This window comes from Erigeron canadensis, chromosome 4 (genome assembly GCF_010389155.1).
Source record: "Erigeron canadensis isolate Cc75 chromosome 4, C_canadensis_v1, whole genome shotgun sequence".
Taxonomy (NCBI): domain Eukaryota; kingdom Viridiplantae; phylum Streptophyta; class Magnoliopsida; order Asterales; family Asteraceae; genus Erigeron; species Erigeron canadensis.
The window spans coordinates 566,704-710,882 of record NC_057764.1 but is presented as its reverse complement, the minus strand read 5'-3'; the positions used below and the strand labels follow the sequence as shown (position 1 = coordinate 710,882).

Genomic DNA, 144,179 nt, shown 5'->3' with positions numbered 1-144,179 from the left:
TGAACTTGTTATCAATTGTTTGAAGCTCGATTTTTACTAGAAAAGATCGGAAGTTGTCTAAGTGTCAAAATGTACAAAATTGAATCTGACGGCCGATGTTGTTTTGATGGTTGATGTTTACGACCGATGCTGGAACATCGATCTCCAAACCTTCTGATCTTTTTCCAATGTTCTTTGTCGGGACTTCGTTTGACTTTTTGTAAGTGCACGTCTATGTCAATAGCAGTCTAGATTGTTTGGCTCTATATTGTGATATGTCTTTGTAATGTGATTGTGATTAATGGACTTTGTATTATGCATAGAATACTAGATTAAGTTGAAATATTAAATGTATAATAATCTGCTAAGGATGAAATGCGACCTCGCAATTCATCATAGGAATACGACCCTGTATTTGCAGGGTCAAATACGAGGCCAATCACTAATACGACCTCGTAAAAGTGACGGGTTGGGCTGGATTTGCGAGCCCGACTCGCTGAAATCCATTTGGGTGTTTTCCTATAAATACCGAACCCTAACAGAGATTAGGGTTGAACATTTGTCGAAATATCAAGCTAGTAAAGCAGGTTATAGTCGTCAAAGGTTGTTCTGCTAGCCCGAAGAAGATCTGCGAGGCAGCAGGTGATCTAGGGGCTTCGTTGTGAATCACCAAGTTATAGAAAGGTATTCCGCACCTTTGGATAACTGGAGCAAACTATTAACGATCTGTTTCAAGGGGTCTTACAAGTGGTATCAGAGCCTCTTGGTTTCATACCGGAAGGTTATAGTTTGTTGGTGATAGAAAACATTGATTTAGGGTCGTTTAGACGTTATTATTAGGAATGGCAATGGGTCGGGTTCGGGGCTGGTATCATCATACCCGAATCCAAACCCGATAAGAAAATTAATCCCCGACCCCGACCCGATACCCATCGGGGACCCCATCGGGGATAAAATATTCCCCAAAACCGACCCGATACCCGATCCCCATTTTAAAACCCGAAACCTGGCCCGATAGTAACCTATTTGTCTTTTTCAAAATTAAAATTAGTAACAAAAACAAACCTACTATTATTCAATGTTCCAGTAAAATTCATATAAAAATAATCCATCAATATTTGTATTTTGGAAAAACAATTATATTATATATTATTTAAAGTATAAACCATGATACATCACATATTAATAAAAACAGAGTCAAATTTTGTACTCGTACTTATCAGCGAAGCAAAAAAGGAACTAAAAAAACTGAACGTAGGCAACAAAAATATAGAAACAAATAAACCATATAAGTTTTGAAGATTATCTTTCTACAAAAAAGGATCAGAAGGAAACTTTTATTAGAAAAATGTGTTTCATATATTGATATTAATTATTTTTCCATGAAGTAGATATAACAATAATAACAATTTTACTATATACGTATGCTATCGGGTTCGGATCGGGTCGGGGTAAGCATTCCCCAGTCCCTGCCCCGAAACCCGAAAAAAACCCCGATAATTGCCCCGAAACCCGAGCCGTGACTCGATAAGCTTGCCCCGCCCCGCTCCAAAACTTTCGGGTATCGGGTTCAGATTTTTTTGCCATCCCTAGTTATTATTTCACGAGTTTACGACTGGAAATCTTGTTCGTGATATATTTTGGTATTTGCAGCCGTCGAAAGTGTGTTATTGGCTTTTAGGTTTCGAATTCAATAGAATTAAGAATTTCAGCATCGTTTGCGACCTCGTGAGCTCAATTACGACCGCACATTTCAATTACGACCTCGAGTTCAATTGCGACCTCGTATTTCTTTGACCTCGTGAACTTTACGATCTTGTTTATTTTAGACAGTTTGTCAACTTTGCTAGCTCGGAGAAATTGACGTCTTAGTTACCTGCAAACTATCAAGCTTTGCTGAATCAATTGATTCTAATAGATCATGAGACCGGAAAGGCCAATTCACCACCAAAGTTGATAAGCCTAGACAAATACTTCAATTGGAAGGGCAGATTCGAGTCATACTACAGACTGATGGATGTGAGGATGTGGATTTGTATTACAAACGGTTATACTCCTCCTACAGTGCCGGGTGATACTCCAAGTTCGAGCAGTGCTAGGCTAGCTTCGTATGAGCAAATGGACGTTGATAAAAAGAAAGACTACGAGGCTGAAAGCAAAGCTTTAGGATCACTTCGAATGGCTTTCCAAGGGGAAGTTCTGCATCTGTAATCTGTTTGAAAAGTATGATACATTGAAAGGCTTGTGGGATGCACTCAAAGAGCATTGTGAAGGTGACGATGATCCCAAGAAGAGTAGGAAAGATTTGTTGAAGAAGCAGTATTATGTTTTTACTAGCTTCAAGGATGAATCTCTTGATGAGACGCTGGTTCAATACAGTCATTTGCTGGTTGAGCTTGCCTACTTTGGGTATAATCCTGATCCAGAAGATGTCATCGAGAAGTTGTTGGAGGCACTTCCGATTAAGTGGGAAGGTTTTATCACCTCTATCCAACAAAATACCAAATTTAGTAAATGGACTCTGGAGCAGGTTATTCGAAAGCTGAGAGGTCTCGATATGAAAAGAAAATCGAAGGAAGCAGGCAACAGTGATTTTGTTCAGCGTCCTGAACTCTATCATAGCAAATCAAGCGATCCTTCTGTAAGATCTTCAAGTGGAGGGATTACTACCTTCTATAGTGGAGATGATGAGAAAATGAAGATGATGATGGATTCTGACGACAACTTGATGTATGTAACTTCTCCGGAATCAGCGATAGTTGTTCACAATGGGAATCAGAATAGTAGTTCTCCAAGCTCGGGTTTATCAGGTATGCCGATGAGCATAAAATCTGCTGAGGGACATTTGGGTATGCTAGCTTCATTTGTGTCTGCTCATGAAAATCTAATTGGAGGAAAACTGACTGATCCTGAACTGGTTAGGGAGGATTACAAGCAAGTTGATCCCGACAATCTAGAGGAAATGGACCTAAACTGGCAATTGGTTATGTTAACATTGAGAGTTCAGTGATTCACAGATAGAAGGCCATAGACAGGAAAGTGGGGTTTGACAAGACTAAGGTGAAGTGTTTTAACTGTGATGGCTTTGGACATTTTGCTCGAGAGTGTTAGAGGCCAAGACGGGACAACGGTTCAGCTACAGTTTGTCAGAACTTCAATCAAAGTAGTTATATTCCTGGTCAGAGTTCAGGGCGTCAATATGCTAGTACCGGGAACCGAAGCTCAGGAGAAATGGACAACTCAAGAGCATTGGTGGTTCAAAATGATGGTACATATAATTGGGGTTCAACTAGTACCGATGATCAGAATCATCCATTTATGGCGGAAATTCAAGACCTTGATGAAGAAATGAACGATCTTGCTGATAATTCATTTGATCATATGGTATGTGCCAATGTTCATGGTAGTGTTCATCAGATGGTAGAAGAGGAACCTGAATCATCAGAACTAGTAAAAGCTAAAGATAGTGAAGTCGAAACAGGATTCATGGCTCATATGGAAGTTATTGAACAAAATGCACCACTAAGGAAAACTACCGGGATTTGGTTTGTCGATAGTGGATGTTCAAGACATATGATAGGCGACAAGAGATTGTTAACAGAATTTACTCCGGTTAAAGGGTCTTATGTCAGTTTTGCTAGTCCCAAGGGTGGTAATATTTCTGGAATTGGTGATGATATACCCATATGGAGCTTTAGCTCCGTACCCGAAGCAGTTTCAGAACACAAAGTTACCTCCGTATAGGTAATAAGTACATATGCCCATAAACGGAGCTTAGCCTCCAATTAACATGATTATCCCGGAGCTTCGAAGGTAACAAATACCCAGCTCTGAGGAAGTACACAAGAAAGATCAGGCGAAGATTCCTTCCACAACTATCTTACTGAGCTCCGATATACTCGGACATAATTAGGTAACAAGATTACCACAAATCTCCTCACGAAGGAAACAAGATATTCACAAAGGAGAAAGAGATTTACCCTAATTCTCTTACCCCCTCTCCAAGTTATCTACCCTCTATATAAATAGAGGAGGAAGCCTCACGACACATTATCATATACGTTCAATACGAATAACCGCAAAACCCTCATGGTTTATTCGACCTCCGGATAAACCATATACAAATCCTTTAAACCCTAAGCCGAACAAATTGACTTAGATATAAAACCATTCGGCGTAAAGCGGCCTCTCGGACCCTCTGACCGTAAGGGAATCACCGATAAACACCAATAAACCCCACTCACACCTTCGGTTGAGTCATAGTGCGATTATTTGATCAAACAATTGGGAAAGTCATCAATGGGAAGATCAGAATGGACAACGTAAATTTTGTTGAACAGTTGGAGCATAATTTGATGAGTGTATCACAAATATGCGACAAAGGGAATCCAATTCATTTTACAGAAAGGGAGGCTCTTATCTTGAAACCATGTTATGTCACCGGATGAATGGATTTTGTTGAAGGATCCAAGAAAGAGGGACATCTATGGTTTAGAAATAGGTGTTGTTGATTCAGTGGAGCCGGTGTGTTTATTGACAAAAGCAATTAAAGATGAATCTCCGTTATGGCAAATAAGGATGGGTCATATCCATTTCAGAAAAATGAGTTATATTACGAGCAATGGATTAGTCCTCGGTGTTCCCAGCAAAAGATTTATGGTGGAGGATAAGTGTATGCCATGTTTAAAGGGAAAACAGACTAAGAAGTCACACAAACCAAAGACTCAGAATTCTATTGCCACTCCATTTCAGCTACTACATATGGATTTATTTGGGCCAGTAAATGTTCGAAGCATAGGGTACATGTACTACTGTCTAGTAGTTACTGACGATTTCTCTAGATTCTCGTGGGTATTTTTCATTGTAGAAGCAATTTCTGAGAGGCTTTTATTGTCCGTCGCAATACAATTCTAGAGGCTAGTCGTGATGAAGAGAAGGCTTCATCAAGGTCGTGATAACGTCAGCACGAAGTCGCTAGTTCGTGTGAAGGAGCTTAAAGCCCACGAACGAGATTGAAGTCCAGCCCGTTTAGCAGCCTATATATAGAACACCTAGGTCTAGGGTTTTGATTAACAATTTGAGTTGCAACAGATTTCGTTCATAGTGCACGGGGTAGAGATCTATACCCCGTGCCAGTCAGATGTATACTGATTTGGTGTAATATCCATATGATTAATGATATTCATGAGTTTTACATCTGTTCTTATCTCTTATTCTTCATGTAATTTCGTGTTTATATGTCCATTAATTATACAGAAACCTTAAAGTCGATTATGAATGGATTCCGCACTTCCATAGTCGAATTGGTCACGATTTGAACGGTCCGACGTGTTTCAACATGGTATCAGAGCAGGGGAGATGTTTTTAGTCTTCAATCGTGATATGTATTCAGGATTTTCTCTTGAATTCGTGTGCAAATTCGTGAAGATGAAGAAATTCGTGTAACTTCGTGCTTACGTCAGCACGAAGAGGATTTAGCCTCGTGCTTACGTCAGCACGAATAGGCTAGTATTCGCATGATATTTCCTTTGACTTCGTGCTTACGTCAGCATGAAGTGGATCAAGTTCACAGTGACATCAACACGAGTTCATGGACAAGATTATCACGAATTAATGATTAAGTTCGTGCATACATCACCACGAAGTGGTTCTCCTTCGTGCTGACGTCACACGAAGATAATCACATAATTCATATCAAGTTCGTGCTTACGTCATGCCTTAGTATTCCTTACTTCGCACTGACATCATGTTGAAGATGATATATCGATCTGAAACAAGTTCGCAGTTATGCCATCACGTAGAGGGTTGTCCCACGTGCTTGCATTAACACGAAGATGTCTACTTCCTTGTTTGAAGATAACAAGAAACAGATCGAGTAAAGAGGTTCTAAGTTGTGTGCAGACATATCCTATGAAGCACACAAGACAGGTTAGTTTAAGTTATTTTAATAGATTTTCAAAAGTTTATCGTAATAAATATTTGAAAATGAGTTAGTTTGTTTTAATCGTAAATTACCGAGATATTTTATGATTGTTTAACTTAATTACAGAGATAATTAAAGTTAATGATGTTAACTAAATTACAAGGATAATTTATGTTAATAGTGTTTATTATAAGTTACAGGGATAATTTATATGTTTTGACTAGATTACAGAGATAATCTTAGTTGTGTATGTTATGCATATGAATTTTGATGTCTATTTAGGTAATTAATTGTTTGTTATTAATTATAGAAATGGCAAGAAACTTCATTGCAGCTCATAACTACGTGATGAATTTTGATGATAATCAGGAAGGAACCGAGTATTATCACGAGATATTCACTTTCTTCAGAAGATCACGATTTCATCATGCGCTTACTCATTCGCCAGTTATCTATATAGATTATCTAAGAGATTTCTGGTCAAGTGCTAACATTGTTCGTGCTGAAAACGAACATATTTTTCATACCACTGTTGTTGGGCAGCTGATACAGTTCACAACTGCAGATCTCATTGGTATACTTCGTTTGGCCACAGTTGAACAAGAAGGTTGTGCGACTGGTCTCACCAAGTTCTGTCATGAAGTTATTCAAGGTGCTTTCCAGAGGATGGGGTTTGCAGGAGACCTGTCAAGTAAAACTCTGTTAAAGAAGGGTTTTTATGGCAGGTGGAGGTATCTTGCTCACGTAATTAATGTTGGGTTGAGCAACAAGAAATCTGGTTTTGATACGTTAAACCAGGAAGCCCAAGCACAAATGGTGGGCTTAGTTTTTAGTAAGCCGTATAGTTTCTCTGAGTTCTTCTTCGATGAGATGAGGAAACAAATCATAGCCGCGGGAAAGAAGAGATTTTTGATGTTTCCTAGGTTTGTGATGATGATAATTAATGCTCGATGTTTGATCAAAGAACCGTATGGTCCTCCGATCGAAACAAGGAAAGGGTTTTGACCGATTTGTTGGCGATTCCCTATCGGTGTAAAGCTTTGTGAAGTTTAACGCCACAAGATCGGGTGTGTTTATGTTGGCAATGGAGACGGCTTCGTAGAGAAGACGACCACCTTAGGTGTTCGGGTGAATGAGGCTTAGTATCTCGTAGAAAGACCTTGATACCTTTATTCGTGAGGGGAGACCTCCTTTTATAAGAGAAACTTATCTTGGGGGATAATTTAGGGTTTTAGGGGGATACCCTAATTATTTGGGTGCAAGATATCGTAGACATGTTTATGGGATTGACATGCCTTATAATTGATTATATTATAATATTAAAAGTGTAGAAGCAATTTCTGAGAGGCTTTTGTTGTCCGTTGCAATGCAATTCCAAGGGCTGATTATGATGAAGAGAAGGCATCATCAAGGTCGTGATGACGTCATCATCACCTCGTGATGACGTCATCACGAGGCATCTAGTTCGTGTGAAGGAAGTCGAAGCCCATGAACAAGATAGAAGCCCAGCCCGTTTCTACAGCCTATATATACTAGAATTAGGTTACAATTGTAATTTAACGATCTTAGTTGCAACAGATTTCGTTCATAGCGCACGGGGTAGAGATCTATACCCCGTGCCAGTCAGATGTATACTGATTTGGTAAAATATCCATATGATTAATGATATTCACGAGTTTTACATCTGTTCTTATCTCTTATTCTTCATGTAATTCGTGTTTATATGTCCATTAATTATACAGAAACCTCAAAGTCGATTATGAATGGATTCCGCACTTTCATAGTCGAATTGGTCATGATTTGAACGGTTCAACGTGTTTCAACAAAAAGATAAAGAAACTTACCTTTACTTTAGGAGGAAGAAAGTAAGAGATTTCCTCCATATTTGGCGGAGCTCCGTTCTGACGGATGAGCTCCATTTTCCTGAGGTGACCTCCGTTCTGACGGAGGTGAGCTTCGTTCTGACCGAGGTGAGCTCCGTAATCCTGGCAGATTTACCTCCGGAGATAGAGCTCCGGAGCGGTATATCATCAAGCCCCCAATCTGATGGGAGATTCTATCTGCAGAAGATCGCATTAGACTACTAAAAATAAACAAATGAAAGCATACCTTCCAAGATCATAAAGTGTCCTCGAATTTGCGGAAGCTGTGGTTGTTTTTCCTTTTCAAGACTATCCTATAAGGCTAAATATGCACAAGATTCGCCTTGTCGTCGAGACTCTGTCTGTGAAAATTAGCACAAGACGTGTTCTTATTGATCCTTCTGTCGCCAAGGTTTTTTTGTTCATGATAATTATTACAGCACATGCCTTGTTGATCTTTTGGTTGCAAAGAATCGTCTGTGATAATCTACACAAGATTTCGCCCTGGACGAGGCTTCACCAGTGACATATATACTAGGGTTTATCATAATCGACACCGTTGGATTTTATGGGCGTTAATTGTCGTAGATCTAACCCGACGGTAGAGGTAGGACATGTAGAATATGGTCCCATGGATGGCGCCAATTTGTTTGATCAAAGAACTGCATGGTCCTCCAATCGAAACAAGGAAGGGGTTTTGACCGATTCGTTGGCGATTCCCTGTTTTAGTCAAAAATCACCTAAGATAATCTACGTCGAAGACTTAGATCAATTAAGTAACCAAACTTTCGTTCGTGAGGTTGTGTGCTTGTAAAATATGTTGAGTTACAAAGATGCGTTGATAAAAAGGCTTTTGAAAACAGATTATGTCGACTAAACAATAAAGAAGGTCAATTTAATCGCAAACTAATGTAAATAATGGAAGATATGTTAAAATAAACAAGATATTGAGCAAGAATCAAATAAATAATGCGTAAAGTAAAGAGTAAAGAGCAAGAACACCAATATTTGATGACGAGGAAAAGCCCTTAATCCTTAAATGATCGCCGACATAAAAACCCCGAGAGGAAACAATCGTTCCTGCCTTGTTCTTTTATTAATTATCGTTGAAATGAATACAATTGGTGGAAGCAGGTTGATCGCTGCCTTGTTCTTTTATTAATTATCGTTGAAATGAATACAATTGGTGGAAGCAGGTTGATCGATCTTTCTAAGTGTGTGAGTAGCGAAAAGAGTAAAGTGAAATGTGTGTGAATACAAGTGAGTGATAGCAGGTGAAAAGTCAGTGCCTAGGATCGATCAAGCCTCTTCTATTTATAACGTTTGAGATAAACTAACTATCTGATATGGTAGGGATCTTCCACGTCTTCAGTTTTTGAACGTTGGTAAGGATCTTGACTGGTCAAGTGACCGTTAGTGTATATTGCCTCATGCTGAATTCAACTTGAAGTCCGATTATGTTGGGGACTAAGTCTTCTTTGCATGTTGAAGAGATTCTTCACGTGTATTCTTGATTTCATACCGTTAAAGGTATTTCTCCATGTGAGATATTGAATAATATCAACCCTGTATGTATAACTCAAGAGAAAATAATAATAACATATGTAACAATACGTTAGTAATCTTCCGGATGTTCCGCTGTGTCAAGATCCTGAGATGTCAAGATCTTGGGCTTTCAAGATATTGGTACTTGAAATTTTCCAGGCATAACATTCCCTATCGGTGTAAAGTTCTGTGAAGCTTAACGCCACAAGATCGGGTGTGTTTGTGTTGGTGGTGGAGACAGCTTCGTAGAGAAGACGACCACCTTAGGTGTTTGGGTGAATGAGGCTTAGTATCTCGTAGAAAGAACTTGATCCCTTTATTCGTGAGGGGAGACCTCCTTTTATAGGAGAAGGGATAAGTTAGGCTTTTAGGGGGATACCCTAATTATTTGGGTGTAAGATATCGTAGACATGTTTATGGGATTTACATGCCTTATATTTAATTATATTATAATATTAAAAGATAAGGAAACTTACTTTTACTTTAGGAGGAAGAAAGTAAGAGATTTCCTCCTTATTTGGCGAGCTCCATTCTGACGGATGAGCTCCGTTTTCCTGAGGTGACCTCCGTTCTGACGGAGGTGAGCTCCGTTCTAACTGAGGTGAGCTCCCTAATCCTGGCAGATTTACCTACGGAAATAGAGCTCCGGAGGGGTATATCATCACTCGACTTCCAAATATGCAAGCTGTAGGGGAAGTGAAGCAAGTAAGCTCGATCATCAGCCGTGGTTATGGTGAGTTTGTTTCTCGATACCAGAATGATCCTAATGCACAAGATGTTGCATTATTCAATGTGATCGTCAATGCCAACTTCGTGGCACCTGCTGATGAGGTCATATTAGCTTATGAAGGGCCTCAACCAGTGGACGGTGAAGCTCTGGGGATGTTGAGCTTCCAGAGCAGTTGCATGATGTTTTAGTTGAAGGTGATGTGCCGAATGAGCTTGAAGTTGTTGTACAGGTTGCGGATGATGTGATTAACCAACCTGGTGCCAATCCTGAGATCGTTGATGATATTCTAGGAGATGGCTGATCTAGATGGTGACATTGCACAAGTGCAGAGGTACAATCCCAATGATGATGATCTAGTGGATGTGGACCTTGATGATATACCCTATACAGAGCCCTAGCTCCGTACCCGAAGTAGAAGCAGAACTACCTTCGTACAGGTAAGATTATTTAGCTTGACCTCCATCCGGTCCAGATCAATTCGGAACTCAAGGTAGCAAAAACCCAGCTCCGAGGAAACATATGAGATTAGATATAGATCTTTCCAATGATTATCCGAATAAAACATATATCGAAGCTCCGGTAAAATCGGACACGGCTTGGTAACAAGATTACCATAAATCTCTTCATGAAGGAAACAAGGTATTCTCAAAGGAGGAAAAGATTAACCCTAACTCCTTTTCTAATCTCCAAGTTTCCTAACCCCTATAAATAGGGATGAGCTTACGTCCAAGAGATCATTCACCTCTTGAGAAAAAAAAACCCTAAAAACAAATTAGGCGTAAAGCGGCCTCTTGGACCCTTTGACAGCAAGCGAATCGCCTCTTAAAACTACAAACATCCTCAAAACCCAGGTCGGAGCCATAGTGCGATTATTTGATCAAACAAATTGGCGCCATCCGTGGGACCCACACACAAAACCGAACCCATCGTCGATCGAAAAAAGGACAAGATGGCCGACCTCAGTTCGGGAGAAGTTCAAAGTGACTGCTGCAAGTCTTCTCAAACTCTCCTCAAGATAGGTACTAAAAGGAAGAACGTCGGAGACAACGTTGTAGACATAATCTTTGGCTCCAAAGAAATTGACAAATTTTGAGGAGACCCGTTAGTGATACAGATCATGGTCTGCGATATCCTGGTCCATAGGGTGTACGTGGATGGAGGTAGCGAATGTGATGTCATCTACGAACATTGCTTTCTGCAGCTTCTGGATCAAATACGAAGTTTGATGATCTCTGCAAAAGCACCTTTGATCGGATTTGCAGGGGACGAACCTAGCCGGTGGGAGAAGTCCGCTTACCTGTTCAGATTGGCCGGTCCCCCACAGTCAGGGCAGAAGACTTAGACTTTGTTATAGTAAGGTCGCCCTCGCTCTATAACATGTTGCTAGGCAGACCGGCTATGAGGAAGCTGGGAATTGTCGCGTCAACGATCCATTCCATGGTTAAGTTCCTGACTCCGGAAGGGGTGGGGACGATTTAGTCCCTAGGCAGTACGGGGAGACACGTTCATGATGTGAAACGGGCCAGAGAAGAAACGAAGATCACGATCCCCACGATTGAGGGGCAGGACAAAGAAGAAGGAGTCGCGATAAACCTAGCCTTTCCAGAACTGTTAGTCCAGATAGGGAAACAACTGCCGGCGGAGTTCAAAGCAAGACTCCGGAAATTATTAGAAGACAACATGGACGTTTTTGCATGGGAATACTCCGATATGACAGAGGTCCCCAGGAAAATATCAGTCCGAGGTGAAGAATTTGTAACGGAGCACAAATTGTACGAACATAAGCACCTAACCCCAGTCCACCAGAAAAAAAGATCTCTGGCGGCAGAAAGAGACCAAGCCGCACTGAAAGAAGTAGACGAACTCCTGAAAGCAGGAATAATAAAGGAATCAATGTACCCTACATGGGTAGCTAACCCCGTCATGGTAAAGAAAAGTGATGGAGGGTGGCGGATGTGCGTAGACCTTACAAATATAAATAAGGCAACGCCAAAAGATTGCTACCCTTTACCCGAGATCGATTGGAAGGTTGAATCCGTAGCAGAATACAGATTAAAATGTTTTTTGGACGCATACAAAGGATACCACCCGATACAGATGGCAAAAGACGATGAAGGAAAAACATCGTTTTATACCAGTAAGGGAATATACTGTTATACGAAGATGCCATTTGGCTTAAAAAACGCCGGGGCTACCTACCAGCGACTCGTTGATAAAGTCTTTTAGCATCAGTTAGGCAGGAATCTGGAAGCCTACGTAGACGACATGGTCATCAAGAGTAAGGGTGAAGAAGATTTGTTGACAAATATACAAGAAACTTTCAATACATTCAAAAGCATCAACATGAGGCTTAACCCAAAAAAGTGCTCATTCAGAGTAAAAGTGGGAAAGTTTATGGGATACTACATAACGAAGAAAGGAATCCAGGCCAACCTGTCAAAATTCAACAAAATTTCGCAATTACTCCCACTAACCTCCATAAAGGAAGTGCAAAGTCTGAATGGAAAACTGGCCGCGCTGAGCAGATTCTTGTCCAGAGGAGCTGAAAAACAACTCCCTTTCTTTAAAATGCTCAAAGGATGTATAGACAAGAAAACTTTCAAATGGACCGTTGAGACTAACGAAGCCTTCGAACAGATGAAGAAATATATCGTGGAGCTACCGACTTTGAATCTCCATTAGCAGGAGAAATCCTAAATATATATATATATATATATAGCGGCATCCGAAGTATGTGTAAGCTTCGTGTTATTAGCAGAAAGGGATAGGAAACAAATCCCAATCTACTTCATCAGTAGAATATTGCAAGGAGCAGAGGCGCGATACCCGGAGCTCGAGAAACTGGTCTTAGCACTAGTCCACACAGTCAGAAGGCTCCGACGGTATTTTCAAGCCCATAATATCGTAGTCTTAACAGACAAACCAATTAAACAAGTGCTACTCAAACTTGAAAAATCTGGAAGGATGGCCAAATGGGCCATCGAGCTCGGAGAGCACGGTATTGAATTCTGACCTCGTAGCTCAACAAAAGGCCAAGTATTGGCAGATTTCATCGCAGAAACTTAGCACAACAAAGAAACTGGAGCCTGATGCCACTCGAGCACACTAACTATCACCGAAGAACCTGATAGCAGTAAGTGGCAGCTATATACAGACGGAGCCTCAAGCAAAAGTGGCTCCAAAGCAGGACTAATGCTGATAGGACCCGATAAAAAGGAGTACACTTACGCATTGCAATTCAAATTCGAGACAACAAACAATGAGGCGGAATACGAAGCATTATTGGCAGAGCTCCATATAGCGAAAGAGATGAAGGTTTGACATATCCATGCATATGTGGACTCACAGTTAGTGGCCAAACAAGTACAAGGGGAATTCGAAGCGAAGCAACCAACAATCAAAAAATATCCAGAGAAAGTCCATGAGTTGATAAATTACTTCAAATCATTCGAGATAGAGGACATAAGAAGAAATTAGAATCAAAAGGCAGATGCACTAAGCAAGTTGGCGTCCCTCACATTCTCTCACCTAGCTAAAGACGTACTGATAGAAGTACTCAAAAGACGATCGATAGAAGAAAAGGAAGTACTAACTACAATCACGGAAGACCCAAACAACTGGATGAAACCTATAAAGGAGTATCTAGTGAGTGGGCTCCTCCCAGAAGACAAGAATGAAGCTAGAAAGATAAGAATCAAAGCGCCTCAGTTCAAAATCATGGACGGAATTTTATACAAAAAAGCCTTTTTAACTCTATGGCTGAGGTGCGTGGGGCCAAACGAAGCAAGCTTAATAATATCGGATACGCATGTAGGGATCTGTGGACACCACACTGGCTCAAGGTCGATAGTAGCAAAAATATTATGACTCGGCTACTACTGGCCAACCATGCACCAGGACGCATTAGCAACAATACAAGTTTGTGGAAACTGGCAGCTACACACAAACGTTAGTAGAACGCCGAAACAAGATATGACCTCCATCATCTCAGCCTGTCCATTCGCGCAATGGGGAATTGATATAGTTAGACCACTACCACCAGCACCATCGGGGCATAGGTTTTTGGTCGTCGCAATCGACTACTTCACCAAATGGGTAGAGGCAAAACCGCTGACAGAAATCACAGGGAAAAACATTGAAAAATTTGTTTCTGAACATATAATCTACCGATTTGGGGTGCCACACATCATTATTTCCGTTAACGGGAAACACTTTTCGGAAGGCACTATCCCAGATTTCTGCAGCTGGTTGAAAATACAGCAAAACTTTACCTCCGTATATCATCCCCAAGGCAACGGAATGGTTAAAGTAACAAACCAGGATCTAGTTAAAAGCATTGAGAAAAGGCTGGGACCCACTAAAAAAGGATGGGTCAATGAGATACCCTTAGTATTATGGGGATTAAGGACTACACCGAAAAGGGGAACAAAAGAAACCCCGTTCAGCCTAGTATACGGATCCGAGGTAGTCCTGCCAACGAAACTTCAGATCTTTACCTGTAGAGTATCTAACATGGAAACGGAGAACAACGATGAAAACCTCCGAATAAATCTTGATATCCTGGGCGAAAGAAGGGAAATAGCGGCAATCCGTACAACATCCTACCGGCAAAAGGTGGAAAATTACTACAACAAAAGGGTACGGAAGTTAACCTTCAAGCCAGGAGATTATGTGATCAGATTAAATAGTCAGAGCGGAGAAGAGAAAAAAGGCAAACTTTGCCAAACATGGGAAGGGCCATACAAAGTGACCCAGGCCTATGGTAATGGAGCATATGACTTGGTCGATATGGAAGACAAGTCAGTTGGAAGGCCCTGGAATGCAATCAACCTTCGTTGTTTCTACCATTGAAGACAAAGCTCCAAGAAAATGTACCAACAGTTTTGGAGCAAGTCTTTTAAATAAAAAATTAAAGTTAAGCGAACAGGGTCGCAACCTTTCGCAATATAATTATAAGTACGTACAAGCAATTAAATTTCATAAACGTCGGAGTAAGAGGACTCTCATTAAATTCGACATAACCATAGCACAAATCTCTATATATATATATATATATAAGCTTGGTTAAAACTCAAGCACGCCGATATAAGTCTTGTACAAAGATAGAAATCAAAATGTGCAAAGAGCATAAAAAACAAAGATATTAATGTTTACAAACATTGATTAAGATGAGGAGCGGGGTTTCTTCTAGAGCAAATCTTCAACTGAGGCAGAATCATCAGCAGCAATATCTATCACAAAGGGGAGATCTGCGTGAGCAAGGGCATCTTCGGCTGTTGATACTCTTTCTGCAGTCTGGTCAGAAAAATCCGGCGCCAGGGAAATCAATTTATCCTCCGCCAGCCGAGTGAGAACTGACGCCCTCTCCTGAGTACGGTTGGCATTCATCACCTCCGCCAACAACATGCCAGCCTCCTCACTTCTGATCAACTCAGTGCAAACGTAGGGGATAACCTCAGATATCATCCTTCTTGACTTCACCTCTGCAACAACAGCCCTTTGATTAGCCTCTACCAGTTGACCCTCAAACTCAGCGATACGGGCATCCTTTTCATCTAAGGTTTTCTTACTGGATTCACAATAAGACCCCATATGATTCATCTTTGCTTGAGCCCCTTGAAGTTGTTTCACAAGAACGGTACATTGCTCCCGTTGTTCAGCCAACTACCTCTTCAGAAAAAGCTGATCATTCTGCAAACGACTTACAAATAACTGCTCCCCATTACAAGATTCACAAACAGAAGAACTCTCAACACGACGACGCCCCCTCAAGTTCGCCAACTTCCCCTCCAAATCCTCTTGCTGTTGAGCCAATAAATGAAGGCGAGCACCTACAACCGTCCCAACCAAGGTACACATATAAACAAGTTGGTTATGAGAAGCCTGCAAATTCCCTGCATCTAAGGCCATAAGCTCTCGGATCTAATCCTCCGGGGCAAAACGAAGCAAAGGATTCTCCACTACATCAGGCTTAGGAACATCTGCCATACATAAAAATGCAACCATAAGTAAACATCGAAGGAACAAAAACAACAATAAAGGGATACTTACTAAGCTCCATTTCTTCAGGCTGAAGTTCACCTAATAGCATTGTGTCGAAAATGGACTGTGGTTTTCCCTTCCCATTTGAGGCCTTGGAAGATGACCTCGATGAGACCTTCCTCTTCTTGGAAGGAGTAGCAGCGGGTGGAACATCCTTCTCGACATCCACAATCTCATGATCAATAGACGAAGATTTGAAGCAATCACAGATACATTAGGCTGACACTCCAACAACGGTTCTTTCACAAATTCCGCCAACATAACCTCTAAAGAAAAGGAAAAAGCTATATCAGAAGATATCCACCTTAAATAAAACAAGCAAAGGGGAAGATATAAAAGCACTTACCAGTTCCTCCAACACAAATTCTGGCATCAACCCCTTCGGGCCACTGCTTCAATATATCCGCCTGATGCAAAACAACGTCAGGATGGCAGTCAAATTTGACTGGATTCTGAACAAGTCGCTGGTATAAGGGCAATTCAAGAGCGTGCGGAGGAGCTGCCTCCTTAAACTTAGTCGGCTCCTCACCAGCTAACAAAGATATATAAGCTTTAGGGGTCATGGAGCACTCGATAAATACAAACTCATTCTTCCACCCCCGCATATCGGTACTACCAGGAAGAAATACATCGACCTTGGGCTTCTTCTGAACTGTTACCCAATCACCAGCATCGCATAAGTCGAAACAGGCATAAAATAGATCTACGGTTGCTTCACCATCGTAGGCACGACAGAGGATCTCAAAACGAATAATACGGGCAACGCCGTTGGGATGCATATAGGAGAATAGACAGTAATAGTGGCTAAGAACATCCAGAAAAAAGGGGGAAAGGGGAAATCTCATATTCCCTCGGGTTACGTGGGCGACATACAAACTGACATAACCCTGAGGCGGGTCTGCAACAGTTTGACCAAATGACGGTTACTGAACCGCCTTATCAAAATCTGACAAATAGGTGGTACAGAACCACCGTAACCCCTCATGGGTAATAACGGAAGATAAATCACTACGCCCTACCTTTGCCATTTCTACGATGGATTAAAAGGAAAATTACAGGAGAAGATACGAGTTACCTGGAAATGGCGAAAAATTAGGGCAGAGCGAATGGAGCAATTGGGGAAGTGATCGGATTAGATTCGCAGGTAAATACAAGGTACTTCCCCTTATCATTTCTAATTTTTCATTTTTAACCCTCGAAGATCTTTTGAGTCTAACAATATAGCCAGCCGCTGTCTATTTTATTAGACTAGGGGGCTTGATAATATACCCTATACGGAGCCCTAACTCCTTACCCAAAGCAGAAGCAGAACTACCTTCGTACATGTAAGATTACTTAGCTCGACCTCTGTCCGGTCCAGATCAATTCGGAACTTAAGGTAGCAAAAACCTAGGTCCGAGGAAACATACGAGATCGGATATAGATCTTTACCATGATTATCCGAATAAAACATATATCGAAGCTCCGGTAAAATCGGACACGGCTTAGTAACAAGATTACCACAAATCTCCTCATGAAGGAAACAAGGTATTCCCAAAGGAGGAAAAGATTAACCCTAACTCCTTTTCCTCCTCTCCAAGTTTCCTAACCCCTATAAATAGGGATGAACTTACGTCCAAGAGATCATTCACCTCTTGAGAAAAGAAAACCCTAAAAACACATTAGGCGTAAAGCGGCCTCTCGGACCCTTTGACTGCAAGGAAATCGCCTCCTAAAACCACAAACATGCTCAAAACCCAGGTCGGAGCCATAGTGCGATTATTTGATCAAACAGACTTGAACCAAGACATAGATGATTATGTAGCTGGAGCTACAGTTGGTTATGAAGCAGCTAGAACTAGTGGGTCAGGTGCTGATGAAGCTAGTGGATCAGGTGTTGGTCAGGTTAGTGGATCAGATATTGACATGCATTCGTCAGAGTTGGATCCAGAATGGTTCCTAGATCTCCTGCTATTACTCAAGGAAGAAAAAGAGGGAGGGAAACTGATGAAGATTGGGTACCAGAGCAGCCGTTGCCTAAAAGAAGTAGACTTGTCAGGGCACAAGAAACTTCTGCTGCTGCTGCTGGTGGCTCACAATATGTGCCAAGGGATAATGTTCCTGAGACTACACAACCGAGGCCATAAGCAAGTGAACAAACTACTTCTGGTGATCTGCAGAGACAACTGAATGAGATGAGAAGTTTGATCACTCGTTTGGCTGGTGATTTGAAGGTTGTTAGTGACAAGAACGCATTTCTTGAAGACAAGTGGGGCAAGGCCGAGGTGGTGGTTTCCAACATGTACAAAAAGTATTTGTTAATGAGAAGGTTGTCAGGATGGCAGATGCATTAAAGAAGGGAGTCAAGATCTTCGAAGATAAACTGCATGAGCTCATCGACAACTATCTCAAGGTTAGAGGGGAGAGAGATAACTTAGGTTGCAGAGGTGATGACCTGGCTAAGGCAGGGCATGATGATGATCATAATTAAGATCCAGAGCTAGGAGGTAGTTCTACTTTTAGAACAGAGACTCAAGGAGAGTCTAGCCAGGCTGGTGTTGCTGGCAAGGCAACCTCAGAAGCTCCACAAGCTCAAGAACTGGTGTCTAGAGAGATAAACATGGTAGCTGAGCTTGAGGCACCTCAAACCAAACCCTTTACACAAGATGTTGATGTGGATCGATTGCAAAAGTGTAAGGGTTTGGTAGGGCAATTTGAAGCTGTTGCTCTTAATAATGAAGATGCTAGTGCTTTGGATAGTGAGTCAACCAAGACCGATTCTACTACCAATACTTCTACAGAGTCGGATTTGCATTCAGTAATTATGCATAGACTAGAGAAGAGATTGGGTTATGATCCACAGGCTCATTTGAGAGCTAGAGCAAAGATTGCGGATTATTACTATGATCCAGGATCTATGAGGGATCAAGAGAAGGAAAGGTTATGGTTAACTCATACTCCTTCAGAGTCAGAGTTAGAGTCAGATTCTGATTTTGAGACTGAGACTAAGGCTAAGAAGGAGTAGAGCAAGAGCAACAAAAAGCAGAAGAAGTAGATTGATGACAAAGACAAAACGAAGATATTTATTTTAATGTCTAGAAGCTATTGCCAAGGGGGAGACTGTAAGTGCACATCTATATCAATAGCAGTCTAGATTGTTTGGGCTTATAATGTAATATGTTTTTGTCATGTGAGTGTCATTAATGGACTTTGTATTATGCATAGAATACTAGATTAAGTTGAAGTATTAAATGTATAATAATCTGCTAAGGATGAAATGCGACCTCGCATTTCATCATAGGAATACGACCTCGTATTTGCAAGCTCAAATACGAGGGCAATCACTAATATGACCTCGTAAAAGTGACGGGTTGGGCTGGATTTGCGAGCCCGACTCGCTGAAATCCATTCGGGTGTTTTCCTATAAATACCGAACCCTCACAGAGATTAGGGTTGAATATTTGTCAAAATATCAAGCTAGTAAAGTAGGTTATAGTCGTCAAAGGTTGTTCCGCTAGCCCGAAGAAGATCTGCGAGGCAGCAGGTGATCTAGGGGCTTCGTTGTAAATCACCAAGTTATAGAGAGGGATTCCGCACCTCTGGATAATGGAGCAAACTATTAACGATCCGTTTCAAGGGGACTTACACTTATCCGAGACCCGAAACTTGTATGGTAGTCTTATATTAACATATAAAGAAGATTCCATTTGTTGTTTTTCAAATTTGACGACTTTGATTTATGGCAAAAAATTAGGCGTATTTTTCTAAGTATAACTTAACTTGATTATTTTCTTTTCTTTTCATTTTCATTCTTTTGGGTCTAAAATGAGTCTAGTCATTTCATTTATTGGGCAGTCTTTGTGCTTTTCTAACTTGAAAAGATCGGGGAAGGTGATCTAGAAAGGCTTATCTCCATGCCATAAATCCATCCATAATCAGATTGAGCTTCCATTTTAATTGTCCATGTGATCAAACTTTCCAAGTAGATACCAAGCGGGTCAAGGTGGGAGTTGAGGTTTGCAATAGTCTTCCAAACTCCTACCAGGTCAGATTTGAAGGGGATTAGTGAGCAATTCCGGTTTGAAGTGTGTAGGGCGCCATCTCCACCACCACTTCGCCAGTAATGACAGGCTTTTAAATCGTAAACTTCCCAACCCAAGCCTGCCCGAATTCACTGGGGAGATCACATGTTCCCTAGAGACCCAAGGAATCTTTTTTACCGAAATTTACCCATCCCAGAAAAAATTCTTGCGAATAGACTCAAGTTTAGAAATAACACATACCCGTGTCTTATAAAGTGAGAGGGTTGATACTTTCCATTAGGAGAGGTGGGTTTCCAAGGTTTGAATTACCAGGGACCATGTTTTATTAGGTTCATGTTCACACCTACAATGAGGCCTGGGTAGTTGAGGAGATTGGTGGAAGATGTGATCAATTCAGGTGGAAGGTTAATGCCAAAGAAACAAGATTTGTGTAGGTTCACTTTTAAGCCTGATGCAAGGTGGAAACCCCTAAGAATACGTGATATGTTGCCAATGTAAGTATTAGACCATGGCCTGGTCAGGATGGCATCATCCGCGTATAACATATAGGTTTATCAGGCTTTAAACTTGGTAACCTTATGTCGGATATGATGTCTAAGTTCGAGGACCGATACAAAACATTTGAGAAGAGCTCCATGGAAATGATAAAAAGGAAGGGTGAGTGTGGGTCACCTTGTGGTACTCCTCGCTCACAATTAAACTCAGGGGTAGGGCAACCATTTACTAGAATAGATGATCTAGTAGAGATGAGAATACCTTTTATCCAAAGAATCCAAGAATCGGGGAAATCCATTTGCTCCATGATAGACAAAAGAAAGTTCCAATTCACAGTGTCAAATGTTTTTTCGAAATCAATTTTGAAGCAAAAAGCTTCTCTTTTGTTTTTTTTTTTTCAGCCAATTGATGATTTCATTGAGAACCAAGGGTTCGTCAAGAATGTTTCTTTCAGTGAGAAAAGCGGTTTGGGTTGGCGAGATCACTTTAGTTATCACTTTCTTGAGGCGATTGGCAAGGGTTTTTGAGATTAACTTCTTGATACAACCAATAAGGGTGATGGGTCTAAAGTCGGAGAGCGATTGTACCGATATTTTCTTTGCGATGAGAGTGATATAGGAGGAGCTACATCCTCAATTGATGGTGATGATATACCCTCCCAACGGCACGCAGAACCTATCGCACAATGAAGCAGTAGTACGTTGTGATACAAAGGTCTGTCCGTAACGAAGGCTTCCGTTGTAAAATGAAAGGGATAAGAATTACTCCCCTAAAAGTTCAAGATTTGTTCTTATCATCTCTAACTGATAACTAGGGAAATAATATCCCTGGCCTAAGACTTAGGAAAGCGTAAAAGAAGCCTACTTGTTCTCCAAGATTATTCATCCCTATAAAAGGAGGATGAAAAGACCTTCTAAAGGCATTCAATTGAATACTTGATCTAAAGGCATTCAATTGAATACTTGATCACACATAGATCGCTATCTGGCTCGATTGGCCTAAACAAGGCTCAAACTCTACCTTCGGGGAACCACCAACGAACATTCCAAAAACACTCGTCATCCCACATTTGACCTAACCCCAATTCAGTGCACAAACATTTGGCGCCATCCGTGGGACATCACACTCAGATCTCATAACCACTATCAATTCTGTTTTTTGTATCAAATCGAAACTAGGAAAAATGGCCAATGTCCCACAAGTATTTGAGTGAAATCCCCAGCAGACGACTGAAAACGAGCCCGCTGGAAACTCTCCGCCCAGATCTGGGCCAACAACTGAAACGCTGACCAGTGGTGATCAGCAGGCGAATCGCCAAACTAACGATGACGCGGAGCGCTCGACCCTGATACCAGGATGAGAAGGCAGGTTCACTCGAGGGTCTCCATCCAGGACCCCACAGTTATTCGATCCAGACTATATCCTCCAAATCTATAGTCATATCCAGCAAACTATGAGGCATCTACGAAGGATTGGAGCACTAGGCAGCACCAACAATTTATTAAATTTCGATGATGAAACACACGATGACTACGACGCGGAAACTCCTCCAAGGGGGGTTCCGACGATACCCGCGGGACACGAGGTCCCGGATCAAAGTTGATTATGGCTTTAGGTTGAATAGTGAGGGCCTCCGTCACCGAACACCTCCACATCGGACACTACCGGAAGAAACCGAAGCCTCAAGGCTAGAAAACATAGCCTCGGGAGATGATACTCAAGCTAATGTCCCCCAAGATCCGCAGGACGTGGGGGTCAGCAGTGCAACATACCCCAAGCAGGATCTATCCCCGAACAAAGTACCCGGTTTGCCCAGCGAGTACCTGAGGGAATAACGCCGACATAGCGAACAACACTCCCGCCGGTTACAATATCCCATCAGGAGCCGATCAAGGACCTTCAGGCCAAAGCTATCAAGGACCTTCGGGCCAAGCCTATCAAGGACCTTTGGGCCAAGCCTATCAAGGACCTTCGGGCCAAACCTATCAAGGACCTTCGGGCCAAACCTATCAATGACCTCCTGGACAGAGCTATGGAAGCACGTATGGGCCAAGGGCGCAACAATACTCCTCGCAGCAATACGGTGCCCAACCTTCGAATTACTCGCAGGGAGGACCGAATGGCTATCAACCAGCGGGACAAGTGCACCCCATCAGTACCATGCATCACAATACACCACGCCGATACAAGGGCCCCCGCAGGCTATCAAAAGACCGCAGTACATCACACAAACCCCCGGGTCTGCACCAATCTACGGATCATATGCCCCTCACAAAGGGGGCTCCAGTATACCAAAACATGTTGAAATTACAAGTGGTCGGAGGAAGCATCGAGAATTCACCATTCGTTGCCTGGATACAAAACTATCCTCTCCCGAAGGATCTAAAATACCCCTCGCACCTGGGAATGTACAAGGGTAAGAGCGACCCGGACGATTTTTTAGAAGCATTCGAAGGAGCAGCAAAGATAAAGGTATGGAGCGTACCAGTAGTGTGTCGAATGTTCAGATATGCACTCGAGAGAGACGCTAGAGAATGGCTGAAGAACGTAGCGAAAGGATCCATCACCAGTGTCGATGACCTCAAAGAGAAATTCAAGGCCCGTTTCAGCCAGCAAAAGAAACACAAGAAAATCCACGTGGCAGCCCACGGAGTAAAATAGAGAAACACAGAGGGTTGCAGGGCATTTATTGACCGATTCACCACTGATACAGAGGATATCGTGGATCTCCCTGAGTCACAAAGGATATCGGGGTTGTTGCATGGCCTCTAGAGCAAAGGATTAATCGAGTTCCTATACAGGGACCTTCCGAAGACATATGAAGCAGTTCAGAAAAGAGCCCATGTTTACTTGGATGCTAAGGTTACCGCCTCAAAGGGAGATACCAATCCCTCACAGGAAAAAGAAGTCTCGACAAGCAGAAAAGGAAAATTTTGAAATGAAAAGGAAAAAACAAGATATAGGTCGTACCACAAAGACGATAAAGGGTACCTCAAGATTAACCTCCCGGAATCGCAAAAAAACCCAAAAGAAATACTGCTCACTGAAGGTGTCGCAAAGACTTTCCCAACACCGCCCAGATTGAGCGGTAAGAACAGGAAAGACCCAAAGAAGTACTGTGAGTTCCACAGAGACCATGGCCATGAGACGAACGCATGTTGGCAGCTCCGGAAGGCCATAGAAGAAGCAATTAACGAAGGGAAGTTTTCACACTTCTGAAAAGTGTCAGACAATAGTAGGGCTCTAAGAAAGAAGATGACGTAGATGAGAAGAAGAAAGGCCCCGAGAAAACTATTTATACCATCATAAAAAGCAAACCTGGAACAGGACGTTCGCTCCCGAAGACCTACATGGGAGACATGACAAGGATCACAGTTCCTTCAATCTATAACGGCAAGGCCTTCTAGGACCCCCTAGTAGTTTCGTCACTTTGGAAATATCAAAGGTCAAGCAAATTATTATAGATACAGGAAGCGAATGCAACATCTTGTATGAAAAAGCATTCTAAAAGTTACATCCTGTGTCATGGATGAACTTTAGAAAGACAGAAGCTTTGGTACAAGGATACTCCTGGGATACAGCTAAACTAATAGGGAAATTGACGGTAAAAATGACAATTGGAAAGGGGCGCTGGGAACGAACTGAGAAAATTACGTTCTTGGTGGTCAGTGGAACTTCGCCTTTCCAAGCAATCCTATGAAGGCCCAGAATTTAGAAATTAGAAATGATCCCGTTTGTGGTACATAGTATGATCAAGTACGAATCGGATGGAGGGATATGGACCTTGGTGACAAAGGCAAAAAAAACTATTCGAGGAAGGTCAGGATGGTCCCCATTGGCTCTCATGGAGCAAAGGACTCTATTATGGACGCTTAGATGGATAGTGATCTGCCCGAAAGCAAGCCTCATTCACAAGACCTATTAGTCTTTTATTATTATAAAACCCAGAGGATATGGTATGTAACCTCCCCTATATTATTAAATAATGGCTTCTTATTTTTTATCAGTAAGACGCACATATGGGCAAAAAGTAAACAAAATACAATATGCATATTAAACATATGCATCAAAATGGGGACACCCATATAATCAAACTCCGGAGATTATAAGGACCAATACATAGTCCAAACAGACACCTGCAAAATGGATATATTCATATAAAAATATAATGCAAATAAGTAGGTGCAAAGAAAGGCAGTCATAACTGCTTCAAAGATAGCTATTAAGCTGCTATATTTACAAAAGCAGTATTCAAACTGCCAAATATCCATAAGACAGCTATCAAGTTGCAACATTCATAAAACAACCCATAAGCTGTAGTTACCAAAAGAAAATCATAAGACTACAGTTACTAAGTTGTAAGCAAGCAAAAGAAAATATCCACAAGTAGCCTTAAGCTGCAGACATAAAGATAAATTGTTCAAGACAGCACTACAGGCTGCAAACAAAAGATTAATTATCCAAAGGGAGGCACACATGCCATGAACACATCACTGAGGATTAGCAGCACCTTTAGGTTGGATTAGATCAGGAACAATCTTGAGCAGGTCATCAACAGCAGCATTGGGATCAATCATCACCTTCTCCAGGTAAGGAAAGACAACATCCTTCCACTTCTGGTCGGCAACATCAAGGTAAGGAAAGACAACATCGGCATTGGGATCAATCTCCCCTGCATTCCAAATCACATTACCCTCAGCAGCATACTTTTCCAAAACATTAGACCTCTCATCAGCCCTTTCAGTCGAAGTCATCTCTCCCAAAAGCTGCCCCACTTCATCACTATATAACAGGGACCTGCTCACATAGGGGATAACCTCTGTAACCAACCTGACCCGGTCATGCTTCAACACATTAAATTGCTCACGTAAGAACCTACTGCTCTCACGTTCTGCATTGCACTCTTCTTGCAACTTTAAAACAACTTTCTCATAAACAACCGCATCAGCTTTCAACATGTTCATCTTTTGCTTTAAATCCTGGACAATATCAGACGATTCAATAGTGGTAACAAACCTGGCCTCCCTAGCCTTAAGATCTTCAACAGTAGCCAACAAAGACTGCATGTAAAGTCTCTTACTCGATGGTTTAACCTAGGGGTGATCAAAATATGGGCCAGCCCGTAAAACCTGAAAAACCGGCCCGAAAAAGCCCGGACCAGTAACAACCCGTAAGTACATTGGGCTGGGCCACGGTCCTTAAAATCCTAAAAATTCGGGTTCTCGGGTCGGGCCGGGTTGGCCCGGTGAAAACCCGTAAGCCCGTCAAGCCGGAACTGTTTCACAGCATATTATATATATATCTATATCTGATTTGTTTCCTAAGTTTATGCAATATGTAACCAACCACGATCCTATCTCTATGCATACCATCAAAACGGTTCCTATTTTTATGCAAACTCCCAATTTATAATCACTCAAACTCTCTCTTTTTTTTTTTATCATTCATACATCAAGCTATACGGATCACATTGTTCTTCTCATCAATTGGCAGAGGTATTTTCTCAATATTCAACCATATAAATATCAATTTTATGTCTTGTTCATGATGGTTTTTAAACTCAATTTATAACTAAAACACAAGTTTTGCTTGGTGTTGATTTCATATTTGAAACATGAATTCGTCAATGTTGATTTAATTGAATAACTGATGAGTACCTTGTTGACTCCATGTTTATATTTAGTCTGCTACATACATATTACGTATGATCTATATATACATATATATTGCTAGTATATAATATGCAATAGTTATACGTGTTGTTATATATATATATATAACATGTTGATCTGATGGTATTTTTGCTAGATATCCATTTAAGTTTTGACATAATATTTATCAGTGATTTCTGGCATATAAGGGTATAAAAAAAACATTATATTTGGGTTGCTTACACTAAAGAATGATAGAGTTGTTGTTTACTTAACCTACCAAGCTAATGTGTCTACTAATCGACTAGACGACCAATCTGTAAATACATTGAAAATAATGAAACCACTAAGCAGCTGAATTCTGTTGGCTAGACACTTTAAGTGGAGTATTTAACTTTAGATCGATGATTCAGGTGCAATTCTGATATATGAAAAGGTTTGAGTAGACTTAGAGTTAGTAAAATTCTGGTCGAGGCTAGATGACCAATCTGTAACGCAATGATTGATAAGTTATGAGCACTATCACGTGATGACCTCAAATGTATGAATTCAGAGTACTCCATTTACAGTGGAAACAAAAGAATGAAATAAACTAATACCAAAAAGATGTTGATTAGTGAATTCAGTTAATTTAATCCTTTTAGTATACAAAAACATGTGTCTACATTGAATACTAAATAGCTTGTAGCCATGTTTCATTGACAACTTTTAGTTTTGTTAACAAGTAATGTACTATTTTCTTAACATATACATTGGTTGATTTTTGTAGATGTCTGAAGAAAATGTTCACAACATACCTGATTCGGATGAAGAGCATAATGAAAACCTTGTGGTTGAACCTCCAAAAAAAACGGAAATCGAATAAAGGAAAAGGAAAGCAAAAGTCTGACGTTTGGAATCATTTTAACTATGACAAAATTGAGAAGAAAGCTACATGCCTGCACTGTAACAAAGTTTATGCTGCAGACACGTCTAATAATGGAACCTCGACATTGAGACACCATTTGAAAAGATGTGAAAAACACCCAAATAGAACAAAAAATCAAAGTAACTTATTTGTTAGAAAAGACAAAGAAGGAGGAGATGAGACCACCAGTGGAAAGGTTACATCTTGGAGGTTCATTCAAGCGGATGTTAGATAATCTTTAGTCGAAATGGTTGTAGAGGATGAGCTGCCATTCTCTTTTGTCGAAAAGGATGGTTAAAAAAAGCACATGGAAGTCGCATGTCCCATGTTTAACATTCCATCAAGACATACCGTAGCTAGGGATGTGGAAGACATGTTTAAGTGTGATAAACAGAAGCTTAGGGATTATTTTAAAACATTAAAACAAAGGATCAGTTTAACAACAGACACATGGACCTCCATATAAAATATTAACTACATGTGTCTTACTGCTCACTACATAGATGAAGATTGGCAGCTTCAAAAGAAGATCATAAGCTTTAAACAAATTACAAGCCACAAGGGGGATGATATAGGAGCTGCAATTTTGGAGGAATTGATAGAATAGGGCATAGATGGATCAATAATGACAATCTCGGTAGACAATGCATCTGCAAATGATACCGCAATCCAATTCGTGAAGGACATGTTGAGCAATCGGCTGATTTCAAAAGGCAAATATCTACACATGATATGCAGTGCTCATATTCTTAACTTGATTGTTAAAGATGGCATGAAAGAATATAATAATTCGGTTGAGCGTATTCGTGATGCTATCAAGTACATCAAAAAATCAGCGACTAGAACTCAATGGTTCAAAGATTCCGTTAAGAAGGTCGATATTCAGTCAGGACTTATGCTGCATCTAGATTGCCCTACAAGATGGAACTCCACTTATGAAATGTTGAATGTTGCTACAACGTTACGTAAAGCTTTTCAAGGATATGAGATTGTAGATCGTTCTTACAGGAAAGATTGGAGTGGACCATATGAAGTTGATTTCATCAATGTTGAAAGACTTACAGATTTGTTACAACAATTTAAGATAAAAACAGAAAAAATGTCGGGTACTTCTTATGTGACGGCAAATATATTTTTGACTGAGGTTGTTGATCTTCAAGCTAAGCTGCTTGAATTAAGTGTGCTGTGGAGTGTGGATCCAGTTCTAAAAACTAGAAATGTTATGATCGAGAATATGAGAGAAAAGTTGGACAAGTGTTGGGGTAGTATAAAAAAGATGAATATGATGATGTATTTTGCCACAATACTCGACCCTCGAATGAAGATGGACATTGTAAGCTATGGGTTTGAGGAAATCTTTTCTTGGGACAAACGTGATCCAAAAATGGATGATAATACTTTTAAAGGGCTCACTGAGAAGAAGGTTAGAGATCAGATTTTGTTGATCAAACAAGAGCTGGAGAATGTATTTCAGGAGTACACTAACATGTTTAAACCTAAAAGTTCACGTGATATGTCACGATCCGAGAGTAATAGTAGTAGTGCTGTTGTATTGAGTGACAATGCTTTTATGAACAGGTGTAACAAGAGAGGTCATGGTAGTCTTGTGATTGACACGAGGACATAATTGCAAACATATCTAGATGAGCCTCGTATACAAGATTTAGAAAGGTTTAACGTACTAGACTGGTGGAAGGTCAATGGTCCAAGGTTTCCAATTCTTTCAAAGATGGCCAAAGGTAATCGCTTACATATATACTACTTCGCTTATTAAATATTTCTGTTTGAGTCTTTTAAATATGAATGTAATGTAATTGTTTTAGATATTTTCGCTATTCAAATTTCAACCGTTGCTTCAGAGTCCACGTTTAGTACTAGTGGCCGAGTTTTAGATGCATTTAGAAGTTCTTTGGCGGCTACCAAGGTTGAAGAATTAATTTGTGTTCAAGATTGGATTAGAGGGTTCAAGAGACGTACCTACTTGGAGGATGAAATTGACCAATATGAGTACGAAGACACAACTAACGGTATGTACACCTGTAGTCTACTTCAAAATATATACGTAAAATGATAATATGAATCATGTTGTTAATAATAAATTGTAATTTAGCAGGTGAGTTTGGTACAGCGGGAGCAAGTACATCCGGGACTAGTTGAGAAGTTTATTCGTTTTGATTATTTGTTTTGATTATCACAAACCTTTCTGGTTGGATTTGTTTTTTAGCTTCTTCTTTTTGAGATATTTATGTTGGATCTGCATCCATGTTGGATTATCACAAACCTTTTTGGTTGGATTTGTTTTTTAGCTTCTTCCTTTTGGGATATTTATGTTGGATCTGCATCCATGTTATATTTGCATCAAGGTTATTATTCGAGTTTTCTTTTCTATTCAATTTGGTTTGTCGTGTGATGCATATAAAGTTCATGTGATTGTCGTGTCATGCATATATAGTGGTGCAGAATATGTTATTCCTAGTTTGCTACAGGTCTTTTAGTTGATATAAATCTAGTACTAACATAACCGAGATGGAAGGATGCATGCTCTCCTGTTCTTATGCTTTGTGAATTGCATTTCTTTTAGGATTAGTTTGGGAGTCATATGGGAGTCCTGTTCTTATGCTCTGTGCATTGTTTTATTGGGTAGGCTTGAAGGTTTTAAATCTATGTCACAAGTAGGAATGGCATTATGCCTTTAGGTGCTTTTAGTACAGAGCAAGAACTAGAAATAGAATTGTAGAGACGTGTTTGTATTCCTCAAATTTGAAATAAAATACAAATCTGGTCAAGTCATGTGGTTGGTTGCATGCTTATAAGTTTTATAATACACAACTTTTGTCTAAGTAGTGATTAAGTATAGCTTTTCTTCAGCTTTAGTAATATCCACAAGTTGTCCTATCTCTTTTGTTATGATACAAGAAGTGCCATCTTCAAATATTCTGCTGTTGTTTTCATGAGCTTATCAAGAGTGTCTGCAACCCATAATACAACTCCGTACTTGTTCTGATTCTTTGGCCCCTCCCTTGGCTGAAATGGGTATACAATACGTCTCTTTCTCATCACTTTTCATGTCATCATTTAGCACGCAAATTACACTTGTTTCTTGCATATGGTCTTTATCTCACAAGAACATGTATCATATATAGTTACACTTGTTTCTTGCAGGACAAATATTAGTTGTTCGGGGTACCGGCCAACCCGCTAAAAACCTGAACCATTATCTAAACCGGACCGGGACCGACCCGGTGAAACATGGTCCGGTCCTCGAGTCATATTTTTGGTAATTTGCGGGTTACGGGCCGGGCCGGGCCATCACCGGTTCGGGCCGGGTTGAGCCCATGATCACCCATAGTTTAACCTACAAGTGTAGAATAACAACTCAAGTATGCACTAGATTGGACTAGTATTGCTTAGAATATAAATAAAGCAATAAAGACTTAAGCAATAAATAAAGTAAACTAGTATGTAATTCGTGGAACACAAATGTAATTTTCAAATGTATTTCATTTATTGATGTTAAATAATATACAAGGTTGTTGCGCAACCTAGATATTACAAAAGTAAGTATCTAAACAACCTATGAATTACAATTGATCTATATTTGCTAAATAAACTCCTTGATCCATATACTTAGAGTTGTGAAGTATAACTGTTAGGATCGAGAGTATTTAGGCAAATGCACCAAATTGCAAAAGTGATTTGGACGAGGGAAATGACTTGGTATTTATAGACAAAAAGAATTAGTATTTAATTCTTTTTGCCGTACAAATAAGGTTTCATGCATTTAACAAATATAATATTTATTCCTTAAAAGCATTAGTTAAAGTATATGAAGAAAGTCAATATGTTGTGACTTGTAATACTTTAACTAACCACCTTTACACGCGTGTAAGAACTTTTAACAAAGGACAAATGGATTGTCCGGATAAAAGCGTGCAAAGGCAAATAAGTCAATTCCTCGTAATGAGTGTTCAAACTTGTAAGGTCTAGAACACTGACAAGAACTCTAGTCAGGAGATCTGGTAAGACTACTAGTGGGCCCCGTCATTTGTCAGTCTTCTTTCTTCAGACTTCAGTCTTTGACTTCAGTGAGAATCTCTTCAGTGGAATGATCTTGACTGGAGTGAAGTCCAGTGAACCAATATGGTGGAATCCAGATTCCTGTACAAGTAAATTGTTCATTGGTCTTCTCATAATTTCTGGACAAATATTCAGAGGGCTCCAGTCTTTACATCTGGAGCGAGTCCAGTAAATCTGGACCTAACACTGCATCTCCAAACTTTTGGACCTAAGATTTACAGACATCGTAGTGAAACGTCTAGCAATAACTGCATCAAGATAAGAATGAAACTGGCGATATTTTTTGAAGACACGCAAGAATGTCTCATTATCCATCTTATTTTTATTTACATCTTCAACTTTCATATCCTCACTAGCCAACCAAAAATTTCTTGCTCGTGAAGATCTGCAGTCAACAGTAGATATCAACAACTGCCTCTGCATAATAGCATGGAAATTTTAATATAAGAAAATGAGCAAAGACAAACGAAAATCAAATCTGTCTTTGCAGCAGAGGGCTTTTGGAACTCAATAGACTTAGCATCATCACCAACTTTCCTCTTCTTTAAGAGGCTAGTAATGGTAGGAGGAACACTAGAACTGGGAGCGACCTTCTTTCCTCTTGTCAGCAACAAATACCTCAACAATCTCAGCCTCAGACCTATCAACACTTAAAATGGTGGGATTTGCAAGACTTGACACCCCAGGGGGTTCGTTGCGCAGACCTGGAGAACCAACATTCGAGGTATCAGCAACACCACTCCGCTACCCCTCCAGACGAGGTACCACAATCACGTCTTTGACACCTTTCTTCACAAACTTCCTCAAAGCCATATCTGTAAAAGACAAATATCAACAATACAATAAAAACCAAATAGTAAAGAAACACAACAGACAGAAAATCCTTACTATCGATATCCACACCACTAGGCAAGGTACCAATCACCTTGGCTTTGTACAATACAACATCAGGGTACAAAATAAACTCTATGGGATTAGATCGAATCTCTCGACACAAATCATCGACAAGGTAGTCAGGAAAGGGATTCTCTGATTTTTCATGAATACGTAAGATATTTCTATCAGTCACCAAAAGGGCAAGTTTGAACAAAATGCCTAAAAAGATCAAGCGATAGCTCACCGCCATACGCCCTACACATCACTTCAAAGGCTATTATTCTTGATAAACCAAGAGGAGTGATAGTGGAGATATGCATATTAAAATAGTCAAGCACACCAAGCAGAAAAGGAGAAAAAGGGTATCTAACATTACCCTCGGTCATGGATTTGAGATAGAAACCTACATACCCTTCTGGGGAGTCAAGATAGTTTCTCCATCAAATGGAATTTAAACGAGGAAATTTTACCAGGAAAATATTTATTGACGAAATCGTTTAGTTTCAACGGAATGACGGTCGATTCAGTAGTTTCTATACCTATCTTTGACATCAGAACGGAAAAATAAAGAGGGAGAGTAAATAAAAACAAGAGGGGAACACGTACCTAACGCTGTGATTGGAGAAGAAAACAGGGGAAAAAGGAATTTATATATACGGCTGCATGAAGATCACATCCGTCGATTAGTTGCCTAGAGATACGCGTCCATCTACCACCCTTAATTATCTTTCAAATCAAAAGTTAATGAAGCGGTTCAGAGAAATTACAAGACGCGCCCCTGGAGAATACGAAGAAGCCAAAAATAGTCCAACGCAATGCTTATTTAGGAAAAAACATCACCTTGGACTAGGGGCTTGATGATATACCCTCCCAGCGGTTACGCAGAACCTGTCGCACAATGAAGCAGTAGCAAGTTGTGATACGAAGGCCTGTCTGTAACGAAGGCTTTCGCAGTAAAATGAAAGGGATAAGAATTACTCCCCTAAAAGTTTAGGAATTCTTATCATCTCTAACTAATAACTAGGGAAATAATATTCCTAGCCTAAGACTTAGGAAACCATAAAAGAGGCGTACTTGTTCTCCAAGATTAATCCTCCCTTTAAAATGAGGACGAAAGACCTTTTAAAGGCATTCAATTGAATACTCGATCACACATAGATCGCATTCTGGATCGATTGGTGATGGGGTAGATTCGTTAACTTAAATTCCTAGCAAGTTTTAAATTTATTTATTACAAGGTTAACTACTATACTACACTCACTCTCGGGCAGTGGACCCGCTCGTTTATAGTATAGCAAATAGGTAAGACCGGGATCGTTCTCATGGACTATGTCTAAGAATGCAGCTAGGTGTAATTCTAATATTGTTGGGTTTTTGTCACTACTTAATTAACTAAAACTAACAAAAGCTTCCAACCACTTGGTTTAGCGAGGAAGTACGAAATGATTTGATTTAAAACTGAAAGACTATAATAATTAAAATGATACATTTACTTGAAAACAGTTCACATGCCACATAGATCATCTACCATGTTACTTATAACTGTTGAACGACTAATCACGACCAAGCTTCCTATCAAGTCCCCCGGTCTAAATGGTCAAGATTCCTTTCAAGTCACCTAACCCTTTGATTAAGTTTCCTGTTAAGTCCCCTAATTAAGATTATGAACTAAGTCTATTTTTATGACCTAACCTTTATATTCTAAGATTCCTGTTAAGTCACCCAAACAGTTTGGCTTCCTGTCAAGTCCCCAACCTACTTTAACTAGGTCAAATATAAAGATGGTTCAACAATTACAAGCAAATAATATCACTACATAGACATGATCACATTATCCAAGCAGATGTACAACTATCTAGCTATTCATAGCAAAACGAATAACACTAACAATCATCAATAGAAAAGAATCCATAATAATAATCGTACGGTAAGATAGTCTAGCAGTGTTGTAACCTTAATAAAAATAATAATAAGATCAAACTAAAAGAGGTGAAGAACTGTTGATGCCGGATTACTGCTGGTCACTTTAGCCGTTGTGACTTACGCATGCGTCACCAACGAACACACTCCTCGTGATTGATGAACCTTTCGAATTATTGATTGTGGCTATGTTGAATTAATTGTTGCTGATAGTTGATGCTTGATCTTCCGGATGATATGGAGGTGTTAAGAGGGTTTAGATCTGGCGAAAATACCTTGGAAACAACCTACAAGTCGTCTAGAGGAAGTAAGCTACGGCCCTAGGGTTTTAGAGGGGTATTTATAGGTTTTCGGATAAACTCTAGCTGAACCGACCTTGGGAGCGGCATTGGTAGAAGTCCCAGCGGCGCTGGCTGGCTCCCAGCTCCGCTGGTGATGTCCCAGCTCCATAGGCTGGGCTTCAAGATAAATTCTAGCGGCACTAGAGCTTTATGTGAGCGGCGCTGGTCCTGGACATCAACAAGAAAGTTGTAGATCTTTCTCTCACCTTTGCGTGGATAGCTTACTCGTCAAAAAGGATGTCCGTATGAAAAAGTTATGCCCAAAATACTAACGCATAGTCGTATGCTTCATGTCGGCCTCAAATTCTTCATGATCCGCTTGCTAGTTTTCGTCCAAAAGTCTTGTGGCTTCGTGTTAAGTTGAGTAGAGACATTTTCCTTCACTTGCATGTCTTGTGAACCTAGCATAACATGAAATCCCATTAAGTACCAAAAGTTCACATTTCTTAACTCATTTAGAAATCAAAACACGACCTAATGATATAGGAAAAAATCACAAAATGGACGCTCATCAATTGGCGTAAAGAGGCTCAAACTCTACCTTCGGGGAACTGCCAACTAACAGCCCAAAAACACTCGTCATCCCACATTTGACCTAACCCCGATTCGGTGCACAAAAGATGGTTCCGGTGGAGTGAAAATTGAGCATTATGTTCAAGAAGTCCATCTTGAGGCAATCCCAATACTTTTTTATGAAACTGAAGTTGAAAGGAAAACTTAATTTGTGATTGTAATTAGTATAAAAATATTTGAACAATAATTGACTAGTTCATTAAAGTTGTTTAGTGTATAAGTGGAAGATTTTTTTTTCAAAGTATGTTAGTTTATATTGTAGAGATTTTTGGACACTTTAGGAAAATTATTAAGGTTAAAGGTTTAGTTTTACAGCTCTAGCTTCTAATCCAAACCTCAACCCTTAGTTCCAGCTCAACTCATACTATAATCAGTTTGAGTTTCCAAATTTATTAGAAACTACTGCATGGTACCCGCGCAAAGCGGCGGCAATGACGGCAGTGTGATGGCGGCAACAGATGGTGATGGTAGTGGCGGCGTTATATGGTGTAGGTAATTGATGTAAAGATGTTTGATTGAAAACGCCGGCGGATGCGCAAATCCAACTACTAGTATATGGGGGTCGGAGTGCTACCAACGGATGTGTCGGCCTGTGTAGATCGAGATCAATCATTATCCACTATTCTCTTTGCCTTAGCACAAGCCATTTGCCATTGAAAACAAAGAATTTGGAAGAAAATTTTAAAATATAAAAGATGATGAAAAAAAGAAGAAGTTGGAAATCCTAGAATGAAACGACAAAGCTTTAAACCCCCTGCCTACCACTTCGGTTACCATTACAAAGTTGAAGATTCTCGATATAAGTTTGGCAATCACATAGACATGATTCGTTATAAGCTTGGAATGAATGAATGCTAAGAACTAATTAATTAGGTTGTGATGATTCACGATAACGAAAAACCGGGGAATTGACACAACTAAATTATCCTTTCATTAACAAGATTACAAGTTCTTCGCTGCAAAAGATCCCGGAATTGGTTGATTTGGAATCGGCTGGATTGGAGGAATCCGGAGAGATTCTTTCAATAATCCATGATAAACAAGAACTTGAAATCAAAAGATAGATGGAATTCATTCAAAGTTATAAACAAGTAATCATTCATTCGATTCCAAACAACATTAGATGCAAAACACAATTAAGAATCAAACATCTAATCCAACTTGAATATAAGAAAGGTTGAATACAATTGTCTTACATAATTGTTCACATGAGAATGATCAAAAGAAAATTTGCCTAAAGTCTTCATCATTGAATCTTCAATTTGGATTGTCATCTCCATGAATTTGTGAATTGATGATAAAATTGGGGTTTTGTGTGGGTTAGGAAATGCTCCAGGTATCAGAAAATATGAGTGGTAACTTCCTAAGTCTTGAAATATAAGTGATATATACTGAAACTTGAATTAAAATCAACAAATTCAGACTTTTGTTCGGCACCTGGCGTAACCTACGCCCAGATTAGACGTAAGCTATGCCTCCTGTAACTTCAACTGGCGTAAGATACGGCCACAATAGGCGTAAACTACGCCCCTTATACTTCAGATTTCCAGAATTTTGCTTCTTGATTCTTGTAACTCGTTTCTTGATTCACATTAGCTCCATTCGTTATCCATGACCTGAAATCACTCAACAAACATAAAAATGCCCTACTCGTCTATTAACAAGCACAAAATGATCCAATTTTATCCATTAAAATCATGTACTTTAGGCGTTTATCAGTCAAGATATTTATATTTGGTCCTTCGAATATTTACCTTCAAAGACCACTTGAATAGGACTCTCGTGATAATTGGATAGAAGAAAAGTCTAATATTATAGTTTTCGCAGTCTATAATATTAGACTGGGGGGCTTGATGATATACCCCTTCGAGTGTCTATACAAAATGCACTCTTTACGAAGCATAGTTATGAAAGCCATAAGCTCGGAGGTATTTAATTGATTAGTTAGGATATATCCTTTCCAAAGATAAGAAGCTATCCATCATTATCTTAAGGAAGAAATTGGATAAGCATAACAACTAAATTTAAGGAGGAAAGATTAAAGCCTAATTTTCCCCTCCAATAAAACTCTCTCCTATATAAGTAAAGATGACCCTCATTCGATCGGCATGATTACATCATTAAGGCGATCACAAACAATCCCAATTGGCGTAAAAAGGCATTTCCCTAATTTCGGGGAATCGCGAATAAAATATAACCCAAATCCTTCTTGATCCTCAAACCCTATAAGGCTTACGCAGTTCGGTGCACAATCAACAATAACTTTGCATTTATTGTGGATTTATTTGGTTGACGGCAACAAAACTTTCATTTCCTCTTAGTATTCGATGAGACTTAAGTTTTAGCAAGTTAGGAGCTTTTGGCTTTTGGTGATTCAAGATCTAGCAATCTTCGGGTATTGTTTGATGGGTTGTGCGTGAGACTATAGAGAGTTTTTACTTTAAAACCTTATTCGTTAGTCTTGTTCTAACACACTTCTTTTGTAACACCCCAAATTTTAAAAAAAGATAAATAAATGAACTATTAATATTGTTTTGCCATTATAACAATTTCATAGTAATTATATTTTAAATATAGGATTGTTTTAGTTGGAAATTTAACGGAAAACGGGTATTTTACCCACCAAAATTAGAAAAGAGGCATGACACCTAGAGAAAGTGTCATCCATGTCCTAGCTTTTGACTCATCTTCATTCTCTAAATTCTTCTTTTCTTTCTCCATCCATTCTCAATTTCAATCCTTCAAGTATGTCTCTTTAATCATTCCAAATCCAAGAAAATTCTTAACTATTAATAATAACCTCAATAATCATAAAATTTAAGTTGGAAAATGTGGGTATTTGTGTGTGTGTCGACACACATAGTAAATAAGGAGGAGGAATTGTAACTTAAATCTTTGATTTTATTCTTCATTTCCTTAAGGTAAATATTTCCTAATCCAGTTTGATAAAATCTCTAAGAATTAAGGTTCTTGAATTTGGGAATTTGGGTTTTTTTTTGTGGAATTGAGTCCATGCATGATGTTTTTGCCCAATTTCTTTCATGGTATGGTTTTGTTACTGAGTTGCATAATAAAATGATTAAAATATGGATGATAATAGAAAAACTTATGTATGAGAAGTTGTGACTTTGCTAGTCAAAATGAAATGGACTTGATGAAGATGATGATGAACAGTTTTGCACCAAAGTGATATTTTTCTAAGTAAAGCAACTCAATGGCACAATGGGTTTGTTGTGGGTTAGAAATGTTACTGAAATTGTTTGTATGTCTAGGTTGAGCTAGCCAAGAGTATAAATATTTTCTTATGTACGAATCATGATATACATTATGATAGGTTGAAGTTTGTTTTGTACATTGCGGTTATTTAAGTCATTGATTGTATCGCGTCGTAGGTGAGTATTCTTGCATACCTTTATATAAGCGTCGGGTCGATTATCAATTTATCATATGATGGTGGATTCCGTGTGTGGTAATCGATTTGGCGTTAAGCCTAAGTAGGGGCTATATGATATATGAGGCCTAAGAACCTCTTGAGATATGATATATGAGGCCTAAGAACCTCTTGAGTATGGGACCTAAGAATCCCGAGATATTGATATGATATGTATAAGATATTGATTGGGTTGATATTGTTTATGTGGATCCATGTAATGCGTTAAAGTACAAAGGTGAACATATAGATATGGTACGACGGTGTCATAGGCTAATTGTAATAGTCCTTTGTGCATTGTTCTCCTTCATGTGTATAAATATATGCATTATTATTCACTAAGTTTTGCTTACTTTTTAGTTGTTTACCCTTTTTATAGGTTGTCCCGGATGTGGAAACAAAGTAAGTGTTATAGAGATTGAACTTGAACTGTAAAGCTTGAAGTATTTCATATTTGCGGTAAAATGGTATTGAGGATAGAACCCCTAGTGACCCCTTTGGACTAATAGCTCTTGGTATATTTGAAGTGTTTTTGGTAAAACTTTGTTATGTATATTTCTGCAAATAGTAGCTTGGAGTCATGGTCTTTTGCAACTTAAAGGATTTGATGATTTTGGACAGTTGGCAAAATGGGTAAATTAATGACCTGTTTAGTCTTGTAAACTTGATTTGTAGCAACAGATTGTATGAAGACTTTTGTAAATGTTGTGTTAGGTGTTTTATGTCAAAATGAAATTGTTTATTTGTTGTTAGAAGCTCGATATTTAGTAGAAAAGGTCGAAAGTTGTTTAAAGTGTCACAAGTACGAAACTGATGAGGACGGCCTTTGTCACGAGGACGGCCTTTGCGGAGGACATTTGCAGAAACAAGAGCCATCCGATTATGTAATTTTGACAATTTTTTACTGAGGATTCGTTTGATCTTTCTGTGATTTGAAACTCATACAATAGACAATATTAACATATTAAAAAGGTTCCAATTGTCATTTTTCAAATTTGAAAATTTTGATTTTTGACTAAAAATTACCGTATTTTTCTAAGTAAAAAAAAATGGTAATTGGATGGGAACCCCCTGCTCCTATGTACCATTTAGTACCCACTAATCCCCCAGCTAGGCTAGTGTCCAGGTGAATCTCAACCACTTAATAATCATCTTAATAATCTTCTGATTATCTCAAGTTTGCCTTTGGCAAGACTTGAACCCAAGACCTCTCCTGAAAAATGACGACTGATGACCACTAGGCTATTACCTAGTGGTTGTATTTTTCTAAGTATAATTTAATTAAGTTGTGTTTCTTTTTTTTTCATATTCATACTTTTGGGTCTAAATTGAGTTGAGTCGTTTCATTTTTATCGATTCACAATGGTGAAAAGTAATCAATTCAACCTATTTATGATTTATGTTAATTAATTGTATGCTATAGGTGATCTATTTTTCTGTTGTATTTATGCATGATTATTACATATTTAATATGCTTGTATTCAAACCGTTAAAAGTGTAAACATTGACTTGATCAATGATACTCATAATAATCTTGCTCACATAGATAGATTTGTAGTATGTCTCGCTTTCTATCTTATATTTTGATTTTGAAACCCGACATTACCAACCAAACTATACGAGTCCTCAAATGAACTCATGATTCACGCATTCAAAAACAAACATCCAATGATCCAAACATATATTCAATAATTAATTTAAGTCTAAAAGAATTTTTATCATGCATAGAGGTCGATCGATGGGGCGCCGTATAAATGAAGAAATTACGGTGGTCCCACGTATTGTTACAAGGTTAGGAAACAGATTAATATGTTCCCTATGTCGGGAGCACGGCATCTTTGATGTAAGGACACGTAGATGGGAATCGTGGTGAGTCAGCAAAGATATGGCATGCGGATGCCACGTCAGAAGTAGTAGTGTAGTAGAGGAAAAGCATTATGCATACCGTACGTATAATGTAAGTCAACTAGTCTGACGTAGGATTTGTTAGCTCCTTTTTGGGTATGACACGTGTTTCATTGAGACAATCCAATTTAAATTTTGTGGAATATATATTCATAAAAACATAAAATTTGCAAACTAGGCACGGTAAATAATTATTGTTAGAAGACTTGGATACATGTGCTAAGCCAAATTTCGATATGATATAAATTTTTTAAGCCAAATTTTGGATATGATATAATTTTTTTTCATTTTAAAAATATATTTGTAATTTTACTTCTATGAAAAAATAAATATAAGGAATAAACACAACTTGTAAGATTAAAATACTAGATTTGTCTCATCAAAATAATTTATTTGACTCCGTCTTTGGTTGATTCATAGCTAAGTAAATTTTGATCTCTAGCTAGTTTTATTTGACATGCCACAAGGCCCATAATAGTTCGTTTAGAAAAACCCATAATAATTAAGTTATGACGGTGCGTGGTGTAAGAGATTATAAAATGTGCGTGGTGTGCATTATGATAAAACAAAATTTTGAAAATTTACCATGATAAGCGAAAAAATTCAGACTATGGGTGTGTTTGGTAGGAAGCTTTTAGGAGCTTCAAGCTTTTAAGAAAAAGTTTCTACTCGACAAAAAGTTTTGTTTGATAGAAGGAGCTTCAAGCTTTTAAATTAGGATAAAAAGCTTCTATCTGAAAAGCTGATAGGACTATCGTTGAAGATCAGCTACAAGCTTTTAGTGATAGTATTACTTAAATAGGCTTATTATGAATTACATTACATTACGGTTTTGTCTTTTGTGTATTTTATATCTTTCTATATTTATGAATCAAGTGTACCAACGGTCACCAATGATAAAAACACAAACAACATTTTAAGTTTTTCGTTTAATATGAACTTACATAAGAACCAAAATGAGTTTTTTTAAATACTTTATACATAAATATGGGAAACATATTTAGTTCTTTTGATATATATTAATTAACTAAGAAACTTATATTAAAACTTATATATACATATAAAGTATAATGCTAAGTTTTTTTAACTTATGTCTATATTTGTCATTTTACACATTTTATTAAAAGCTACAGCTACTCTACCAAACATCGAATCATACCAAAAAGGCTTCAACTACCAGCTTTTAGCTACAGCTACCAGCTACTAGCTTACAGCTACTAGCTACCAGCTTATAGCCACCAGCTACCAGTCAGTTTTGCCAAACATACCCTATATAAAAAATAAAAATAAAAAACGAGGCTTTTAACTTAAATATCGGCAAAACTAGGTTATCTTGCAACTCTTTATGAGTTACAAATGCAATGGTGTCGTTTATGAGCCAAAAAAGTCACTCATCATAGTTACCTTATTTTGATTGGAAGCTTCATTATGTATTATAGTACTCTATATATGTATTAGTAGGCCACTTCTTTAAATAACGCAGACTATAGTCTATATACTCTTATATCTTTTTATTATCTAAACTACCTTATAAAATATTTATCCCCTTTATATTTGTCAAAAAATAACTTAATCTACCCAAACTATTTCTTTCCTAAATTCACTAATTTGAATAACTCCATCTAATATACTAATAATACCCTTAATAAAATTATTTACAATATATATCCCCTAACCTTTCAAAAACTACACTATCTCATTTTACATCATTTTTATATTAACAACCACACCCCGTTACCACCACCCCCACACGTCCACACCGCTTCATCGCGCGAGCAGATGACTATCATTTCTAAAACAAAGTGCAAAACTTCCAAGATGTATATATATCGTACATTACAAATAAAACTATAGTAGTAGGCCAGGTAAAAGCCTTTTATTCTTTTAACTGATTCGGAAGGAGAAAAAAACAATGAAATTGATCGACTTTAGTTTATTTAAAAACACTGCAATAATTATTTGAAATGGTAACCAATATATGTTAAATTAAGCAAGATAATGACAATAGTTAGCCGCCCTAACGACCAACATGTTGGTCTGCATTTTACCAATGGTCCAGTACCCAAAAGAGACCCCAAAATGAATGATTGATTTCATAATAAATTATCAATTAATCTTTGTTTTTATAATATGAGTATATGTTATTTATTATGAAAATTACTTTGCTTTTTAATTATCATTCTAAAATTTCCACGGCATTATCTTTTCTCTTGATTTCTACAAGCCACAATGTTTTGTTCGGCCGTTCTAAAAAAAAATAAACAATCTTTTGTTCGTGAGAGTTTTAAAGAGTAGTTGTTTAAGGGTAAAGTTACTCTTAAATTAAAGGGGCATTTAATCTAGTATAAAAAAATGATAATCATTTTTAGACTTGTTGACGGTTCTCCAATGGTGTGAAGAACCAGTTATCTTCACGCCACCAAGTGTGAGTTTTGGGGTGTTTTTGTGTGTAGAGTGCATTAGGGTTTAGATGGATCCTCTAGGGAGGTATTTATAGGCCTCCCACGAAAGATCCAGAAGTTGAGCCTAACGGCAACGTTAAGGGATAGCCGTTATCGTTTGACAGCTATTATAAACGGACTCTGATTCAAAGGTACAAGTACGGGCTGGTCGTTCTATATCGTACAAGTACGGCGTGGCCGTAGGTGTCGAAGCCTATCAACTAATATTGGGCTCCAGCCTTTATTCAGGTTTTGGCTTTAGATTAGTTTGTCTAATCCGTAGGATCCACAGGGTTAGCGATGGTACATCATTAGTAGTTAAATCATGAATAAGCTTGCGAAGTATATTATTAACCATATAGTTTATAGTTAGCTTAATTTATATAACATTATTTTATTCACAAGAATTTATATGTGTATATTTTAACAATCAATCATGACTTATTTAAAATATATATTTTCAACAAAATTCAAATTACTATTAGTTTCTTTTTAAAAGTATATATCATTCACATCAAAATTACTCTGCACTTACGGAGTAGCTAAAGTTACAAATGTGAAGATTAAATTATATTAAAACAATTCCAATCCGGTATCTAATCCGGTCTCCCAACTAATAACTCCTTTATTTACATTCTATATTAGAGAAAATATCCCCAATGTTGAAAGTTACATGGGGAGAAATGTCTAAAATGCCCTCCCATGTAATATTTTCACCTACAACCCTTTAAAATATTTTCACATACACTATTCTCTTAACATTAATAATTAAATTACACTATCAATCCTTTATTTTCTAAAATATCTCAATTAACCTTTTAAATTAATTACTTTTATATGAATTATCTACGACACTCGACGTCGCATTCATCACCAACAATCGCCTCCACCACCACACCGTCGTTGTCACGACCACCGCCGCATCGCGCGGGTACAATGCTAGTATATATAATCTACATACATATACCATAAGAAATCAATAGCCTTCCACATTTAAAAATACTTTGTCGATCACTACAAATCTTTGTATCTTGAAAAATCTTTTCATCTCTCGTTTTCAAAAAAACATCAAAATGTAACAAACATAATATCTTTGAAAATATTTATTGGGTTGCTTTCTTAAACTACTCTTTTCATTTGATACATCAAAAGTTTATAGTCTTTAAATTTATATAAAGAAAGAAGTGAATATTAAATTGTTGTTATAAAAAGCATATACAGTATAGAGAATCAACATTGTGATTGGAGGCCGGCATCTAACCTCAACAACACATTTACCAAATACCGAATTCCGATTAAAAATCTCTTAAAGATCAAAAGCTTTATTAACGAGTCATTAAACATTTAAACCCATTAATAATTAAGTCCTAATATTTCATTGTGATCATGTGTCGATTATTCCTTGTATTTAAAATTTTGGATGTTCGATGTTTAACTAAAAGTTGAAATCTACTTATTTATTTGTTATTTGTAGTTATGATATATAGATTATTAGTTTGAAGACCCGTGTGTGATACACGGTTTGTTATAGCATATTATTAAAATATTTAATCTTTTATACTGCTATCAATTAAGAAAGTTTGTTAGAGATAAAAAAAATATAAATATTGAAATAAATTTTTTTTTTACATTAACATATACAAATTTTTAGTAAATTTATATCTATCTCTTAAACAAGAGTGAATTCCTTACATGATAGTATTCCCTAATTTTGCCCTGACCGTTAGAAAACGAAAATTGAAAAATTGAAATGGTTATTATAATATGAAAACTTACGGAATGATAGTTAACTTGTTTAGATAAAAATATAGTAGTTAAAAAGAATAACATATTAAACTTTTTTTTATCCATCTTTGAATTTCTTCAGGAAAGTAGCATTCGTATATGAAGTAATATAATTTAAATTAAATTTCTATACTTTTTATTTAGTTAAATTCCTTACACCCCTACCTTCTTTCTAATCATTACACGCTCTCCTCGACCTTCTATCACCCTCCGTCGCCGCCCTCCTTCTCCACCACCGCCCTCGATCTCCACTACCGTCTTCCTTTTATATTTTTCTCGCCTTCTAGCCGTTGCAACGCGCGGACACTATGCTCGTAATTGGTATTTTATATTGATATGGTATCTTAAAAGTTCAAACATTCAATTCGTAGCAATATATTTTGTTTTAGATATCCATAAATTTATTTTAATAATTAATCTATACGTAATTGTGATTTCAAAAGGATATAATTGGTGGGACCAATATGCCATGTGGCAATAAAAATTGTCTTATGTGTCGTTTTAAAATTACCCTAATTATGGCACGTATCACGTTAGAACCTATTCAATCATGTTTTAGTATATTAGTATATAGTTAGTAAACGTACGATTCTATTTAATTCCATTGAACTACATTAATTATTTGTTATTTGTAGTTATGACATTAAATTTTCATAGAAGTTACAAGAAATTTGTGCGGAACCGAGCTCCCACACATACATTTATATTTTATTATTGTCATGCATCATCATTTAAATTTTAAACAAACATATATTTTTCATCACTACACAAATTAACCTATTCTTATAATTAACATGTAAATTAACTTGGACGGAACGGTCGTGCGCGCTACTTCACCATTGTGACCAAAATTTTGTAAATTTTAATTTTTAAACAACCTGCTAGAAATTTGTGACATCGTTCCGCAGTTTTTTTTTAGAACTGCAATTCATTAAAATAAACACGAAGAACGGTTGAAAAGTTATCACTCGTTAGCCAAGATAGTAGTGGTTAAATTTTCATTTTATACAATATTATTAGCCATAATTTACAAAAGACCAACGTTTATATTGCTTTAAAATAATTTCATTAATTCTTTCATACGGAAGTATATATGTAAGTAGGATAGGATTATGTTAGGATATTTTGATGTCACTCTTAAAGTGATAATAATATTCAAATTGGGATTAAAATGTACATAAAAATCAACCTAAAACATTTAGATAAATCAAGAAATAAAATTTTATAAAAAAAACCCGAATTTACGTGTGAAAGTTTTTAAGGCTTTTAGACACATAGATTATATTGATTTGTTATTATTTTTGTTAAAACTAAATGAAATGAAATGCAAAAGGAATAAGGTTAATGAAAATGTTGGGTAATGGGTATATCCGAAAAAGTAGACAAGATCTAGTCAAGCAATCGGTAGGTTGACCTCTTCTTCTTCTTTATATTGGTTTTGACTTTTTCTTTCAACATTAGAATCATTTCTCATGCCAAAGTATAATCAAATTCCTGGCCATCTATTTTTCCTTTAAATATTAGGTTTTTGATTTGACTATTTTCATCAAAGTAAATTACAGTTTTTGTCCCTGTTCTAGGTCAAAAATTAGTGTTTTCATTCTTATGTTTCATAATTTGCCAGCTTAATTCAAATAAGTTTATCCCATTAACGCTTTTGATCAAATCACTATTAACCGTTAAACATGAGGTCACGTCACTTACGTGTCATGCATATAATATATATTTTAATCTTTTTCTTACTAGATGGACCAAAAGTGTAATTAACTCTTATTTATATCTATCATATCTTCAATCTTCATCAAGTATATATTCATCCTATCTATATATCTATAACCCTTGATGTAAATAATGTTTATATGGATTTGTATTTATTATTATAAGTAGCCCTATAAAAAAAAGCTATTTTCAGAAACGCTAATTACATTTTTAGTCTTTGTGGCAAGTGAAAGATTAAAATACTAATCAAATGCTAGTCACGTAATGAGTAGTCATATGACTGATAATAATAATAAAAAAAAAAGTAAATTACAAATTTGGTCCTAGTCGTGGGTCAAAAATTACCGTTTTCATCTTTAGCTTGTATAAAATACTGTTTTAGTCCATATATATATATATATATGTGTGTGTGTGTGTGTGAAATGAAAATACGTGGTTGTATTTTGATGACTTTATGTTATGGAAGAACCCTGGAAAACGTAATCATTGGAGTTTTCGCTCAGCATAGGCTTTCTTAGCGAATAAAGTATAACGTACTTAAGTTAAGGTATAGAATCTCTTGCATCTTATTATTTTAATCCACAAAAACATGTGAGCTAAATCATTTATTCATTATACAATAAATATTAAAAAAAAGTTAATATGTGAGGGTTTTATACCTAAATTTAGGTACATAACAACTACATATTCACTTCAATATATATATATATATATGGTAATGTAATTCATCATAGCATGGGATCTTTTAAAGTTAAGTTTAACTTTAGTTGTAAAGTTGTGGAACTTTTTTTTGAAGGTATGGATTATTTGTCCGCAACAGGGGATCTAGCTTACGGTGTCTTAACTAGGTCTGCTAGAGAGTCCCTCACCCTCAATACCTAGTAGAAACCCCCAACTAAACCGCCCGAAGGCACGACAACTAATTGGGGTAAAACCATGTCCCCTCTACAAGACTCAAACTTGCTTCACTGGAGGACTTTACATGAAATTCCTTTTAAATGTATTTCTCATGTTTCAAACTCGGGACCTCCAGCATGTAAAGCTGGTGCTCAACCACTGGGTTATAATGAGAAGTACGTAAAGTTGTGGATCTTGTTCCTTGAATTAAAATCAAACGTCCAAAAGTTTAAGGATAATTTTAATAAATAGTTATAATACCTTCGACTTTATTAGTAAATTTAAAAACACTTTAATAATTCTCCGTATATACTAAATTAATGGTGTATAATTAGCTCTTTAAAGTTACAAATATATTTCCAATTCATGTTAATAACGAGACTAAAACTCATAAATTGTCGAATACCAGTATGATAAAGATTCTTTAATTAGTATCGAAACTACTTGTAAAGGTACGTAGAAGATAGCTTGATCTTTACTTGTGCACATTTCCAAGAACCCTCGAGAACATATTTATCTCACAATAATGAAATCCAGTATTTAATCTCTAAGCAATGTTTGTGAACGGCAGACGATTAAACGAATTGTTTTGAAATGCATTTACTTGCTAAGCTATATATATACCACACGATAACATGCACATCTTTTTTCTTAAACCACATTGATTTATTATTCTCATAATAAAGGTAGTGTACTAGTGTTACAATCTTAATTAATGTGACTGATCATTAGAAGAACATGTTATATTACATCATGATATGATTATTACGAATTTTTTTATATAATTATATGTGTGGGTGGGTGAATGGATATATGCAATTATCATGCTTGTTATTAACTTTTCAAAAATGAAAAATATTCTAATTATCGAAGTTGAAAAATTGTAAATCTATAATTTTATATTTTTATAAAACGGTACTCGCGCGATGCGGCGGTGTATTGGTGGTGGTGGCGTGCGGCGGTAGCGGTGGTGGTGGAGGTGGCGACGACGACAGATGGTGGTGGCGCGAGCCGGTAGCGGCGGTGATTGGTGGTGGTGGCGGCGGCGAGTAGTGTAAGTTATTAATGTAACTTGGTTTTATAAAATGTTAAAACTTAAAATTATAAACAAAAGACTATTTGCTTTACAATATAGTATAAATAATACTATATAAAAATGATAGTTCCATGTTGAAACTTAAGAAAAATGAGAAATGAAAATTGTCAAACTACCCTTAATGAATTAAAACACCACCAACTCTTAATACTAAATTATATCATCAATCCCTTATATTACTCTATAAAATATCTTTATTATCCTTTTTGAGTCAAACATCTTTATATCAATTACTTACACCATTTAACATCTCCACCACCATTACCATCCGTCTCCAATATCAAAATTACCGTATTGCACAAGTATCGTGCTATATCGGTAAATAAATAAATAAATAAAATGAATATTTGGCTGAAAATTACTAACATATTAATTTTTAAGTATTTATTGTATTATGGATAAATGATTGAGCGTGAGTATCTCTTATATATACTTGCCTTGGGTATCTCTAACAATTAAAGTTGATTGTGACTCCGGAGACAAACATCATACCAACAAAAGACGATGTAAAAGTATGTGTCCAAGCCAAGGTTTAATGTGCAATTAAGTTCCTTTGTTTTGAAGTTTATTTTTGCTAGTATTAGAATTCTTATGATTGCAACTAAAATATTGTTAGATGATGTTTTATAATAATAAATAATAATCATAAAGAAAATATATATTGATAGATATCTCATAAAGAAAAATAATTGCAAAGGGGAGGTAGTAGATTCACTAAGCACATGGGCTTGATCATGCTCATAAACATGATATCAAACCATAAAGATTGTTGCCATATCTCTAAGTCATGTTTTAACATGGCATTTTGGTTATTATTTTGGTAGGCCTCATCAGTTTACTTCAAATGAACACATTAAGTTTATTACTTTGGCCCCAAAAGGTCCAACATCAAGATTTGGATTTAATCAGTCTTTTGATTTCCCCATCAATGTTCGTTAGAATAATATATATAAATTAACAACCAACTTACAATACTTCATCATGTGATTTTTGTATTTTAGCTATCCTTTTGATACAAAATTTGACTTGTAGCTTATATTTCAATATGAATTTCAAAACCTTAATAAAGCTAGTGACTTTTGAAGCTTGAAAAATCTTGATAAGATTTTCAGATGATAAGTTAATTATTTTCATCTTAATCAGTAGCACCTTACCATCAGTCCTTTATTGCTTCTCAAATTTGATTGTTTTGGCAATGGCAATAGATTAAGCAATCAAATTCAACATAATTATTTAGTATTTACCATGTATCCAAACCTGGTTATTCGCTGCAACTATGAGCGTTCAACAAGTGCTTGATGAATAATGAACTTGAATGACACGCTAGAAAGATAAGACCGGTAAGTTAAGATACGCAGGTACCTCACAATACCAAATGTTAGCCGCAGGTGATGAAACTGTGTAAGAAAGGAAATGAAAGAATGCAGATACAATTTTAAGGTATTAAATATCAATATGATAATTTTGGATAAATGTTCAGTGTTTTGTCAGACACATTTATTTCCAATTTTCCAGTGTGATTGTTACCAATCTAAAAAGGTTATCCCACATACCAAAATGTATAACTACATACTACAACTTTGAAGATCACGTGACAAGATTGAAATTAACAAGATTGAAATTGAGCTTCTGCAATGTTTGGATGGCAACAATACCATCTTTAGACTTGAAAGAAAAAACCATGTACTTCCATTGATATACCCGATAATAAATGAAAATAAGAAACAAACTCAACAAACAAACATGGCTTCAACTACTTGTGGCTTTCCAGGAGGCATCTTCTCTTCACCTGCAACGCTACAAATTGCAACCCTTCATATTTCACGATGGTGCATTACGATTCTTAGTCTAGGAGTATATTGTTGTATGTCAGTAGATATTGCTGTGTTGGTCATCTTGGTCCTTATTATCCTTTATAATCATATTTCTTATATTTTTAAATATCCAAGTTCAGTATTTAAACTGGAAGATGGGGGGTTGAAAAAGAACGACTATAGCCACACTTCTTATTTTGTTTGGTTCTTCAAAACATGAACCTTGGAATTGAATTCTTTGTCAAGGTGTGATTCCAACGGAGTCATATAATCGCTAGACCTGTTACCACTCATACGGGCTTATATATGCTTGATGCTTCCATAAATTAAACTTGACCATTCCAATGTAAATAACGATCGAAGCTCCTCTCTGAAAACTTTGTAGACGTGCCTCGTATAGACTCCGCCTGTATAAAAAAGGTAAGAGCAGACCATTCTATCACAATTACGATTAAACCTTATCTGTTAGAGTCAGTTAAGGAGTATAAAGTACTTGATATGGCTCAGTCTAGTTGAGCTTCTAAGCTTAATGCTTAAGGCCTTCAAAGTTCCAGGTTTAGAGGGTCAAACTTGGATCAGGGTTGTGAATGTAGTCAGCTCAACTCATGTAGGCCTCCGAAGGTGTTGAACTTGTACACGGCCAGGCTTGTCAGATGTGAGATGTGTACATATACAAGTAGAAAACTGTGGAGTAAAACTTGCAGATTTTTTTTTTGGTTGTTGTAATGCACACATTTTGAAAAATTAAAATTGAAAAAAAAAAAACAAAAACAAAAACAAAAGAAAGAAAAGCAGCAGCTTGGCAATATACTCCAATTCCAATATTCTCACTGATTAGCTTCATGGAAATGGAATCTTCATAAAAATGGAAAGGGAAGACCTCGTTCAGAGGTGTTTTTCTAAACAGGAGTCTTGATGACTAAAAAGACGTATCGTTTCAGTATTTTTATAAGGATCTTAAATTTCCTAGATATATCAGATTTATTAAAGTTAAAATCTGTCAAATAAACTGCAAAACTAGAGATAAGTCCACAATAAAGACAGGATATATAGAAAGGAAAGAAAAAATACCTAAATTTTGGTTAGCTTAATCATATGTCAACGGAACACCTTGGCATCTTGGAGAATGTCCACATGCTTTAGCCCAAGAGATCAGAAGTATCATATATCAAACCACCTGAGACACTATACCATCTATAGACAAGACGCTCATAGCACAACAATTAAAGCAACGGAACTGACCATTAGAGTGGGAAAAACATATATAAAATGTCCACCACCCTTTTATGCACTTAGTATATCGATTTCATCAATGAAGAAAAAACATAAAAATACCAGAAAGACAGAAACAACAACAATGCACACTAATAAGGCAGTGGCCTGTGATCAAATGTTACATTTTTATATTACAGGTGAATTAACTCATTGCATATAATTGCCCTATTGCCCATGATGATCTCGCTCCATTATGAACATAGACTAAAACAAAAACTCACTTTTTTGTTAAGACAATAAAGTAATATTATATATCACAAATTCTCAAAGATGGCGGCTCCTACTCTAAGAGGGTCATAGAGTGAACATTGTAGCAAATGACGCTGTCCACCATACAATTAGGCATGTATGTGCATGTCCTAGTCGCAGCCATGTTCCTTTTTTTTTTCTTAGTCATGCCTCAACAATGATAGGCACCAAACTTTTAAGCATATGCTTGCACATGACTTGAGTTAATAGGCTATATTCATGGGTCACGCGGGTCATGGGTTAGCACTTAGCAGTTTGTCAATGGTCAGCTGGTTGCAGATCTGGATGAGGGCTAAATGGGTCATTTAGCCTATGTTGTGTACATGAGTTGTTGAAGAGTCGGTGTAAGTTGATCGAGTATTTTGGAGTGCACCTTAGACATAAGACTAAGTCATGTTTACCATTTCTTAGGAGAATTCAAGAATCTTTAGTTGTTTTATTTCTCATTTTTTTCAACTCTGTAGCCTATTAATAGGCATTTAGTGTATTCAATATAGCACCCTTACTTAACAGTGAAGTTCCACTGTTCCAGGAAGCTTTCATATAGCTTCTGCAAATTCATACATACATATATAGGTGAGTTTTAGTGTGTGTGTGTGAGTGTTTAATCTTGGGGCCTGAAACCAACGAGTCGACAAATCGATGATTAACTGAAACATGTGCTTAAAGGTGTCCATCAGGCTTAATAACCATAATCAATAACTTCACACAGGAATTACTTGAACATAGAAATTGAGTTATATATACTTCATTTGCACAAGGCAAATAAATTAGTCTACATCTTAGAATATAAATACATCTGCAACATAGACACCAATAGTTAAAATACTCAAAATATAGTCTTGACACCTTAAATGTCCAGCCAAAGCATGCCAAATTCACACAAGATATATACCTAATATGCACTTCTAAGGTGGTGTGAGGTGTCTAATTTCGACTTAGTTGAATTAATGAGAAAATGTCTTAAATGTAGCAAGTCAAAATAAGAGTGGTCTTTGTTGTATTTTAGCGAATAAGGATAATACTTCTTTTAACTCAAAACATGACACATGCACATTTTAAGAAAAGAAAAGTCTAAAATTGAAAAACAAAAAAACAACTTTTAAGCAGCAGCTTGGTAATGTACTCCAAAATACTCAATAATTAGCTTTATATATAAACTGGTAAATACTACTCCGTAGTATGGAGGCATGGGGGGGTTTTACCCACAGACCGGGGTTCAAATCCTGGCTAGTTCTTGTGGGGTTTTTTCCATGGAGATTAATGGTGTGTAAGTTCACTGCCTTTCCAAAAAAAAGTTTAGCTTCATGAAAACGGTCTATTTGTAAGATGGGTGATGAAAACCTAGTTCAAAGGTGAACCTTTTTCCAAACAGGAGTCTTGATAATTAAAAATACTTATCATTTCAGTATTTGCATTTCGGTCTTATATTTCCAAGAATTATCAGATTTTTTAAAGTTAAATCATGTCATATAAACTGAAAAATTAGTGATATGTCTACACTAAAGACAGGATGTATAGGAAGGAAAAGAAAAAAATATCTAACATTTGGTTACCTTAATCATACGTCAACAGATCACCTTGGCCTCTTGAAAAATGCCCACATGCTTTAGCCCAAAAGATCAGAAGTATCATATGTCAAACCATCTAATAAACAAGATTCTCATAGCATAACAATTAGAGCAAAGGAACTGAGCATTAGAGTGGGAAAACATAAGGAAAATGTCCAAAACCGCCCTTTTATGCACTTAGCATATCAATTTCATGAAGGCAGAAAAATCATAAAAGTAAGCATGCCAATGTGAGTCAGTTTTCACCAGAGACAACAACAGAAAACCATATGCGTGCATACTAAGGTCAGCGGCATGTTATCGAATGTTACATTTCCATAGTACAGATGAAGTATCTATAACTCATTTGCATATTGTTGCCCATCATGATCTTACTCCATTATGAACATAGACTAAAACAAAAACACATTGTTTTCAAAAAGATAAAATAATATATTACGAGTTCTCAATGATGGCGGCTTCTACTCCAAGAGGGTCACAGACTAAACATCGTAACAAATGATGCTATTCAACATACAATTAGGCATGTATGTTCAAGTCCTAGTCGTAGCCATGTTCATTTTTTTCTTAGTCAAGCCTCAACAACGGAAGGAACCAAACTTTCAGCATATGCTTACACATGACTTGGGTTAATCGGATATATTCATGGGTAGCGGGTCATGCGGTTGTCAAATGGTCAGCTGGTTGCAGATCTGAATCAGGGCTAAATGGGTCACTTAGCCTATGTTGTGTACGTGAGTTGTTGAAGACTTGGTATAAGTTGACCGAGTATTTTGGAGTGCACCTTAGACAAAAGAGTGAGCCATGTTTACGATTTCTTTAGGAGAATTCAAAAAATTTTAGTTTTTTTAATTTCTCATGTTTTCTTCTCTGTAGCCTATTTATAGAAATTTTGTTTATTGAACATACTACCCATTGACTATTATTAGTTTATTACAGTAAAGTTTTTTAAGAAGCTTTCATATACCTTCTGCAAATTCATACATACATATATAGGTGAGTGTGTGTGAGAGAGTGTTTAATCTTGGGGCCTGAAACCAACAACGATAACAACAAAGAGATGATTAACGCAAACATGTGCTTATCGGTGTCCACCAGGCTTAATAAGCATAATCAATAACTTCACACAGGAACTACATTACAAAAACTAAGAAATCGAGTTATAATTACTTCATTTGCACAAGGCAAGATAAACTAGTCTACATCTTAGAACATAAATACATAAGCAACATAAACACCAACAGTTAAAATACTCAAAATATGAACTTGACACCTTACATGTACAACCGACGCACGCCCAATTAACACAAATATGCACCTCTAAGGTGGTGTTTAATTTCGACTTAATGAGAAAATACCCCTTAATGAAGTAAGTCACAATAAGAGTTTGTTTGTTATGTTATAGACCTAACCCATTTTACCTCAAACAGTCATATAGGTGTGTTGTTTTACGCAAGTCATTCATTCCTTAATCTAAACAAAGTACATATATTTACCCATAATAATAAAAGATTAACTAAACAACCAATAATAAGTCAAGTAACAAGTATATGTACGTATGCATTTATTAAGTACATATATACATACCAAGTGTAACAAATGAATATAAAAACATCAATGGTTTCACCAATTATATAAGGGGATATTATTTATCAAAAAACAAAAGTATTAAAATTATACATCTTCTTTTGAACTAAAAAAATATACTCATCTCAACATATATATACTGTTATTACATATGTTATGATTACAATGATAATAATAATAAAATAAAAAGCCGTTAATATGGTTGGTTTGGAGGACGAACCGAGATCCGAGCCGGGAGTGGGGTACCGGTACCCGACCCACCACAGCTATTACAAACCATCCGACCGGAGCCAGCACAAGTCCGACAGCCACGATCACCATCCGACCACCTGTTACAAAGACAGCTAACCCGACCCGTTCCATTGCAACTTGAACACCTTGGACCGAAACCTGAACCCATCATCGGGTTTTGATCCATTACTGATTTTAACAAAGCCGCTCCGGCTAACACGCTCAAACCGGTGGCTATCTGGGTTATCATCTTTGTTTGTTTTACAAGATTTTTTTTGGAAATGATGATTTTTTAAATATAAATACAGGGGAATATTTTTCAAGATTCCCTTTTTCTTATCTGATATTTTAAGTGAGAGTTGAAAGATTGGATTTATTTTTTCTTCCTTTCTTTTTCTACTTATATATATAGCTTTTGGAATATGTAAGATTTTTTTTTTTTCTAAATATGAAGTGGTGGTGAAAAAGTAGTACACGTAGAAGAAGCGTGTAAATATGAAGGTGGGCTTTGTGTTGTATTTTAGTGAAGATGAAAATAGCTAAGATATATAAAATTATACATATACTCCTTTCATCATAAAATGAGTGTCGACTTCGAGAATCACCCTTCTAACTATTTTTCCGTTTCTTATAAACTCTTTTAAGAAAATATATATAAAACAGAAAACGTTACAGTTTATATTCCAAAAGTTATGCTAAAAGCAAGAATTATAATTATCTTTTGTTACACACGTATCAAACCAACAGAGAGGAATACTTACACGGGTACAAAGGACCAAATTAATCATACCAACTAGCGATAAGCCGACTACATGGCTAAGCGACTAAAAAAGCGAGCTTACGCTAATGGAGTTAAAGCAATAGATAAACCAATTTAATAATGTAACTATCAATTATTTATATCTTTTAAAAATTAAAATTATATATTTATTATAAGTTATTTTGAAACGATTGAAGTTTGTATATAGATGCAATAATGCAAATGTTTGCTTTGCTTATTCCTCTTTCTCATCCTATTGTTTTTATTTTAATTTGACGTATGATGGTTGAGTGGTTGACTAAGCTGCACGGCTGCACGCACAATGCCATAGATGTGAATTCTGATCTGCTATATTTTATGAACTACTATTGTGGTTTATGATGCTACATATTTAACGGGTTTGAAAATGATCATGGAACATTCTACTTAAACTTGATGACAATATGACGGATACTATCAATCCTCATCTATTGGTTATAATAGTGTTAAGTTGTAACTTGCAATTAAGATCACCATTGTTAATCAATTGAATTCTTTTTCTTTGTTTTTGTAAACATCAACTTAGCTAGGCTCTGTTATAATGTCGGCCGGTGTTTGATCCTCCTTTACATTTATCCACACAACCCAAATGGAATTGCGGCGTTCATAAACCAACGACACCACTATGTTTTGAGTTATATATAGAAAATTACTAGTTATTAGATCCGTGTTCAACACTGGACACGAGACTTACGACATTATTAATATTAGATATTAATACATGTAACTCAAAAAAGCTTATAAGTTCAAAGTTGAAGATATAAGTAGATACTTAGTGTTCAATTCAAATGGCAAGAATGTTAAACTAATAGAAAGAAAACTAATGTAATAAAAGAACATTGGAAAGATATACTCTCCTTCATCATTTGAAAGACTTATTTATGGACGAAATTCGTTGTAGTGTTTTTTGTCTTTTGATCTTTGTCACATATTAACACCTTAAATCCCTTCTCGACTTAACCCAAGGTACTGCAATGTACAATTGTTCGTGTGTGAAAACTGAACTTTGTAGATAGAAACCAATTTTAATAACATTGTAAAATTAATTGTTTTAGTTATTTGTTTTTTATTAATTAGATAAAATTATGTAAAAAACTAAATGATGACATCAGCGAGAGTCAATTTGATGAAATCGAGCGATATGATTGGTTAATAGGTCATCAGTTCAATTATTTTTTAGTATATATTAAAATTAAAATAGTACAATTACTATTAAAATCTTAATATATTTACATCAAATTTAATTTATTTTTAATTAATTAATTAATTATATATATGATGGAACATATTATTAGCTATTATTTTATCGGATATATATTAGTTATCATTATATTTATTTATTATATTCAAAGAAATATGGCTCGGCCCGGGAAAGCGCTGGCAGTGCTGAGTTGGAATCCCATGTTAATTCTAACGGGTAAAAAGTGTAAATTTGTGATTGAAAACAAAAAAGTGTAAATTAAAGTCAAAATTGAAAACAAAAGTCAACATTTAGAAATCGAGAGCTGTGATTGGTCGATAAATTATTAGAGTAACTGTGCTATTATTATATTTGTTTATTATATTCAAATTATCGGGTAAAAAAATGTAAATTTGTGATGAAAAACAAAAAAATGTAAATTAAAGTCAAAATTGAAAACAAAAGTCAACATTAAGAAATCAAGAGCTGTGATTGGTCGATAAATTATTAGAACAACTGCGTTTTAATATAATAAAAGAGGAACCATTTGATTTTTCGACAAGAATATTAGAGTTGGACTACAACTAGTCCACTTGGCTAGTCAGTCAAACCCACATGTCCTTTATTTGTAGTTAAAACAGTTAAAATTTGATACTAAAAGAACAAATCTTATTTGCTACCAAACAAATTTTTATAAATATAGATTTGCTATTAAAAATATAACACAGTTGGCACTACAAGAAAAGGAGCATATGGTTAAAACAATTAAACTTATTTACCACCATAATTGTGTCAAAACTATTGTTAAATGAAATAGCTTCCCCTTTAAATCGCCCTTCGGGGGAAGGCCGACTATTGTCTCCAAAACAAGGAAATGTGTGAAGATTTATAAATTATAATAAAAAAAACTTCTAACTATAAAAAGGGATATTAAGGCAAGGGTGAAGTCGGCAAAAAGCAGTGGCTCTTTTCTTTGGCTTCCTTGTAACATGTGTATCGGCAAACATCGACAAGTTTCATCGGCTATATAAATCGGCCACATTTGGCCGATCCTTGTAAACGTTGGGAGCGTGCTATGTGACCTTTTTTTTGTTATTGTGCCAAAACCAATCCCACCGAAAACCTAATTTTTTTTATTTAGGGGTTTTCGATTTTGAGGCAAATACTATAGTTTTCTTGACTTCCATTGCCGGAATCCATGCCGGAAACGACTTGCTGATGATCCTAACGTACAATACCCTTTTCCGGTGAGATCTGAAACCCCTTTTTGGGGTTTCCGGTGATCGCCGGCCAGAAACGTTCACTTTTTATGGCCAAATAGTTGTTTGGCAAGGGTACAATTGGCACATTTCATTGGCTCTTTGGCTACTTTCCGGTGACCCCTTTTTTTAGGGTTTCTGGTTGGCACACGTTTTTCCGATGACTACTTGTTGGGGTTTCTGGTGGTGTTGCTTTGGTTTTCCGGTGACTCTTTTTTGGGGTTTTTGATTTAACCAGTTTTCCGGCGAGTCTTTTTTTGGGTTTTCCGGTTAACTGCTGTTGTTATTGCTTGATTATATGTATATTTATCTTAGGGATAATGACATACAAATGTAACCACCTATGACAAAATGGTTATGTAATGTAGTGACCTAGTCAGGTGGTTATGTGATGTATGCACTTATGTTTTTTGGTACTTCAAGTTGTAACAGGTAATTTAGTAATAGTTTATGGTATAATGGCATACGAATGTAACAACCTATGACGAAATGGTTATGTAATGTATCCGGAAAATTTACATTTTGGTCTCTTCTTCGATGAGTTTTCCAGCAACAGCATTCTTGAATACGTGTTAAACCAATTCTAGATCTGAAATCAAAATCCAGATGCAATTCAAACAAACAAATCAACCCAAAATCCAACTAAAGCTTTCTATATAAACTCAATTCAATATATAAAAATTATATATATCAATAGAAATTATAGAAGATGAACATGAAAGGAAGAAACTGAACAACCAACACTCGCAACCACCATAATAACCATTTCCCGGTGAAAGAATCTCCGGCAACACCATTTCCGGCGAGTTGCCATATTTTTCGGCGGAGTGTTTGACGGTTAATTTTTGGCTATGGGTTGTGCGGAAATCATTACAGAGTCGATTGGCACCGCTTTCAAGTTCTAATTCGAAGTAATGTGTGAGAAATCGTGACTTTTAATTTTCTGACAAAGTTTTCTGGCCAGTGTGTACTGTTGAAACCGTCTTTTCTGCATATCTATAATATAACTAAAAGAGGAGGTTGGGGGGTACACTTGGCACCTCTAATTCCCCTCCTTTAGCCTAATAATCCATCATTATTAATCCTTTATTTTTTTTAATATTTATTTAATAAAAAATGCTTGACTTTTAATAAAAAAATCTTATAAGCCCAACACATGTTAACCATCATCTACGACTCCGTGTTGTGCATGTATGGACTGTTTCAGAGTGGAACAACCCGAAGAAAATCAAAACGTTCGAGATGGTCTTTGTTGATAAATTGGTATGTATTTTTCAAATTATAAACTCTACACTTTTTGTTTCTCTTTTTATTTAACTAAAGTTGGAGAGAAAAAAAGGGTAAACTGAAATCAATTTATATGGAGTTAATTTTCATATGTTTCTTCTTTAACTTTCGTATTGATTAAGTTGTGATATCGGTCATACACTTTTTGTTTCTCTTTTTATTGAATTAAAGTTGGAAAAAAAGGGATAAACTGGAATCAATATTTATATGTAGTTAATTTTCATATGTTTTTTCTTTAGTTTCCGTATTTATTAAGTTGTGATATTGGTCATACACTTTTTGTTTCATAACTATTATAAGATTTATATATCTTGAGACTACACGTCCAATGGACGGGTCTGAGCGTATATGTATATTTAAGTTTTTTAGGGTTTTTTATATAGATAATCAAACAGTCAGCCTCCACATGCACAGGTCAACTTAACGCGGGTCAACGAGTGTGGCGACCGACAACCTTTACATTGTACATTTATAGATTTATATGATTACATCTATGGGATAATGGCATACGAATGTAACCACTTATGACAAAATGGTTAATGTAGTGTGGTGACCGGTAACCTTTACAACAGGTAACACGATACATCACATAACCCGGAAAATGAAGAATCTTACATCACATACCCACCCGAGTAGGTCACTACATTACATAATCATTTTGTCATTGGTGGTTACATTCGTATGCCATTATCCCTTTATCTTATTTACATTGTCGTTAATTGCATGTTTGTGATTAGCTTGGTAGTGTTAACTTAGCGGCAGCGTTGCCAGATTTATTCCTTAGTAGTGTTGTCGTCTTTTGTTCCATTAAAGCAATAGGTAGCTGGAAAAGTAGTATTATGCCGATGATAATGTTGAACATTTAAGTTGTCGGTGTTATGTTTAAATGGGCGATGATTATACAAAATGTTCATAAAAATGGGACTCGGATGATCCTGGAAGTATTTTGGCGGGGTAAACCTTCAGGTTGACAGTCATGGCGTCTTCGACTTCCGAATTCCCGACCCTCAAATTCTGAGCCCAAGTAATATTTATTTATAAAAACCGATCACTATTTTCGTTTTTCCGGCAATATTTAATTTTTCTGGCATTGGTATTTTGGCAAGTTTTAGCTAGTTTTGTTGCACTACATCATCACTTTTGGCTCGGTTTTGACAAGTTTTGGCTACATATTGGCAAAAAAACGTGGCATGCTCTCATTGGTTGAAAACTTACCAAAACCATTCCAAAGATTCGAATATCGGCTCTACAACCTTGCCCCTTATTGGTTTTTAATCACGAAAATCTTGGGAAATTAAGCAGTCTCTCTAATCTACTAGCTAAATGTGATGCAACGAAAATAGATATATAGTATTCCATTCCATGCAACCCACCACTTCTTATATATTTCTCGACCACCTGAAAATGATGAACAATCGCTCATCGAATAACCCTGCAGACCCGAGACTCTTGATCTCAATCTCTGTCTTTGCTATCGTCGGAGGCACCCTTCTCCTTTCAAGCCTTGTGGGCTTCTCTGATCCCCCTTTGTTCTGCTCCGATTCCATATCAGATGAATTCGTTCCATCATCCACCACACCATTGCAGCTAGATGCCATCCTCCATTATGCCACGGCTCAAGTCGTCCCACAACAATCCAAACCCGAGATCATGGTCTCGTTTGACGTCCTCCAAACCATTTCCCCGTGTAACTTTCTTGTATTCGGGCTCAGTCATGACTCCCTCATGTGGGCTTCGTTTAACCCAAATGGCAAAACGTTATTCCTCGAAGAAGACCCCACATGGGTCAGAAGTGTCATGCAAATCACACCGGAACTCAACGTGGCTATCGTGAAATACCAGACGAAGCTTGCAGATGCGGACAAGCTCCTACGGTTGTATAAATCCGAACCGGAATGTGCTCCATCTAAAGGTTATATCAAGGGCAATACAAAGTGCAAGTTGGCAATCTCAGGTTTTCCAGAAGAGGTGTTTGATAATGAGTGGGATATGATAATGATTGATGCACCAAGGGGTTATTTTGATGATGCCCCCGGGAGAATGGGGGCGATTTACTCCGCTGCCGTGATGGCCAGGAATAGGAAAAAACCAGGTGTGACCCACGTGTTTTTGCATGACGTGGATCGGAAGGTGGAGAAAGCTTACGCAGAAGAGTTTTTGTGCCGGAAGTATTTGAAGAAGGCTGTTGGAAGATTGTGGCATTTTGAGATTCCACCAGCTGCGAATGTAACCAACCGCGATGCCAAGTTTTGTTAGAATTATGAGAAACCGATTGTTCCAATTAATTTGTATATATCGGTTACTAGTATCAAATATCATATGATACGTTTATTCTTGGGCAACTGCTTGAAATTAACAGAAAATTTGTACAGGAGGAACAATAATAACAAAATGAATGTCAAAAGTTAACACAAGGGATCTCAATTAGTAAACATTATCATCATCTGATCAGAACAGCAATGATCGACAAAACAAGGTGATCGATGACTAAAAAGCCCTTACACAATCAAGTATTAGCTGAACAACATCCAGTCTATCTGCTGCTCAGTTGTGATAGATTGCAGATCTCGGGCGGCCATAACAAACGCTTACTTTTTGATCCACAAAACAACGTTCAATAACTGATGCAAAACGTGAGTACAAAACAAGCCAAAACTGATTTCAAGCTGATTTATGAATGCGGTTTAATTTGTTAGCAGGTGTTGAGTATGAAATGTGATTTTTGGATGTGGGCGTATGGCAGTCAACTCTATGCTAAGTTTTGATAGAATTGAGAAACTGTAACCAAGAATATTTCCATCTGTATATAATTGTCAATATAATATTTTACCTTGTCTCATGCAACTGCTTGAAATTAACCTCTGCTTTGCACAGAAGGAATAATGATAAAATGAATGTCAAAAGTGAACACAAGGGATCTAAAGTAAACAACATCATCTAATCACAATAGCAATAAGAAAAGCTGATAAACAAGGTAATAACTAAAACGCCTTTGCACGGTCATCAAGTGTTTAGCTGAACCATATCCGCTCAATCCGCCTGATAAATTGCAGATCCCCCTAAAGGATGGTTCTTGCTGATTCCCAAAACACACCTTCAACTGATGCATAATGTGATTACAAAGCAAGTCAAAGTATAGACTTCCCTGCAGAAGCAGTCTCATAAGTCACAAGGAGGTCAGCACAAATCCTACATCCCGCAATCCACACTGCGATAAATTGGGTGATTCTAAAATCAAACTCCCAATTTGACATTTTTAAATAGACCGTTTTAACACAGGCACACAATATTATCCACTTATGTAAATTGTTAACTGTAAATGTGATCTTCAAGTCACAAAGGAATGAGTGGTGAAAATTTAACCCATGTATAGATAAATGGGTTGACTTGCATTGTCCATCATCTCAAAAGGGACAGATGAGTAAAATTTTGGATTACCTAGAGTGGAAACCCTCAAATAGGATCGAAGTCTCCCAAAATATATTTAAAAATGCACAAAACCTCGTAAATTGTTTTATTTACATAGATAGATCATTATTATAATACTCTGTAATTCAGCTTTCCTAATCATACTTATCACAATATGTATGAAATCCTAAATAATAAAAGATGAGTATATTTTGGCCTTTTGGGTTCACCCAACCTGGCCCATTTTGACATGTCACCAAACCAACTAGCCCTACATCCTCTGCCACCTCTAGGCAATTACAAGAAGTAACTGTGTATTTGATCATCCAAAACAAAGATGCAACCATTACGAGTGACTTGACGATGTTTAGTGACAAAACTAATTCTGGAAGATATTCTAATAAGATCTCTATCTCTAGTGAAAAAAACAAAAAAATGATGTTTAGTATTACGTGTTCAATGGTGACTTTTTTTTTTTTAGAACGGCATTTCAAAGGTGACATAATAAAACAAAACAAACAATAGTCTAGAAAAGAGAGAAAACATAACGAGAATACGAGATTATGAATTTTTAACACATACATGTACTGAAGATATGCGCGCTACAAAAAATATTTCATCCGATCATCTCTCCTCATAGCATTGTACACAGCTTGAACCTGGAAAGCATGGGCATCGTTATGTAGTCATCAAGATGAAATATACGTAGTAAAAATCAACAATCAAAGGAGGTACAATTTCAATTTTGAGATGAAGTATAGCCTTGGCTAATCACTAATGTAATAATTGATCAGAAACATAAAGATTCATTTTCTTTATTTTAACAGATCTTGGTTGCAATACCAGTCAATCATCACCTCAATCCAAAATACATCAATCTCCTTCTCTTTTCTCGAGTACACACGGATCCAAAAAAATTTTCAGTCGTGTTGATAAAAATTACAACCGTTTTCCTTTTAGAAAGCAATTACAAGAGTAGGTGGAGTTCTTCAGTTCCCACATATAACTTTAAAAATAGATGTGAAAAGGAGGTTTGGGTATTAGGTTGATAGTTGACAACGTTCCATAATCATAAGGTAGTCAGTACTAAGTTTGGCTTACTCCCAGCAACTATTACCATTTTCCAAGTTTGTAATCGTATCAATTTGATTACTAATAAAGCACCAAATTCTTGACAGATTTTGAAGATTTTATTGAATTTCTAAAGAACTGTTTTCAGATTGTGATGTTCAACGATTAGATAAAGAAATACCTGCTCACTAGAAACGACTTGAATGGGTCCAATGTTTACAGAGACATACTTCCCACCAGATGACATTTTCTGCTTCACCTGGGCCTGTTGCATATCATAAGGGTCCAGTCAAGTACAAACACATCTTGCCTAAATCAAGTGAACTTGAATCCAGTTACAACTCATTGTAACCAATTAAATTTACGTTGGTCAATAAAGATGTAGATAAATCAGAACAGTAAACAAAAAATATAAAACATTACTTTGGAAAGTCTACTAGAGTACTGAAAGTCAATGTGGAAGGCATTTGGGTATTTTTGCTAGCATAGATATGCCTTAATCAATATTCTCGTGAATAACTCGGCATGAAGTTAGGAAATATTTGAACAGGTAAGATTGGAGTTCAAACTGGCCAGCTCCATCATTAGGTTTACAGATTTAGAATAAAACATATTCTGATTTATCCAAGATAATCACTGCTATCCTCGTTTAAATAATGTATTAGCTATGTTATCTTGTGGTATACGAAAAGCCGTTACAAAATCAGTATAGGCAATGAGCCAATGATATACCGTCTATTTTCAGGATGCAAAACAAAAATGTACCTGTGGAATCGGATGTTGAATGACTGACTCGACAGCAACTACCATGGCTTGCACAAAATCATCACCTCCGGTTCCAATTGCGGTAAACCCTCTTACTGTTGGATAAGTGTTTACCTGTTTGGGAAAAAAAGAAGTAATAAACACATGTAGCACATATAGATAGATATACATTAACAATACTTAGTGACAACCATGTAGGCAATTCAAATCAGCTATTTATGGTGTAATGCACCAATGCTGCAGAGGTTTGAATAACTACCAAAACAATTATATAGGTTTATACCATCAAATGAGTAGAAACTGTGTTATATTTCTTCTAATTATAAATATTATAACTTTTTACACAGGTTATGTTTTCATTAGTTGCTGCATATGCTCACTATTGAGATATATAACTGTCAACCACCAAGGGATTGTCGAGGTGGTTATCCATATTGCTTATTATATTGAGGAATTGGAGGTCCAAAGTTTACACCTTGGCACTAGTAGATTAGTTGAGCAAAAGTCATACACGACACTTTCCAAAAGGAAAAAGAAAAAACATGCCAACGTATTCAGGAAGTAAGAAGAAGTAACATATACCTTCTGGTCAAGAGTAAGCCATTCGTCTGTTGAATCATCAGTTACTGTACCTCCAATAACCATGTTTGTGGTTTGCCCAACTCTACCTTTGGTCTTTGAAACTTCTGAATCAGATTCCAATAGTTAGTCTTAGCAACTTTACAACAATTAGCATTTGCAATGTACTCATTCACTTGCTATCATTCCACCATCAGACTTACCAGTTAAAACACACTATGCATGAAAACTTTGTTCCAAAATAACATTGATACAAAATGAAACAATCTCAAATTTAGGCATGTGGCAAGCGTAGCAGGGTATAAGGTGTTTGGATGTATGATTAAATGCGATTAAATTTCGGTACTTGTGTATAAGTAAATAATTTTAAACACCTTGGAGTAGCATTCTGGGAGGAACTTTCTAAGCAAACAAATTGCTCAGTTGAAGGGTAAACCAACGACTATAATACCCAATACCACCAGTGGCAGGTGTTATGGGGGAGGTGAGATGTAAAGCTCCGTCGGAGTGTATAACAAGAAATTAAAAGGAAGTTGCAAAGCAGACAGAACTAGTGATGAAAGGGAATGAAGAAAGAAAGTGATGCGGTCGCTAATGGGCATTGGTGAATTATAACTAGCATCGGAGGTCAGATTCTGCTCATGAAACCTTTCCAAGTTGTTACGAAAGCGTGTGCAATGATTAGGAAACCATGGAGGCTAGGAGAGGTAGATTCAGGAAAACAAATTTACCGTGCCCATTATTGTCATAAGGAAGGTCATCTAAATAGTGAACTCTATAAGCTTAGGCTCCGGTAATCCCATTTATAACAAAAAACAGCCAGAATCCAACAACTCTGGTTTTAGTCCATTACAAAAAACAATGAAGCAGAAAAGTGAATCCTGTTGTATTGACAGATTCAGACTCTTGAATCTCAATGGTGTATATAATGGATCCGGTGGTGCTTAGCAGCAACGCCAAATCACCCAACAAAGTAACACTCATGCTTCAAAACAAAGGCCGGTGGGTCATAATGATGATTGGCAGGTGGGAGGCTATCGGGGTCAGAAGTGAATTACGGTACGAGTACCAATATCTGCCTAATGGTACCTCACATTCTATATACTGCTAAACGACTAACTCAAAAAAGCAATTATTATTATTATATATATATAATTAGCAGAGCAGCATTATACTTGATACATATGTTTTCCATGTCCGCGTGAGGTTTGACAACTTACAATACTACTCCCTAGTCAGCTGCTTAATAAATATTATCTAATTTCCATCGGATTGGCTAAGCTAACAGTAATAATAACTTTAAACAATTATCAGAAAAAAGAAATAAATAAAAATTACTACCTGAGATAACCTTGAGAACAGCTTCTTGGGGAGGTTCTTGGTCGTCACCCTCATTGGCTGCTACCTCCGTTTCTTCTTCATTATTATTATTTTGAATATTATTAGTGCAATTAGTAGTAGTGATAATAGATGGGCGTTTAATATTAGTTGATGTTGATGTTGTAAATAAGAAGTTGGATGATTGAATTGGGGGAAGAGAAAAGAAGAAAAAGGAGGTGCGAGCGGGGGACACTCGCCATGGTTCCATCGTCGTTAGCATCATCATATTATTGACTACTGTTGTCCGGGATGCCACTCCACGCCACCACCACGCCATTCCTTATAATTACTTTACTATATATACAAATGGAGGGGGAGTGCTGATGGATTATAAGCCAGAAAGAGAATGATGGATAGAGGGAGGAAGGGAGGGGAGAGGGTGGAGAAAACCAAGGTTTATCAACAAATATACTCTCAATTGACCCAAATACCCCTCCCTTCCTCTTCCTTCCATATGCTCATTTCCTTTTTTTTTTCATCCACAGGGGAGGCTAGAAGATACGGATATAAACCCGATTTCTGGCTAACGCGTAATTTTAAAAAAACATAAATTTTGAAAATTTTCCAATAATTATCTTATAAATACTAGCACGGTATCCGCACTATGCGGCGGTATTCGTGGCGGTGACTATTGGTGGTAGAGGCGGCGAGTGATATAGATAATTGATGTAAAAGTCTTTAATATAAAAAGTTAATTGAGATATTTTAAAAGATTAAGAACTGATAGTGTAATATATCATTAAGGGTATTTTAGACATTTTCCCCCGTGTAACTTTCAACATAGGGACTATTCTTATTATAGTACGAGCATGGTACCCACGCATTGCGGTGGCGGTGGTGGAAAAGACGGTCTAGTGGTGTCGGTGATGGTACTATTGGTGGTGGTGGTAGTGTCAAGTGATGTAGGTGGAAATTTTTAGAAGATAAAGGCTTAAAGTGTTAAGTATTAAAATAAGGGTTTATGGTGTAAATTAATTCATTAAGAGCAAAATTGATAATTTATAAAACTCTTTTCATAGTGGGTTTTTATTAAGGGGCAATTTAGTAATTTTGTATGTGACATATGAGTAACTATTTATATTTTGAGGGAGGTGCATAATCTTTATAAAGGAGTATAGATAGGAGAATCGAATATGCAATTGACTACAATTTTTATAGATCTAATTATTTTGTAACTTTAGTGGATAGCGGGCATAATACCCAATTACTCGTATTTTGTTAAGGGACGTGGCACATAGAGAATGTGTCAGCCATATTTCCTTTGTGACTCATCTATCTTCTTTCTTTCTTTCACGATCCTCATTCTTCCTATCTCCAATTCCATTTCATTGTTTCTCAGCCTTCAATTTAATCAAACAAATTCTTCAAGTGAATAATAAGAATAATAATCTCAATCAAAAATTCAATTAGTGACAATAATAATAATAATCTTTCTTCCATTTTCATATCAGTTAACTTTGGGGTTTAAAATTTAGTGTGATTCGTCTTCATAATCAAAGAATTCTTCAAATAATAATAAGGAATATTTGGGGATTTGTGTGTGTTGACAAACATGAAAAAGTGGAAGAAAAGTGTGATTCAAGTTCTTAACCTTAACTCTCATTACCTAAAGGTATGGATTCTTATAGCTTAAATTTAATTATCTTAGAAAATTATGGTTCATACAATCAAATAAATTTTGAAGTTTTGGTGAATTGAGTTATTTGGGTTAGTTTCAAGTTAAGGTTCTTCAACTTTGATGAAATTGGGAACTTTGAGTGATAGGATGATTTTGTTATGGATTTTTCATTTCTATTTGTAAAATTTTATATTGTTGTAACATTGCATGAATGTTTTGATAAAAAAGTGTTTTTGGTAGTTTTTATGGCTAAAGCAAGAAAATGAATATTTTAAATGTTATTGTAGTATGACCATATAGGAGTGATTATAAAAAGATAGAAAAATTGATTTTGAGCAAAGTGCTGCTTAGCCATAGTGATAAGATAGTGAAATGGTGATTTTTGTATTAAAATGAGTTATGGCCATGTTCTTTTGAAAGTAAAGTGAGATTTAAAAAAAAACAATTGAAGAACCAGATGAGAATGAAAATGGGTTATGAGTTGATAGCGACTTATTTGTGTTTGGCTATGGCTAGATAACCTTGATTATGATGGATGGCCTTATATGTGTTTTTAATTTGATTTGCTCAATTGAAAGCTTGTAATTTTTGTTCTTGCAGTCATCATGGATTTGGTTGTCGCGTAGGAGGTGAGTACTCTTGCATACGATTATATGTACGTTGGGTCGATTACCATATGATGGTGGATTCCGTGTGTGGTAATCGATTCGGCGTTAGGTCCTAATTTGAGGTTGGGACCTAAGAATCCCATAGTTGAATTGAGATGAGGCCTAAAAACCTCTTGTTGAATTGAGATAATACCTAAGGTTGTCCCGGAAGTGAAGCAAAGATGAGTGCTTAAAGACTAAAGTTGCTTTAGAAATGATATCATTTTGCGGTAAAATAGTTTGTGGTTAGAATCCGTAGTTGCCCCCTTTGAACTCTTGGCTCATGATATCCCATGTCTTTGAGTTGAAATGTTGTTCATGTTTGATTTGTAACACCCCAAATATTTTAAGGTAAAAGAAATTAACCTCTTTTTATAGTTTTGACATTAAATTAATTTCCTAGTATTTTATTTCTGGATATGGGGTTAATTTAGTTGGAACTTTAGCGGATAGCGGGTAAATACCCACCAATTTGGGAAGTGGGTCGTGGCACCCATAGGAAGTGCCAGACATTTTCTTTTGAGTGTGAATCATACTTCCACTCTTAATTTCTTCTTCCCTTCATGCATTCCTTCTTTTATTCTTTCAAAATCAAAGAATAACTCATCCAAGAGCAAAGTCTTTAATCATCACCATCAAGTAATCTTTATTCAAGAATTCAAAAGCTAGGGTTTGTAGGTTGGTGGTGGTGGTCGAAATTTGAAGGAAAAAGGGGAAAAAATTGTGGCTTGAAAACCCTAATCTATTATCTTCTATTGTTGAGGTTTTGATTTCCCCTAAAGTTAGTTTCCTCATTCTTTTGAAATTAGGGTTCATGGATGAGCCAAATTGGGGGTTTTGCTAGAAATTGAATTATGATTAATTTTTCCCCAATTCCTTAGTTAACCTAGTTGTCATTGAGTTATATGATATGTTGTTTATGAAAATAACGAGTGCATGTGATAAATTTTAGTTCTTGAGAAAAGATGAATTTTGACTAGTTATGGAATTATTGATGAAAATGGTAGGTTGAACTACCTAGTGTGTTTGTTAAAGAAAATGAAACTCAATGACAAATGGGTTGGGTTTTGGGTCTAGGAAGGCTAGTGATTGAGTATGACTAGGTTGAGCTAGTCATAGTTGTGAATGTAAGCTTATGCATTTGTACGATATGATCATAGGTTGAAGATTGCTTGTGCTTGTTCATTTAGCGTTATTATCTTTGTTGCGGAGGAGGTGAGTATATTTGCATACCCTTATGTTTACGTTGGGTCAATTACCATGAGATGTGAATGTTCCAAGCATGGTAATTGATTTGGCATGAAGCCCGTGTGGGGCATTGTTTATGAGGCCTAAGAACCTCCGGGGCCTAAGAATCCCGATAGTTGATGTGATATGAGGCCTAAGAACCTTCGGGGCCTAAGAATCCCGATAGATATGATTGTTATGATTGTTTAGCTTATATGGATCCATACATGTATTGTTTGTGTGCAAGGTGAATATGTAAATGTGACATGACGATGCCATAGGTTACATGTGAAACTCCTTATACTTTGCTTATATTTTAGTTGTTTACACTTTTATAGGTAGTTCAGGAAGGAGGAACTAGTGTTGTTGATTTGAAGAAAGTTGAATTAGAGCTTGAAGTAACTTTTGGAAGTTTTGAAGGTATTTAGGTCATTCTTGGATGAATGACGATATTTGGTGTTGATGCCTAGTTGTCACCCTCCTTTGGCTCTTGATACATTTTGGTTTTATGGTGATGTTTTGGTTGTAATTCTGCAAAAGTTCAGGTGTAAAGCTTTTGAAAAATTGTAATTTTGAATGTCGGGCGAAAATGGTGTCAAAATAGGTAAATGACCCGTTTGATGGCGCTCATGGGTTTTGAATCCAGTTGTGATGTAATTGTGTTGGAAATATATTTATGATGTTGTTAGAAACTTTCGGAATGTAGTATGTGAAGCTCATTGCGTCACATGAAGGTTTTAAGTTGGTTTGGTTGTCAAAATGGTGTTAGGGTTGCAGGTCAGGTCTCCCACTGCGGCGCAGTTGGGGTGTGTCAAGCCCACTGCGGCGCAGTGGGGCTTCGTTCCTGTTCTTGCCGAGGCTTTCCACTGCGGCGCAGTGGGTTATTAAAAAAAAAAATTTATATTTTCGGTTATCGAGTCTAGTCCTTTCATGATTGCAAACTTATGAGTCTTGATTGTAAAGTTAAATATAATTTGATGTCAAATGGTGTTTTGGTTGTTTGGCAACTTAGGTAAATGACCCATTTGGTTGAGTATACTTGATTTGGTTTGATTGAGATTAAAAGCTCTTTGAAATGTTGTCATGTGTTTTGTCCATTTTGAATGGTCGGCTAATTGATTTCGAAATATGATAACGAGTCGTAAAGTTTCAAGTAAAGGGTTTAGGGATGAGCACGGGTTTAGAACCGGCCCGACCCGGACCGAACCGGCTTGACCCAGGAACCGAAAGTGCAAGAAAAGTGGAACCGAGAACCAGCCCGTTGACCCCACGGGCGGGTCGGTTCGGGTCCGGGTTTTAACGGGTCGGGCCCGGGCCTACATAAAAAAGTAACCATTATGGTATGTAATTCTAAAATTATGATTTTATTATGCATTTTAATTGTTATAACGCTATTTATCATTTGTATATATAAAAAAGGTGTTTATATATTAGAATTCAGTAGAACTTGGGGGTATTTTTTTCTTGGCTCGACCGAGATGTTTGTATTCTCAAGGCTGCCACCGTCTATCCATATTATCCTACATTCCTACTACTTTATATTTTTCATTGGAAAAAAGAAAAAAAAACTAAGGCGTGTAAGAAAAAAAAATATTTTTTATATCAGAATTTACTCTTTAAATTTTATGATTAAAAAATATAATTGTTTATCCATATATATATATAAATAAATATATATATATATATATATATTTAAAATATTTAGTTTAACATTTGAGACAACTCATTGTTATTAATTTAGTAAATTATTTATCCATGTTAACAATGAATTTATATGTTGTTATTAATAAAACCTTTTTTCATAATATAATTATTTAAAATTGCTTTTTTCTTAACAATAATTTATTAAACTAATGGTTACAAGTTATAAGCTATAAGGATGTTATTTTTTAGTAAATATATTTAAACCCCTAAAATTAATTTTTTAGTTTTAAAACTAATTTAGTAAATATATTTTTTAGTAAATATATTTAAAAAATAATGGTTACAAGTTATAACCATTAGCTTATAACAAGTTATAAGCTATAAGGATGTTATTTTTTAGTAAATATATTTTTTAGTATATATATTTAAAGCCCTAAAATTAATTTTTTTAGTTTTAAAGAGGGCTTTAAAAAACTAATGGTTACAAGTGATATTATTTTTATTTTTTAAAAAATTAGTTTTAAAGAGACGTATAACATAGAAGACGGTAGTTGGTTGGGCAAAATGTATGCATTACGTAATTATTGGATTAAAGCATATTTAAAAGATACATTTTTTGCTGGAATGAAGACAAGTGGTAGAAGTGAAAGCATAAATTCATTTTTTGATGGTTATGTGAACTCTAAAACTATGCTAAATGAATTTGTGATACAATATGATAAAGCAGTTCGTTCATGAAGAGGTGCTGAAGAAGACGAAGATCACCGAACATCAAATTCAAAGACGACTTTTCATAGTGATCATCCTATTGTAACACCCCACCGTTGGCGGAAACATGAGGTGACATATAAAGTACAGCACGACATGGAATTACATAGATACTGCTAAATGAAATAGAATATAATAAATATATTCCCCAAAAACATGAGTTCAAAGTCATAACAGTGCTAAAATAGCTTATTACAACCAGGTCCATAAAGAAAAAATCCAAGGCATGTAGCCTTAAAGTCTGACAATAAATAAAAGAGTACTAAACTCCGAAGTCCAAGCCTAGCATAACAGTCTTTATCCCTGATTAGCCTGAGTACCTGAAAAGTATACTAAAACGTGTCAACACAAAGGTTGGTGAGTTCGTAGGTTTTAGTCAGAAAGTCTAGTAAAAGAAATAAGTCTTTTGTCGATTCCGGTGATTTGTGTTAGGTGTTTAATGGGTCATAGTGGTTATTGGGCTATAAGGCTTATTGGGCCAAGTGGGCCTACTGATTTGTGTTCCTTATGGGTTCATTATTTGGGTCAGGTTAGCCCATTATGATTCTTAGTTCATTACCTAGCCCATTATGCCATTTATAAGATTACTTACAAATTTTCTGTTTTATACTTTATTTTTAAGAAATGATAGCTACTATTTTGGGGTCAAGACGAATTATTTGGACCTTCATGATTTTTACACAGTGACTTACATGTATCTAGTATTTTTGTGAATTTTTGGTGAATTTTTAGATGATGTTTGGTGTCCGTAAAAATTATCCAAACACAAACTGTCCCGAATGGGCACTGCTTGCGACATCAGAAGTTTTATAAAAGTTCTTGATGTTCTGATTGTTAGAAAAATCCCATGATTTTATTTTCAGTTCAAAACACATTGAAATTACTTTCCACCAAGTATGACCTCCTGGAACTTTATGGATTAGGAGATAAAAATTGTTAAAGTTTATAAAATATTCATACAAAATTACAGTTTTGACCAGTTTTAGTAGAAAAATCATATCTTTCGTTTGGTTCAGTATTTTTGAGTAATTCCAGTTGGAGGTTAATCTTAACTCATTTTTTTACAACTTTTATTTTGATAGTTTTTCTTGAAAATGCCCTCACATGTTCAGTTTAATCGTTACAAGACAGAAGACCAATTCTGTCAGAATGTTTATTGGTTAATGCATCCCACCAATGGTTTTGGTTGCTTGCTTTAACCTCTAGATTCCACTAACAAGATTATTACTTTATTTTGTATCTCTTAACATCAAATATACAGATTTCAATCAATTTCAAGTTCATCAATCATCCTTAAAAGATCCATCTCAAGTCCCATATCAAAACCAATTTAAACTAGTGCAAATTTAAGCATGCATGTAATCATCTCATCATTTTAACAACAAATCTTTATCCATCTTCAATTCAACAACTTAAAAACATATTTTTATGAAAAACTCCAGAAATATATTCATCAAAATATATAAAAGTATGACCATATTTAAAAGGAGAAATCACTTTAAAATCTATTTAATTTATGACAACACCTTTGGGTCTTAAACTAGTTGAATCCTTGGATTTTTCTTCATAGATTCAACATGCATGAGTATGGGAAGAAAGACCCTATCAACTTTGCCCTCATCAAGTGTTTATTTGAAAGAAAACATGAACTTTTGATAAGAATCCTTGAATATATACAAGAACAAGATAGATTAAACTAAGAGATGAAGATTTATACCCTTGATGAACTCGGATTTGAGAGTGGTTTTAGGCAGAAAATTCGTGGTCTTCTAAGCCCCAAATGAACCTTAATCCAAGCTTAAAATAACCCTTAAATCTATCTTGAATTAATCCTTGCTTAACCCCTTTTAAATCCTTATTATTATTATTGTTTAGATATGATTTATGTTTTTGTTTTCTTGCTTTCTTCGGGCCGAAAATGAAGAGGAAGAAGGAGAGGGATGCAGAATTTTGAGAGAGAATGAGAGAGAAATGGGTGTGTGTTGGAAGTGTAAGGAGTTATGGGTGTGTAAGGGTTGAGTGCATGTTTGGTCTTGCTTTTTCTTGGGGAATAAAAAGATAGGTGAATTTTGATTGGGTGAGGGGTGTTTGGGAATGGGGGCCGGTTTGGTTAGGGTAAAATGGGAGGGGATTTTGAACTTTTGGGGTATAATATAAGTGTATGTATATTTGTATGTAATGTAGGTTTATTTAGTGTAGGTACATGCATGTAATCCTTGACTTGTTAGTTGATATTGGTGCTTTCAAAGCTAATTATGTGCATGTATGTGTATGCCCGTGTATGTATGTATGTATATATTTGTTGTGCCTTTAATTTTTATAGCTTAACTCATTATTTATAAACTTGTATTTACAATAGACATATATATTTACTTACTATTATTCAAGCTCACTTTTATGTGCATAATAGTTTAAATTTATTATTTAGAGAGGGTTATTATATTTTTATGTCCGTTTGAACTTTAATTAGCTTGGTGTTTAAATTGTTGGACATTTATTAGTATCTTCGGTTGTTATCACAGCTTATGAACCTTGCATTCTTATTTGTATAATCCCAACTTCTCGAAATAAGATTTTTGGTTCATTGACATTTCGCCAAGTTTGATTAGAACTAATTTATACTTTGGGATTGTATTGAATGATTATAGTTATTGTTTATGGCATTTCTAAGATAGCTAGTCATCTACGGTGTTTTATTGAACGAGAGGGCAACTATCACTGTGCCTTGAATGTCTAAAAGGTCAATTCTCTTAATAAATCTCTAGGGATAAAGACTCAGATAAGTCTAAGTAAATTATCCTAATCGAAATTTGAGGGTTGTTACATCTTAATCTTCAGTTCATTCTGAAATCTTTATATGTCTTATTTACATTTGTTTTGGTTTTCTTAGATGGATGAGGCGCAAAAAATATGACATCGTTCAAGTGACATGGGACTTGGCAAATGCATAAATGCACCATTTTTCTTCTTGATGATAATAATTATGTTTTTAGAACTTATCGTACTTTGATGTTTGCCAATTTATTTTTTCATTTAGCTTAGTAAAATAAGTATATATGTGACACATCTTTTATATTTGAATTTGTGGAGTATGATTGATGCAATGTTGCAATGCAAAGAGGTGGTGTTTTTGTGCCATTGGTTATGAAATCTGGCTCAGAGTTGAAATTGCAGGTACTGGCCAAATTTGGATGTCAATTTCATGTATAGTTTCTTTTCTTTTAGTTAGTGGTATAACCACTATGATTCCTATAACACCTAATATTTAAATAAATTGATTCATAATAATAATAATAATAAAAAAGTCAAACACATGTTTAAGGGAGTATTTTTTTCTTTAAATTGTAGCAAATTATACGAAAAATTAGTGGAGTATGGAAGTAAATTAATTTAAGGTGATATTATTTTTATTTTTTAAAAGGAATTATATAGAGAGTTACCTACATGATGGTGTAGGGAATATATCCCCATATATATATATATATATATATACGCATCTATATTATATTATAAAATATCATAACTCTTACGATTTGAGTCACGATTTAAAAATCAAGTTTTGGTTCCATTCAAGATTTACGAGTCTACAACAATGCACACATCATCCCATACTTTTACCTCTAACTAGATTGAGTATTGTTGTTGATATGCATTATCTATTTCAATTTAATGTGTATAAAAGGAGAAATTTAAGTTTAAATAGATATGAATGTGAATGTTTGACCCACATTAGAAATCCATTAATATCCCTAGCCATGAACGAGTCAACTTTTATTAAAGTTTTTTTTTATTATTATTAATAAGATACTCGGTTGAAAAGATTTATACTAAAATACCAACTATGCTACTGTCCTAGTGCAAGCTATCCGTAACCAAACCAACTGAGATCAGGATGCTATTGTACACACACAATGATGCTTGCACTCGTCCTGAAGTAAGCCCAATCTCACAGTTCTCACTTTCTGCTGGGTCACTTGGAAGTCTGGAAACGACATCTTCTCAATTAAAATTCCTTCCCTGCGATGTGCTTTCAAAGAGTTCAAGACACTAAGCTTCCAATGGTTAACATACATGTACTCAAAACATAGAATAGACCGGTCAATATAAAGTAGTTTCAATTTTTGATCATTCCCTTTGTTGCTTTGCTTTTTGTTTCCTGACCACTCTCCTTGCAACACTAGCTTCTTGTTATTTTTCTTATGATTAATAAAAAGTTGAATGTTAAAAAAAAAACTAGGATACCAAAAACCAAAAGAATTGTTACATCGTTAAAATAGGCTTTTAAGCCACTTAATCCAAGTACAAGAAAGTCAAGAATAAAATAACTTTCGGCAGCATCAAATAAAAAATTGTTTTTTGGTTGATGAACGAGTTCTTATTGAGTTGACTCAATGGACTTTATAGTAGTCGCAAAAATTTGACTCCCTTTAACAAAATGAATGGTCCTAAACGGACCTCCTACCCTACCCTTGCAAAGGGCATGTACATTGTAAGAACCCAAACCTTTTTAAACAAAATCGTATAATTTTTTTTTATGTGCCCACTACGGTGCAGTGAGGCAAAACACCTCCATTGCGGCGCAGTGGAAAACTTCGGCAGAAAATGAAAGAAGGCTCACTGCGGCGCAGTGAGGCACCACACACCCACTGTGGCGTAGTGGTTTTCCTCGGTAACAATTACCCAAAAGCCCACTGCGGCGCAGTGAGCTAAGACAAGCTCCCACTGCGGCGCAGTGGAGCTACCTACAACAGACTTTTGTACAAAAAAATCAGGTTTTCCCTGCACTTGACTCTTTTTGTTAAACCTAAAACACCATTTCAACTTCAACATCTCCAAATACCAAAACATGACCTTTAAAGCATATAAATCACCCATACATGAAATCATTCCTTTTTACAAGACTTATGACTACAAAATTCTATAAGCGGGTCGATAACCCTACTTGGGTAATTGTCAAGTTAGTTACAAATTCTACCATTACTAACGTTTCTAAAGCAACTACAACTTTTCAAAAGTTCATCCAAAATAATTTGACCAAATAACATGTATCATAAGCCAATGGGTACCAAAGGGATCATCTACCCAAATTATCCAAAATGCCAACCTTCCAAATGGCAAGAGTTTCCAATTCTAACTTCACTCGATTGTTTCTTTACCTTTGCTACTACCAACTCCTATAAAAGAGTTAAACATCTAAAACATAAGCAACGCTTAGTGAATGCATACACATATAATCATAATCATGTCATTTCAACTTTGTGCATCAAGCACCATATAAGCCTAGCAAACTAGCCTTTTCATACATTTCAAACAACATACATTCATTTTCAACATGGCCATGGATAATTTGGCTAGTAGGAATTTACCCACCTACTAGCTCTTCCAAACAAATTGACTAGTAGGAATTTATCCACCTACTAGTTCTAACAAACAACTATCAAATGGGTCATAGGAATTTACCCACCTATGACCTCTAGTAACAAGAATATGATTATATGCATATACACTCACCTCAAACTTGGCTACTTGACACAATAAGGCTACAAGTTCAACAATTTATTCTTCAACACCTATACAAGAATAATCACATATCATCTATGAGTTCCATGACTCAACCACTTTCAAACATCTAATTGCATCCAACAACTCTAAGATTATGGTGTTTGGCTACTAAACACTTTCCAACAAACTCTAAATCTTCATGATAGAACTTTATTTCATGATTTCTAGCCAAACACCACTAACTATGAATTTCTTATTATGAGGGATTTTCCATTATCAATAGCTCTTTAAATCAAACTAACAAATTCTCAATTCAAAATATTAGGGTTCTTGAAATTCTCAATTAACAAAAACCCCCAAATTTTAATGTTAAGAACCCTAAATTTCAATAACAAATAAAACTAGGGTTATGAAAACAATACCTCAAGAATTAGAGACGAAGAATTAGGGTTTTCAAATTGAAATTCTTCCCCTTTTTCTTCCTTAAAATTTCGGTCACCACCACCTCCAAGTAAACCCCAAACTTCAATTTCTAAATCAATTGGAGATGATTATTGTTATTGCTTCAGGATTACAATTCTTTACTTTTGGTTTTGAAGCTTCAATTGCATGGGTTTTAAGGATTTTGAGAAGGGAAAGTAGTTAGAAGAGAAAAGAGTTTGAGTGGGAAAACATGAATCATCAACATAGTGGCTGGCTTTTCTCCCTGCTAGCCACGTCCCACTTTGTATTTTGTGGGTAAAATACCCGCTGGCCACTAAAGTTCCAACTAAATTAACCCCTTAACTCAAAACAAAATACTAGAAAATTAATTTAATGTCAAAACTACGAAAAGGGTTAATTTTCTATTACCTTAAAACACTAGGATGTTACATACATATTATTGTTTTAATCAATTGATCGTTTGACGAAACTAAACGGTTTTTAACACAAGTAGTGTAAAGTGTAAACTAACCAACAAAATATTAATATTGGAGTATTGTTTCTTTGGTGTTGTATATAGGTATTGGTGTATGTATTGGAGCTTTATCAATAAACTAGTTATAGTCGTAAATTCATAATTTTTGACTCGACTCGAAAACATTATTTTTGACTCGTGACTCGACTTATAAGAGTTAGGAGATTTTTAAAAACTACAAAATATAATATAGATTAATCAAAATATTGCATATTCAATAATTTGAGTCACAAACTTATAATTTATCTTCAAATTTGCAATAAAAAGATCAAAAAGACCTAGATTATATACAAAATAATGTACCGATAAATATAATATATCTTATATATAATCACAATATCATACTACAATAATTATAAATCATGACTCGGTCGTGACTCGTAAGAGTTAACATATATAAAATTAGCCTTTAAAAAAAAAAAACCCGACAAATATCAAATCATTAGTCAACCAATTTAACAAGGGTTTAGTATATTGGGATGTAAGTAACTTTTACATTTTTCCTATTGTGTGAATGTAACTTTCATTTGCTTCATTGTATGTAATCAACCCGCCAAATTTAACGATTAATGTAAAAGTGCATACGTGGCACACCATATTAGCTAGCACGTAGAAGTTTTTGATTGGTCAACCTTAAATTTTTACATTAATCGTTCAAATTTAGCGGGTTAGTTGCATATAATGAACCAAATAAAAGTTACATTCACACAATAGAAAAAATGTAAATATTACTTACATTTCCAGATACTTAACTCATTTAACAAAGACCATAACTACAAATGCTACCAAATTAACCTAGATAACCAAGGCAGCTAGGCTAGTAAATAAAAAATCGACAACTTTGTATATATTACTCCGTAATCCGTATAACAAGTAACAAGTAAATAAATAAATAAATTGGAATGGAATGGATGAAAACCAATGCACGTAATTTGGTGGTTTTTTTTATATCCGTTAGTTTTTTTTTTATTTGTCAACAGTTGCATGTTCCTCGGGAGTACGTATTTTCACACTAACAAAAATCATTAAACACAAGTCGACAACTACACCTCTAATTTTGCAGCTATTGTCATAATTTTCATCACACATATTTAACTCCCAACCACCTTTCATTAATACCCCGCCTGATAAATTAAATAAATCATTTTAATTTCCCATATACCAATATCGATCCCATTCCCCGACCTCGATATCTATTTATATACGTTCACACAGTACGTTACATATAAATCCACATTCCATTCCATACATCACCATATATATATATATACTAATTAAAAGAGTGTACTAGTACTACGTACGTACGTACCTTAAGTTAATTATATTAATTATTAACAAAATTAATAATAAAAATATATATGGCGATAGCAACAACAAAGTATCGTTTAGTAGTTGTGACGGTGGTAAGCAGTATTGTTGTATGTTTGATGGGAACAAGCGGTATGGCACAGTCGACGTTGGCGCAACAATGCTCCGAGAAGCTGCCGGAGGTGATGACGTGTGTCGCGTTTGCGTCGGGCAAAGAGGATAAGCCGCAACAAAAATGTTGTGAGTCGGTGACGGACATGAAAGAAAGTAACCCGGCATGTTTGTGTTTTTTGATACAACAGATACATAACGGAACAAATCCTGCCCTGCAGAAAATGAATATACAAGAAAGTAGGCTTCTTCAGTTGCCTTCTGCTTGTAAGATTGCTAATGCAAGCATCAGTGATTGTCCAAGTACGTCACTATCTATCATCAATCAACATTTATATATATTACGAGTATTAAAATGTATTAATCATCATAAATTATAATTAACTGGTTAAATTAAAATCCAGCAAAAGAAAATCAATCAATTTGAATTCATAAATTATATATCACCAAAGTAATTAATTAAGTTATTTGTTTAATAAAACAAATTTAAAAGAGGCTAGAATAGCTGATCATATTTCATTTTGATATGTTTAATTAAATATTATCGATTTTAATTTACATATTTAAATTTGAAATAATATTAAAAATTAAATATTATATCTTTATAAAAGGATTAATAATTTCCCTTTGCTACGAATAATATTAACGTTCATAAAATAGTTGGCTAGTATGATCACAAAAGTTTATAAATGGATATAAAGTGGTCGATCATTAATTTAGCTAGTAAAGTACTTATTTATACGTCATTTTCATATAACTTCTTTTTGGTGTATGCTTATAGATCTAATCAGTACGGTAATAAAAAAGAAATATCAAAGATATTTTCAGATATTTCAGTTATTGAAAATAAACTTTTCGGATATATTTAAATATTAAAGAGGAATAATGAAAATTTACTAATAAAAAAGTAGTCTTTTTAGATACTTTCGGATATCCGAAATACCTAAAATTTACAAAAATTACTATCTGAATCAGAATTCAGACATCCAAAATTTTAGATATTTTGACTTTTCAAACAAAATCGGATAGGATTCTTATTGACGCAATGTCGTGTTTTGTGTGCCTTATGTAGTTTTCTTAAATTGTAGATATAAAAATGACGATTTTGAGTAAAGAGTGGTGTTGATGTGTTTTTTTCGATCTAGCGCTGATATGTCATTTTTTATTATTGTTTCGGTGCATGTGATTGTTTCCATTAGGTTTAGCTTGGCATGTTTAGCTCTAGATAATATATAGTGAACATTCAATGTCATTTTTTACGGATTTTGAGTCTTAATATACCATGACAGTATTATATGGGACTATGAGAGGTTTTGATGTAGACAACTTTACCCCTATCACGACAGTATAGAGAACAATGCTACTTGTATGTTATATGTAACATAGAAAAAAAACTCTAGCCTTGCAAGAGATAAAAACCGTTGGCTTTTGTTTTTACATGGACAAGTCGGTTAATATATCTATTATTATGTTTTGGTAGGATTGTAATAGGATAATAATGTGTGCCCAACCTAGATATAGTTAATAAATGGGTCGCAATTGACTTAATGGTGAGCTGTGAAATGTTGACGATTTTCTTAAATGTCGTTTTTTCATTTAATTTTGTTTATACTATAATACCAGATGCATATATGAAATTCAATATTGACATATACATACATTTATGACAAAAATACTTTACCATGTACCATGCCTTAATTAGGTTACATTCCATCATTTGTAATTTTGTAACACATTTGTCATGTCAGCTAATTTTTAAGGTTAAGCAGTGGTTGATAGATCGATAAATTGTTAGTTATTGTATATTTTTATTGCAGAACTTTTGAAATTGCCACCAAATTCACCTGATGCTGCGATCTTCAACAATGTTACAAATACCGTTACTCCAACAATAGGAGGAGGAACCACGTCATCTCCGTCTACAATGGGCTCATATGGCTTCAAGCATGAATCACCAACGATCATCTTAGTATCCATTATGGTTTTTGTACTATTTTCCTTGTATTTTCAGTAAGTGTTTTTGATGTACGTCTAGAGCTTGTGTCACTCACTGATCTTAGCAGTCACGAATCACGATCTTATGTGAGATTTAGTTTATGCATACCAATAACTTGTTTATCTAGCTTCTTGAGGGTGTATGGACATTGAGTTATTGCTTAGTTTTTGCTATTTTGTGGCAAACTGGTTTCCTTTACCGGTCCACTGGTCGAACCAAATTAAAAAACCGAAAACCGTCATAAATATTGAATTCCACTAAAATAAGTCAATTATAATTATTCATATTCTTTAAAATCCCACAAATATCCTTTTATTTGTACCTCCGTAACAATAAGTTAATAAGTATTGGCTTTGAAGTCATTGATTTTGCATTGCACCAGTTAAATTACATAGACTAAAATTTAGTTTACAATGTCAAAAACCACACGAGTGGTTTGTAAGTTTGTTGAATACACATCTCCCCACATTTCTCTTTTCAAAAAAATAAATAATAATAAAGCAAACATTTTCCATGAAGCTTCTAGTTACGATTAAAGATGAGGATTGGACTGGTATGTTTTGGTTCCGGTATAAATGCTACCAATCTCAAAAATCACAAAAAATAGTACGGATTCCGGTCCCTTGTGTGAGTACCAATAATAGTTTCCGATGTTTTCAGTATTTAAGAGTTTCAATTGAAATTTGATACTGGGACGAAATCAGATTTTGAAAAAAGATAGCTCATACCTAATTACAATTAATATGCTTCGCATCCTAATGATTTTCCCACTTTCCCCTTCTTTGCAAACAGACAAAACCCCACACAAATCAACATTGACAACAAAACGAGAGACGTGCGTGTAAAGGCGTGAAACTGTGGTAAAATTTAAAAATCAAAACATTGAAGAAAACTAAAGGTTCAAAGATTAAGTTTTTTATTTGTCTTTGGTTGTTCGACCCTTTAAGCGTGATTTTGATTTTGAGATATTCAATTTTGGCTTTTTATTAGATTGGGAAAAAGGTGTTGAATTTGAGGGAAAATAGCTAAAAGTATTAAGAATTTCGCTTTCAGCTATTAACCAGTTATCTTGGTTCATCCATTTTGATACATAATAGGTTGGTTCACTTGTTTCACACAACTATTAACACTTCCAACCTAATAATAAATTTTACAAAGTCATTAATAGCATGTGTTATTTTTAAAAACAAATATTGATGCAATATGTAATTGATAAACTAAGACCCGATATTGTTTTTTACTGGTTATGGTACCCATTATCATTTTTGACGGTGTATAAGAGAAGTAATAAGGATTGAATTATTCCATAAGGTAGAAAAACTTTTTCTAAAAAAGGTCCTCAAGCCTACAAGCAATAAGGATTGAATTATTCGTCTTTGTAGTCTCTAAAAGTAAAAGTTTTTTAGTTGGAATCACATGGCTGTTTATTTCGACAACAGTGGTTATGTATGGTGGTGGTGGCAGCAAAGAAAGGTTGGTCGGAAGTTAGTTACCGGTTAGCCGAAGGTTAACGGGAAGTTGGAGCGGTTAAAAGAGATTAAAAGGATGATATTTGTAAGGATAATATGGGCTTTGTCAAATTTAAATTTTGATGGAATTAAAATCTATCACACCCCAGACATATAATCATATTCATATAAAGGAATAAAATGTTACATACCATATGAATTGAATTCCTTTTTATTTTAGTAACCAAACAAGCAAACGGAGTGGAATATGATTCCAATTCTACCCGATTCTTCGTAAAATAAATGCGCCCTTGAAATAGTAAATAAATATTGAAGAGAGTATAGGATTATGGGAAAGATATAGACAGTAGAAAACAAATGGTCCAGGTTTAGAGTGGGTGACGGGCTTTCTATTAATTAGATTCCAAAAGATAAACCAAGCCGGCCCAAACCCTTCCTTGGTTTTTATCACTTTATCAATCAATTTATCGAACACTTTTTTCTTTCTGTTTTTGGCCTCTGCTAGTCCTCACGCCGTCATCAAATCAAATCATTCAATCATGTCTCAGGTAATTCAATCACATCTCAATTTAATTATATATTACTTTTTGTATTATACATCTGATTCTATATCTCCATCACTAGGTTTTCTTTTTCTGCTAATTTTCATTATTTCAATTCTTATACACTCATTTGATCTGTATCAATTCTATAATACATAATTCATCTTGTATAGAAAATTAGGGTTTCTTTATTTATTAATCTATATTTAAAAATAAGGTTAATGTTTGTTAATACTTCTTAGATCGATAACAGAAACTCGTCTGCTGTGAAACGTGCTCGGACCGATGGTATGTACATTGCTTAATAAGTATATATATAGTAGAGTATATAGAAGTAAAAGCTGTGGCATTTATTGAGTCGTTTATGATGTCAGGTGGTCGTAGGGAAGATGACTGGACATGTCCCAGCTGTGCAAATGTTAATTTTTCGTTTAGGACGACTTGCAATATGCGTAACTGTACGCAGCCTAGACCGGCTGATCATAATTCAGTAAGTTGCACAATATGTTTGTTTTACAATGTATGGGGAGGTTAAGATGTAGACAGACCTTACCTCTACGTAGTTAAGAGAGGCTGCTTCCATTTTCTACCTAAATCGCCTTCGCATACCTTTTATCCAAACCACGCTGCTTTTAGATGCCACTAGTGATTATTTTTTTTTGTCACTGGGATTTGGAGAATTAAAGTCTTAAACTTTGCTTGAATTATTTACATTTGAGTATAAAATTGCTGTAAATTGCACTAAGTTTCAGTCATGTGATGAATATGATTGTCTTAAACTATCTAGTCATGATGAATTCTGTTACTGATGGTGATTTCTCGATATGGTCATATTATTTATTAAACTTCTCCAACCAAACGTTCTTACTGCAGAAATCTGCTCCGAGGCAAACGCCAACCCACCAGGGATACTCTTCTTCTTCCCCTTATGCAGGCTCCGGGGCACCCTCTTCAATGTATGTGGGTGCACCACCTTATACTCCTAATTTGTTCAATGGAACTTCTGTGCCTCCTTATGATGCTCCATTATCGAGTGGTTCCGCTTATCACTACAACTACAACAGCCGCCTGCCTGGAGGGAACCTCTATCGACCTCTGCAATTTGCTAACACTCTCCCTTATTCTGGTGGTCCCATGATAGGAACTGGTATGTGCCTAAAGTTGTTGTATCTCTGATTTTCTTTTATCTTGATATCTTCACATAGTCGTGGTGTGTAGAAACTCGCATTTTCTAATTATCATGGGATGCTCTGTTTATATTCTGTGTAATAGAATACAATATCTGCTTTCTATCTCAACATCCCTATTATGTATTATTACTGGTTACTTTTGGTTGTTTAAAAGCTGTATGGGTAAAAACATTTAACCCATGTGTTGTAGACGATCTAAATTTTTTCAGTTGTTTACTTTATGCAAAACTTCTGTACTTGAATAATCTATTTTCTGAAATGTATGGTCGTAACGACACATTTTAAAGGATTAACAGGTCAATTTTTTTTCTTACAAAATCATATTCATTCCATGATTATTAGCATTGACATCCATCAATACAGTCAAGTCCTTTATTGATGAAGTGTTTTATCTACATCTTACTGTTTCTGGCTTTACATTTTGTGCAGGTGGGTTGTATGGTTTACCTCAGCTGATGGAACAATTTGGTTTACGATTGCCCTTGGGGCAGGCTGCCATGGTATGTATGCGTTTCGGTAGTATTTAATACATTGCTATGAATGAAAAAGTTAAATTATCCCCCTTCTTGGATTGTCAACCGGTGCCTTCTCTTTTGGATATAAGGTTTAATTCATCTGTAGCTAAGTTGGTTGACTTTGGTCATGTAACATTTGAAACTCAACAGGGTCCGCGGCCTGGATTTTTCCCGGAAGAGACGTCTCAAAAGAAAGGTATTTAATATCTGACTGCTTTTTATATTTCAAAGTAAATAAATTATAAATACGAGATATGTTTTGTTTACTGTTCCCTCATTTGCTTCTCTTATTTACTTATATAGATGGAACACGAGAAAATGACTGGGAATGCCCGAAATGTGGAAATGTCAATTTTTCTTTCAGAACAGTTTGTAACATGAGGAAATGCAATACTCCTAAACCTGGATCTCAGGTTTGAGCCACTGTTTTTTACCAGTCTTATTTTTGATTTGGCACATTTAAGCATTGTTTTGTACAATGCTCTATCGCTTCCATCACTAACTTTTGTAATTTTTGTAATGGTTCTAATAGCAGACTACAAAGCCAGCAAAGAGTTCCAGTAAGTAGTTCATGTCTATCTGGTTTGGTTCAGATGATGTTTGAGTCTATAATTTATGCGCGAGTATTTATTTCTAAAACAGATATGCCCGAAGGGAGCTGGAAGTGCGACCAATGTAACAACATAAACTATCCTTTTAGGACCAAATGTAATAGACAGAATTGCGGTGCAGAGAAACCATTAGAATCTGAGATTTCTCCTAAAGAAGAGGAAGAAAATGAGCAGGTCCGTTTTGTCATATGTTTAATCCACTTGTCATATTGCTTGATAATGTTCTGTTTTTTCCTACTTGTAGACACTATGAATGTAAATTGGAAGTTTCTGCTAGTTATTTACATACCCAAAACGAAAGTTTCTGCTAGTCCAATACGTACCTATTGCTTTAGTTATAATCTTATAATAAATGGCTCTCTATTTAAGCACACAGTCATCCTTATGCTTTTATTAATTCTTATTTATCTACTGTTCCAGTGAGTACTAGACGTTGGTCAGGAGTTGCTCAGTATGGGTCTCAAAAGTCAGTCATGTCGTCGTCGTCTTCGTCTTCCTCTTGCTGCGGTTATTGAGTTACTTCTTTTTCTGTGATCCTTGTCAAATTGGAGCGTATAAAATCACAATTTGCGTTCTTTACATATTTTTTTTTCATTCTGTTGCATGTGTCACTCAGTGATATACTGAGATATGGGGATCTGGTTGCGTGGGTAAGTGTTCTAGACTTTAGGGGTCATGGTACCTTTCTACCATATGTCATTTTATCAAGTAGGTAATCGTATCATTGCTTTCATGGTTTTTAATCTCTTGCATGAACTATTAGAATTGTATTAATATTACCCGAGATTAACTGGATTATCCTTTTTTAAGATTACCAAATTGTTTTATGGTTCATGTGGTTTTTGCTTCTTTTTTTTTCCGCTTGTTGGCTTTGGGCGAAAGTCCAGAACCAGTTGTATACTTGTATGTTCATTCACAGTCTCCAGTTAGGGCTTGAGGCTTGTACTTTTTAGCTGAATTTGTTGTTTAGAAAGGTTAGGACGCCTCACCTAACAGGTGAAAATGTTGTTCTTCTTTAATACTGGTACCGGGGATGTGTATTTGGTAAACCACCGGACTTTGTACATGTTCTTCAGACTCCAGTCCACTTGCGATGTTATTCCCTCCTGAGCTTCCATTTACTTCCGCTTAAATTGTAGTAAAGCTGCTTTTTTAGACATAATTATTCTCTAAAGTTGGTTGGCTTGATGTGTTGAGTGGGAGATGGTGTCTGTTTGGTTTGAATAAAAGTTGAATAAAATGTAGGATAACGAGTGAGATTGCGTGATATAACTTATGGGTTTTATGTGAAAGCTGTTGCTTCTATAATAAATTTTAATGTCTGCCCCACGTTCATATGAAACTTCTTTCTATCTGTACCTTTTGAGGTTATGTTTATCTTATCGGAGGAAGTGGATGAATGTACTGTACCGTAGAAGTAACGAGTTCAATACTGGCAATGTAACACTAAACAAACCATAGTGACAGTGATACTGATTTCATAACAACAAACCATGTCTATAGTTTTTGGCAATGTCTGGTTGATCTCCCTGTACATAAAAAGTGGCTGGGTCATTAAAATTTAGAAGTGCAACACTTGTTTTGATAGACGGGGAAGGGTTGTTTAGGAGAGAGGTAGGAGTTTTGATGTGTTCACTCTAAGATCTTTTCGACTTTGGGGGAGTATGCTAAGGTAAGAATAAACCAAAATCTTATTAACGAGATGCATGCCTTTGATTTCTACTCCCTTATTCTCACTTGTTAAGACTTACTGATCCACTACGCTATTATAACAGTCCATGATATGTTTTTTTAGTAGCATAGTCTATCTGGCTTCTTATTTTTGTTGTTTGAAAGTGGTGGGTCTATCACGTCTTGTTCTTGTGTATTTTTTAGAACAGCTACTCTGCTATGTGCAGCATTAGCTTTTCACGAAGGCACTATAACATAGATAGGTCTGGGCAACCCAGCTACGTCTCTGTCTCTGCTCTATTTGGTTCTGTTGGTTGGTACTCTTATTTACGTTCATTTATGGCTTTTGGCCCTATAAATGGAAAACATTAACAATGATGATCATGATAAAGTTGATAACGACTTGATAGATATTCAATTTACGGAATGATACCAGTTACTATAGTCATGTACTATGTAATGTACTTGCTAGAAAAACCGTTGTATTCATGTACAACACAAAATGATTTATGCCATAAATCTTTAGAAAATGAATCAGATTATATTATATTGTTATACTGTACGTCAATCCATCTATCCCAAAATATTTGGAAACACAATATCAAAGTTACTGGTGTATAGTTACATTTTAGTTTTTGAATGCTTTTTGTTACTTTAACTATACTATTACCACTACTTGTAGAGTTGTAGTTTGAAGTAAGAGTTACACTACACCTAACCTTTTTTAAAGGGTGAAGTACCCCGAAAATGTAACCAAATGTATAGTTATAGTTGATTGCATTTTGAGATATTTGTCTTAAAATAGACAATTTTATCTTAACTATTTGTATTTTCTTCATCCTTTATTTTATCAACGTCTCCTTAAATTGCATTAACAAAAATATATTTTTTAAGCTAGAAATACAATATTATCTTAATAAATCTCGTAGCTTTTTAATGTGTATTCACTATCCAGTGATATAAGGGGTAGGTGTGAATGAGTGATGTGTGTGCAACCACATTAGTATCAAAAGTGAAGAAAGGGTCGAGTGAGTGAGCTATGTGTAATGAGGACGTGACATGAAGTTAAGTGAAGACGCCCTCTATAGTAATCATATCTAGGGCTGTCCCGAATGTTGATCATGACTTTTGGATTAGAATGAAGGGTTAAAATTTAAAACTCATATTTGAATCTTGACTTTTAATTTTAATATAAAGTTCAAGAATCTCAACTTTACAAATAAAGTTGGTTTCAACTTTAAAGAATCTCAATCCTTTCTTAGGATATATAGAAAGGTTTACTTTCTTGTCATTAATCTTTACTTTTCTAAAGACAAATCTATTGAGGCGACCCAGGTCAATAGGGGTGATAGGGTTACGCCTTTTGAGAGACGTGTTTAGGAAAATCAGGGTGACAATTGAATATCAATTAACCAACTTTTATGAATCATGACATATGGTCAATTACGATATTTTTATGTGTCCCTTAAAGTTGTGTAGCTACCTGAAACTTACCAAATAAGTGGATTTTTTTTGGGTTGCCAAAAAAGATTCACGTATTTATTGTTTTCCGTTAATCTGAAATGACAATAACACAACAGATATATCATACGAGTAAATGAATATTTTCCCGACAAAAGTCTCATATTCAGTTTGGTTTAATCGCCCCAAGCCCAACCTGTAATGCACGTGAACCTAGACTATGAGCTTCCCACATTATTCTTTGGTTATATCGTACTAATGCAAAATAAGTTACTTGACCAATGAACTCGACAAAGTTCTTTGGTCAACTACTTTGTGGTTTTAACATGGCCAAATCGAATGTATCAAACAAAGATTTTCTAACATAATCTTAATCAATATTCCTATTTGCTTTACAAAAGATAAATAAATATAACAAAAAACTTTGTGCTAGATCTAAAATTTGAAGTAGCTGGTTAGTCGAGCATGACACCAAATAGACAGTCACGTTTTGGAAAGCTTGCCTCTCTGGATTCATTGTTCAAGACAAACTCTTGATTTGTCGAACTCAAGAACATGCTAAGATCTGATCACCACTTTGTCTGCACCATGATGCAGCTAAGGACCACTTACATTATGTGTGGAGTTGAATGCGACAATGATAGTGGTCTCAACCATCATCAAATCTTTAATGATCTATCAGCTTTTGGCACCAACCTTACCATTGTCTTGATATGTACAGTATGCATTTATGTTATACATGTGATCATGTTTCCAATTGCCCATATCTTTCAGTTGTGTTCAATTATACATACATGATATATATAAGTGTCCAAATGTTTTGGAAGTTGCACTGATTAACCGACAGGTCTTAAGTTTGTATGTTAAACAACATTAGGTTACATACCGACTACCCCGGCCGTCTTGAGTAACGTCATACACCTCTTCTGAAGAGCTAACAATTGCATATGGGGTTGCCCGTAAAGTTACCTATCAAGTCTCTGTTGCGTGAACAAGGGACCAAAGGTAATTTGGCTAAACTAGACGATCCGTGACATTATGGACCATGGTTTCTAGTTTATGAACTCTTGATCACGATTACAATGTCTACAATTAAACAGAGGGGCCCATTTTCCGCCGTTTAAGTTGTGTGACAACGATTAATATGACACGGTTAAGTGGTACATTTAAGGACACAGATGCACTAATTATCACGGCGCCACCAAAAGCATATTAGAACATGTTATAGTACTCAAGAAATAATAGGAATTTATGAAAAGAGGAGAAAAGTTATGCCTTAGCAAGGTAGTTTCATGACTGATAATAAGTAGATGTAGTTACAAGCTAAGACTACAGAAAAAGTATGCAATATGCTCAACCAAAACATTTTTAATCACACATGAACTATTGAATATCTACGATTAATTATTGAGGGCAAGCCCTAAAAATCAGCTCTGGGTCCTTACACCTAATCACACAAAATCTTTGATTTGATAAAAGAACTTGCTTACCATTAAATATTGGAAGTCATTGAGGTTTCAGAATTTCATCCATTGGGTTGGAATAAAAGCGATTAAAAAGCTGAAATTCTTGATACTGGTTGTTGGATGGATTGCTGGGCTTGGCAGGTAAGGCATGAATATGGGGATCAATGGATTGTTGCTCAATTTGCCAGTAATTTGGTGATGAAAGTGGCAAGCTTTGAGGAACAGATTGCATTCCGTGTGGAACCATGGCCGGATTATCCGGATGCAAGGGATGGGGTTGGTCAAGCACAGTTAAATCTGGCTCGTACAGACCCCATGAGTTGTTTGACAGAAGAGAGAGAGCACGACGAATGTCGAGCACGTCTACATTGGGAGACAAGGATTCCTTGAAACCTGCGTTGGAAAGAAGTCATCTCAAAATCAGGTTAACTAATATAAATGTCTTGATTTATGTACTTATTTCTATTGGGTCAAATAAATCTTAAAAGAAATGGGTCAAAAGCTGTCTAACATGTAATTGTAATGCATACAACCTCTTAGGCCGATCCTTATAATACTTCGTCCTTGCGTCTTGGCCGTGTCCGACGCACCAAAAGGTGAAGACGCTATAAGCACCAGCCGCGTCTACACCGACGTCTGGTGCTTACTTCTAATATTAGACGCACGTTTTGTGAAGGAAAGTGGGGCCCGAAAAGATGATGTGAGGGGAAGAAGTGGGGGTTATAAGGAGAGGGTGTTCTTGGTGCGTCTAGAAGTGATGAATAGTGGAAGAAGTGGATTAGAAGTAGGGTGTTATAAGGAGAGGCGGCCTTAACAACTTTATTCAAAATATTAGATTACTATTGTAATTTTGCAATAATAATAATAATAATAATGATAATAATAATAATAATAATGATAATAAATTTTGAGTGATTGTATTCTACATAGTATTTAAGATAAATTTAGAGGATTTGGGGAAAAAAAAGTGTTGTGGACCTACCTCTGCAAAATTTCCAAATTTTGAACCAACCACATTTTGATATGTTACCTAACCCATCAAAACCACCCATTTTGCCACTTCTGGTTATTGGTATGAACCGTCAAACATCACAAAACTTAGTAATAGCCAAGAGTCATGCATAAAACAATTTTGGTTGTCACAGTTTATGAATTTTCATGTTTTGGTCTGATTTCATTACTAATATTTTACGCATAATATGACAACTCTGAGGTAACACGGTAATCATACAGAGAACTTGTAAAATAAGCTAGAAAACATATTACATACCTTGATCAAGGACCTCAACTTTGGTTCTCTTGGAAGGCACTGGCTTATTGAAAGCAATAGTAGGCATGTTTACAGCATTTGGCAACTGCACACCGAGTGAATGAGATACACTAGCGAGGACTCCAGATTTGTCGGCTTTCCTTTTAGAAACCGAGTTAGTGAAGGTCAATGAGTTTTCACATGTAGAACTTATAACAGGTCTACTTTGAACCACAGGGACATTGTTTAAAGCAAAACTCAAGTGTTGTCTTTGACCTGCATATGTCAATTAAGTACATTTGGGAATGACATACCAGATGCAAAAATACATGTCATACACTGTTGTTAAAAACCAAATCCTCTGTGATCAGAAGATATGACAACACATAATAATGAACAACTCCAAAAGAAATCATGTATAGTACCATAAATCGTTGAAGATAGGTTTGTTGAATTAAACTGGATGGTCTCCTGCTGTGGCTTCCGGCGTCGTGCATTGTGATCAGAAAGCCGTCGACGACAGCTACGCTTCTTCTCGTCGAACTCTGACAAACTATGAAACCTATGCCAATCATTTAAAAACCAATAATTATACATCAGGTGAAAAACTCGAACAAAAATAGACCAACATTTTTCATGTTATATGAGGTAGAGCCATGGAAAACGATATTTCAGATTAAGCTGGATCACCTGCTACACTGCTGGCAAAACCGACGTTCAAGACCGCTTACAACAACTCTAGGAAACTTGGCATGGTTTTCACAAACTCTATGTTTCCGATGGTATTCCTTGGAAGATGAGAGATCAAGATCACACCCTTCCACTTGACAACGCGGAATAGGATTCATCAGGCAAGATGATGATGATGATGATCTTGCTTTCTTTGCTGTCGTCAGAGATGTTGTTTTAGAGTTACTCGTGGCAGCAAAAGTATTCTCAAAGTAAGTCCTCTTGCCAAGTCTTAAACCGATAAATGGTTCAGTACTACTAGAGCTACCTAAAGCCTCCAATAATATTGGACAACTGATCTCAAACTGATCTGTATTACTACTTTTGCTGCAAGTGTAATTGGAAACATCTCCAAATCCACCAGGTGAAACTTTAATGCTCTCCTGCTTGTTGATGATCGAAGAGCCAGTTGAAGCCGAGATTGAGCTTTTCGTTGATGACTTGTAGCCCACATCAGAGCCCGACCCTCTGCTGCCACCAACATCAACGCCCGATAGACTAAAAAAGCCATCGGTTTCTTTCCATGTGGTCGGTTGTAGTTTCGTTGGAGTACTACTTGTAATAACTTTTGATGAGGCCATCATATATATTTCTTCATGCTTGTTTTCCCAATCCCACTCCATGTATAATATGTGTTGAAACTAAATAGCTAATTAATACTGAATTGCTTAATTTGCTGGCTGGAAGTGCTATATGAAGTTGCAAGTGGGGAAGTTTGCTCCAATGATAATTCGGATATGGAATAGAGGGACCCAACTTTTACATACTAGCTAGCTAGGTAGCTAGCATAAAAGTCTTTAGTTAAAACTAGCTAGTGATACTTACCGACTCAGGAATTTAAGAGAACCGAAAACACTAGCTAGCTAGCATCAAATAAAATATCAAAAATATATATACAAGACATTGATCTAACAATCTGCTCTGTTTGTATTTTGTACTAGTATATTAGTATATATATAGAACTTATGTTGTGTATATATATATATAGACACCCAGCTCATTCATAACACCCAATAAGCTTGAGCTTAAGAAAGCCACGCCACTAATTAAGTTACTAACTACTTGCTTAATTTTCCCGTCGTGCTCTCCAACCAAAATTTCTATCTAGTAGAACGGTGTGGTTTACGCTGTATGAGCTTGAGGTACAACTTATTCTAACGGCCCATCCGTACCATATACACTCTTTACAGATAAGATTCCAACTGAAGCTCGATCAATTCTACTCAACATTATCTCGATCTTTTACTAAAATAGATGCGATAAAAGGTCCCTCAGCTCCTTTTTTTTTTCTTACCAAACATAAAAAAGTACTCGTACATACATACATATATATGTAATGGATAATGGAATTCCAACATTATCATTAAGTGAGTGTGATATATGAATGAATGTTCATTTTACTTTCACAAGACACACACAACTCACAGATATAATTTGACGACAATTAACATAACCTTTGATTACATATATAATTTACTGTACTTACACACACAATTCCGTTGATATTTCATTTTCTCAATATGTAGATTGTACTTTTATTAAGTAATAATTAAAGGGGAAAAAAAAAAGACATTTGTTTCAAAAGGTCATCAGTATCGGTCTGATGTAGAACTAGACAAAATATCATATAATTTCAACCAGCCAAATAATAGTGAAAGTTGAAAATATATATGTAAAATTCGAAAATAATAATTGTCTCCAATGGAAAAATACAACTTCATTTTGTAGTCTATGAGTAGGATTGTTCCCCACATGACGTGGAAATGTCATTTTCCAAACTAAACATATATGGAAAGTTAAATTATTTGGACATATCTACTCTAATTAATTTATATTCAAATTAGGTTTTATACTCGTACGATGTGCGGATGTTAAAAAATATCCACTAAGAGTTTATACAAACATCTTTATTTACAAATGTTTTAATTATTATCGTTTTTTTAATATTTTAGTTTTTTTCTAAAAACATGGAAAAAAAATAAAACAGACGTATATAATAAAATAAATTTTAAAAAAAAACATGAAGACATAGACACTTGGATAAATTCTATGAAACTGAATACATATTAAATATATCAAATAAATACGTCCTCTAACAAAAATCATATTAAAAAAAATGTGTCACAAAAGATTTCTTTTTTCTTCTCGATGAAAGGCTCCCCAACTAGAGGTGCAAATATAGGTTAACTGGTTGCGGTTATTTTTTTTAGTAACCGAAACCGGTTATTTTTTTTTCAAAAAACGGTTAACCTATATCGGTTAATAACCGGTTAGTATATGGAAAAACTTTAACTAGGGTAACCGATTATGGTTAAAAAAACCGATTAACCGAAGTAGGTTAACCTATTTTCGATTATTATTAATTGAAGGAGAATACTATATAGAACTTTAACAAAGATCGAATGGCAGCAGAATTTATAACATAAACACAACAGAAACAATATATAAGGTGCAATGTATATAACAAAACTAAACAGGACAGTAAGCATAACTAGTACTCAGTAAACAAACTAAACAGAACAAGGTGCAATATACTTGGTAGTAGCAGTAAGCATAATATATTGCTAGTAGGCACAAGTCGACCAACAGAACATCAAACTAACAGAAACAAGACAGCGGCAGTAGCAAAAGCAAACTAAACAAACCAACTAAAATAGAAACTAGAAAAGTAGCAGCAGTAGCATCAAACTAACAAAAACAAGACAGAACATTAAACAGAAAGCTAATTGATCCAAAAACATAAACATGCCGAACCTAGCAGCAATAGCATTATGAAACAAAAACCTAGCAGAAAGATGGAAACAAGACAGTGTGGTGTTGATATATATAAATATTATAAACATTATTAATAATATATAGCTTAACCAGTTATAGGTTAATTTTAGTATAAAAAAAACCAGTTAACGTATAACCAGTTAATAATCTGTTCTTGTTTTGAAAGTGATGATCGGTTACTAATCTACGGTTTATAATAACTTATAACTGGTACAGTACAAATCGGCTAGTAACCGGTTTTTGAACGGGTCGGTTAGGTTAACCGATTTTTTTGTGCACCTCTATCCCCAACAGCACTGGTTTGTCAACCACCATTAGGGGGGTAAGAAATGAACCGGAAAACCGAAAAACCGGTCCGAAGCACGTGATCCGAAACCCGAAAAAACCGAAACTCGAAAAAACCGAAAACAAAAAAACTGATGTGTAACGGTTCGGTTACGATTTTCAATATTCATTAGCCGCGGTTAACCGAATTTTGTTATATACCTACATATAATCATATATATGTATATTTACACATATATGTATTACATGAATATATCATTTACAAATCTATTTAGCTAAATTTTTGTGTTTGTTGCCTAAAATATTAACAATTTTACTAATTTCCTTTCACAATCTATGATTAGTTTTGAATATTCTAAGTAATTTTATATATATACTCTTTTTAAAAAAAAGTTGTTAAGTTTGTTTAAAATATTTATCTAAAATATTAATACTATCATATAAAAGACATTTTAAGTAGTAAATCGTGATATTTTTAAATAGAAACTTGCATTGCATAGAAAAAAGTAATTCAAAATTAGATGTAATGTATATTTATTTATAAAACAAAATACTAATGTAGTTAAATGTCCTATTATACATAGAAAATTTAATTAATACAATGTAAATTGATTATTATAATTGAAAACTTAAACTTTATATTAGCATAACTTTAATAAATGGTTAACCGAAAATAAAACCGAAATTAACCGACTTTTTCGGATAACCAAAATTAACGGTTCAAAATTTCTAGCTAACCAAACCGAACCAAAACCCGAAAAACGATTCGATATTTCTACCTAACCGAACCGAACCGTTTACAGCCTTAACCACCATGGTCTTTCCCAATTACCTTACAATCCCCAAACACATGTAATTATCTGAATTGGATCAATTATTTGACAAAAAACAAAGTTTTATTTTCTAAACCTACATGATTAAAAAAAAAGTGCATCAAATATAAAAGATATATAATCAAAGTTTTGTGTTAATATAGTTAAAAGAGGATGTCAATTTAATAAATAACAAATAAAATACAAAAAGTAAAATATAAAAAATAAAGAGTAAAAAGTAAAAAGTCCAAAAATACTATAGAACAAAAGAGGATGTTAATTTAATAAAGAACAAATAAAATACAAAAAGTAAAATATAAAAAATAAAGAGTAAAAAATAATGAATCTTTTGCGTAATCATAGTTTGATATAAAAAAATATTTTGTATACGTAAACAAAGATTTTAAATATTTGTATAGAATTTGGTATTATCTTTGCCTATAAACATCGAATCTAGTAGGGCATTTGCAATTTTTTAATAGTTTTTTATTTAATAAAAATTCAAATTAATATGGAGATGCTACATAAAAAAAGTCTTACGTGACAATATTTTAAAAAATACATGTTATTCAAATTAACATATTCAATAGATCTTATTGGATCTCAATTCTCATATTAAATAAAATAGACTTGCATAGAAAAGATCTAGACTCTATTTTCGTTATATAAACTTATCAAATATTAAACTATTTTTTATAAAAATATTTATATCATGTATATTATATATATATATATATATATATATATATATATATAATTAAATAAATAATGTTAAAAAAGTATAAAGAGGCCACATAGACTATAATCCTATGTGGCAATATTATAAGATAGGTTTGAGATTTTTGAGTATCCAAAATCATTCGGATTCTTACTGTTTTAATAAATATATATATATATGATAAGTTATTTTGTATTATTACTAATATATTACCCTTAATCTATATATATACTATATTACGAGCATGGTACCCGCGCAATGCGCGACGGTGGTGGAGAAGACGATCTAGTGGTGTCGGTGATGGTGTTATTGGCGGTGTCAAGTGGTGTAGGTTGATTTAATCTATTTTCTCAAACAAAGCAAACTATATATTACAACGTTAAAAAAAGATGGAAAAAAAACAAGTTAACTTAACCAACCATAAAGTGTGGCCAAAACCATAACATATGAATCTAATGACAGTAGTCCTATAAACAGCTAAATCACCTTTAAGTAAATAATCTTAATACTTTTTAAATATAATATATGTATTATCAATAAAATTAAAGTATATATATATATAAATCAACAATTATCTATACATATATAAGGAGTTAAATGAAATCATTAATAAAATAGTAATATTGAATATGCAATATTTATAGAATTGAAATTAGGATTAATAAATCTAACCCTAACACTAACCTAGAGCAACGTGAATCAAGAAATAGTTATACAAAATCTTCATGACTTGAAACTGAATAAAATATTTGATCATATCAGTGATGCCTCCAACAATGTGATTCTCAATATCAAAGGGTTATGATAGGGTTCACATATTTACTCTTTGGACTAATAATATATCTATACGTACGAAATTAAGGTCAAATTAAATAAGTGGAAGGGGATTTAATAAAAATAAGATTATGGGCATTGAAGGTCATTTGATAATTTAATCCTTGTGCATAGTATTTTTTTTCTTGAGCAAATCAACTCCCTTTTATTAATAGTAGTTCAATTTAATAAGTAGAGCTACCTCTTTTATTATTTGCTTATTTTGTTTACTTTAATTTATATGTTAATGAATTAGGCCCCAAATTTGATTATTGCTTAATTAAAGTCTCTAAAAATCTTAAGCCGACATTATTAAGTATAAATTCTATATGTAAGTTCTTCTAAACCTAATTTATTCTCATAGAATATATAATCAAGCTAGTAATAAAGACTATCTTATTCTCATAGAATATATAATCAAGCTAGTAATAAAGACTATCGTAAACTAAATTGCATGTTGATTTTAACTTCTGTTTATCGTTTTATTTAATTTTTTTGTTGTTGCATATGACGTTTATGTTGTAATCATACAGTAAATTCGAACCAAGTTGTGTGATGATATGTTAGATTGGATATGATAATATATGTTTACCATAATTTTACTTAGACGTAAGGGTGTTTGGGATTATTTATTAAAAATAGATTATGCGTTTTGAATAATCAGAATCATAATCAGCCGTAACAAAACGTGCAGCTGAAAAATAGTGTTTAGATTTGATTATGTTGTTTGATATCACAATAATCATATAATCAAATTTTTGAGAGTTTGGCAAATTTATATACTTCAAAGAGTAAACAAATAAAAGAGTAATTCTAAGATGACAAACATATTACAAACAAATTGTAATACCCCGTCAAGGCGGAATCACGAGAGTTACATACTAAGCACAACATGACATGGAAATTAAGTAGAGACAAGTCTACATGCATTAAAAGGATTGGAAATCCATACAAATCATTCAAATACAAATATCAGATCGAGAATAATGCATAAGGAGCACGCCCATCAAACTTTTACAAAATAATAGTTCAAAAGATGGTAAATGACCCTAAGCATAACCCATAAGCGGGATCTATCAATCACGGATCCAAGAATATCCCAAGTCCAAATCCTAGCATGCAATCCATCAAACAATCATCCTATGCGTCTTTTATTAACTTAATCACCGTCCAAGACGTCTCAAGAAGCGTCCCACACGGTGGGCAGGAGTTTCGGCCAGCGTGTCACACGGTGGTGATCACCGTCCCAGACGGTGGTCTGGAAATGGGACTTTCAGCGTTTGGGTGGGCGTAAAACAGAAGATAGGAGTGTCTAGCTAGCGTACACCTTATTTGAGGGTTACAGGGGACCGTCTTGGACGATGTTGCTAGAGTGGGGGACGGTGAAACAGAAAAGGTAGCATCTTTGACGCTGCTACTGGCGTGGCAGACGGTGGTTCTGAAACATGGGTTTTCTGGGCAGCAAAATTGACGCATCGAGAAAAAAAGGATAAATAATTTGATTCAAAATCGTTGATTCAAAATAATACCGATAATTAGGCAATTTCACACACACTAACACAAACTTGTGTATAGGGAGGAAAGAAAAGAACTTTTCATATCATCAAAAACTAACTACTAATAAAACTTTAACCCCTATTTATAGAGGGAAATTATAACAATGAAACTTAACATTTAATAAATTAAAAACTAATTATTCAAAACCCCCTAAAATTTATTATGAAAAAGAAAACGAATAGTCCCTCCTAGAATGTTCCTCATCATTCTCCCCTTCTTTAACAAAAACCCGTCCTCGAGTTTTGACTGGAAACCACCGGGATCAAACGGAAGCATATCATTAACGTCATCAATCTCACCTAGAGAAATCTTTTCTTGAACACCAGCAACAAGATTCATGAACTGCAGAAACTTCAGAAAATCATAAATCTTTGTGGAAAACTCGAATTGGAAATCCCAACAGTCAAACCGTGCTTCAATGAGTCTTGAACAACATATCCAAAAATTAGAGCGATCTAACGGTGAACGAATCCGTGCCGTTTGTTTTTCTGCAACTGCGCAGATTTGGATGAACAAAAACGGCATCTTGGGTATTTTTCGAGTTGAATATGAACTAATGTATAAGTGCGGAAATTCTTATACAAAAGCAATCAACAACACGAATATGAATATGAACTAGAACCGTATATTACTTCAGTAAATGCAATTATAAGTAAAATACCAAGTTCGAAATACGAAAACGGAAACGACTGAGAGATTCACCTTAAACATAAGGTTTAATCTCTATTTATACTAAACTAATGGACTAGTCGGGCCACAAGAATCATGGACCAAACCCAAATTTTCTGACCATTCGAGCTCGAGTAGGTCGAGCTCGACCAAGTCAACACAAGTTTAACCGACTCGAGTTTGACTTTATCACATGCAAAAACTTAACGTTAATTAAAAGTACATATTTAATAGGCTCAAGACAAACTTCCATAATGATGTTGTCACTTGGAAATGCACCAACAGACTCCCCTTTGACATCAACATTTAGAAGTTTTTATCAATCTTCAAAGTCTTCACTTGCAATGCATGGAAATAGTAACAGAAATGCCCAAGCAAGCACTCCTTGACTATTGCTATCAATTCTGACAATCATTAGTTAAAAAATCCGCAATCAACAAATTTTCGTTAACTAATAATATTATGTCTTCTTTTGGTAAGACTTGATCTTTATGCGCTGCACACTGATCTTCAAACTGCAAAATCTCTGTATCCTTATGACAATTAACAAATCTAATACTTAGATTTATTGAACAGTAACATCCAAATTAAGCTCCAAGCAATATTATCATGTTAAACATCATCACTTCAAAGTAATACAGACATCATTGCCTTCTCATGCAATTCGGATGTCATCACTCCAGTCATTATGCAAAATAACATCGCTCATTCTATTTTGATCTTCAAGCTTAACCGACATATGATAAAGAAGTTGAATCTCCAACAATAAGCATTGAATTTAATCAGCTCTCACAACAATAAGAAATTTTGTAATTTGAATTTCAGATATGCGACACTCACAAGATCCATGTCTTCAACCAATAGCGTTTGACTTTGTCATGTAACTTCACGAATCCACCAACCACCTGAAGTCTTTTGTATCAAATCTCCCCCTCAATGTAAGCATCTCCAAAATAATAGAGAACCACTTAATCTGCAACCCTTTTACTAGTTACTGGATTAATCATCTCTATATCATTGGCATAAGATAAAGGTTTGATTTTCAATTACTCGGCTACAAATGATTAACTTTATCACAAAAGCTCCTCGATAAAATCTCAAACACCTGCTAAGAAACGATCATCAATAGTTTACACGAATTTTCAATCCTGGTCTTCAATCTTCATCTGATTCATCTGAATCACCTAATCTATAATCAGGCGCCTTTGATAAAAAAAAAAAAAACTAGGTCGGATACATGTCACACACATTCAAAACCAGAAAGATACCATGACTAAACCCTGTCAAAACCAATGATCTTCATTGCTACGAACATCCAAGAATTTTTCTTAGAAAAACATAGAAGTTTTAAATTTTTATCCTCCCATTTTCTCTACAAAATTCTTAAAATAGCCTATATGTTTGTTTTAGTTTATAACACATCTCTCACTCTCATCTTCATCCACAGTGTTCACATATGCAATCAAAAGATAACACAGTAGCTCCTTGCCAAAATAACATCATGACCCAATGATTCACATATACAATCAAAAGATAACCCAGTAGCTCCTTGAAAGAACAACATCATGACACGGTTCATATACAAAGTAAAAAGATAACTAGTAGCTCCTTGTTAGAACAACATTTTTTCTTGGTATTGAATTCCCTCTAAGATTTCTCAGAATCTTCTATAAAGGATAGACCTCTAGCCGTCATTGATTCGAGTTGTCTAAATTTAGAACCTAAAGTTGATCAAGTTTTCAAGTCTAATGCTTTATTACAGAAATCGAACCAAAACTCAAAGAGTTTACAAGTTCAATATTCCAACAAGCTTAGACCAAGACTAAATCAAAATTACAAGTTCTCGACAATTGGAAAAGTGATAAATTAGAATCCAAAGTTGATCAAGTTTACAAGTCCAAAACTCGATTAACAGAAATCAAATCTAAACTCAAAAGAGTTTACAAGTTCAATATTCAGACAAGTTCAGAACCTAAACATAATCAAGATTGCAAATTCTAAAAACAAAATCACTTAACCAAGAATCAAAAGACGTATTTATAAACACAAAACCTGAGCATAAAATCAGATTTTGAGGTATCGAACTCATGCAGGTCAAGCTCGAATGGGTCAAGCTGAAAATATGTTTCCATAACCACTGGAAAGTAGACTCTTTTACGAATTTGTGGCCACTTGAATCTTCAAAAATTGAGTCACGGTTTAAAAGTTATGGCCAAAACAAAATCAACACGTTTTTCTACAGTCGAGCTCGAATAGGTCGAGTTCTAGACTGGTCGAGCTCGAGTGGGTCGAGCTTGGGCTGGTCGAGCTCGAGTGGGTCGAACTTGGGCTGGTCGAGCTCGAGTGGGTCGAGCTTGGGTTGGTCGAGCTTGAGTGGGTCGAGCTTGGGCTGGTCGATCTCGAGTGGAGCGTCTGAAGTTTGTCTAAACCGAAAACCTTGAAGAATCGAGTGTAGACACCTTAATTGTTGCTGAAACCTTAACCCCGAACCAATAGAATACCTCCAGTGTCTCTGATACCAATTGAAAGTCCCTTTGCCACCGGATCAACGAGATTAAGTAACTAATATATAAGTGCGGAAATTCTTATACAAAAGCAATCAACAACACGAATATGAATATGAACTAGAACCGTATATTACTTCAGTAAATGCAATTACAAGTAAAATACCAAGTTCAAAATACGAAAACGAAAACGACTGAGAGATTCACCTTAAACATAATATTTAATCTCTATTTATACTAAACTAATGGACTAGTCGGGCCTCGAGAATGATGGACCAGACCTAAATTGTCTGACCATTCGAGCTCGAGTAGGTCGAGCTCGACCAAGTCAACACAAGTTTGACCAACTCGAGTTTGACTTTATAACATGCAAAAACTTAACGTTTATTAAAAGTATATATTCAATAGGCTCAAGACAAACTTCTATAATGATGTTGTCACCCGGAAATGCACCAACAATCTTCTTCTTCGATCTTCTCATCATATGGACAATCACTACACCCAAACCAAAGATACCATTCATCATCCTTGTATTCATCGGTGGATAATCATAGATTAGATCATTACTATGAGGCATCTTAATCAGGATTTTCGGCTCTAATACCAAATGACGCAGCGAGAAAAAAAAAGATAAATAATTGGACCTGTTGATTCTAAGAATACCCAGAATTAATTCTTCTAATAACCATTGATTCAAAAGAATACCGATAATTAGGCAATTTCACACACACTTGTGTATAGGGAGGAAAGAAAAGAACTTTTTATATCATCAAAAACTAACTACTAATAAAACTTTAACCCCTATTTATAGAGGGAAATTATAACAATGAAACTTAATAATTAATAAACTAAAAACTAATTATTCAAAAGCCCCTAAAACTTAGTATGAAAAAGAAAACAAATAGTCCCTCCAAGAATGTTCCTCATCAAAAATAGGGGAAGAACGCAGTTTGACTTTTGGTCAAACTTGACTTTCTTGATACAAAACCCTAATTCGCAGCTTGTAATTCGTTTTGTGTTGAAATTAGACTTGTTTTTAGGTTCTTATAATTGAAATTGACGTATACAAACCCAAACCTTCTTCCAATTCGATCCAGATCCCACATTTTTATTATTTTTCATACTTAATTGAATTTTTGACCTAATTACAAGGTCATAAACCCTAATTCGGTTTAATTGTGCTTTAAGCCCGAGTTCGACCAGAATTTTTCTGTTTAGATTAATAACATAAACTTAAGCATAACCCATCCCACGGATCCGACTCATTTCAACATTTAAGCATAAAATCCGATTTTGACCCATTTGTTCACTTGAAACCCTAATTTTTTATTTAAATGGATTTAATCTGAATTTTTCCCATGTAATGAATTTATTAGACTATAAACACGATTTTAAACATAATCCATTCTAAGATTTACTCTTAATCTCAAGAAATCCGGTCCTGGCCCATTTGCAACCTAAAACCCTAATTTTCGACTACAAAGGATTTTGACTTGCAATTTGACCCAAGATTACTTGCATATGACTAGAAACATAATTATAAATATAAAATAATGCTTTTGAGTTAGATTTACCTTACAAAAATCACCTCCAAGATCAAAACCCGAATTTGAGCAATTTAAGAAGATTTCTTGAACTTTGACTTTTCAACTTTTGAGATGATGATTACTTGATATTAATGATGATTACAAAACTAACATGAATCACAATTAATTATCCAAGAATTTAGTGAGAGAGAGGGAGCTAGAAAAATGGTCTTGCATTTAGTATAGTATAGTGAGAGAAAGAGATAGAATGTGTGGGTTAGAAAAGTGTAAGAGTTGGATTAGGTGGGGGAGCTTTGGATAGGGTTGGGTCATTGTGTGGGTCATGGGTCGACCCATGGATCACCCGATTACAATTCTAGTTGATTTAAACGTCAGGTTACGCCATATACCGACTTAATACCGTTATAAAATCTCGACTAGCATAAACACGTACTAAAATCGTCAAATAGCGTTCAAGTCATTTCATCATCCAAGAATAAATTAAATTAAGTTCACGTCACATTAACGGGTCAATTTAGCTAAAATTTCACTTAATTGCGAAATCAAATTACATTTAATCTCGTTTAATACAAGTCAAAAATCATGAATGTTACACAAATTGTTACAAACATTTTTTCCACCAATCAAATCATGTCCATGTATTCTCTATTTATTCTCTCTCATTATTGATTGGACCACCTCACATGACACATTTTTTTGTAAAGTGTTTGTTAACCTAGCATTGCTCTATGTCAAATATCAAATGCTTTTGATATTTGACATATGTATCATGAGTTGTTTTTCTCTAAAATTTTACGATTATACATCTTTTTTTTAGGAAAAAAATAATCTGTTTTTTTTAATTGTATGCATAAACTAATCCCAAAAAGTTATTGTGTGCATACCATGTAAGCAGTCAATGGGTTAACGTGAAAGTGGTGACCGACTAACTTTTGACCCGGTCACTTTTGCATGTTATAGGACTATTGAACAAGTTTCCTGAATGCAATAAAGCTGACCTAAAGTTCGTGCACACAATAACTTTTGAGCATTAGTTGACTGCGTTTCGGGATACTTATCCCTAGATTATAATCTCAGGCACATTGACCACAACTTCACATCAAGTTCATTTATCATATACTAGCTAAGCAACCCGGGTTCAGCCCGGGTTAACTAATAAAAGCTTTACAAATAAACCAAATGATATCTAGATAGCTTTAAAATATGTTGTCATATTAAGTTGAAAAGTTGTGATAAATTATTATGTAAAAAATGAAACTAAACGGAAACAATAGTTGTGGACACACGTTAAAACACATTTGGTTGGCAAAAACAGAAACAAAAACGTTATCTGGAAAAAAAATCATAGTTTTCGATCTATTATAACGAAAAAATAGAGTGATTAAAATCTTACATAATAATGTGGACATTTAATAAAGATCTATATTAATGATACATGTTTTTAAAAAAAGATATTTTGAATTTTAAATAAAAAAGGATGATGATGTCATAATTAAATTAAAAGGATGTATGGTAATACAACTTTTAGAAAATCTTATGTCATCACAATCTTTTTTTATTAATATAAATAATAGATTTTGCTTGTCATGGTTTTTAACTTTTCTTTGTAATCTATTAATTAATTGTTCATACTAAAATCGATTCCTGCTTTTTTTTGGTAGATCTATGGTTTCATTGCAACAATTAAAAATCCAATTTTAAAATCTATATGTAGATATAACAATATATTAAATTCATTCATAAAAGAAAAAAACTTTTGGATGGATTCCATTTTTGATTTAGAATCATTTAATCATATTTAATTATTTTGTTATTTATAAATGACAATATTAATACTTATACTTTATATGATTTGCTAAAATATACCCTTAACATTAAAAATAATATGAGTTAACATTCCTTAATTCTATATACACGTAAATTTATAAATTTATATATAAAACAAGATTAGCTAATTTAGGAAACCTTTCTTAATTTTATATATACATAAATCTATAAATCTATATATAAAAGAAACTAGATAATCTTTCTAAAAATAGATGCTATAGTATTTGAGTTATTTCTTAACTATATCTATACTCTATTCAGTTTTTTAGCCGGGAAATTTTTTCTTTAACGAAAAATGTTAGATATTAATGTTTGGAACCCTTAAAATGACACTCAAGTTGGATAGTATGCTGAAAATTGAAACTTATGCACTCTTGCAAAACGTGGGTGATAATACGTAAGATCACAGGCTCAAGAGACAAATGCCTAAAACCACGGGAAATCAAAAATTTACTCTTGGGTCTACAAGCCAAAATCCTTTCTGCCTATTCCTTTAAAAAGGGTCTCAGCTGGCTATTTGATCCAAGACCAAGTGGTTTATTAATCGGGAATCTAACCTCTTTTTATTTTTTTTCCAGAAAAACATATTAACCTACCTAAACTATATCTATCATTTAACTAATTTAAATATCTTCGCCTAATATATGTATAATATCTTTAATGAAATTATTTATAACATATATCAATCAACCCTTAAAATAACTACATCACCCCCTTCTACATCAGTCATTTTACATTAGTAAGTTAATAACTATAATGCTACTACCGCCATAGCCACCGCCACCACCACCTATCGTCACCGCCACCACTACAACCACAACCACAACTACAACTACAGCTGCCATCACATTCCCTTCCGACCATCATTGTTGACGTTGCCACCACTACTATCAGTCGTCGCCACTACACCACCACATCATTTATTCTTTGATATTTTATATCTTTTTAATGAACAAACTGATGTCATAAATTTAATAAACTTCTGACTTAATAATAGTAATACATAAATATATTTAGCAAGTAATATATTTGATCAACTTAACACTTATATTTTTCGATTTTAAAAGCCCAAGTATTATTTAAATATATAAATTGAATAAATAAAGTCAATATATCTTTTAAATTATATATCCTAATAATATTAAAATTTACATCATCATTATATAAAGATATAAAAACATATCGAACGAAACATATACAATAAAAGCCATTGTCAAATTATAATATCCTCATTTTCAACAGGTAGTCGCTACATTTAACTTTACAACATCATTAAATCTTTGTTTCTTTATAAAAATTCAAACACCCATCCTTATTGAAAGGAAAGTGATAATTGTACAATAGCTTTTGTTTAATTATTAAGTCAAGAACAAATATATTTGATTGACTTAATGGATTGAGGCAATTAAGATTAAGTCGTTGATTTTTTAGTTAAGACATTACCGAACACTACTTAATAGTACTTCCCTTTTAGATTATGCTATAAGAAAGTTAGTTCGTAAATGAGGCAATTGTTCTTAATGAACCTAATTCGTTATTAATGAACTAATTTACATCTTAAACCACTTATATCACTCGACACTGTCACCACCACCAACAATATTAACCGCCATTCCCACCCGTCGCCGCCACTATATCCGCATTACATGAGTACCGTGTTATTAAGATATAACATACATATCCTACTAACCATTTTTGATACATGTTTTATCCATAACTACTTGATTATGTTATAATGAATATTTAATATGTTTATCTCGCGTATTACGCAGGAAAATAATTTAATTGGTGTAATAATAATGATGGGAAATTGGATTTTAGATAATCTGTGTTTCCATGCAGTAAGGTAGGAGTTACTTCTGAAAATCTGCGTCTTTTGTGACCTTTTAAACGCAAATAATCAATTTTTGAAACTCTTTTTCTAAACACTAAAAACTAATTATCTATGATTACCAAACATAATAATCTAAAAATCCATTTCAAAACTCAACCCCAAACAACCTTGTAATAATCATGATTTTAAGTATGTCAATATCAATGTAGACAACATATACTGTAATTCCTGGATGGTATATTGCTATGTTTAATATCAGCTAAATGGAATATGTACCAAATAATCAAAAGTCAACATAAAACCAAATAAGTTACTTGACAAATTAATAATATTAAGTTGAAAGAATTTGCGCCCTCTGTTCACAAGTTAAAATGTAAAAGATGATTATATATAAATCTTTTGTACTATTTAAAATAAGGGTATAATAGAAACTAAAATAAAGAAGAATTGCATTTTTTTTAACATATGTTATATATCTATTATTAGGCTTATTTAATTAGGCCCCTCTATCATTTTCCATGATACTTTCTAACCACTAAAGTTTTAAGTAAATAAATATCATATCTATAATTTTAATACGAGAAAAAGTACCCATACGTTGCAGCGGTGAGATGATGGGGATATTTACATATAGCGTGTGATAGGTCATAGAGTGTGATAGGTCATAGAGTGTAATAAGTCATAAAAGGTGACATGTCATAGAGTATGATAACCTAATGCCTTAGTCGTATGGGACCCGGCCTTGGATTTTAAAAATTCATTGAAAGTATATCGAATGACCTTTCTAATGAAAGAGAATAAAATTTTAAGGAAACCCATATAATTTTTATAATTTATCGATGTACGATTTTTGAGATAAAAGATTTTGAATAAATTAGAGGAATAAAATGATTTATGAAAGACAAAGGAAAAAAATAGTAGTTGGGATTTGAGGAGAGAGATGAAAATGAGTGGCTGAAATTTTTTCTAATAGTATTATAGTTATTTTAGTTAAATATATTTAAATTAGTGAACAAATAATATAGGCATTATAGGGTTTTCAAAAACTTAGTTGAAAACTTGAAAAATTTTGACGTGAACAAATATTTTATAATGTAGTAGAGATAGATATAGTAGAGATAGAGATGAGGTAATTAACTTAAAGACTATATATATACATAGAAATACCATTTAAAATTTTTAAAATTACGGGATGTTAGGGCTTGAAGAAGTATGTATATAGAAGCTAAATTGGGCTACATATCTTGGGCCGAAATTTTAATAAGGAAAACCTTAGACGGGCTCTCGCTAATGAACAACAAAAAGAATTTGGGCCAGATGATACATTTTTTACTTTTGAGTTATGTTTATTAAATTTTCTTTAATAACTTACAAAAAATATATACTTTTTATACTTCGGCTAAACAGTTTATTCTTCCCAAGATATGTAAATACATCCATCTAAAACGCCAACATACTTAACTGCTAAAGGAATATGCTCGTTCGTTTCGTTAACAGTACTACAGTTAATATGTCGTTCTCAATTACAATGATATTCCAAAAAGGGTGGAGTTTAAATAGAATATAAACTTACATATAACACTTGGTCTTCGAGGCTGGCTAACTTTAAAAGGGTGCTTGAAAAGGTGAAAATGTATTAATGTGATTATGACATTTGCAAAACAGACTTTAATTATAAAAAAAAAAAAAATAGAGCTTGACAAACCATTTACGCACAGAAACCTGTTTTGTTTTGTAAACACAGTCCAAAAAGAGAATAGTAAAGTGAAATCAAACCAAAAAGAACATAGTAGTACCAAAATATCCCTTTCTATTCTTCAGTTACTGACATAGTCATATGGTTCTACAAGTACAAAACATTTGGGATAAAGTCAAAAGATTGTAGTATCTAACCCCAAAAAAAAGATCAGTTTTGTTGGACAAACTTATAAGCACATGGTCCAACTGCCTAACGCACACTAAATGTCACCGCTATTTTCTTTCCCATCCAACAAGCCACAAAACTTACAAAAAAAAACTCCCAACTCCCAAGTTCAGGAAATTTGGACCCATATAGGACAAAACACCATCAGTACTTGGAGCATTCTTCAACCTCCATGTTATCCAGTTCCTTAACTTCCGCCAAACCACCATCTTTATCGGACATATGACACTTAACGTTTGCCGCTTCATCGACGTTTTTGACATTTTCACCAACTTGTAGAAATTCAGGAGGAACAGATGCGGGATCGAGCTCAAAACAGCCCTTTGGAGCACTTGGGGATTCTTGACCCGTAAGCAAATAGGAAGGTATTTGATAAGAAAATTGCGACATTTCTTTTTTCAAAAATACCCTTGTTTCCTTGGGGTCTAGATGCCTGTGAAACACCGTCTTAAAGCCAGCAACTTTGACAAGTGGAGTGACGGTAATACCAGTTACTTCATTGTATTGATCAACTTCCACAATTTCATACTTATCTTTTACTAAACCCAATGTTTGATCATTCCTGTACAGAGCACACACATCTCCTATCTTAGGAAAAATCAAAACGTTCCCACTTTCTTGTTTTGTGAAATTAGCTTTGTGAGAAAAATAGTTGGGAGCAGAAACAATTTCGATATTTCCTGCTTTAAACTCCCCAAATGCTTCCTTTTTGCCAGGTTTTGGATCAAGCCAGCATACCTTCATCTTAAAAGGGTCTACAGAGATTACCTTGCGAATCATGGCATAGGAGCGTGGCATCCCGTCAGGATCATCATAGGCAGCCCAGACCTGACCTTCTTCAAAACACATTTCACTTCTGTCATGGTCAAAATTATGAAAATCTGAATCTGGTACATCCATCTCATGATCTTTCGAATCTTTGACAGTTTCTGAGCTCCATTCATGTAATTTCTTTTTGATTTCCATTCTTGACTTGTTAACGAGACAATTCTTGATGTCTGTATCGGAAACATCTTTCTTTACCACAGTAGGTCCAGTTTCATTAGTTGCAACTAACGCGTCAACATCCTGCTTCGTTTTCATAGAATTCAAGTGCTGAGATGACAACTTAGCTTCATTTTTCGCAATCTTCCTTCTCAAAGCTTTCTCTCTTTTAGTGGTTGCTTGAGCTTCTTCTCTATCCCTTTTCACTTTCTGATAAGTTTGTTGAACCAAAGTAGCAGCTTGAGCAACATCAGCTGGACTGCTCACTTTTGAAAATGGAACCCACTGGGAGTTAGTACCATGAGCTGGTTCAACTTTCACGGTCTTGCAAGTTTCTACATTCATGACAGTTTTACCTGCTTCTTGCGAGCTTTCTGGAACTTCTGAAAAAGCATTGATATTTGGCGGCGGAGTCTCTATTGCAAGAAAAGGTCCATAGCAAGTTGGACATAGAAGATTTTTATTCACATACATTCTTCTAAACTCATACTGCAATTTGCATCTCTTGCATACAGTCCAAAACGTCTTGGACACCATTTGCTTATTCGATGATGAAGGAACAGAGGTCGGACCTGTTTTTATGGGATTTGCTTTAACTTTTTCCTTTTGAGAGTCGGTCATATCCTTTGCATCGGTAGTAACATCCATCGCTTTAGCAGCTGTATCATTCACTTTATTAGTTGTATCCTTTCTTTTGACAGTAGATTCCTTTCCTTTAGCGGTATTATCCTTTGTTTTAGTAAATGTATCCTTTGCTTTAGTAGTAGTAGCCGTATCCTTTGCTTTAGTAGTAGTAGTAGTAGTAGGTGTATCCTTTGCTTTAACCTTTTGTGCAGCTGTAGCCTTTGTGAAATAGTGAAAACCATTTGGCGGTCGCGAACCACCATTTTGAGTCTGAACCTTCTGCTTAAAAACCCTAACATTCCTTTTATGATCATACACTGATCTTTTGTTTTTATCAGATAGTAAATTCCAGGCTTCAGAAACGTATTGAAATGCCCGATCTGCCCCGATAGATTTGTTCTTGTCAGGATGAAGAGCTAACGCTAGTTTTCGGTAATGCTTCCTCACGGTATCATCATCAGCTAACGGGTTCACACCAAGTATCCCATAAAAATCTAATTCCCCGTTAAATTTATTTTCAGCAGCAACATGCACATCTAGAATTGCTAAAAACTGGGAAATACCATCAAGGTCTGGATACAAACTTTGAGCCTTCAAAGCAAATTTCTTTGCACCTGTAATGTCCTTATTAGAGAACTTACTTTCAGCGATTTCCTTTGCCCTAGTGGCTTCATCTCTGTTGCATTCCATTCTTTAGTTAAATGGTTAATCTACTTCACAGCTTCCTTTAAGCAGTACTACATTAGATATTTAGAGTCCACTTCCACAAACTCCAAGTTTTGACAACGACTGCAATAAAAGTTTTTGCCCTAATTCACAAAAATAAAATTGATAGCTTAGTTTGAGACATAGATTTTCATTAACCAATATGCGGAATGAGAGGAGGAACGGTTAGAAAAGTTTAAAAAAAAAATAACAAGAACATCAATAAAAATGATAATGAACTTTATGATTAGACCCAACAAAAATTTAGCCCTAATTCAGAAAAAGATAGTTGATAAATTAGTTTGAGGACAATAGGTTTACATAAACCAAAATGTGGAACGTGAAGAGAAACAGCTTAGAAAAATTAACAATAACAAGAACATCAACACGGATGATACTTTAAGACTAGAATAGTATTACGTCACGTATATCGAGTTTCTAACTAGAAAAATCGCAAATGAACGGTATAAATGTCAATGATGATCGGTCAAGGATGACGTCTCGAATTCAAATGTGACGTTAACTTAAAAAACTTTTTTACGTACATTAACTTACATTCCAATTATAACAAACCACGTAGATGTAAACAAATTGGCAACAAATCAAGGTTTCCCATAATCTACCTCTTGTCTTCAACAGGATCTACAGAGCAAATATCTATCACAATCTATTCATAGCAAACAATCCACAATCGACAATCCTATTATCAGTGTCAACATTTTCGCTCAGCTTTTAAATTTTCAAGTATGTTCAACACTAGCATTCATAAATAACAACACATTTTCAGATCGTAACTTCGAAATCATGGCAGTTTCAATTCAATCATACGAACTTATACACATACACACACACACATACATACCTATACATAGAGATAGATATAAACAAATATAACTTCAAATCTTGTATTCGTAAACAGTTAAACACACATACATACCTATTCATATACACAAACAATAGTTTAGATCTAGGATTCATACAAAGATACTTATACATATATATACATATATATACACATATATACACATACATACACGCACATCCACATATACGTATACACAGAACCATAGATATGCATACACACATATACATATACACACAAATATACATATACACACACATATACATATATACACAGAAACAACTTCAAATCTTGAATTCATACAAGAACATCACATTTTTATAGCTATGAGCATGATCTAAAGACAGGTAATAGTAACATAATGACTAATATAACATTGGAATCACATCAACATTAAATGAAAGTAGATAAAAAAAATCGGATCTTTAAACATAAAAACAAAGTTATTTTTATTGATAAAAAAAAAAAACCCTAAAAACTTTACTTACAAAATAAAAAAAAAATGAGTTGGGGAAGAAAAGAAAAAGAAAAGAAAACATACCAAAGGCGGAAGCTTTGTTTGGTTCAGGATTTGAATTACTTACAACAAGCAGTACGGCATATCCAGCTTATAACAAAACAAATCTTATTAATATTATTTATTTATTTATGTTTATATATTTGAGGTTCGGTCCTTCTTTTGTTGAGCTAAATCATATAAAATCCCCAATTTATATACCTCCTTACTTTGCTTCACACATCTTTTAAACCCTAGTGATAACCTTGACTCATGTTAAATTTTAACTTAACTATGGTTAAGTTAACCTAACCATGATTACATTTTGACTTTTAGGGCTAACAATGGTTAGTACTTAAGTCTAGGTTTGGCTAGACCAATCCTGCAAGATCCACTCATTTTTAAATAAATTGGATGGGGATTCTCTTATGCTGTGTTTTCGAGTTTTTTATTGAAGAAAAAGGAAAAAAATATGAAGGTTTTTTAAAATATTTGTGTTCTTGAGTTTCATTAAAGAGAAGAAGAGAAAAGAAAGGAAAGGAGTTGGAAGGAGAGTTCAATACATTTTGGTTACAATTTTTTCCTTCCACTTTTGGGATGATTTGGAAGGAAAGAAAATCTACCCCTTCTCTTCCATTCACCTCTCTTCTTTTCTTTCCCCTTCCTTTAAAAAAGAACTCGAGAACACAACGTTAGGGAGTTATTTACTTAATTTAAGTCAAGTTAGGAAAATCTTGATCTTTCTATTAAAATCAATGGTCAAGATTTAAAAATTACCTTTTGATCTTGACATTTGATTATAATTAAGGATCATGATTCTTGTTACTTGACCCCTCAAATTACTTTCAACTTGATGGAATTTCCATTCAAATAAACTACACCGATGGATCTAGTATATCTAAGTTATTTTTATTCTTTATTTACTAATTTAAATATACATATCTATTATACTCATAATATCATTAATAACATCTATATCTCTACTACATTATAAAGCATTTGTTTCCTCTACTTTTTCAACTTTACACAAGTGATAACCCCAATATACCCCTATCACTTATTCATAATACCCTTAAAATAAATATCAACAACTCATTTTTTTCACTCTCCTCAAATTTCAACCACTCATTTTTCTCTCTTCTCCATAAATTTCTCTAATTCATTCAAAATCTTTTATCTCAAAAACCGTAAATCGATAAATTATAAAAATTATATGGGTGTTCTTAAAATTTCATGATCTTTCATTAGAGATGTCATTCGATATACTTTCGACGAATAAATCTGAGGGTGGAGCCCGTACGACTAAGACATTTGGTTATCACACTCCATGACATATCACAACCTATGACCTATCACCCTACCATTTTACCGTCGCAACGCGCGGGTACTTACTTTTGTCTATATTATTATATAAAACATCAACCCCTTTCCCTTTTATCAAATTACAACTTTGAACTACTCAAAATTTCTTTATTCATTAATCTAAATATCTCTACTTAATACGTATAATACCCTTAATGAAATAATTTACAAAATAGATTGGATAAGGATTCTCTCAAGAAGTTATTTACTTAATTTGAGCCAAGATAGGGAAATTTTGATCTTTGGATTAAAATTAATGGCCAAAATTTAATGATCATCTTTCAATCTTGTCCTTTGATTATAATTTAAGGGTCATGATTCTTCTTACTTGACCCCTTAAATTACTTTCAACTTGGGGAAATTTCCATCCAGATAAACTACACCTTTCTTAAATGATGGGTCTAGTATATCTAAGTTATTTTTATTCTTTATCTACTAATTTAAATATACTCATCTAATATACTCATAATATCATTAATAACATCTAAATACTATTATATAAAGGGTTTTGCTAAACGAAACCCTTATGGCTTTCGTTAAGGTGCATTAATTAGTTGTACACTTACCATAAAATTCAGGGGGGTGGGTTTTTTAATATGAAAATGTACAATCTTTTAATGCACGTTAAGTGAAGCCCTAAGGGATTTGTTTAGCATTTTCCTTATATAAAACATCAACCCCTTTCGGCCTTTCCCTTTTATCAATTACAAATTTGAACTACCCAAAATTTCTTTATTCATTAATTTAAACGTCTCTACCTAATAGGGATGTTCGTGGTCCAGTTTTGACTAAATCTCAAACCAAACTAGGATTCACGGTTTCAACTTATTTCAAGCCAAACCGGACCAGGTGTGTTGTCAAACCGGACCAAACCAAACCATGTAAGCCGGTCCGGTTTGACCAGTTCAACGGTTTCGTGATTTCTTTTTTTTCATTTTTATCCCCAAATAATTTTATGCATATATATATTCCGTATATATATTTTTCTTTCTTTCTTTTATTACTCAAATAAATATCACGAACACTATGATCTTAATATTATTAATAAAAACACTAATAAAGTTACAATTATATTGTGTTTTATACTCACAAAATATGAAATATTAAAGGTGATGAAGGACTCGAGTCTTATAATTTTGATCTTTGAGTGGAAAATAGTGGAGTAATGAAGATGAAAAAAATAAAAGGATAAACTAAAAATAGGAAAGAATGAAAGAAAAAGTAAATTTATATAACATAAATAAATGTTTATTAGAATATCTTATAATTGTCTACCAAATTTTTTTTTATAATATATCTGAACTAAAATACTTGATAATATATTGCGCATAATACTAAAATATGTAAGTAGAATATCTTCAGTAAAGTTGATAAATATGTGAAGTAAATATATTATATATATACATATATATCTTTTGGTCCGATCCGGTTTTTGACGGTTTACGTTTTGCTCAAACCGTAACCGGACCAAGGAACCCGGTTTTTCAAAAATTAAAACGTCAGACCAGGCTTTAACAACTCAATCCGACCAAACCAATCCAAGTACCCTGGTTTGGTCCGGTTTTGACGGATACCCTTAATAAAATAATTTACAACATAAACATCTTAATCTTTAGAAAAACTACACTACTTTCTTTAACATAAATTACTTTTACATTCACCACTATTGCCGCTCTCACCACCCGTCACCACCGCCACCGCCACTTTCACGCCACTACAATTATCGTCGCCGCACCGCGCGTGCATATGACTCGTTATTTACAACATACACCATCAACCCTTAAACTAACTACATTACTATAACATCCCAAAATTTTAAAGTAAAGAAAATAAGCCTTTATTATAGTTTTAACATTAGAATAATTTTTTGGTATTTTATTTTTAGATGCGGGTTTAATTTAGTTGGAACTTTAGTGGATAGCGGGTATTTTACCCACCAAAAATATTATGGGACGTGGCATGTAGAAAGGATGTCCAGCCATCTTCACCTTGTAAATCATTCTCCTTTTCCTTCAAACAACTTCTTCTTCATCATTCTTCCAATTTCTTCTTCTAATCTTCTTCTATGTCATTGTATAATAATTCTCATTTATATCAAATAATTCCCCAAGAAATGATAATAATAATAATAGTCATCATCTTCTACTTGATTCTTGAGATTAAGAGGGAGGTTAAATCCGAAAATTATAAAGGGAATTAAGAAAAAATGTTAATTGGCTTGCATGAATTAGAAATCACCATCTATAATTGCAAATTGAGGTATTGTTCTTAATTCTTGTATTATATTTTTTATTAGGGTTCTTGAGTATATAAATTGGGAAATTTGGGGGTTTTCATATATATAAGTTAATTTCTATAATACAAAGTAGGGTTATTGTAATCTAATCAATTTAGGGTTTTTTTTAATAGGGTGCATGTTAGATTTTGATGAGTATTAGTGATAACAAAGTTAGACAGATTCCGTCTCTGAGTTTGAAACGAGTTAAACACCCTCATGACAGAGTTTTCACTTGCTGAGTCCTAAAAATAAAATGTACCTAAGTGTGTTAATCAAATTTTGCCACTGGAATGAGTTAAAAATACGAAGTACAACTCCAGTTATGAATGTTTGAATTCAGTAGCGTCATGCTGATCTTTCAGCAAAAATGATTTTGTGTCAGTTTTTAAAACGAGTAAAACTCACGTATATGGGTCACATCTTGTATTGGTCACTGAAGATAAAATGTGCTAAAATTTGTTAAGTAGAAGTGGCCACTGGAATGAGGTCAAAATATTGTGTAGAACTCAAGTTATGGTCATTTGAAGTCAGTAAGGTCAAAGTTGTTTAACAACGGCAGTTTTTGTTTTTAAAACGACTAGAAGTCACCTTTGAAGGACAATTCACGTATTGGTCACTAAAGATAAAAGGTAGGTATATGTGTCATGTAAATTTGGCCACTGTAATCATGTTAAAAGAGTAAGTAGAAGTTGAGTTACACTCGTTTGAAGGCAGCTTGGTCAAATGATGAAAATGGTACTTTTTGTATGAAAGTGAGCTGGCCATATGAAAATGATATAAGAGATACATGTTATGTGAACTAACCCAAGATTAATATAAGAGTGTAAATGATGGGTTGGGTGTTGGAATGCTAGTGATTATGGCTAGGTGACCTTATGTGTGATGAATGACCATATGTGTGTTTTTAATGTGAATTGATAGGTTGATTGCAAATACGTTGTTTTATGGCCATCTTGCAATTGTGGTCGCAAATAAGGTGAGTGTATATGCATATAATCATATTCTGGTTATTGAGGTCATAGGTGGGTAAATTCCTATGACCCATAGTTGATTGTTTGTAAGAACTAGTAGGTGGGTAAATTCATACTAGTCATGTTGTATGTAAGAGCTAGTAGGTGGGTAAATTCCTACTAGCCAAAATATCCATGGCCATGTTGAAAATGATTGTGTGAGCTAGTAGGTGGGTAAATTTCTACTAGCCAAATTGATTTTGTGAGCTAGTAGGTGGGTAAATTCCTGCTAGCCAAATTGTTTATGAGAGCTAGTAGGTGGGTAAATTCCTACTAGCCAAATTGTTGATTACGACTAGTAGGTGGGTAAAGTCCTACTAGTATTATGAATGATATGGATGAGATGCCTATCAATTGATAGGCTATAATTGATGCACTTTTGTATGGTAACTTTTTTTATGATTATATGTGTATGCATTCACTAAGCGTTTAGCTTATTCTTTTAGTTGTTTACCCTTTTTATAGGTTGTCCCGGATGCGGATGAAAGTTAAGTAATGTTAAGATTGAAGTTAAAGATGCTTAATGGATACAGGTTGCTTTAGTTAAATGCGGATAATGGTATTGGTAATAGGACCCATAGTGACCCCTTGTACTCTTGTTATGTCTTTTTGGAAAATTATTATGATGTCTAGTGTTAGACTCGAGTTTTGGGTATTTTCAATGGGTCGTTTTGTAGTTGTAATGTATTGATTTTGTTTAAAAGTGTTTTGGAGAAACTCATAATCCGTAACAGGTTTGGATAATGATTTTACGAATGGATTATGCCGAAATTTCCAATTTTGAAAGTCGTCTTTTGTAATGGGTCAACTTGGGTAAAATGACCCGTATGGATGTGTAAATGATGTATGATCAAATGGGCACTTGAGTTGTGTTGTAAATTATGTCATGTGAAGGTTTGAAATCAGATTTGATGTGTGATGGAACTTGTGTTTGAGTTTGGAAAAGGTTGCAAATTGAGTTAATAGTCAAATTTGATGTTTGGTGTGTGCAGTTTGAGTACAGACGCAGACACGGCTAACCGTGCTCAGCGTCTGCAGTATTTCCTCTTGGTGTCCAGTTCCTGAGAGCACGGTCGACCGTGCTTGCGGCTGCAGTCCCTCTGTCTTCGAGCAAAATTTTTCCGAGCTTCATCCGATGTTTTCAAGGTCTGAAACTTATAGGATATGTTTATTATAACATATTAAGGTGTTCTAAATTGTTAGACTTTCAATTTGAACATTTCGAGTTTTTCACTTTATTTTGTCTAAAAATATTCTAAAGTATGGATTGGTCAAATAAAGTCAACTTGTAAAAAAAAAAAAATGGTCGAGTCAAGTTGAGTTATTACAAGTACCCCCTTTTACATGAATTACTTTTACCTTAATAAACGACACTCTTATCGTCCATACCGCCACCATCGCTGCTATCACCACCATCACTGTCACCACCATCACCCGCCACTTCCATCGGGGTCGCATTACGCAGTATCTCTCTAGTCATGAAATTATAGATTGCGTCTCGTACCTCTATTTATCCATTTTTTATCCTTTTTTTATGTTGACCCGTATTTTTGAAGACATGTCACTCCCATAGGTTAAAAGTTGATTTTTTAGCAAATTATGAATTGAGCTAATTAATAAATCGAGAAATGAAAATATAAATCATATGTCCAAAATTTTTATTTATAAATTACTAGCTAATAACCCGGGCATATTAATGAAAGTTTTGTAAAAACCCGTATTTTCGTTATTTAAGTTGCGACGAAATTGGTTAAATTTATCTATACTCCCTATATACACAAACTACCCTCACCCATTTAAACACTCTACCTTTAAATTGGTTAGTATACCCTTTTAATTTACGTTACCACCAAACATCTTATCCCTGGAATAACGAAAATACCCTTAAAAATACCTTATACCCGCTTTTGTCGCCCTGCCCCCTCATTACCAAAAAACAAACACATACATTCATCCCCCCATAACCACACATCGCCACTGCCCCAAAAACCACCATCCATCGCCGCCAATACCACCATCCACCACCGCCGAAATCTCATCCTGTCATACCCGCAACCACCGCCCGATTATAGGTACCATCCCCCCATAACCACACACATCGCCACCGCCGCCAAAACCACCATCAACCGCCGCCTAAATCGCATCTTGTCATACCCCCAACCACCGCCCGATTATAGGTACTTTGAATCCCGAAATCAAAATCACATCCTGTCATACCGTTACCCGATTTTGAATCGGATCCGGTTATCTTAACCACCGTCGCCGGTTTGGATAATTTATATTCTTCTTTAGTTGTTTTTTGATTTCGATTCTTTAATTGTTCTTTGATTTCGATTTAAAGGTTTGATTAATATATTTTTATTTCCTTTTTTTTTTTGGTTTTGATGCTGTTGTCACCGCCGCTATTCACCGCCGGTAATCATTAACAAATTGAATCATGTTCTTTAATTGTCATTCAAGGTTTGGATCATTTATATTCTTCTTTAATTGTTCTTTGTATTTCAATGGTAATTATTTGTTTCTTATCGTATTATAGTTTCCATTAATTAGGCAAATCTTTCGATTTTGCAAATAATTACAGCCTTTATTTGTTTTGGAAATGATTTGTTATTGTAATGTTTCCATTTAAATATTAATCTTAACAAGATCTTTGTATTTAGGGAAACTATTCTTGATAACCATTCAATTATATACAAACCCCCACCCTTCCACATCTTCGTGTATAAATCTGTCTTCTGCAATGATAAAAGCGAAAAAAAAAACCTTAAATAATATATGAAATCTTTCAGATTTCGAGTTTGTTGCTTCTGTTGGAGGGAATTTTCGTAGGGCATGGGAATGACTAAATATAGGTGGAATGAATCAATGAATATGTTTTGGGCTCATGTTAATCCATTAAGGGAAAAATAGCTGAAATGATCATAATAGGTAACAACTATATATATCTCACACTATGATTTTTAGAATTATGTTCAGATGGAACTTATGTTTTTTATTTTTGACTTATATGTATACAGGTTTAAATTTTTTGACTGTTGTTCGACTGTTGGTTGCTATTAAGGGATGCTGTTCATTTTGGACTGCTACCGGTCAACCTTTTCTCAGGCTATGATTTGGCTGATGGTTAGGCTTTATCGTCGCTTTATCTGGTTGCAATTCATGAAATTAAAGATGGATTATATGAAATGCATGCTATAGATTAGTAACCAATCTTTATAAACTGTTATTTATAAAGCTAATCTTCACTCCACTTTCTTATTTTAATTATCAAAGTGATCAAATTCTATTCTATTCTATCTCATTTTATATGTTCGATTCTTATGATAATGTTTTAATCTTTATGTTCTCAACTTCTGATCCTTCAATCCTTATATGGAAGAACACTTTCAAGATCCTTAGGTCCTTATATGTTTTAATCTTACATTCTGTGTTTTAATCCACCACCACTAGCAGCCCCAACCATTACCATAGCCACCGTCACATCGTGCGGACATCCATCTAGTTTTTAAATATCTATCTGATAACTTATTAAAACATTTTTTAAACAAAATGCATATATATACCTTCAAATTTGTGTATCAAATATATTTAGTGTTCGTAAATAACAAACATAAATATTACACTCATAACATCGAAATAGTATATGTTATGTTTCAAATAAATTTAATTAACTTATTAACCCGCATAATATGCAGATAATTTAAAATTTGGTTATAACAAAACTATTTCAATTTTCAATGATGGAATCTTTACATACAATGTATAAATTATTAGAAATAAAATAACTGATATCATAAATAACAACATAAAAGATGAAATAAGTTTTAAAAAGAAAAGTGTTTATGACATCATAAATGAAGTAAAAAAAAAATTAGAATTTATGAAAAAATATGAAGATGACAAATACATTTTTTTTATTTATAAAATTCTTATTTCATAACAATTGTGTTTTATTTAATACTAGATTATAATCCCGCGTAATACGCAGATTAAGTTATAATTTATTACATTGATTATTTGTGTAATAGTGTATAGTTATAGTTAGATCCATTACATGTTAAAAAACAAATAATTATCATATAGTAGTTTGTATTAAGCATAAGAGTCCAATATTAAATTACGTAATTTTTATTATATCAAAATAGAAATATTTATGTTATTGTTGTAAAGTTAAAAGGTATAAATATCAAAACAGTACTTTAATAGACGAAAATGAATACTTAGTTTGTCGTTGTCTCAAAGTGATAAGAAACAACACTCTTATACATCAGATATATGATCTGGTATTAGATCTTGCAACTTAATTCACATTTTTATATTCTCAGATAAAATTTTTAATAGTAGATTTTGCAAAAAAAATAAAAATAAAAAAATATTAAACAATAGCTTTTATTATTTTAATCAATATAATATTTATGGTCATTTTAAAAAAGATTAGTTTATGTACGTTGGTTCGATATGGATAGCCAATAAGCCTTAATTTCAGCTCGTCCTATGTCTATGAATCTAAAGACGACCCTGTTTTTGAGTATCATTATTGATAGTTTAATTTGTAAATTATCCTCACTCAAATATAATTATCATCCATATGTAGGATTTAGGGGTGTAAGAAATGAACCGAAAAACGAGTCTGAACCGTGTTATCCGAAACCGAAAAAACCGAATCCCAAAAAAACCGAAAAGAAAAAAACCCGATGTGTAACGGTTCGGTTACGGTTTTCAATATTCATTACCCGCAGTTAACCGAACAGAACCGAATTTTGATATACATCTACATATAATCATATATATTTATATTTACACATATATGTATTACGATACATTATTTACATATCTAGTTTACTAAATTTTTTATACTTACTGTCTAAAATATTTTCAATTTTACTAACTTTCTTTTTTATATATACTTTTTTTGAAAAAATTTAAGTAGTAAATCATGATACTTAAATAGAAACTTGTTGCATTTGCCAATATGCCATGGCCCATTTTGTATTCTGGTTGTTACACTTTGAGTGCATATTCATGTAAAGTCGATGGAGTAATACCTGCTCCATTGCCTGAACCTCATTTGTTGTGATATTAATACAAGCTAACCAGGGTAAAACAACCCTTTACCCAAAAAAGAGGTTAATAACAATTTCAATCAAGTCAGATACAAAATATGAAGTTTCCTTAAATAATATTAAATTTAGAACCACATATCAAACACTCAAACTTCGATTTTTGATCTTCCCATGTAAAAGTCAATTATGTTAAACCTTAAAGCAGGTTGCAGATGAAATGAACTCAGAGACAATAAGAGCATTATAATTCAAACCAAACCTTTAGTCAATCACTTTACAACATCCAACATGAAAACAATCCAAATCGTGGACTAACACTCCGTTATAGCGAGTTGCTTCTTATCCTTGAACATAATCCATAACAATGTGACTCAATCTTCTCCATTGAAACCAAAGTCGATTTTTGGCAGCTCAATACAGGGAAGCTCTGGCATTTTGAAATCATGAACAGGCGAGGACTCAATGAGGTTACTTGTAACCACTGACGGTGACTCTGTATCTTCACCATAACCTTTTGTTTTAGGGGGTTTTATCACACCCTTAAAAATGCTACCAAGGGATCGAAACGGGTTAGTAAATCCATTTTTGAGTTTCAAAATGATTGAAACCTCGGATACTTGCCAAACAACGGTGAGAACTATCATGGCAGAAAGAAGGCAATGTGTTATTACATTCTGTCTCCTTACTTTTTTAAGTTCTTTCACTATCTTATCATCATCGTCGTCGTCGTCTTCTTTTTCTCTCGAACTGGACACTTTACTTTTGGCTTTCGTCAACTTTGAGTAGGCTTCTGACTCATCTTCCAACATCTCCAACTGTTAATTTTATATCGACTTATAATATATTAATTATACCCATATTGTTCAAAATCGAGGTGCTTGTGAGAAAATACTGTAAAATCCCTACATAAGCAGATATCAGTAACCGGTTGTCGTGTTTTTAAGTTGCAAGTAATCAATTTCTTAGCTTTTTTTTAGTATAATGCCAACTGCTTTCATATTTATGTAGAGGTCACTACTTTTTGTAACATGAATTTCAACAAAATTTAATGAGCCCAAGCTAGGTAAATCAAGATTAGGAAACAGTCTGCTGAGATGGTAACTAGCAAGTTACAAACTGATTAAACTTTACTAGGCCCCTGCCGGATCCAAGGGGGGTGGGTCTGATAACTTCCAAATGGGCCTATATAAATATATGGTAGAGAGAGACCGCACTCATGAATCACAATCTGACTACTTTGTATATGAAAACCATGCAAATGTATATATCTTAGTTTAGATATAGAGTGAGAGACTGTATTGTATTGTATATATGAGAGGGGAAGAGAGAGGAAGAGAATCTTGTGTGGGGGAGAAGGGCTTGATGGGGTTTATAAGAACATCAAGGATAGGTGCAAAGTATGAAGGCCAAAGAGGGGTTTTTCTACTTGGTCACTACAATGCTAGATTAATCATAGTCCAACGTCCGCGGCCACAAAGGGTTATATTTATTTTGTCCTAAGATCTGAATTTCTAGGTAGGTGTTATTATTCACCCTTGGTATAATAGTTAGGCCACCACCACAAGATAATCTTTAAAGCATCCAAAAAGAAGTGCATAACATGAATCAAAGAGTACGTCATATTATATGCATAATAAAAGTGTAAAAAAGAAAAGAGGGATATATCAAATACATAGGCTATATAGGGAGTCCATACTCGTATCACCATTTTTTCATTAGTATAATAGTGCATAATAGTGGTGGATTTATTAAATACATATATATGATTGATTAATATATATATACCTGAGACATCAATTTGGATAAGAGGCGGCGGCGGCGGTTATCATCATCGGAAGAGGATATGGTGGGACCATCGTCACCGTCGAGTTCATCCATAAGTTGTTTAATGGCATGTTTAATAAGCTCAACCTTAGATGACCGTGACTCCTCCATTTGGATCAGTTACCACTGTACAAGCCAAACAGACAGACCGCAGACGTACACGGATATAGAAATAGAAATATACCAGTAGAAAGAATGGAAGAAAGAATGATTCTCAATACTACTCGTAATAATCAGTCAATAGGATGGCTAAAAATCAACCAATCATCATCCCATACTTTACTCCTCTTCTGCCACGTAGATATTACTTCGCATCACACGTGGCTACCACCATCTCTTTGACATCCTCTTCTTCTTTTGATAATAATTTCCTCATATACAAAACCCCCACCACCAACCCCCCTCCTAAAATTGTTTTCGTTATGATCGTTCTTGAGTTAAAAGTGTTTTAATATGAAAAACAATAAATCCAATATTGTTTTCGTTATCATTATTCTTAAGTTAAAAGTGTTTTAATATGGAAAACAATAAATCCTTCTAAAAAATAGTCAAAAAACCTTCTTAAAATTATATGAAGGTGACATGTTATCCACTAATTTCTTCACATGTCCTCATATTGTGATTAGAAGGATATTTAAAGTATTTAATTAAAAAGATTAATCATTTCTGTTTTACTATAATGCCAACACACTCATATTTTAATTCAACCGCTTTATGAATAACAGGGAGTCGTCGTGGGTGAACCCTAGGGGTATATCTTTTCTTTATAGAATTCAAACTTAATATTTCAAAAAAAAAAAAAGAAAATTTGTTTCCGAGACCAAGTGACCAAGTGTTACCACTTCAGAAGGTTCAAGAGTGAAATCGGGAATAGAAACTTCCCAAAATCATACACAATCCACTCCTTCACCAAAGTTGAGCTAGAGACGTTACGTATATCAACAACACCAACACAAGAAACCCATTTATGATTTGCTTACTTACAACCATACCGATAGTACTTCCTATTGCAACTATATATACAAACTAAACCGCCAGTCCAACTTACAATTAATAAATATTCTAACATAACAAACTAATTCACCATTTCTTTCTTCATCTGAAGTTGAACAAGTCTTCAGTTTCCATACCTGCTGCTACATCTTGTTGAGGCATTGAGGATCCTTCGTTATCCAAACCTCCTCGTTCAGCCTGCGGTTGTCCAATTTTCAAAATGCAATTATTGTGAATGATAAATAAACCGATCTATATAATGAAGTTTTATTCAGAGAGACAGCGCAATTGAAAGGACAATTACGCCGATGACAGTCTAGTGCTTCTTTTGGGACATTATACATTTACTTCAAACTCGAGAGTATATCGCAATGTTGCCCCTCCCCCTCCCCTTGAATAATGGAGATTTCAACCCATTTACTTATGAATGGGACGGTTCATATCATCTTTCAATACATATGGGTATATTGGGTAAAATCAAGAAATTTAGTTGGAAGAATGAGAGATACATATCGCATCACACCACGTTAAAGAGGCCCAAAGTGTTTTGTTAATTCATACAAACTAATACATACATAGATAGAAAGAATATTAAATGAATTAGACATGAAGTTTTAAAATCTAATCTGGCGTTTCACCCGCCCCACCGACCAGTCCATTTTATTATCTTAAAAAGACATATTAGTATGAGTCAGATAAAGACTACTGACCTTGGCTTGCTGATATTTTTGAAGCATGCGACGGTATTGCTGCCTTGCGTGTGTTGAGTTTACCATTGATAGCACCCTGGAAACGGCTTCACTTAAAGCAACATCCACTCTCTGCTTTCGAAATACCTTCACAATATCTTCATCTTCATTTTCATCAGTAGAATCCAAATGGAACCCTCTTAAACCATCTCCTTTCCTGTACCACCTTAAGATGATTTTCTCGACTATACCAACTGCCCAACAGATAGTTTCATAGTTTCTCCTTGCCTGATGACCTCTCACATGGGCCTACGAACAATATTAAAAAAATGAGATCGACTGCAGGAAGATACAGGCCATTATCACCAATATTTATATCAAAGAAGTATGTGAACTGCATCATATGTAGATGACAATTTGAATGCAACAAAACGATTCCCATGCAATACACCAATAGATGCTCACTGCTGTCTAAACATTTTGCAACATACAAACAGTGGCAGATCCCAGAAATACAAAGGTCCTTCAAATAAGTTGATTTATGCCATTATATTTGGATGAAATTTCATTGCATCTTAACAGAAGTAGTCACCTTCTACCACAACAAATATACGAGATGATAGGGTTAATAGTAGTCAGCTTGGGTAAATATAGTACGCGACAGTTTGAACACATTTTCTTAGTAAATTGGTAAAATTGGGTTCTGTTTAATTCAAACAGGTCAAGTAAAATATTTAGCTATAAGAAAAATGGGTTGAAAGTCAGATTACTTCTATTTTAAAGAATAAAACCTCCTATAGCTCATCTTTATCCAAATATTTGACTTTACTGTAATAACATCTCTTGTAATCGTAATTTATAATTAGCCATTGGTTATCTGCACGTCATATAGAATGGACAAAGAATGTTTGTGGGTTGACCCGTACTAAAAAATAACCCAATTGAACCCAAAAACTTTTTAACAGGCTGGCCAACCAGCCAAACCCCTTTTTACAAGCTGCAATACGCCAATAGATGCTCACTGCTTCACGTATACGAGCAAACTCATCTACTCTCGTCTTGATGAGAATACGTATGCAGGAAGTTTAATATCAGAAGCGCTTGCAGCTTTGGTAACAGCCTTCTTTTTACTGGTCATTATAAGGAAAAAATTTACAAAGCAGATGTCCAGCTAAGATAGTTCTATATAACACTCTACATAGACATGGGTAATAAGTGATGGGTGTTTGAAGGGTTAAAGAAGAGGATAAAAATTCTCTAAAGTTAATCTAACTTCAGAGGAAAAGTTGGATCATCTTACACCTTTGGATTAAAATCAATGATCAAGATTCCCACTTAACTATGTAATCTTGACCCTTGGTTTTAAATCAAGGGTTGAAATTGCTCCAACTTTACCTATAAAGTTGAAACAACTTTAGAGGATTTCTATCCTAAAGAAGAAGGATAGGGAAAGGGAAAACCTGTATCTTCACTACTTTCTGGCGAAGTGCAAGAAAATCCTTGCGACCTTTCCATCCTCGGTATTTCTTCTGAATAAGTAAGGCAGCACAATAATCACGTGCATTTCCAAAAGCTAACTTTGATGCAGCTGAAAGTCCATCAATATCACTTGGACGGATACCATACTCATCTGCACTCCCATATTCAGCATTTTCCTTCTGTTTCCTCTTCTTGAAAGAATGTGCCCTGAAAGCAGCTTGTATACGTGAAGCAGCTTGAGATGCATTCCTCACAGCAGCTATGGCATCCTTGAGAGAAAGCTGATCCTCGTTTATAAGATCTGGGTTTGAGATGCTATTTACCGTTCTTTCAGCTTCAACGTCAGCAGAGCACTTAGATAGTTCGCTTTCTTTTAACGTGAGGGATGATAGATGGCTAGTTAGTGCCACTTCCGAGAGATAACCTGCAAGCCCCTTGTGCCCATATATCGCGGCTATAGATGCTGGTGTTTTACCCGTTGGATCTTGTTGACAGGGGTCAGTGACTGCTCCAGCATATGCACCAGATGCTAGAAGTTCGGCTACCATTTTTTCTCTGTTATATTACAGAGAGAGAAATCAGATCAGGGTTCTTTCCCAGACATAGACAATAATATGTACGATGGAATATTCATACTATTTCACAGCAAAATGAATGTTCCATCCTTGTACAGTTATCCTGCTTTGCAGATGTAATCTTAATTAAGTTGACTGAAGATGTATATCATACCATGTCCCTTGCTCGTAAAGAATCTAATGACCATACTCATCATAAGACGTGAGTTCAACCAATTTACCAATTTTGAACAGATAAAATAGGAAATTTAGCTACAAGGGAGCATGTCTAATGGGTTCAAAGGCTTGAAAGTCGTCCGAAGCCTATATTTAATGCATAATCTTCTTAAAAGTGTTCTTCCAAGTATTTGGAATATTATTGTACTAATATTTTCATCTGTACCAGTTAATCACAACTCACACATTATCTATTCACAACAATCTGAAAAACTAAGAAAAACATGATTACAGGTCAACCCCCCCACATTAAATTTTATTTTTTTTACCTTCCAAAACGTGAAGCCCAATGAAGAGCAGTCCAACCATTAACATCACGAAAATTTATGCCGACTCCACATTTAAGTATAGGAGCCAAGGCCCATACAAAGCCTAATCCGGAAACCATGTGTATTATTCCTTGTTCTCTTTTAGACAGGACAGGAATGGTATTCTTATCGTGCAATTTAGAGGAAACCCAGCATTGCAACTTGTCCTTCAAAAGTTCTTCCAGTAGCCAATCTGTTGTTCTATATGATTCCATTTTGCCATCCAAATGAGTCTCAATGATTTGAGCCCATAAATCTTCACAAGCCATTGAAATTTCTAGAGGATCAGTTCTGGTACCTTTTTCAATTTTATCAGATAGTAGCATTTGCACGAATCTGACAAGTAGTAACAATTCTTCTGAGCTTTTACTTGATTCATCCTCAGTTGAGTTAGTATGCATATACATGCTAGATTTATCACGATACTCAAACTCCCTGACCTCGCTACAAGCCACTCGATTGCCAGAGGTAATACAAATAGTAACCTTTCCAGGTGAACGAGGTGGAGCATGGCAACAAATGACTCCTTCCTGAATAATATCAACAGGAACTTCAGCGTCCCCAAACATACAAATCCATTCACTATCTGATGGATCACACGTAAAAGTCCCAACTATGAGTACCTGCAGCAGAAAATATATGCATTAATACCCGGTAAGCACCATACCAATTTCCCAATTATTTTATATATAATTATCCACATTTTCTTCCCTGATAGCTCTGACTGTGGGCCAAAAACTTATAAGGGAACCAGGTATGTGTATCTGATGGGGTTGGGTGAAGAGAGAGATAATACAGATTCAGGTCAAAAAAGTCATTTTTAAGGAAATCAGGGAATGTGTAGATTTATCATGAAAAGTAACACAATTGATATTTGAAGGAGAGAAACAAGTTGGGTGGGTAACATTTCAAAATGGCTGGGGTCAAAACAAATCATCTTTAAGAGAATGCTAAAAACAGAAAGGTTGTTGGGGTTGACCCGGCAACATTATTGGTCAACACAGATATTCTTTTCAAAATGATTATAAAGATGTGACTTTTAACACATTTGACCCTAAGCCGATTAAACAGACAAATGCATTTCAGCACTTTAGCACCTAACAATACAATGTCCAGCCAGTATCTACTGCTAAGAACATAACCTAAATAGTAAACTATAATGGTAGCTACTTTTCGTAACCAATTCTAATCTTAGCAGGTAAAAAAACAGGCAAACACAACAAGGAGAAGCCAAGTAAACTTGCAGCCATCAAAAAACGATTATACACATAAAATACAAATACTCTGGAAGATTTTTGTATCTATCCTGAATGAGCTTACTTTTGTTGGCTCGGTCGCATAACCCCACTCGGGGCATATCTCACGAATTATGAACTTCTGCTCTTCTGCGATGGTTAAACTTGAATCTGATGCAAGTGGCGTTTCGATCTGGCCTTGATCGAACAACGTCGAGTACAAGTCAACATCACTCTGATACATATTTCTTGCAGGGATACATGCAGAAAATGTTGAATCTTCAAGTTCTTGAGACACCAATATAGATGCTGGAAATACAACATAGCTGTCAGAGGATTCATTGTTACTCGCATTTATTGTGAAACAGTTGAGCATAAGTTTCAAACGGATTTATACAACTAATCTAGTTCCAGATTGAAATGGCAATGTCAACCCACTTATATCTAAATTGGTCAAATTGGGTTATTGTCTATCTCTAAGAGGTTAAATGGATTAAGCTTAAAGATTGATCAACTATACAATAAATGATTCGAACGGTTCAAGAAGGTTAAACGGGTTTAAAGTCATCTGAAAAGTATTCAGATGCATAAAACCTTCAACGTTGCTTTATTAGAAAAATATAGACTATTATTGTAATTATATGGACTTGAGATCATATATAATATATTAGATATTTATCAAGTTTAAAAAGAAAGAATAGCAAGTGTTTGCCAAACCATGGATTTTGCCAACCCTAGTTACACAGATGTGAGCTCAGATTGTAAAAAGAAGCGCTAGATGGTCATTACCTGCACCAGTATTCCCAGAAAGACGCTCCCCTTGTTCTTCCACTGTATCACCTTTTGGCCGAGGTGAAAGGACTTTCTGTTCAAAGAACATAACACTCAGACATACTCCAACAAGGGAGTTAGAACAATAAATAAATAACAGGTGATGACATTCGGAGGACTAGTTATTCAATAATATGAAAGAGAGGTCTAAAGTTCGATTTTCTTGAAATGCTTTTGTGCAATTTGACATGTAGTTGCAACCATCAATACATCGTGTTGCATCATATTGCACAAAAGAGAATAGTGAACAAGTCAAGCTGAAAAATAAGGACTACTTTTCAAACTGGACAAATATAATATAAGCTTACATTTTTATCTGATGGGTAAGCGTAACTCTCTAGGGAACCGTCACATGTTGCATCCACATTGTATTTTAGCACGTCGTTCCATATTAACTGTTGTTGATTTGGAATAGTAAACTCATCTGTGGGTGGTTGCAACTGAGTCAGACTCTCATATTTATTTGCACAATTTTCGATGTAATTAGTTGCTCGTTAACTTTTATGGTAACATCCAGCAAAACGAGAGTAAGATGTCACGGCAGAAGAGTAAAACTTGCGTAGGAGGTAGAAACATAAGTGGGAAGCCTTTTACGCTATACATGATTGTGCTGCTCTTCCAGAAAGCTTCCACTAGATATAATAGTGGAAGCCATAATGTGCCCAGTTGCTAAAAGTAGTGGATGCCATGATGGGGTCAGTTAACTACTATTAAAGTGCTTGACTTGTTCATTATTAATCGACATTATTTTTTTATTTGGATCAAATAGTGTTTATAATATGTGAAAGCACCATCACACATTGAGTTAATACACAAACTTGGACTGGTGTTGTAGGACCATTTCAATGAAAGACATCTTGACCAACCCAGTACATGACCTTCCACACTTTAGCTTAAATCACATAAATCAAATCACATGATATATGGACATGCTTTAATGATTATGAGTAACAGGAAGGAAAGACACCTGGATATTGTAGAGACACATATTTGTCTGAACCATATTGCAACTGCAAATCCTCTCCATTGTAATTTGGCTCATTGATTGTAAATTCTAGGTCATCTGGATACCCGTTATCACTATATATTGTGCCAATATCTCTCGGGTGGTCCAAACTCAACTGCTCCTCAAGCCTTCTCAATGCCTGATCAACTTGGAGGTCAGGTGAGCCATCAATTTCCACAATTCTTTCTGTTAGATTCAAGTGACTTTCCCCATTGGGCTTGCTAACACCTGGATTAACTTCTATAAAACTGGAAGTAGAGGTGCCGTAGTAAGGTTCATTAAACTCAATGGCAGCAGCAGAGAAAGGAAGCTGAGCAGCATAGGAGTTGGAACTCTGAATGATGTTAGATCCCAAGGCCAAAGTGAAAATGGGCCCAGCACTATGCTTACCCTGAAAAGTATAAATGCTACAGTCAACTAACCAAATCTTGAATTGGAGTAACATAAACCATAAGAAACAACCAAAATGGGAAGTATTTTATTAATATGAAATTACATATATATGCAGTGCTTTAAAAAAAGGATACAAAAATTTTGGTCAAATCTTAATTTAGCTGAAATGACCTGAAGGAACACTGACAACTAATTACATGGACAAGCAAGAGATATTGTAGATATCTGCCAACACTTTTCATAGTAGCAACAGGCTAAATGGCTAATATTTTTAATTTGTGTCAAGTGAGAAAGACGGTGTTAGAAACTACATATGGTGGTAGCTGAATACATAATGGAACATGCTACAGGCTACACAAGTTTTGACGGGCTTACATAACTCCATACGATTATCACCCTATCATGCATCATGTGCAAGCTATATTCTGGTCAACAAGTAGGGCACAGGAACAAAAGATCAACATGTGACATATACATAAAGTATACTTGATTTTAATGGCATAGATAAGAATAGGTATGTATAACCATAGGATATCATTCGTCAGAGCTTCTTTTTTTCTTAGAGTGATAAAAGCTTACTATGGTTATATCTCTGTAATGAACGAGAACTATATGATCCATTGCACTGCCACAAGAATATTAAGAGAGATAAGTATACAAGAACTGTACAAGGATAACTATGTTCACATGCCGTTGATATAAACCAGTAAATGCCACATTTTGCTTACGTCATGCCAGTCGTAATATTATACAAAAAAATATTTACATAAGAGGTGAATTATACTTACGAATCTAACATCCAGTAACAACGCCTCTGGAAATTTGGATTTTCCTCACCATGTGCGTAGTAACAATTTAAAGCTTCAACATTTCCAACCTACAGAGTAAGGTTGCAACACCAATAAAATATGACAGACCTACCAGAAATAAAAGGCCCAGATGGGATTGCTCTGGAATTTCAACCTTTTGGAGTACAACATGGTGTGATCATTTACATTTCTATTATTTTTCATGAGTTGCAGCAGTGTAATAGGTCTGAATATAAAACGGTCAATATGCCTTTTATGTTTTATATGAATCTAACTTCACGAAACACACTGCATTATATCTAATCTTCCTGACAAAAGTTAAATTCTAAACAATCAATATGAACCAGCCTCTTGAGTATCAAGATCTTATACCAAGTTAGGACACATACAGTGCCCGCAACAGGAAATGTGAACCTGGATATCTGGGGGCACAGAGACGGTGAACTGAGTGCACTTAGATAGTTAGATTCAATTAAAAGTATGTTTTACTTAACCCTGTAATTGCCACATTAAGAAAATTGCAGTTGATCTACTCCCAAGCAAAAAGATTAGAGCAAAAATGACAAACGGAAATACCTTAAGACGCTCGTGCGCTTCACCAACATTCTTCCCATCCTTCTTTCTCCGCCAACTATGACCATCTTTACGAAAGAAACGAAGAACCTTCTTGTTGAAAAGAAATAGAGAACCGCCTGCGAGGGGGATTTAATCAACAGATAATCAGCCAACACACTTTATAAAATACATATATCTTGTCAACAAAATGAAGACATGACAATGAGGGAAAACTCACTAGGCGGTTTTTGAGGAGGCTGCTGGTTAAGCTGGGTTTCCTCATAATTCTGAAGTATAAAAAGCACCTCCCCTGGCCTTAGCCACCGGAATTGTGCTTCTTGAATTAACTCCTTGATGTTATACCCTGGTAGTTTTATTTAAAAAAAAAAAAAAAACGGGAAAGAAAGTAAATAATGACTCGTGACAACTATAACTAGAACGAACAAATATCATGTAGAAGGTCAACATCCATATGACACCCGACGATATGTCAAAGTGCTACACAAACAGTAAATTAAAACGGATCTCTTGCCTACTTTACAAGGTTACCTTCTACATTCGTCAAAGGAAACTAAAATATAATAATACATGATTTAGCTCCAAAAATGTGGCTTATTCTACACATTCAAACTGTGATAAAGAGTAACACGTATCCGGCAAATACTAGCAGATATGTAATATATTACAATATACATATATATATTAGCAAAACAATAGGGAAAAAAAATTAAACTAGAAGCTTTGTGTAGCTAGTCTCTTAATAATAATCAAACTTAACTACTGTATTTATTAATTTCAGTTAAATAATATACTCTATCATCATATATCATATATATAATAAAGCAAAAAAAGAAAGAAAAAAAGAACAGAACAGAATCGCAGCAGCACCTGACATGATGGACTAAAGGAGAGAGTGAGAGGAGGAGGTGCTGAATCATTAATTAAGCGAATGAATGACGGTAGGTAGGTCAATTATAATAAGTTCCACTGGGAAGGGAAGGGAAAGGAAAGTGGGGGGATGCAAGTACCGATGGTGAGAGACGCGGTTGATCAACACACAGACTGCTTCCACCAGACACTAGTCAGAGTCAAACACGATAGTACACTACTTCCAAATTTCCATATACTTTTTACAGTTTCTTTTTTTTAATACTTTAATATTTATGTTTATTAATAATATCTATCTTTATCTTAATCTTAATCTTAATATATACTATAAAACAGTTAAACCAATGACTAATTAACCAATCAAATCACTTAATATCATCAAATTGACTATCGCTTATGTCATCATTTAGATTAGCTATAAATTAAAAATCCTATTATTATATTAATATTTATATTAACTTGTAAAAAAAATCTCATTAATTTACACTTTTTAAAATTAAAAATCCCTAATAATCATTATCCAAATATATTATTATATTAATATTTATATTAACTTATAAAAAAAGTCTCATTAATTTACTTTTTTTTTTCCATCAATAATTTACACTTTTAATCCCGAATACTTAATTCATATCTATTTGTAACCATAACTTGAGAGGATTTTTTAAATTTATAATTATTTAATTAATTAAAAAAATTTCAATATATGAAATATTGTCTACAAAAAGTTATTTCAAAACCTAATGATTTATTAACAAATATTAGATTAGATTTTCATAAATTATAAATATTAATATTTAGTTTAATATCTAATAGAAACACAATTTGTACTCTACATACATATCTCAAACATAATAACAGATGACAATATATACAACATCTTTATCCTAAACAAAACAGATTCACATAACATAAGACAATCATAGAACAACACACGATTTACAAGAGAATGTTACTTGAATACTAAATCTAAATTAATATGAACTCATTCAAGATTTATTCTATCTCTCAATAAAAAAGGTATGTAATAATCTTCTTTTTTATATATTAGTTTTGCGTATTAATGTTTGAAGTTAATATTATCACTCAAAATCAAGAGTCTTAATTGCTATCAAAGAATATGAGAACAATCCGAATTGCTATCTAATTATCATAGGACAGATGATTGAAAATAAACCTATGCGTGTTATGGGTTCGCATCATGATCAAGTACATATACTTGAATGTCAAATATATGATCAAAAGTATATGTTTATATTTTAATTCTTAATTATCTTTCATGATAATATCACATTATGAGTACAACTGATTTCAAAAAGTTCTATTATAAATAAATTATTATAGCATGTGCCTTGTGGAGTGACTACGACAATCAATTCCATCCATATGTCTCAGCTAATAATGACAATGACAAACCTATGGTTATTGTACAACAACTTGCAAAATATAACACTTAAAACCGTATATCTTTAAAACTATAAACTTTTATAACTTAAATGTATTTATATATAATATTGATAATACCGTAAATCCGTGTTTAGTATTAGACACGGGTTTAAAATCTAGTAACTATACTATATTATAAAGCAAATCCACTTTTCAATTTTCAACATTCAATTTCAACAATGTACATATGATAATAATGCATATATACCACACATCAATACATACAACTTTCTCTCTCCTCCATAAATCATTTTATTTCTCTAATTTTTTCAAAATCTCTTATCTCAATAACCGTACATCGATAAATTATAAAAATTATATGAGTGTTCTTAAAATTTCATGCTCTTTCATTAGAGATGTCATTCGATAAATTTCGACGAATTTTTAAATCCGAGTACGAAGCCCGTACGACTAAGGCATTTGGCTATGACACTCTATGACATACACCTCCTATGACCTATCACACTCCATGACCTCTCACCCTCAATATTTTACTGTCGCAACACACAGGTACCTGCTCTCGTTTATGAAGAAAAATATAAGAATAGGTCGGATTTTAGAATACTTTTCTTATTAGTGTAATCATTAATCAAAATTGAGATAAAATACATATATAAAATAAAAAAATTATAAAGTTGAAATTCAGTTGGATTCTACTAGCCAGTCGAAAACACGGTATTGTGTTCAACTCAAAAGTGTTTGATTAAGTATATTAATATTTTTTTTATTAGTATTATAACTATGTTTTTTTTTATCAGCATACGTGTTGTCATATTATCGAATTGTCGTTGTGGTCTTAGTACAGATAATTTACTATAAATATTAGTTTATTATGTGGTAACTATCACCGTACCCGCACAATACGACGGTGTTGGAGTGGTGATGAGAGCGACAATTGATGGTGGAGATGACGTCGAATGGTGTTGATAATTGATATATAAGTAATTGATTTAAATTATTAATGAAGATATTTTAAAAGATAAATGATTATGTAAAAGATAAGATATTAACAGTGTAATTTAATCATCAATGTCAATGGTATAGTTTATGTAAAAATACTTTAAGGGCATTTTAGACATTTTTACTTATGTAACTTTCAACAAGGATGTGTTTTTTTTAATAAATGTAAGTTAGTTGATTGTTTAGGCTTTTTTAAAAAATTATAAATTTTCAAATAATAACATTTAATGAATACTAGTATTTTTACCCGTGCGTTGCCCCGGTAGAAAAAACAAAACTTTAGTGACAAAAGTTAAAAAACATTAAGCCAAAAAATGAAATTCGTGTGGCAAAAGTTAAGAAAACTTTGGTAACAAACTTTAAAAACCAAAAGTTATGTGGTAAAAAACAAATAAAATAAAAGTTTTAGAGCAGAACTTAAAAAACACAAAGTTATGTGAGAAAAATTAGAAAAGTTAAGAAACTTAAACATAAACACAAAGTTTGTGTGGCGAAAGTTTAAAAAACAAAAGTTATTTGGCAAAAAGTAAAAGGGTAAATGTTAAAAAAAAAAAAGTTTAAGTGGCGAAAGTTTAAAAAGTAAAAGTTATATGGTAATCATTTTTAAAAAATAGATTTTTGATGGGAAAAACTTAAAAACCATAAGTTATGTGGCAAAAAGTAAATAAAGGAAAACTTTGATGACAAAAGTTAGAAAACTTAAAGTTGAAAACGAACTCCGTTAAATACTTTTTGTAACAACCGTTAGTTAACGAAGCAACACTTAATGATCGTTAAAGTCGTTAGTTTGTGCAACAACAACTTATACCTTATGCATTGAGGGGTTGTTCTTTTAGTTACAGTACAACCCAACATTTTTTTAAAGTTACGTATCAATGTATGTATGGTAACTGGTAAGATTGTTTTTTTTTATCTTTCTTGAGTATTCAAGAGCAGAAGAAAAGAAATAAATGAATAGTTTTGTTTTTTAGCTTACTACAATAGTTGTACTCCATGTATTGAATTTTATACGTTAACATTAGATGAGAATATAGTTAATATTGCTACTATAGAAATTCTACCTTACACATTTTATAGTTTTTAGGGCCCACCAACTAACCTTTTACTATATTATAGAGTCTTATACTAAGCTTATTTACTTGTACCTTATGCTTCAAAAAGTATACTATTAGCTACAGTAAATATGTGAGTAAGACCGACATTACTTTTTAGTTGTATATATATAATTTGATACACCTATTAAATAATTAAAAATAATTAAAGATGAGATGATATCAAATGTAATAAGAGTGCATATCTTTTGGGAGGTGCTTGGTTAAGGGTTACAAGAGGTAAGGAATGGTAAAGATAATGATTACCCATGCTTGGTATACCATAATATAATCCTCCATTACCTAAAAGTGGTTAATACCCCATTACTCAACAATTTGGGGGTAATGAAATTTGATTACCCACTTTTAAAATTCAAGCCCAAGTATTCAATTCCTAAAATTTCGTATAACCACTTCTAATTTCCTCCTAAAATTTCGTATAACCACTTCTAATTTCCTATATTTACAGTAACACGTAAAAAACAATATCAAACTTTAGTAAAATTACATATTTATCAAATCAAATATATATTGCAGATGTAAATGTATATCTATTTACAAAAAATCAACAGCATTAGTTTTTCTTTTTCATGGTAATTATATATGTGTATTTTTTTTTATCTTTTCCCTGTGTATATATATACATATTTGTAAATAATTATTATTATTTTCATAAATATACTATTAGTTTCATTAATAAAAATGTAGTATTCATGAACTTTGAACTAAGCAACATCAAAGATAATGAATTATTCATTGCATTATATTGTATTCTCTTACCCTTTCCCATTTCTATTCCTTACTTTTAACCAAGCGTCCCCTTAGTTTTCAAACTAGATTTGCTCTAATGTCAAATACACGGAAGTTAACGATATTTTTATAATAAATTAAATTATTAAATAAATGGAAATAAAAAAAACTTATAGATTTAAATTTAAAAATATAAGAAGAAAAGAAGGTTGTAATTTGATATTTACCAAAAAAAAAATGAAATTTTTATATATTTTAGAGATGGGTATAAATTATTATGTGGATTGGATTACCATCGTTAGTTGAAACATAGATTAGTTTTAGATTTTTTGTGATATATGTTTCTAATACTTCTATTCTCCATTAATAAGCAAACTACCCCACCCTCCTTTTAACACATCTACCTTTAAAATGTCTTTTATGCCATCTTAATTTACACTACCCTATTTTTTCTTCATCACGCTCATTACACACACATACGTTCATCCGATTTCCGATTTTCTCTCCCTCCCCCCTTCTCTGATTTTCTCCCCCCATAAACACTATCCACTACCGCCCCAAATACCACCATCCACCGTCGCAATCCACCTTCTATGTACGCTATCCCCCATAAACACCATCCACCACCGCCCCAAAAACCACCATCAAACCACCATCCACTGCAGCCGACTTATTTTTTTTTTCTTTTTCATCGCCGCCGCCCCACAAACCACCATCAAACCACCGGCGTTTTTTTCTTATTCTCCACTGCATCGCGTGGGTACAACGTTAGTTATTTATTAACAGTAATAAAAAAATGTTAATTAACATGAACCCGATTAATACAACATAGTCTAGACCTCCGATTGTGAGCACATGTTAAAATAATATTTATAGGTACCTTTACAGGTTTAATATACTATATAGTATACAAAACTGTATGAAAATAAGATTAAGAAAAAAAATGTTAAAATAATATATACAAAACTGTACGAAAATAAGATTAAGAAAAAAAACCGAAAAATCGTCAAACCGGCCAAACCGGAATATACTTGGTCTAGTTTGGTTTGATACATGTTGAAACCGGAATTTTCGATTTGGTTTAAGATTTAGTCAAAACCGGTCCATTAATAGCCCTAGATGTGACTATGTAAGGGCCTTTTATAACTCCTAATGGACCGAAGCATTAAATTAGCCCAATAATATTTGCTAATAGATTAATTAGACTATTACTCTATTAGACTAAATCACTAAATCATGTTGATACGGATGATAGTGCCACCACTTTAATTTTTCAAGATACATGTAAATACATCCCAATAATCATCACTAATCAATTTAGTGATAAGAAATTTTGTTTATAGACAAAAAAGTGACAGCGACAACGGTATCTAGTTCCGGCAAAAACCGGGGTATGGGGGAGGTATGATGCAGAGAGACCTTACCCCTACTCAATGGTAGAGATCCTGTTCCAGATCCACCGAAGTGGAAGGGACCTCCGACACAAAAGTGAAAAATAGGGTAAGATCTACCGGAGTGGAAGCCTTAACCGGATGGGGATAATTTCGATCACAAACTCTTAATCTCAAGCTCGATCCCAATCTTCGGAGCACAAATTCAAATCTCAGATCTAAAGTTTGTTACCGTTTGAGAAGGGAGAGGATAAAGAGAGAAATGACCTAAACTAAAAATTGAATTGGGGCAGAAATTACTTTTGAAAACGACCCAAACAAAGAGTCTCATGAAGAAATATTTTGAAAAGTGACTAGGAAAACTATTAAAACTGGTATGTATAAGAAGGGATGAGCATTTGGACTGAAACCCGTGACCCGACTCGGAACCGACCCACCCGAAACACTAACGGGCCAGGTCACGGGTCACATTTTTAGTGCATTCGCGGGTCACGAGTTGGCCGGGTCGGGTTAGGTCGAGTGAAGTCAAAAATCGAAAAGTTGTGAAAGAAACCCGTGACCCGCCCGAACCCGACACGAACCGAACCGACCCAAACCTTCATGGATCGGGTCACAGTTCCATTTTTCATGTTTTTGCGGGTCGCAGGTTGGTCCGGATTTTTCCGGGTCGGACCGGGTTTCGGCTCGTGCACATCCCTACGTACAAGAAAACTGGATTAGCTCAGATAATCCGAACATAGAAAATATATTCGTTCTAAGAAAGAAAAAGGAAACTACAAATAATGATTCACTACATGCATTTGACAGATCGAGTGCATCATATCTAGTGGCAAAATCAGGAGCGGGACATGCCCACCCTCAAAGCAGAACCCAAATGATTTTTTTTTCTTTTATATATTAGGCCCTAACCTAAAAATGTCAAGCCCTTAAACCTACAAGCTCAATTTTTCAGTTTTTTTTTTTAAATTCACTTCACACGTATACATAGACATATCTGATCCTCTCTATACAAATGTATACAAGAGTTTCATGTATCTTTTTCAGATTACCAACTCTGAAAGTACCTGAACTTTTAACTTTTTTTTTATTGTGCATTGATAATTATATATTTTTAATTTCAACATTAAATTCAAAAGTAAATTTTATCACTTTCTTTTGTTTGATTTATTTACAAATATGAAGCATTTAACTGTTATTACTATATCCACCAAGACATAATTATTTGAATTGTAAAATGGTAAAAGTTTGATTGAGAGTTTGAAATGAAGTATTGAAGTTTATTAACGAGAGTTAATTAGGGCATAACTAGTAATTAAATAATGTAAAATCAAACTGTCGACAACTTTGTTATTAGGAGTTTTGCTTGTGTAAAATCGAATTGACAACGAGTTATTGAGTAATTATCTAACTTGTACTTTAGAAAAAGAAGTTTGAGAGTTCTCTTATAAAGCAAAAGCCATAATTTATTTTTAAAAATTCTACCTTTAAAATACCTTTTTTATCTTTGGACTCTCTATCTTAGACCCAAAAACTTATGTCGCTCCTCCTTCACCCTTCCCTGTCTCTCTCTCTTTGTTCCAGCACCACCATCATCCGATCCATCATGGGTTTTTATGTCATCATTCGATCAGCTTTTGTATCAATCATTTTTGGGGGTTACCATCCGATCAGATTTAATATCATCAATTTAATATCATAATCGAATCATCAATTTTAATGCAACCATCACCATCATCAGCTTTTATATCATCAGCTTTGGGGGGTTTCATGAAATTATGTGTATCATCCTTGTTTTTATATAATCAAAAAATATTTATTATAATTCTGGGTTATGGTTATTGTTCTTAAAAATAATTCATAATTTAATGATATTAGGTGAAGGGCTCAAAAGAACCATAAATCCCTACCAAATATTTTGGATAACAACATTATTTGATAACAACATTATTGGTTTAAAGGTGTCATTTACTTTGTTTATGATACATCGATTATGATTAAATGTTCATTCTTTCACTTCTTATTTCGTCGATCTTGATTGTTTTCCAATTACAAAGGTGTACTTACTATAATACTAATACAAAAGAGCTAAGCTGCCAACGCAGCCACCACACCAGTTTTTTGGTAAGTTTTCCCATTCTTCTTTTCAATTTTGTTACAAGAACTACTATAGATTTTTAAGAAATTACAAGAAATGTTATTAACTCTTAGTTTGTTAATTTGAATTTGTGGTTAGTGTTTGGGTATTCAGTATGTTCATGATTTCGGATAGTTAATTTAGTAAGGGCATTGTAATTTAATTTACACCCTCTATCTTTCAAGTAGCTTCTTATTTACTCAAAGTTTTGTAATAGCTATAAAAAAAACACGATAGCATATGAAGATTGCATCTTCATATATAACTTCACTTTAAGTTCAAACCTTAACGATTTTCTCCGGTGTGTTGAGTTAGTGGTCTCCTGTTCCTATGCAGTACAACTATTTTAGTATCTGATCAGATCTTGCTTATCATGTAATGCACATGTAATAATTTTGTGATGATTCACTATTCGATGGAACTTATGTAACAGGTTAGGAATTTCATGGAACTTATGCAACATGTTAGGAATTTCATTCTTTTCATAAACATGTTATCTATTTAGTACCTAAATTTTATTCCAAGTTAGACAACTTTATGCGTTTGTACTTTGTTATCGGTGCAACTAGGCTAAACAGGCAACCTCCAGATGTGATTAAACATC

General features: G+C 34.7%; 9 protein-coding genes and 3 long non-coding RNA genes across 15 annotated transcripts in view; 5 read left to right on the top strand and 7 right to left on the bottom strand.

Annotated features, from left to right (window-relative positions):
- Nucleotides 1-49,816: 49,816 nt before the first annotated feature.
- Nucleotides 49,817-52,354, bottom strand: LOC122598101. Its single transcript, XR_006323534.1, has 2 exons — nt 51,102-52,354; nt 49,817-50,437 (listed from the first exon to the last, which is right to left on the bottom strand). It is a non-coding gene; the product is annotated as an uncharacterized LOC122598101 (long non-coding RNA).
- A 2,377-nt stretch (nt 52,355-54,731) lies between these two features.
- Nucleotides 54,732-55,336, bottom strand: LOC122597955. The gene has a single exon (XM_043770551.1). The coding sequence runs from the start codon at nt 55,191-55,193 to the stop codon at nt 54,906-54,908; it is 288 nt and encodes a 95-aa protein (XP_043626486.1). The 5' UTR covers nt 55,194-55,336; the 3' UTR covers nt 54,732-54,905.
- Nucleotides 55,337-60,875: 5,539 nt separating this feature from the next.
- On the top strand, nt 60,876-61,724 carry LOC122595290 (probable methyltransferase At1g27930). Its single transcript, XM_043767631.1, has one exon. The coding sequence runs from the start codon at nt 60,876-60,878 to the stop codon at nt 61,722-61,724; it is 849 nt and encodes a 282-aa protein (XP_043623566.1).
- A 592-nt stretch (nt 61,725-62,316) lies between these two features.
- LOC122595586 lies at nt 62,317-67,142 on the bottom strand. Of its 3 annotated transcripts, none has more exons than XM_043767972.1 (6): nt 66,633-67,142; nt 65,295-65,398; nt 64,713-64,826; nt 64,129-64,212; nt 63,459-63,535; nt 62,317-62,676 (listed from the first exon to the last, which is right to left on the bottom strand). In XM_043767972.1, exons 1-5 carry the CDS (start codon nt 66,946-66,948, stop codon nt 63,479-63,481), a joined length of 675 nt encoding a protein of 224 aa, XP_043623907.1. In that variant the 5' UTR covers nt 66,949-67,142; the 3' UTR covers nt 62,317-62,676; nt 63,459-63,478. The 3 variants fall into 3 exon arrangements, with proteins under 3 accessions (XP_043623907.1, XP_043623908.1, XP_043623909.1); XM_043767973.1 differs by having other exon boundaries at nt 62,317-62,613; XM_043767974.1 differs by having other exon boundaries at nt 65,295-65,395.
- Nucleotides 67,143-68,045: 903 nt separating this feature from the next.
- Nucleotides 68,046-70,521, top strand: LOC122594881. Its single transcript, XR_006323134.1, has 3 exons — nt 68,046-68,283; nt 68,890-68,918; nt 70,502-70,521. It is a non-coding gene; the product is annotated as an uncharacterized LOC122594881 (long non-coding RNA).
- Nucleotides 70,522-80,297: 9,776 nt separating this feature from the next.
- LOC122596268 (non-specific lipid transfer protein GPI-anchored 1) lies at nt 80,298-82,576 on the top strand. Its single transcript, XM_043768819.1, has 2 exons — nt 80,298-80,757; nt 82,272-82,576. Exons 1-2 carry the CDS (start codon nt 80,394-80,396, stop codon nt 82,466-82,468), a joined length of 561 nt encoding a protein of 186 aa, XP_043624754.1. The 5' UTR covers nt 80,298-80,393; the 3' UTR covers nt 82,469-82,576.
- Nucleotides 82,577-84,358: 1,782 nt separating this feature from the next.
- On the top strand, nt 84,359-87,591 carry LOC122598516 (ranBP2-type zinc finger protein At1g67325-like). Its single transcript, XM_043771108.1, has 10 exons — nt 84,359-84,467; nt 84,704-84,749; nt 84,836-84,951; nt 85,335-85,608; nt 86,081-86,151; nt 86,317-86,362; nt 86,470-86,579; nt 86,699-86,726; nt 86,809-86,951; nt 87,198-87,591. The coding sequence occupies exons 1-10, from the start codon at nt 84,459-84,461 to the stop codon at nt 87,198-87,200; spliced, it is 846 nt and encodes a 281-aa protein (XP_043627043.1). The 5' UTR covers nt 84,359-84,458; the 3' UTR covers nt 87,201-87,591.
- A 2,658-nt stretch (nt 87,592-90,249) lies between these two features.
- On the bottom strand, nt 90,250-93,976 carry LOC122598515 (squamosa promoter-binding-like protein 11). Its single transcript, XM_043771107.1, has 4 exons — nt 93,315-93,976; nt 93,050-93,186; nt 92,646-92,900; nt 90,250-91,768 (listed from the first exon to the last, which is right to left on the bottom strand). Exons 1-4 carry the CDS (start codon nt 93,974-93,976, stop codon nt 91,416-91,418), a joined length of 1,407 nt encoding a protein of 468 aa, XP_043627042.1. The 3' UTR covers nt 90,250-91,415.
- A 16,511-nt stretch (nt 93,977-110,487) lies between these two features.
- Nucleotides 110,488-114,459, bottom strand: LOC122596115. The gene is made up of 2 exons (XM_043768637.1): nt 114,335-114,459; nt 110,488-113,035 (listed from the first exon to the last, which is right to left on the bottom strand). The coding sequence occupies exon 2, from the start codon at nt 112,914-112,916 to the stop codon at nt 110,763-110,765; it is 2,154 nt and encodes a 717-aa protein (XP_043624572.1). The 5' UTR covers nt 112,917-113,035; nt 114,335-114,459; the 3' UTR covers nt 110,488-110,762.
- Nucleotides 114,460-124,186: 9,727 nt separating this feature from the next.
- On the bottom strand, nt 124,187-126,160 carry LOC122594932. The gene is made up of 2 exons (XM_043767216.1): nt 125,788-126,160; nt 124,187-124,817 (listed from the first exon to the last, which is right to left on the bottom strand). Exons 1-2 carry the CDS (start codon nt 125,935-125,937, stop codon nt 124,374-124,376), a joined length of 594 nt encoding a protein of 197 aa, XP_043623151.1. The 5' UTR covers nt 125,938-126,160; the 3' UTR covers nt 124,187-124,373.
- A 602-nt stretch (nt 126,161-126,762) lies between these two features.
- Nucleotides 126,763-135,997, bottom strand: LOC122594930 (calmodulin-binding transcription activator 4-like). 2 transcript variants are annotated; one of them, XM_043767215.1, is made up of 14 exons: nt 135,944-135,960; nt 135,804-135,844; nt 135,154-135,279; nt 134,937-135,052; nt 134,340-134,428; nt 134,131-134,176; nt 133,120-133,549; nt 132,461-132,576; nt 132,111-132,186; nt 131,407-131,630; nt 130,048-130,709; nt 128,969-129,542; nt 127,530-127,817; nt 126,763-127,017 (listed from the first exon to the last, which is right to left on the bottom strand). In XM_043767215.1, exons 2-14 carry the CDS (start codon nt 135,808-135,810, stop codon nt 126,922-126,924), a joined length of 2,850 nt encoding a protein of 949 aa, XP_043623150.1. In that variant the 5' UTR covers nt 135,811-135,844; nt 135,944-135,960; the 3' UTR covers nt 126,763-126,921. The 2 variants fall into 2 exon arrangements, with proteins under 2 accessions (XP_043623150.1, XP_043623149.1); XM_043767214.1 differs by having other exon boundaries at nt 135,804-135,997.
- Nucleotides 135,998-142,949: 6,952 nt separating this feature from the next.
- Nucleotides 142,950-144,179, top strand: part of LOC122597771 — a 1,773-nt gene continuing 543 nt past the window's right edge. Inside the window, exon 1 of the long non-coding RNA XR_006323457.1 lies at nt 142,950-143,562. This is a non-coding gene — a long non-coding RNA (uncharacterized LOC122597771). The remainder of the gene's footprint in view (nt 143,563-144,179) is intronic.

What these genes read in the sequence shown, in the direction of transcription:
- LOC122597955 (XM_043770551.1), bottom strand. Translation starts at nt 55,193, where the DNA reads ATGATAACCCAGATAGCCACCGGTTTGAGCGTGTTAGCCGGAGCGGCT.
- LOC122595290 (XM_043767631.1), top strand. Translation starts at nt 60,876, where the DNA reads ATGAACAATCGCTCATCGAATAACCCTGCAGACCCGAGACTCTTGATC.
- LOC122595586 (XM_043767972.1), bottom strand. Translation starts at nt 66,948, where the DNA reads ATGGCGTGGTGGTGGCGTGGAGTGGCATCCCGGACAACAGTAGTCAAT. An exon ending in GGCTTACTCTTGACCAGAAG is followed by an intron (nt 64,827 to 65,294) that starts GTATATGTTACT and finishes TTTCCCAAACAG; the next exon opens with GTAAACACTTATCCAACAGT. An exon ending in TTCAACATCCGATTCCACAG is followed by an intron (nt 64,213 to 64,712) that starts GTACATTTTTGT and finishes GATATGCAACAG; the next exon opens with GCCCAGGTGAAGCAGAAAAT.
- LOC122596268 (XM_043768819.1), top strand. Translation starts at nt 80,394, where the DNA reads ATGGCGATAGCAACAACAAAGTATCGTTTAGTAGTTGTGACGGTGGTA. An exon ending in AAGCATCAGTGATTGTCCAA is followed by an intron (nt 80,758 to 82,271) that starts GTACGTCACTAT and finishes TTTTTATTGCAG; the next exon opens with AACTTTTGAAATTGCCACCA.
- LOC122598516 (XM_043771108.1), top strand. An exon ending in GACCGGCTGATCATAATTCA is followed by an intron (nt 84,952 to 85,334) that starts GTAAGTTGCACA and finishes TTCTTACTGCAG; the next exon opens with AAATCTGCTCCGAGGCAAAC. An exon ending in CCTTGGGGCAGGCTGCCATG is followed by an intron (nt 86,152 to 86,316) that starts GTATGTATGCGT and finishes GAAACTCAACAG; the next exon opens with GGTCCGCGGCCTGGATTTTT.
- LOC122598515 (XM_043771107.1), bottom strand. Translation starts at nt 93,976, where the DNA reads ATGGAGTGGGATTGGGAAAACAAGCATGAAGAAATATATATGATGGCC. An exon ending in TTTTGCCAGCAGTGTAGCAG is followed by an intron (nt 93,187 to 93,314) that starts GTGATCCAGCTT and finishes TGATTGGCATAG; the next exon opens with GTTTCATAGTTTGTCAGAGT. An exon ending in CCTATCTTCAACGATTTATG is followed by an intron (nt 92,901 to 93,049) that starts GTACTATACATG and finishes TGACATATGCAG; the next exon opens with GTCAAAGACAACACTTGAGT.
- LOC122596115 (XM_043768637.1), bottom strand. Translation starts at nt 112,916, where the DNA reads ATGGAATGCAACAGAGATGAAGCCACTAGGGCAAAGGAAATCGCTGAA.
- LOC122594932 (XM_043767216.1), bottom strand. Translation starts at nt 125,937, where the DNA reads ATGGAGGAGTCACGGTCATCTAAGGTTGAGCTTATTAAACATGCCATT. An exon ending in TATCCAAATTGATGTCTCAG is followed by an intron (nt 124,818 to 125,787) that starts GTATATATATAT and finishes TAAAATTAACAG; the next exon opens with TTGGAGATGTTGGAAGATGA.
- LOC122594930 (XM_043767214.1), bottom strand. An exon ending in GCCTCCTCAAAAACCGCCTA is followed by an intron (nt 135,053 to 135,153) that starts GTGAGTTTTCCC and finishes TCCCCCTCGCAG; the next exon opens with GCGGTTCTCTATTTCTTTTC. An exon ending in AGAAAGTAGTGAAGATACAG is followed by an intron (nt 127,818 to 128,968) that starts GTTTTCCCTTTC and finishes TATTGTTCGTAG; the next exon opens with GCCCATGTGAGAGGTCATCA.